The 121896-nt window shown below is 37.0% G+C and overlaps 14 protein-coding genes, 2 long non-coding RNA genes and 2 pseudogenes across 18 annotated transcripts; 1 reads left to right on the plus strand and 17 right to left on the minus strand.

Moving 5' to 3' along the window:
• Positions 1–879: 879 nt before the first annotated feature.
• LOC103339446 (cytochrome P450 93A3-like) lies at positions 880–3118 on the minus strand. Its single transcript, XM_008242746.3, has 2 exons — positions 2033–3118; positions 880–1668 (listed from the first exon to the last, which is right to left on the minus strand). The coding sequence occupies exons 1-2, from the start codon at positions 2936–2938 to the stop codon at positions 1027–1029; spliced, it is 1548 nt and encodes a 515-aa protein (XP_008240968.1). The 5' UTR covers positions 2939–3118; the 3' UTR covers positions 880–1026.
• Positions 3119–4314: 1196 nt separating this feature from the next.
• LOC148914744 (uncharacterized) lies at positions 4315–5640 on the minus strand. Its single transcript, XR_016122728.1, has 2 exons — positions 4947–5640; positions 4315–4667 (listed from the first exon to the last, which is right to left on the minus strand). It is a non-coding gene; the product is annotated as an uncharacterized LOC148914744 (long non-coding RNA).
• Positions 5641–5832: 192 nt separating this feature from the next.
• LOC148914745 (uncharacterized) lies at positions 5833–8329 on the plus strand. Its single transcript, XR_016122729.1, has 2 exons — positions 5833–6836; positions 7113–8329. It is a non-coding gene; the product is annotated as an uncharacterized LOC148914745 (long non-coding RNA).
• LOC103339522 (cytochrome P450 93A3-like) lies at positions 7414–9521 on the minus strand. The gene is made up of 2 exons (XM_008242816.2): positions 8535–9521; positions 7414–8049 (listed from the first exon to the last, which is right to left on the minus strand). The coding sequence occupies exons 1-2, from the start codon at positions 9444–9446 to the stop codon at positions 7414–7416; spliced, it is 1548 nt and encodes a 515-aa protein (XP_008241038.2). The 5' UTR covers positions 9447–9521.
• Positions 9522–27180: 17659 nt separating this feature from the next.
• On the minus strand, positions 27181–29287 carry LOC103339523 (cytochrome P450 93A3-like). The gene is made up of 2 exons (XM_008242818.2): positions 28358–29287; positions 27181–27867 (listed from the first exon to the last, which is right to left on the minus strand). Exons 1-2 carry the CDS (start codon positions 29264–29266, stop codon positions 27232–27234), a joined length of 1545 nt encoding a protein of 514 aa, XP_008241040.2. The 5' UTR covers positions 29267–29287; the 3' UTR covers positions 27181–27231.
• Positions 29288–32746: 3459 nt separating this feature from the next.
• LOC148914746 (uncharacterized protein At2g29880-like) lies at positions 32747–33924 on the minus strand. The gene is made up of 3 exons (XM_089043292.1): positions 33655–33924; positions 33214–33492; positions 32747–32854 (listed from the first exon to the last, which is right to left on the minus strand). The coding sequence occupies exons 1-3, from the start codon at positions 33922–33924 to the stop codon at positions 32747–32749; spliced, it is 657 nt and encodes a 218-aa protein (XP_088899418.1).
• A 20927-nt stretch (positions 33925–54851) lies between these two features.
• On the minus strand, positions 54852–55274 carry LOC148914747 (cytochrome P450 93A3 pseudogene; annotated as a pseudogene).
• A 4694-nt stretch (positions 55275–59968) lies between these two features.
• LOC103339322 (cytochrome P450 93A3-like) lies at positions 59969–62064 on the minus strand. Its single transcript, XM_008242591.2, has 2 exons — positions 61141–62064; positions 59969–60726 (listed from the first exon to the last, which is right to left on the minus strand). Exons 1-2 carry the CDS (start codon positions 62044–62046, stop codon positions 60094–60096), a joined length of 1539 nt encoding a protein of 512 aa, XP_008240813.2. The 5' UTR covers positions 62047–62064; the 3' UTR covers positions 59969–60093.
• Positions 62065–63927: 1863 nt separating this feature from the next.
• CYP712A1 (cytochrome P450, family 712, subfamily A, polypeptide 1) lies at positions 63928–65796 on the minus strand. Its single transcript, XM_008242592.2, has 2 exons — positions 64831–65796; positions 63928–64606 (listed from the first exon to the last, which is right to left on the minus strand). Exons 1-2 carry the CDS (start codon positions 65746–65748, stop codon positions 63977–63979), a joined length of 1548 nt encoding a protein of 515 aa, XP_008240814.2. The 5' UTR covers positions 65749–65796; the 3' UTR covers positions 63928–63976.
• A 5856-nt stretch (positions 65797–71652) lies between these two features.
• Positions 71653–74273, minus strand: UVI4 (uv-b-insensitive 4). The gene is made up of 3 exons (XM_008242593.2): positions 74113–74273; positions 73365–73779; positions 71653–72581 (listed from the first exon to the last, which is right to left on the minus strand). The coding sequence occupies exons 2-3, from the start codon at positions 73764–73766 to the stop codon at positions 72195–72197; spliced, it is 789 nt and encodes a 262-aa protein (XP_008240815.2). The 5' UTR covers positions 73767–73779; positions 74113–74273; the 3' UTR covers positions 71653–72194.
• Positions 74274–74777: 504 nt separating this feature from the next.
• Positions 74778–77240, minus strand: RABA4D (RAB GTPase homolog A4D). Its single transcript, XM_008242594.3, has 2 exons — positions 76725–77240; positions 74778–75384 (listed from the first exon to the last, which is right to left on the minus strand). Exons 1-2 carry the CDS (start codon positions 76949–76951, stop codon positions 74943–74945), a joined length of 669 nt encoding a protein of 222 aa, XP_008240816.1. The 5' UTR covers positions 76952–77240; the 3' UTR covers positions 74778–74942.
• A 2045-nt stretch (positions 77241–79285) lies between these two features.
• LOC103339327 (transcription factor bHLH130-like) lies at positions 79286–82225 on the minus strand. The gene is made up of 6 exons (XM_008242595.2): positions 81185–82225; positions 80447–80550; positions 80197–80364; positions 79924–79989; positions 79756–79824; positions 79286–79672 (listed from the first exon to the last, which is right to left on the minus strand). Exons 1-6 carry the CDS (start codon positions 81741–81743, stop codon positions 79598–79600), a joined length of 1041 nt encoding a protein of 346 aa, XP_008240817.2. The 5' UTR covers positions 81744–82225; the 3' UTR covers positions 79286–79597.
• Positions 82226–85880: 3655 nt separating this feature from the next.
• Positions 85881–86743, minus strand: LOC148914748 (defensin-like protein 2 pseudogene; annotated as a pseudogene). Its single transcript, XR_016122908.1, has 3 exons — positions 86732–86743; positions 86410–86581; positions 85881–86278 (listed from the first exon to the last, which is right to left on the minus strand). The product of XR_016122908.1 is annotated as a defensin-like protein 2 pseudogene (transcript).
• A 3853-nt stretch (positions 86744–90596) lies between these two features.
• Positions 90597–91310, minus strand: LOC103339328 (defensin Ec-AMP-D1-like). The gene is made up of 2 exons (XM_008242597.3): positions 91153–91310; positions 90597–91020 (listed from the first exon to the last, which is right to left on the minus strand). The coding sequence occupies exons 1-2, from the start codon at positions 91214–91216 to the stop codon at positions 90827–90829; spliced, it is 258 nt and encodes an 85-aa protein (XP_008240819.2). The 5' UTR covers positions 91217–91310; the 3' UTR covers positions 90597–90826.
• A 6444-nt stretch (positions 91311–97754) lies between these two features.
• Positions 97755–101359, minus strand: LOC103339330 (Leucine-rich repeat protein kinase family protein). The gene is given in 3 exon segments (XM_008242599.2): positions 97755–98605; positions 99903–100172; positions 100175–101359. Coding segments are annotated over 3 exon segments (1947 nt in total). The 5' UTR covers positions 101214–101359; the 3' UTR covers positions 97755–97967.
• A 2757-nt stretch (positions 101360–104116) lies between these two features.
• On the minus strand, positions 104117–108482 carry WDR55 (transducin family protein / WD-40 repeat family protein). Its single transcript, XM_089042947.1, has 15 exons — positions 108233–108482; positions 107580–107860; positions 107437–107501; positions 107265–107352; positions 107110–107182; positions 106919–107025; positions 106773–106815; positions 106610–106666; positions 106379–106455; positions 106154–106202; positions 106016–106062; positions 105850–105923; positions 105442–105497; positions 105087–105207; positions 104117–104407 (listed from the first exon to the last, which is right to left on the minus strand). The coding sequence occupies exons 2-15, from the start codon at positions 107705–107707 to the stop codon at positions 104325–104327; spliced, it is 1068 nt and encodes a 355-aa protein (XP_088899073.1). The 5' UTR covers positions 107708–107860; positions 108233–108482; the 3' UTR covers positions 104117–104324.
• Positions 108483–108915: 433 nt separating this feature from the next.
• Positions 108916–113827, minus strand: LOC103339332 (OVARIAN TUMOR DOMAIN-containing deubiquitinating enzyme 4). 2 transcript variants are annotated; one of them, XM_089042949.1, is made up of 9 exons: positions 113628–113827; positions 113491–113510; positions 112251–112302; positions 111292–111621; positions 111046–111156; positions 110793–110914; positions 110358–110398; positions 109460–109558; positions 108916–109280 (listed from the first exon to the last, which is right to left on the minus strand). In XM_089042949.1, the coding sequence occupies exons 3-9, from the start codon at positions 112273–112275 to the stop codon at positions 109109–109111; spliced, it is 900 nt and encodes a 299-aa protein (XP_088899075.1). In that variant the 5' UTR covers positions 112276–112302; positions 113491–113510; positions 113628–113827; the 3' UTR covers positions 108916–109108. The 2 variants fall into 2 exon arrangements, with proteins under 2 accessions (XP_088899075.1, XP_088899074.1); XM_089042948.1 differs by having other exon boundaries at positions 111046–111621.
• Positions 113828–114634: 807 nt separating this feature from the next.
• On the minus strand, positions 114635–121388 carry LOC103339333 (uncharacterized). The gene is made up of 13 exons (XM_008242603.3): positions 121117–121388; positions 120935–121039; positions 120673–120828; positions 120240–120356; positions 119647–119757; positions 119403–119465; positions 119183–119309; positions 117265–117347; positions 116938–117154; positions 116546–116673; positions 115728–115802; positions 115433–115553; positions 114635–115012 (listed from the first exon to the last, which is right to left on the minus strand). Exons 1-13 carry the CDS (start codon positions 121252–121254, stop codon positions 114909–114911), a joined length of 1545 nt encoding a protein of 514 aa, XP_008240825.2. The 5' UTR covers positions 121255–121388; the 3' UTR covers positions 114635–114908.
• Positions 121389–121896: the final 508 nt, after the last annotated feature.

Genomic DNA, 121896 nt, shown 5'->3' on the forward strand with positions numbered 1-121896 from the left:
GTTTCAAAAAATAAACTTTTGTGTTTCTTTTCTTATGCTTTGAATTTTTTTTTTAATCATAAATAAAATAATAATAAACTAACATAAGAAATTTTTAGTTTTAGCCCCTAGCTCCTAGCCCCTCACCACCACTAGAACCACAAAAAATTTGAGAGGCTAGATTTTGTGAATAGTACCATTTTGAGGGACTAAAACAACACCTAGTCCCTTACCCCTTGCCTTTGCATTAGACATGCTCTAACCTAATTCATTCATTATTCGTGTTAGTTGACTATGTCATATACATGTTGGATCTTTCAATTGGTTGGAGTTACTCATGTTTATCTGCAAGTCAATACCCTTATCTACTGAACTAGAACCCATTCACAAGTTTATGTTGGTATTAAATTGTGTTTGCAAAGTCTACACAACATGATGGCAAAACCCCATAAATTTGTTAATGAAAAAGATCCCTTGTTTCAACCAAAATAAAAGAAAGATCCCTTGTTGCAACTTGTCATCATGATATATATTTTTTTTGGTCTGATCATCATGATCAAGTATTCCATTTATTGTGAATTCCACTTTTGATTTTATAATCTTATCTTATTGTGTTGCCTTAAATTATGGTCTACCACTAGTTGTTTGGACTGAATGCAATATTCCAAATTTGCGTTATTGCCAAACTGCACGTTAGGTTGGTGGACCTGGCTGGAAGCCTGCAGTAGGAGAGAAAGGTATATGTATGAGGAAGCCCCAATTACTTAATAGATTAGATTCAATGTCAGATTAATCTCCCACCATTCATTCATGTGGTATTTCTTAACATCTAAGATCAATCATATCAGCTCAGACCAATAAAGGGGAAAGATCAAAACTCAAAAGGGTAAGAAAGGGACATAAAAGAAGAACCACAGTAATTTGATAAAGAGTGTATGAATTTTTCACCTCCCCTATTTAAAAGTGGCGGAATGCAGTAATGTCCCAAAATCTTCATTTGGTCAAGCTTGTGAAAATATTTTTGCCATAACATTAATTGACCTTCGATCAACAAGATAAAAAGGGATTGAGCCTAGCCACTGGAACACAAACTAAGGGATGAGCCCTTGGAAGTGTTAAGCCAGGTCCCTCTTCCATGTCAACAATACCACTACCATTTCCTCCATCAAGTTTCCATTCAAAGCACTGAATCATAGCTGCAAGTGTTGGCTGAACAACCGCAAGTGCAAGTGAGGTTCCAGGGCACCCTCTTCTTCCACTACCAAATGGCAACATATGAAAATGTTGTCCCCTCATATCTAACTGGCTTTTCAGACTTCCCTCTTCAGTCATAAACCTCTCCGGCTTGAACTCCAATGGCTTCTCCCAGTGGTTCGGGTCTCTGTTGATAGCCCACACATTCACATACAATCTGGTTTTCGCTGGAATCTCATAGCCAACAATGTTGCAGGCTTCAGTTGACTCTCTGGCAATTAATGGGCTTGTAGGGTGAAGCCGTAGGGTCTCTTTCATTATGGCTTGTAGGTAAGGAAGGTTGGAAATGTCTGATTCTTGTACTAGTCTGTTTTTGCCAACTATGGAGTCAATTTCTTGTCTTGCTTTCTTCATCACTTCTGGGTGGTTGATTAGCTCTGCTAGTGCCCATTCTGTCGTAATCGCGGATGTATCCGTCCCAGCAGCAAATATATTCTGTGAAAATTTACCCAATACTAATTAATAACCAAGAATTTCTTGATTTGCATATGCTCATCCTAGCACTTAGAAATAATCAAACTATTTCGATCAGTAAAAACAGTAATGCTTTGAGCATATACATTTTCAGGAGCAGAGAAGAAAAGGATTTCTTCAAGTACTATTTCATCTACAGATCTGGTGTTACATTAATTTGATAGTTTTGACAATGCCAATTATTAGGAGCTTAATGCAATGACCTCAGAGTTTTAGCATGACTGTTGTCCTTTAACAAATACTATATATTATGAATGAAAATGCTTCATCAGCAAGAAATGAATAACAGATAGTGAAGTTTTGTGTCAAGATCAGAGGTATGTACCATGATGAAGGCCTTTATGTTTATTCTACTCAATCTAAACTCTGAGGTCTCATCTTCGGATATGTCGAGTAAAATGTCAAGTAAATCCTTAACTCCATCACCACCTTCGCCAAGTTCCTTCCTTTTCTTCCTTGCCTCTTGGTGCTCCTCTATAACCCTCTCCATCATAGTATTGAACGTATCACGCAATTCCTTAACCCTTTTCCCAAATCCCTGCAAATCCAAGTTCTTACAAAACCAAATTAAATCCGACAAGTTAAGCCTCCCTTTAAGCTCAGCAGTAGCTTTCACCACCTTCCTGACCACATCAGCATCTCTTTCATTTTTAGACCAACTCTGCCCCATAGTCATTCTCGTTATGATATTATTCGTTATCGTCATAAGCGCTGCTCCAACATCAACAGCCTCAGCTGCCTTGGCCTTCTTTCGGATCAATTGTACAAAACTTGTCAACTCTTCACGCCGGACAGGAAGGAGCTGATCCAGTGTTCTTCCACCAAGAAGCTCAGAAACACATAGTTTCTTCATGAATCTCCAGTAAGGTCCATAAGGAGCAAATGCAAAATCAGACGATCCATATGCGAGGTAATCAACAACAGCCATAGAAGGTCTGCTGGAGAAGGAACCTTCATGAGTCTTGAGGAACTCTTTGGCCATGTCCGGTGAGGAAGCGACTAAACAAGGAACAGAACCAAGAAAGATGTGAATCAAAGAACCGTAGCGGCTAGACAGCTTGTGGAAAGCTTGGTGAGGAATTGGAGCAAGGAGGTGGAGGTGTCCAATGACTGGTAAGGCCATTGGGCTTGGTGGAAGCCGAGGTTTGTTCTGAATTTTGGTGAGTATGGTTCGAACCAGAACTACGGAGACAAGGAAAAGAATAATGTAGCCTTGGAAATCTGCTTCCATGGTTGATTGATCTTTGCTTCAATCTTGGAACAAAGATGATGATATGAGGGTTGCTCATATGAGAAGCTAAAACACTAATTCATTTGCAGTTAATTCCTGAGGAATTAGATTTCCCATATATTAATATTGAGACTTTGAGCCCTGTTATATATAGAATGAACTTTACTAAGTGAAAGGACCACTTTACTAAGTGGAATGGAGTGGGTAAGATAATATATGGATAAGAACGACTTGAGATTAAAACATAATCGAAGACCTCGTGTTTGGGAAAAAAAAAAAAAAAAAAAAAACAATAATTTTAGTAACATGTGCAAAACATGATGAATTTATAAATTACTCAACTTGCATATGACTGCCATAGGAGGCTTCAATAACATATTTAGACTCCTTTTTGGCTCTTTGTACTCTTTTAAGAAAGAGATATTGAGACTTGCAGACCAATAGTCTTAGGTTCGAACTTTCAAGGCACAGTGGTAGTGAGACCTAGGATTTGAAAATGGAGTGGGCTAAATTTACCTTAGGTACAAACCAACTAAGAAGATATGTGCGTGAAGGTGGGGGGTTGGGGGTTATGTGTGAAGAGGGTCTTAAATTAAATATCGATGGTTTCGGAAATATTGGTGGTCCAAAAACATGAAAATATTGACAAATTTGATAAAAACAACGGAAATTGTGAGACAAAATTGTTAATGAAACTTTAGAAAATGTTACATATTATTTTAACACAAAAGAATTGAAAGAAATCTATTGCATAGTGAGTAATGAGTGATTTAAGTGAGTATTGACGAAGATTGTAACTTATATGATTTTAATATATATTAATTAATGAAAGAGTATTAAAACAATATATAGAAGCAATAAAAATGGGAGTGTGTGAAAACTAAAGTAGTCAATTCGGTATATTTATGTGAATCCAATAATTATTATGCTTTGTTTTCAATTTGAATTATAGATATCCAGAAGATGTGAAATCCTTTCTTAACAACCTGAGAACTTTTTGAATTGGATATGACAACAGACAACATGCTAAGTCCTTTCAAGCAAGGAAGATGAGAATGCAAGCTTCCTCTTAACTTCGAACACTTGTTTAAACTCAGCTCCTTGAGATGAGGAAAGTCTGGACGCCGGGCTTCAGTTGAACTTGCTCTCATTCCTCCCACTCTGGCAAATGAACAAACCAGCATTCCAAATGGGAAGGAAGGATGAATGTCTTTTCCCCCCCCTTTTTTTTTTTGGGATAAGGGAGCATGGAGGTTACGTATAACACCAATGGATAAGAAAAATGAGGATGGCGGCAATACTTGTACTTAATAACAGCTCCTCTGAAGCCTTTGCATCGATTAAATTATCATGTAAAGGGACTATAGCCAGGAAAAAAAAAAAAACAGGAATAGTGAAATTAATTGTGTGACAAAGGTTCCCAATAAAATATGGTTCTTCTAAACAAACAACTAATTAATGAAGTGTGCAGCATTACAATCCTATTGTATGTGGAACAATTTTCCCGGAGGAGGACGTTTTCAAGTTATCAGTGAAAGGAATTTTATGATGAAAGAGTACCTAATCATGATTCAGATCCCTTCACCGCATTGTCCAAATGCTAGCTGGTCTCTGTTGCTAGAGCTCCACCAGTAAAGCATTTCCGTTTCTCCTCTTCGTCACAATGAGTTTGTAGACAAAAACTATAAACAATGGTAAACTCTCCTTTGGCCGTGAGTTGAAAAGAAACCTGCAAATGAAAAACTGTTTATGAGAAGGCATGTCATCCTGCAAAGTGACTAATATGTTGTTTCAACTTTGCCTATGCAAGCATACAGATGAAATAAAGACTATAAATTCAATGCGTCCAAGTATAACAATCTGGACATGTTCTTTGATAAATCCTCTATGTCTAGCAGTTCTTGTACGACAGAAAAAAACAAATACAAATTAGAGACGAGGGAACATAGGTGATGTTAGAGAGTGAAATGTCAAAAAGCAATAACTTCTTGTGATAGAGAGCTCATACATGATATAGATTTCACCATTTATCTTGATGCAAGAAATGTGAGATAAGTTGGGCCAATCTTTTTCCCGTCTTATTGTAATACCATTTCTGTCAAACAAAGTTGGTAAATATTTAATTATGCTCATATGTGCATATATATTTATTCTTCTCCAATATGGAGGTATTTATATAAGTATAAAGATGTGTGAACCTTAAATAAAATAGGAAATATATCTAAATTACAATGATAAATAAATCTCAATTAAAATAAGACTAAATAAACTGGTAAGTAACAAAAAATCTAACTAAGTAAGAAACCAAAATCTTAACTAAGGACTCGCCAACAATTTCTCCAAGGCACAACAATTGGAGATGCTCAGAAAAGAAAGAGATGGTGGCAAACCCTCTCCTGGCAGGAACTGGAGGTTGTCACACTTCTCAATTTTTAGTTGTTGAAGACAAGTGAGGTCTTGAAGTCCGTCTTCTGGCAGGAAATCAAGACTGTCACACCTCTCAATTTGTAGCATTTGAAGAGAAGTGAGGTGTCCTAGTCCCTTTCCGTCCAAAGATTTCAGAGTTGATAGAAAAGAGATCTTGAGAATGTGAAGAGTGGTAGCCTAGGGAGCAGCTGTTGATTGAGCAACGTCTCCAAGATATCGTCACTTCCCCTGGCACCAATTCTAAATTCTTCAAGGGAGCCAAGTCCTTGGAAATGTTAAGAATAATCTAGACTTCATTAATAGTTGACAGTTAGTAGTTGTTTGTTAAAATAATGGTGTGGTAGGAGTTAGTTGAATTAACTATGTTTGGTATTAGTTGTGTTTTTTTATGTGTTAGGTCGGTAGTGCTATTATATAAAGCCACCCTTTATCTTCATTTTGTATCAAATTAGGAACATCATCGTTATCTAAAATAGTGTTCCATTACCTTTTGTCTTTTGATCATCACTAGAGAACACTAGAGAACAAGTTTCTTCTCTTACCAATTATTACTCCCACGTAACCGTGTCCACCACCAAAAATATTAATACTGTACCCATCATAGTGGTATCAGAGCTGTTGTCTCAGATCCATATGACTTCAAACAGAAGAAAGTTGAGGTTCCACCCCAAAATCAATTGGCAATGAGGGGAGTAGCCCAACTCCTTATAAACTCAGGCTAGGTCCCTTAACATTTCAATGTGGGACAAACACTCTCAACACGCCCCCGCACGTGTGGCGAACTTTCAAGCCTAACACGTGGACAACACATATTGGGTGACGTGGGAGCACGTGTGAACCATTGGGCTCAACACGTGAAGTCTTGCTCTGATACCATGTAGAAAGTTGAGGTTTCCACCCCAAAACCAATTGGCAATGAGGGGAGTAGCCCAACTCCTTATAAACCCCGGCTAGGTCCCTTAACATTTCAATGTGGGACAAACACTCTCAACACAAACAACAACGTGTTGCAGCCCCATCTTCCAAAGTTTACAGGGAAGAATTATAGTCAATGAAGCATCGATCCAAATGAAGGTGCTGTATGATGCTCAAGATTTGTGGGAGTTGGTTGAAAATGGCTTTGTGGAGCTGAAGGAAATGATCAAGCAGACGTCACTCAACAACAACTCACAGAGCTGAAGGAAACTCGTAAGAAGGACAAGAAGGGTTTATTCTTTATCTTTCAAGCCGTGGACGAAGCTATTTTTGAAAGAATCTCATCATGCACTACATCAAACACAGGCGTGGGACACTCTCTTTGCATCATATAAAGGAGAAGAAAAAGTGAAGATGGCAAGACTAAAAACTCTAAGAATGAAGGAGTCAGAATCTGTTGAAGAATATTTCAATCGTGTCATTTCTTTATTCAACCAACTGAGAATTAATGGAGATAAAATTGAAGATCAGAGAGTTGCTGAAAAAATTCTTCGAAGTATGTCCACAAAGTTTGAATATATTGTGGTGGCAATTGAAGAATCCGAAGATCTGTCTACTTTGTCTCTTGACAGTTTAATGGGTTCTTGTTTTGTTCATTTTTATACATGATTTATTCTGTCATTCACCCAATATGTTTTGAGTTAGTTCTTGACAATTTATAGTTAATACTTCTTTTTTGTGTTTTTATAAGTTTTACTTTGGTTGGAAAGAAGAAATATGAGCTAAAAGTGCCTGATTGAATATAAAATCTGTTTTTTTCTCATTTTCTTAGGTCAAAATATCCTTCTTGAAAACATCCTTCTTGATGAGGCCCCAAGCTGGCTGGAAAATATCCTTCTTGATGATATCCTTGGGATCGCTACACCCTGCATGATACCTGCTGCTGCTTAGTTTGTTTTGTTTGGGGGTTTTTCCCATGTCATGCAAAAATAACTCATATAAAAAGAAAAGCTTTTACATACATGTCATACTGTAATTTTTCTGCTAAATGAAATAGTAGGTTACAAGTATTTTTCTTATATTAATATTCGAGTAGACATTAATCTGCTTTAAATTTGATTCTTAATGTCTGATCAAGAAGATGGGAAGGGATTGAGCCTAGCCACTGGAACACAAACCAAAGGATGAGCCCTTGGTAGTGTTAATCCAGCTGCCTCTTCCATGTTAACATTATTGCTCCCTCCTTCAACTTTCCACTCAAAGCACTGGATCATAGCTGCAAGTGTTGTCTGCACAACCTGCAATGCAAGTGAGGTTCCAGGGCACCCTCTTCTTCCACTACCAAATGGCAACAGATGAAAATGCTGCCCCCTCACATCCAACTGGCTCTTCCCACTTCCCTCTTCAGTCACAAACCTCTCCGGCTTGAACTCCAATGGCTTCTCCCAGTGGTTGGGGTCTCTGTTGATAGCCCACACATTGACAAACAATCTGGTTTTTGCTGGAATCTCATAGCCACCAATGCTGCAGGCTTCTGTTGACTCTCTTATAATTAATGGGCCTGTGGGGTGAAGCCTTAAGGTCTCTTTCACTATGGCTTGTAGGTAGCGAAGGTTGGCAATGTCTGATTCTTCTACCAGTCTGTTCTTTCCAACTATGGAGTCAATTTCTTGTCTTGCTTTCTTCATCACTTCTGGGTGGTTGATCAGCTCTGCTAGTGCCCATTCTGTTGTGATTGCGGATGTGTCGGTTCCAGCTGTAAATATATCCTGTGAACATGTATCCCCTAATTAATAATCAAGAAGTGCTTCATTTGCTTATGCTCATAGCATTTAGAAATTTATTGTGATTTTAAGTTTCCTAAGCAAGCTAATGTCCGGCCTTATGGAAAAGAATTTGTGTAGGCCGGTTATGCATGTAACCTTCTTCTTGCATCATGCATATTGTAGCAGAGAGCTTGTACAGAGGGAAGCAAACTACGCTCCAAGTCAATTTAACAACATATAATCAGTGATTATTTATGCTTTAATGAACTCAGAGTTTCTTGAACTTGAAGCAGTGTTTCATCTACAGATTTGGTGTTACATTAGTTCCATGGATCGAATATTTCTGTCAATCATTAGGATATTATTACATCACTTACCATTTAACTAATTAATAAATGAATGCTTCAATCTTAAATAGAGGCATTATCTATCAGGGAATGGGCAATATTACGCAGTGAAAGTTGTGTGCAAAGATCAGAGATATGTACCATGATGAAGGCCTTTATGTTTACCATACTCAACCTAAACTCTGAGGTCTCATCTTCTGATATGTCAAGTAAAATGTCAAGGAAACCCTTAACTGCCTCACCACCCTCACCAAGCTCCTTCTTCTTCCTTGCCTCTTGATGCTCCTTTATAATCCTCTCCATCATAGTATCAAACCTATCGCGCGCTTCCTTAAGTCTTTTACCAAATCCCTGCAAATCCAAATTCTTACAAAACCAAATAAAGTCTGACAGATTAAACTTCCCCGAAAGCTCAGCTGTAGCTTTCACCAGCTTCCTAATCTCATTAGCCTCTGCCTCATTTGCAGAGCAACTCTGCCCCATAGTCATTCTTGATATAACATTATTTGTTACCGTCATAAGCTCTGCTCCGACATCAACTGCCTCAGCTGCCTTGGCCTTCTTTAGAATCAACTGTATGAAACTTGTCAACTCTTCGCGCCTGACTGGAAGGAGTTGATCGAGTGTTCTTCCACCAAGAAGCTCAGACATGCAAAGTTTCTTCATGAATTTCCAGTAAGGTCCATAAGGAGCAAATGAAAAATCAGCTGATCCATATGTGAGATAATCAACAGCAGCAATATAAGGCCTGTTGGAAAAAGACCCTTCATGAGTCTTGAGGAACTCTTTCGCCATGTCGGGTGAGGAAGCGACTACACAAGGGACAGAACCAAGAAAGATGTGAATCAAAGATCCATAGCGGTTAGACAGCTTGTGAAGAGCTTGGTGAGGTATCGGAGCAAGGAGGTGGAGGTGTCCAATGATTGGTAAGGCCATCGGACTTGGTGGAAGGCGAGGCTTGGTTCGAATTTTGGTGAGTACGATTCGAACAAGAATTGTGGAGACTAGCCACACAAGGAAAAGTATGATATAGCCTTGGAGATCTACTTCCATGGTTGATTGATCTTTGTAATAATCTTGCAAAAAGGCGTTGATCTAAGGGGTTCTTATATAAGGAGATGAAGCACTGTTTTGTTCTCAGATGTTTTTAGTTCTTGAGGAATTGAATTTCCCATGATTTGAGAATCTGTTTATTCTTGTAAGACATGTTATAAAAATCATATCGCTATCGCTAAGGGGAAGATTGCCATTAGATTAAGACAAGTTTAATCTATTTGTTTATATTTTAAATTGTTTGTTTCTGGTTACATTTGAAAGCAACTAATCATTGGAAAGCTTGTGTAGTGTTCTAAGGGTGAGGAGCAGAGACTAGGTCAGCAGCCGTATTTGGTGCGAAATGGGAGTTTAAATAACAAGAAGTGTACATCTATGTATTAATTACAACGTTGTTCTTGTCATAACTTCTTTGTTTCAAATTTTCAATTGGTTTAGAGCCGGCTATTTCCAAGTTTTTATATGCAAGCATTTGGTCATTCTTGCCAGTTGCTATCTGCAGCTGATTGGGTCAAAGACAAGTTTTCTCCTTTTCTTTATTTTTCCTTTTGGTGGGGGGTTGCAGGATTTCAACCCACATTCAACTTTTGGGTTTATTCTGCTCAAAGTTTCTTCGAACTCTAATATGATTTGATAGCCTAAGGTTAAGTGGATCTGTATGTAAACACTAAAAGAATTCTAAATAGAATACTGTCTGGTCTTTCAAGGGGCTTGGTTATATAGAGCTAGTATGCCCGACCCTCTGTGGTTGATATTGCAATATTCAGCATCTTCTATATCTTGAGGATTTATATGAAACCTGTATTCTATTGCTTCTTTTGGGTTTAACTTGAGGTTGATAGTTTCTGACTTCTTGACACTGAAGAAATACTATCCCAACAGTTCCAAGCAATTTTACTTGATGCTGCTATTCTACTTTAATTTTCTTTTTTGGGCTCTAAGGAGGCATGAAGCCCAACAACTAGGAGACCCTGGGCCTCGAGACCCTGCAATATCGTGAAACAAAAACTTGCCTAAAATAATAGAGAGACTGTAGTGAGGGGTTTAAACAATGGTAAACTCTCCTTCGGCCGTGAGTTGAAAAGAAATCTGCAAATGAAAAACTGTTATGAGAAGGCATGTCATCCTGCAAAGTGACTAATAACTCAGCATCTGAGACTTAAGAAAGACATAAGTTGTGATCACCATGCTCTTGGATACCAATAAAAGACCAGGCCCAGTGAGAAACAAAGTGAACAAAATCAATATTATGTTGTTTCAACTTTGCCTACGCAAGCATACAGATGAAACAAAGACTATAAATTATGCGTGCAACTTGCAAGTATAACAATCTGGACATGTTCTCTCTGTGATAAATCCTTTATGTCTCGCAGTTCTTGTACGATATAAAAAACAAAAACAAATACAAATTAGAGACGAGGGAACATAGGTGATGTTAGGTACCTGACTTTGACTTGAGAATGATGTCAAAAGCAAAAACTTCTTGTGATAGAGAGCTCATATATATCATATGATGATTTCGCCATTTATCTTGATGCAAGGAATGTGAGATAACTTGGGCAAATCTTTTCCCATCTTATTCTGATACCATTTCTGTCAAATAAAGTAAGGCAATAAAATGCAATTATGCTCATATATGCTCATGTATATATTCTTCTCCTATATGATAGTATTTATATAAGTACAAAGATGTGTGAACTCTAAATAAAATATGAAATATATTTAAATTACAATGGTAAATAAATCTCAATTATAATAGGACTAAATATTCTGGTAAGTAACAAAAAACCTAACTAAGGAACCAAAATCCTAACTGAAAACTCGCCAACAATTTCTCCAAGGCAGAACAATTGGAGATACTCAGAAAAGAAAGAGATGGCAGCAAACCCTCTCCTTGCTGGAACTGCAAGTTGTCACACTTCTCAATTTTTAGCTATTGAAGAAAGGTGAGGTGTTGAAGTCTGTCTTCTCTTAGGAAATCGAGACTATCACACCTTTCAATTTGTAGCATTTGAAGAGAAGTGAGGTGTCCTCAGTGGCAGATCCAGAAATTTTCATTCCGGGGGTCAATGTGTAAAAGGTTAAAAAAATTTCTATGCAAAATAGACCCGTTGAAATGAAACGATAATACTCTAATTCATAGTTAATAGATAAAACCACACAAAATACTTATGTTCATTATCAAAAAGAACTGCATCAACTTCAAAAAATAGACACACATTGCAATACACCAAAAATATCTCTAAGAATGTGATAATAAACCAAAAAAATAGTGCAATCCTTATCGCCTCCCAAGGCATCTCGTCTTATTTGACATAAGAACTGGCATATCTTAGCGCAATCTTATTCATTTTAGGGCATTTATGACATTTTTTAGATCCGTCGTAGTTTTGAATTGGGCTTTATCTGCTTTTGGGAATTTTATCTGCATTTCTTTTGGGTTCTAGCTCTCAAACTTTGGACCCTTATAAGTACTGTCTTAGGAGGAGCTTATTCAAGCAAATATTTTTTCAATACGTAAGAGTTAGGTTATTCTCGTAAAAAAATTTGTAGATTGAATATCTAAGGCTTTTTACCTAGATTGATCTTAGGTTCCTTCATGCATTCATATCATACATGAAAAATTGTTTTAAGTAAAAATATTGGCTAAGTATGAAAAATGGTTTTTCAGAATAATCATTTTCTCAAGATAATTTTTGGCGGCTTTTATTCTTTACACATCAAATAAGAAAACTTAATTTTATGGGATTTTAGTATGAAGTATATATTGACTTAATGAGTCATCATTTTTAGCCAAAATCGTATTTTGCACTAAAACCGAATTTTCATATTTTGATTTCGTGGGAATTTGATTTAAGAAAGATATTGAGTCAATGGGGTCTAATCTAGTGAAAAAAGCACTAGACTTGCAGACCAATGGTTTTAGGTTCAAACATTCGAGGCACATTGGTAGTGTGTGTGTGTGTGTGTGTGTGTGTGTGTGAGAAACTCTCATCCCGGTAATGAGACTTGATCCTTAAGGGATTTTGTTTCATGTTTATTTGTATTTATTCCTAGATTTGTTGTATATATTCATTGACTCTCAATAACTTGATTCTTGCCTAGAATAGGAAATACTTTGTTTAGATACAGAACTCTATATATAATTATTATACTGTTGTTCAATGTAAAGCATCAAGAATATTCAAAACCTTTCATGGTATCAAGAGCCTAAGACTCACCTTCCTCAATCTTGAGTTTTCTTGTTCCTATTTTTTCAACACCCATGGCTTCTTTCTCCTCTATTGATTTACCTAGTATTCATCATATTATCTCCATTCGTCTGGAGCATGATAATTATCGGACGTGGCTTGCTCAAATTGTTCATGCCCTTCACAGTAGCCACTTGCTCGGCTTTGTTAACGGTACTTATCCGTGTCATCCTCCGATCATTCTCGATCCCAAGGCTGAGGCCGATGAGTCTACTTTTCCATTTCTCCTCCCCAACCCCAAGTATGATGACTTGGTCCATAAATATCAGCTTGTTATCTCTCTCTCTCATCAACGGTTCCTTTCACCATAAGGTTCTCACCACCGTAACTACCAAAACCACCACCCGTGACACTTAGGTGGCGCTTTGAAACTCATTTTGCTTATCCCAATCAGAATCACCTTCTTCAACTTTGTAGTGACTTGCTTTGCACAACCCGTGGTGACTCTTCCATCACTAATTTCCTTGATCGTATTAACTCGACTGCCGATAACTTGGCGTTGGCAAGTGCTCATGTAGCTGACTCTAATTTGCTTGTTGTGGTTACAAACAACGTTGGTCCTCTTTATGAAAATATTGTTGCCGCTGCTCAAGCTTGTGAGAAACCCATCAGTATGCTTGATCTTAAGGCTCTAATCTTGTCTACTAAACGTCCCTTGCTACCCTCTTCTTCTTTGGCTATCTCTTCTAGTGCGATGGCTATAGTGGCTTCCCATGGTGGTCGCTGTGGGTTTGTTGGTTGTGGTCATGATTGTCGCAACTCCCCTCCTTCATGACCTAGATTTTCTTCTGGCTGTGGTACCCCTAAGCGCTACTTACTGCATCTCTCATCCTCCCTCACATCAACATTGCTTTGGCAGCAATTTTAGGCCGAGTATTCTTGGGAGCCTTCTTCAGGCTCTACTGCTTCTTCTTTTGGGCCTCCTTCCCATTCAATGTTTCAATTATCATGGTTTTGGCCACATCGCTGTTGTCTGTCCCTCCAAGGTTTCTTCTGTGCCTCATTCTCTGTCTCGTCTTCAAGGCATGACTGCTCAACATCCTTTGCATGGTGGCCATCAACAATGGGTTGCTGATATCAGTGCTAACACTCATATTACCAACGATTACAACCACTTATCCCTTTTAGATAGTATCATGGTTTCGACAATGTTAGAGGTGTGCTTGGTGGAATAGGTTGGCCTATTATAAATACTGGTCACTCTCGTTTTTCTCACCTATTAAAAATATAGGTTTGCCTAAACCCATCTTAATGATGTTCTTCACTATCCCGATCCTACTCTTCCTTTTTTATTTGTTCATAAATTTGCTACTGACAACCATTATTTCTTCACTTTTTTTCCTTATCTTTTACATTGAATGAGCCTTTTTAAGTTTTTCCTGATTGTGTTGCTTTACTAGGTGTCCATGTTGACCTTTCCGTGTGGCACTATCGATTTGGTCCGCTTACTTTGCAATTTTTGTTATCTCATAATAAGCTTCCATCTTCTGACTATAGGTCTAGTTCTTTTTGTCAATCATGTATATGTACATGCCCACCTCCATATAGTATGAGGCATTTTGGGAGTTTATTGGCTTCGGAGTCACGAGAATTTTGAAGTTAAGTAAGTTTAGGCTAGAGCTACCCCAGGATAGGTGACCCACTGGGAAGTTGCTCATGAGTTCCCGAAACAAAACTGTGAGAACGGAGAGGAGGGCCCAAAGCGGACAATATCGTGCTATGGCGAAGCCGATCCGGGGTGTGACAATTTGGTATCAGAGCCACTCTACCGTGTGGTGTGAGTGTGCCGATGAGGATGTCAGGCCCTTAAGGGGGTGGATTGTAACATCCCATATCGACCAACAGAAAGAGGGTGATGTGTCTTATGTGTACATGCCCACCTCCATCTAGCATGAGGCCTTTTGGGAGTTCATTGGCTTTGGAGTCACGGTAATAACGAAGTTAAGTGAGTTTGGGCTAGAACAATCCTAGGATGGGTAACCCACTGGGAAGTTGCTCGTGAGTTCCTAGAAACAAAACCGTAAGGGCAAAGAGGGGGGCCCAAAGCGGACAATATCGTACTACGGCGGAGCCGATCGAGTATGACATCTTTAGTCCTTCTTTTTCCGTCTCTTATTCTCCGTTGGACTTTATCCATTCTGATGTGTGGAGTTCTTCAAATAAATATATTCTTAAGTTTAGTTATTATGTTTTTTTTTGTTAACGATTTTTCTCTTTATTCTTGGATTTTTCTGATGAAATTGAAATTGAAAGTTTTCTCTAACTTTGTTAAATTTAAAGCTTTGGTTGAAATCTTTTTTCTACTAAGATTCAGGCCTTCCAATCTCTTTTCTGCACTAGTCATCAATTTAAGGATTTTTATTTATAATTATTTATTTATTTATCTCATCATGGTATTCATCATCATCTTTCTTGTCCACATTATCCTATGCAAAATGGCTTAGCCGAATGTAAGCATCGTCACATTGTTGACACTTGGCTCACTCTTTGCCCATGCCTCTATGCCTCATTCATATTGGGCCGATGCCATGCACACTACTATTTATTTAATTAATTTTCTTCCTTCTAAGTTGCTTATCAAACAAAGAAAATATGTTTATTAAAAAATGAAAATCTGCTTTAGAGAGGGAAAAGTGAGATTTTGGGGTTTTAAACATAGGGTTTGAGCATACGATCAAGAGAGGGAAAGTGTTGTGAGTTGATTTTGAAATCTTGAAGGCAAAAAAGAAGCGACACAACTCGACGGTGATGACCCTTTGGAGAAAAACAGGAAAAATGCAACCTATGTACGGTAAGTTGTGCTTTTGAAAAAGAATCTTGACCTATTTTCTGAAAAAGAATCTTGTCATGTTATCTAAAAAGAAACTTGACCTTTTAGGCATATGCAGTGTGTAGAAATGGATAGTGTTTAAGCTGTTGTTGTGTTATATGCCCTTCGGGACACGTAAAAAAATTAAGTATACCTTTCCTTTTGGGAATGTGGTCCTTTTTTTGTTTTCTTATAGTTGTCTTTCAATACTTTAATCATACCGTTTGTTGTCCTGTAAAGTATATAAAGATGTTAGAGATGTAGGAGCAAGTGAAACTACTCGGCCACTTAGGGAAAGTATAACTTAAAGTAGTAAATGATGAGTTACCAGATGTAGACACAGATGCTCAGCTTTTAGGTTTGTGTGATAAGGTATCACTTTCTTATCAAAGAGTCGTACTAATTTATGTACAACACATTAAAGAGGAAGATGCGGATTTGAATGAGGATAGTGAAGAGGAAGTGTTGGCTTTGAATGAGGATAGTGAAGAAGAAGTTGTGGCATGGAATAAGGATAATGAGAAGAAGTTGTGGCTTTGAACGAGGATAATGAAGAGGAAGTTGGGCCTTTCACTAAGGACAATGAAGAGAAAGTTAGGGATTTCACTTAGGATAATTCAGCTTCATAACCATGAGCAAGATGGGCCTTTTACTGAGGATAACGGGCCACATAACAATGATCAAGATGGGCTGTTTACTAAGGGAAGTGGGCCATTGAACAACGATCAAGATGGACTTTTTATTGAGGATCATGGGCCTGCTTACACTGTTGAAGACTAGGATTCAAGTGATGATGATGGGCCCTTGAACAATGAGGATAATAGGGCTGATATAGGTGAGACTATTGTGGAAGACATAAATGAAGACACTGAAGAAGAAGATAAAGAAAGTGACCCTGATTTTGTTGACAGTGATTATAAGTAGAGTGAAAATGAAGGTGAGTTGTTGCAAAAGGATGATAAAGCATTTGAAAATTATGTAGACCACCATGATCTAGATGAAGACCCAAATGCCTTTATAGTTGAAGATGATGATTCAATTGATGTAGCTAAAAGTGATGTAGATGGCTTGGATAGTAGCTCAGATGATGGGGTTAAGAAAAGGAAGAGGAAATTGCCTAAATTTAAGATTTTAGGCCAGAAACACACATGGTCATCCCTGTCTTTAAGCTGAGTTTAATATTTGCAACCACTAACCTATTTAGGAAAGCAATTAGGAAATATTCAATTTTAAACATGAGGTTGATTAAATTCACATGCAATGATCGTGATAGGGTGAGTGACACATGAAACCTTGGTCAAGAGGGCAAAGTGGGTCACTTTAACTTTAAAAGGGTAAAGTGGGATTTGACCAATGTTTCAAGGTGCACCGTAGCACTTAAGCCTAATAATAAATTACAATTTCGGTCTTCAAAATGTATGTTTTTTGGCTATTCTTTCAACCATCAGGGTTACAGGTGCTTAGATTTGTTTCTAATCGTGTGTTTTTTTTTTATCGCGTCATGTGCTATTTGATGAATTTTCTTTTCCGTTTGACAAGGCCTAGGTTGCTCCTGCTTCTAACCATTCTCCGTCGTTGGACCCGCCTCTCATCCTCTTTGCCCCGAGTTTCTCTTCTTGCAGCCCATGCCTTCCAACATCGCAGGCTCGATTAGTCCCTCTTCTCCACCGACTCTCCTGCCTCCATAGTAACCCTGCCCTATCCATATTTGCCAACACCCATGCTATATATGCTCATGAGTCCAACTCCCTAGTTGTGTCGCCAATTGATCCCTCATGCCCTTCTCACCCACCGGTTAGTCCCCCTACGCCTTCAGACTTCCCGTTTCTCTCATACCTACATTAGGAACCCAAACCGCAAACTTTTCTTCTCGCCTCTAGCCCCTATTTCATCTGGTACATCTTCTCCTCATATTTTTGATACATCTCTGATAAGTGTCTCCTGTGCTCATTCGATGGTTACTTGTGCTAAAACCGATATCTGTAAACCCAATCCTAAATACGCTAATCATAAGTTTGTTTTATCTTCTACTGGTAGTACAGTTAAGCCTATATATTTTTCACAGGCTAATAAGCATAACGAATGGCTTCTTGCTATGATAGATGAGTTTAATGCTCTTATTTGTGCTAGGACTTAGAATTTGGTCTCTCGTACTCCACTATGAATATGTTGCTGAACAAGTGGGTTTTTTTTGTGTCAAGCATAATTATGATGGCTCTATTCAGCATTAAAAGGCTCGCTTAGTGACTAATGGTTTTCATTAACAGCCGGGCCTGGATATAGTGAAACCTTTAGTCCCGTTTCTAATCATTCTACTATTCATCTTATCTTGACTATCTCTGTGCAGTTTGGTTGGATCGTTCGTTAATTGGATGTTCAGAATACTTTTTTGCATGGTTATCTAGATGAGGAGGTTTATATGACAGCCCGTTGGCTTTGTGGATCCCGCATATCCTGATCATGTATGTTGTTTGTGTCGCTTTATTGATGATCTCAAGTAGGCTCCTCGTGCTTGGTTTCAGTGTCTCTCTTCTCATCTTCTTCAACTGGGGTTCATTGCCTCTAAGTCTGATCCTTCACTCTACATCTACATTCATGGTTCCTTTCGTATTTATTTGTTGATTTATGTTGATGATATCCTTGTCACTAGCTTTGATCCCTCTCGCATCACCACACTTATTTCTAAATTGGGTTGTCAATTTTCAATGAAGGATCTTGGGTTACTCTATTCACCAAGAACTCTTCATCTCCATGTCTATTCTGATGTTGATTATGCGGGGGATCCCAACGATCGTTGCTCCACTAGTTGCTGTTGAGCTTATTTGAGTACTAACTTAATTTCTTGGAGCTCTAAGAAGCAACGTGGTGTCTCCCGCTCCAGTACCGCCAACTTGCCTACACTGCTGCCACTCTATCTTGGCTATGGGCTTTGTTTCTTGATCTTCTCTTCCAGTTCCTTGTCCTAAGCTTTGGTGTGATAATATTAGTGCTCTCTCTCTTGCCTCTAATCTGGTGTTTCACTCTTGCACTCGCCATGTCGAGGTTGATTATCATTTTGTTCATGAAAAGGTGGTGCTCAATGACTTGCTTGTTGCTTATTGTTCTGCCGTTTATCATATATATCTTCACTAAGGGTATATCTCCTGCTCGGTTTTCCATACTTCAGTCCAAGTTGCATGTGCTCCCCCACTCTGTCAACTTGCTCGGGGTGCAATGAGACGTGATCCTTAAAGGATTTAGTTTCATGTTTATTTGTATTTATTTCCTAGATTTGTTGTACATATATTCCTTGTCTCTCAAGGATTTGATTCTTGCCTAGAATAGGAAATCCTTTGTGTAGACACCAAGCAAAACTTCGTATATAATTATCCTACTATTGTTCAATGAAAAGCATCGAGAATATTCAAAACCTTTCACCCTGCATAGTTTAGACTATCACTTGTATTATATATATATATATGAATTTTCAGACACCACATTTGATCAAACTAGCCTATTCTCTCACGCGGTATGAATTTTCAGACACTACATTTGATATCAAATTAACCTCACTCAATGAGCCCCGGCATGTGAGAGGAATTTATTTTTATGAAGCGTGATAGTTTTTTATTTCATTTATTACAATTTGTTGTGTTTTCCAATTGACATGTTTATCTTGCATGTGAAAACTGCTAAAATATGAAAATTATGAGAGAATATTTGTTTGTTGGAATTTTTTATATATTCTTCTCCTTGTAGGAGGTCATATTTATAATACAACAAAACCTAAATGAGCAAGTAAATAACAAATTCCTAAATCTATTTACAATAAGAAATCAAGAATTAAAGTAAATCAATTATAATTATAATAGGAATTCTTGGTGTGTAAGGAAAGTAAGTCAATATCCACAAGTCACGCCAACACTCCCCCTCACGTTGGTGCATAGATGTCGCCAATGTCCAACTGATCCAGTGAATTGTGGAATGCTTTACTGGAAATCGCTTTGTCAAAATATTCGCCAATTGATCCTCGGATTGTACAATAGGAAACTGAAACACTTTAGCCTCAAGCTTCTGTTTGATGAAGTGTAGATCCACCTTAACATGTTTAGTACGATTATGTTGAACCGGATTCTGTGCAATGGCTATAGCAGCCTTGTTGTCACAAAAGAGATTCATTGTAGATGTAGGTTTATACCCAAGTTCAGTAAGCAACCTTCTTAACCAAAGAAGTTCACAAATCCCTTTAGTCATGCCTCCGAACTCGGCTTCTGCACTAAAGCTACTACTACATTCTGTTTCTTGCTCCTCCATGTCACAAAATTACCTCCCACGAATGTGAAGTAACCCGATGTGGATTTTCTATCTGTTACATTATCTGCCCAATCTGCATCTGAATAACCATCAATATTTAGATGACCATCCTTTAAGAACATAAGTCCTTTTCCAGGTGCAGACTTCAAATATCTAAGTATCCGAAGAACTGCATTCATGTGGTCTTCACTTGGAGAGTGCATAAATTGTGACAACGCTCACTGCATAAGCAATGTCTGGTCGAGTATGTGACAAATAGATCAATCTTCCCACTAACCTTTGGTATCTTTCTTTGTTAGTTGGAACTTGATCCGGATATTCTCCAAGATGATGATTCTGAACAATAGGAGTGTCCGCAAGTTTGCAATCTAGCATTCCTGTGTCTGTCAACAAGTCCAAGACATATTTCCTTTGAGAGAGAAATATGCTTTGCTGCGATTGAGCCACCTCAATTCCCAAGAAATACTTGAGTCCACCTAGATCCTTCATCTCAAACTCTGTAGCAGATAGTCTTGTAGCTGTGATATTTCCTGTTTATCATTCCCAGTAATAATCATATCATCAACATAAATTATTAATGTTGTTACCTTCCCTTCTAATGTTTCAAGAACAGAATATGATATGAGTTGCACTGTTTGAAACCATTGTTCTTCTTTGCCATGGTGAACCGTCCAAACTATGCAAGTGGTGACTGTTTCAACCCATACAATGCTTTTCGTAACCTGCAAACTGTTCTAGTCTGAGTAGTATTATAACCAGGAGGAATGTCCATGTACACCTCCTCCTTGAGTTCGCCATGTAGAAAAGCATTCTTTACATCAAATTGGTGTAGTGGCCAATCCAAATTAGCTGCAAGGGACAATAACACTCTGATGATGTTTAACTTTGCAACTGGAGCAAAGGTTTCTTCATAGTCTATACCATAGGTCTGTGTGTACTCTTTTGCCACAAGTTTTGCCTTGTATCGCTCGATAGATCCATCTGCATTGTGTTTTATAGTAAACACATATCTACATCCAATAGTCTTTTTTCCTCATGGTATAATCTCCAATGTCCAAGTCTGATTTTTCAAAAGGTTTCATCTCCTCTTTTATAGCTTGGACCACTTAGGATCTTTCGATGCTTCAGAGACCTTGGTTGGAATATGGATAGCAGAACAACTAATGCACAAAAGCCTTGAGCGGTTCAGACAGCCTCAGTGGATACATGATTTGCAATTGGATACTTGGATGTCTTACCAATATCAGGTGAATAGCGGTTTGGTGGTTTCCCACAATTTTGCCTAAAAGGTAATTGATATCCAACAGTTTTATCCTCTAAATGCACAAGTCTAGTAGGAGTAGTTACCTCAAGGATATTCTCGGAGATTGGTCATGTTGGTACGTTGAGTTAGAGGGGGGTCTTCATCTTGTTGTTCTGTATTGTCGTAGGTGTGAGACTCGGATCAGAAATATCTTTGTATGGACTCAGGTGGGTCAGGTAATTGATCGCTATGAATGAGCGATTGGTCGCTTTTCGGCAGAGAGTAATCTTGTGCTCCAGACTCGATGATCAATCATTTCGCACATAGGAGAATTTCTTCGCTTTCCAAGTTGCTCCAATTCGCTCTTCACTTCGTATCTCCCCAACGGCGTAGAATTGGATGATGGGTCATGGAAGAACAGCTCAGATTCGAGAAAGGTCACATCCAAAGTGACAAAGGTACGTCGGGTAGGAGGGTGATAACAACGGTAGCCTTTCTGATGATGGCACAACCCACAAAAACACAACGAAGCGCACACAGGATCAAGTTTGCTACGTTGATTTTTGTGAGATGAACGAAAGCCACACATCCAAAGATTCGGGGTGTGAGTACCAAAACAAAGGGCAGAGGTCTGTGTTGCGCAAACACCTGTAAGGGAGTTTTAAAGGTCAATACACGAAGGCATGTGGTTGATTAGGTAAAGCAGTGACAATAGCATCATCCCAGTGATGGCGAGGAACATGGGCGCCAATCAGAAGTGCTCGGCGGTTTCAAGAAGATGTCGATTCTTTCGTTTAGCAACACCATTTTGTTGCGGTGTCTGAGGACAAGTCGTCTCATGGATAATTCCATGTTGTTGGAAGTAAGTCTGAAAGTCATGATTGACAAATTCTCCACCATTGTCGGAGCGAAGAATCTGGATTTGAGCATTAAACTGAGTTTTCATCTGTTTGTGGAAGGACTGAAACGGGAAAACACTTCGTTTTTATTCTTCAGCAAATAAAGCCATGTCATCCATGTACAATCATCTATGAATGTGACAAACCATCGAACACCAGAAGGAGCAGTGATAGGTGAAGGTCCCCAGACATCAGAGTGAATTAACGTAAATGGAGTAGTACACTTGTTCGTACTCAACGGGTAGGGCACACAATGACTCTTGACCAAAATACAAGTATCACATGTGAAGTCGGAGTCCTTGAAACCTGAGAATAAATCTGGTATAAGATGCTTCATATAACTCAAAGACGGATGTCCCAATTGACGGTGCCATAACCAGATTTGCTTTTGTTTGCTATCAAAGGGATGCATCACATTGTTAGCCACGCCAGGATTGAAGTCATCGACATAATATAGCCCCCCTTTCTTAGTACCACGACAAAGAATCTCCTTAGTATGAATATCCTGAAGCAAACAAAAACTCGGGTAAATAAGTACACAACAATTCAATTGTTCAGTAAGCTGACTAACGGACAACAATTTAGTGGATAAAGATGGAACAAGTAAAGTATTAGACAGTGTGAGAGAGGATGAGAGTGCAACATGCCAGCCCCTGTCACAGGATAAGTAACGCCATTGGCATTTGCAATACAGGTTCGTTGAGGTTGTGTAGTATTCAGAAAATCATCAGGATCAAACGTCATATGATCAATTGCACCGGAATCAATTATCCAACTCCTGAATTAATCTTATCATAAGTATGGAATTCATAACCAGTACCATTCTGGTCGTATTGCATTGTCCTCGATCTTTAAGAGTAGTCCACCAATTGGGGGTAGCCATGCAATTTAAAACAAGTCTCACGAGTGTGTCTCGGATCACCACAATATGCACAATCTAGTCCATGTGTCGGTGTCGTTAGTCGAGAAGTCATAATCTGTGCAGCGGAAGATGCATAGGATATAGGTTGAGTAGGAATTCGGATTGGGATCGAGCCAGTCGGGGCTGGAATTGAAGTCGAAATCGGGATCGAGGTCTAAATCATAGACAAATTCGGGTCCTGGTCATCATCGGAGTCAGTCAGGGTCGTCGCCGCCATCATAGTCGGGTCGGGTAGTCGTCAAAATAAGATCCTGATTCGGATTGGGTTTGGGGTCATCAAAATAGATCCTGATTCAGATCAAATTCGGGCCAAAGTCTGCATCTGTAGGAGCTGAGCCATTTGGGCACTCAACTTGGCTATAGTTGGTTGAGAAGGAGAGAAGGAGTCGGTGGTGCTACCTCCATGAGGGTTGAAAAATCATCAACCCCATAACGGCGCAGGGGTTTGAAACTAGAGTCAGCAATTCCAAGATCGTGCCGCTCTGATACCATGCTAAAATATGAAAACTATGAGAGAATATTTTTTTGTGTGGGAATTTTCTATGTATTCTTCTCGTTGGAGGTCATATTTATAATACAACGAAACCTGAATGGGCAAGTAAATAACAAATTTCTAAATCTATTTACAATAGGAAATCAAGAATTAAAGTAAATTAATTATAATTATAATAGGAATTCTTGGTGTGTAAGGAAAGTAAGTCAATATCCACAAGTCACGCCAACACATCATTACAATTGTGCGATATGCCTTTTTCGGGAGCGCAACATTTTTCACGAAAATTGAACTGAACCCACTGTGAAGTAGTAACCATACCGGACCAAAGCCCCACACCCCCCCACCCCTACTTGTGCTTAAGGTTTGTCTTGAACTTTTCTCTTTGTTGGACTTTTTATTTATTTTTGTTCTTGAGTGATTTGCAGATTGTGATTCGTGAGATTGGGTGGGGGTTTTTCAATGTGAGCCAAAATTACATAGAAAGTAGCACAATTTGATAGAGTAGATGATTTATATATGACATTGCTTGGCTCCCGGGGAGCCATTTCTCCTCACATATAAATTACAGTCTGACACGGCACGTATACAAAAATTCGAGTAGACATTAATCTGCTTTAAATTTGATTCTTAATGCCTGATCAAGAAGATGGGAAGGGATTGAGCCTAGCCACAAAGGATGAGCCCTTGGTAGTGTTAATCCAGCTGCCTCTTCCATGTCAACATTATTGCTCCCTCCTTCAACTTTCCACTCAAAGCACTGGACCATAGCTGCAAGTGTTGTCCGCACAACCTGCAATGCCAGTGAGGTTCCAGGGCACCCTCTTCTTCCACTACCAAATGGCAACAGATGAAAATGCTGCCCCCTCACATCCAACTGGCTCTTCCCACTTCCCTCTTCAGTCACAAACCTCTCAGGCTTGAACTCCAATGGCTTCTCCCAGTGGTTGGGGTCTCTGTTGATAGCCCACACATTGACAAACAATCTGGTTTGTGCTGGAATCTCATAGCCACCAATTGTGCGAGATGCCTCTTTCTAATCATAAACTCGGGAGCGCAACATTTTTATTAATTTTGTAACACAAAAATGTTACTCATTTTTATTAAAGCTATACTCGATTACAATCAACCTTTTCACAATGAAAATTAATACTTGGTCAATCTAAGTTCCAAGCAGGCTTTCTAGTGTGCTCCAAAAATATATAATTTAAAAAAAAACAAGAAAAAAATATATAAAAAAAGATAAATCATTAGCAATGGAAACAATTGCCAAAGAAAAGATTAAAGCAAAAGAAATTAACAGAGAAGGCACATGATGTCGTTCATCCGTAGAGCCTTGTGATTGAGCTTTGTCTTGAACTTTCTCTCTTTGTTGGACCTTTTTTTATTTTTGTTCTTCAGTGATTTGCAGATCGTGATTTGTGAGATTGGGCGGGGGATTTTTCAATTTGATAGAGTAGATTAATTATATACGACATTGCTCCTGGAGAGCCAACATATAAATTATAGTCTGATAGGTACACAAAAATAACTCTTATAATTATAAGGCTTAAGTGTTACAGCGCCCTATGAAACATTGATCAATTTCCAATTTCCACAGCACTTGCTCCTTAAAGTTAAAGTGACTCACTTTGCTTCCTTGGCTGATATTTTGTGTCTTACTTTGCCATTCACCTTCAAGTTTGTTAAAAATTCCGTTAAAAATACTGAAGTGGCACCAATAGGACCCGCTATTTTGCTAAACTAAGTGCCATGTGTGAAGAAAAAAAAAAACAATACAAAATGGAAAAATTAATAAATAAAAAATATATCTTCTTCTCCCCTCCCTAGAAGCCTTCGTCACTCTATGTTGTATATCTCCCTCTTCATTTCTCCAAAATCTGATAGCACCATATCCCCCGCCCCACCCCTACCCCTAGCCGTGACCCACCCCCAACCCCATCCCTACCGACAACCCAACACCAACGCACCGACCCCCTTCATCCCTCTCTCTCTCTCTCTCCGATTTGGCCCTCCACCTCACCCCACCACAGCAGCTAATCATCCCTCCACCACCACCATAACTGAAAACTAGATGTTCTCCAATATACAGCTTTGTTCATTAATCGATTTTTAGTTGCTTGGAGATAGCTATAGATTTTACCGTTCCCAACTTCAAGTTCTGTTTCTCGCAAATATCATCAAATAAGCCAAATAAGTGAGGTAATGTCATTTCAGCTCACCTTTTTAGTTATAAAAGAGTGTAAATGAAATAAATAGAGAGAAAAATAGTAGGAAATCACCACTCATAAGTGAAAATAAAATTGAAATAGGTCTTGGTTGGTGGGCTGGGTTGGAGCGATTTTTTATTTATTATTTTTTTGCAGATCTATTGGCCATATTATAATAAATTATGAGCAATGTGGTCTTTTGCTTGCACTGAATTTTGGGGGCTGGACTAGAGACAGAGAGAGACAGAGAGATAGGTGGGTTGTCTTGAGAAGTTTTGTGGTAGGAGGGTGGTAAGAGTTGGTTGCTGGGTGGGTGATATTGGGCAATGGCTTGTTAGATGGTGGTTATGGTGGAGAAATTATAGAATGATACGGTATCACCACATCAGATAGTGATACTTCCACTCCAAAACTGCCACTTGTCACTTTTTAAAGAAAACTACATTTTTTTATACAGCTGGGCTTTCACATCCAATTTTACCCTTTACAATAAAATTAATAAAAGAAAAACCACAAAGAAGAAAATTGCACCAGACTCCCACCCGACTGAAATTACCAGTTCCTGTTCGCCGCCTCCTCTCTCTGAGTTTCTAATCCTCCTTCCATCTCTCTCTACTGTACCAGCAACTACTTTATCTTACATTTGTTGTTTATTTCCGCATTGAAATTTTGCCTATTTATTCATCTCCCTCAAAATAAAAAGAATTAAAAATTGAAAAAACTAGAATATTGTACGCCAACCACTGCACTCAGCTTTGCCTCCCCTGGCGCCCCGGCTCTCTCATAAGAAGAATGAGATATGCATATTCCAATTGATCCCAAGTCAGCTTTTGGGCAAGTCATATTCAATTGAATGAGATCTGCATATTCAATTAAAAAGTCTCAAGTTTTCTCATATGTTATCGAGAGAGGAGAGAGAGATGTAGGGAAGAAGAGAGAGAGAGTGAAAGAGTAGGGTTCGGCGGCGGAGGGAGATAGTTTGGGTAACTTGTTCTCTCTCCTCTTTTTTTTTTCTTTTTACTTTTTGTAGATTTTATTTGAAAGGGTAAAAGTATAATTTCATGTCCAACTGTAATTAGTTTTAACTTTTAAAAATAAAAATAGACAAGTGTCGATTTTGAATGGGAGTATCACCAGCTGATGTGGTGATCCCGCACCATTCTATAATTTCTCGTTATGGTGGGAGGGGATGGCATGGGAGAGAGAGGGGGAGGGGACGAGAGTTAAAAAGGTATGAATTTTTGTTATTTATTATTAATGTTTTCATTTTGTATTTGTCATTTTAAACAGGAAAGAATTTTTTAATTTTTTAATTTTTTTTCTTCACACATAGCACTTAGTTTAGCAAAATATTGGGTCCCATTGGTCCATGTCAGCATTTTTAACCGAATTTTTAACAGAATTGACGGTGGGGGGATAAAGTGAAACACAAAACATCCGTAAATGGAGGCAAAGTGAGTCACTTTAACTTCAAGGGGAAGTACTGTGGAATTGACCAATGTTTCAGGGGCACTGTAGCAATTAAGCCTAATTATAAAGAGAAGCTTTTACATACATGTCATACTATAATTTTCCTGCAAAAAGAAATAATTGGTTACAAGCATTTTTCTTATATTAATATTCGAGTAGACATTAATCTGCTTAAATTTCATTCTTAATGCCTGATCAAGAAGATGGGAAGGGATTGAGCCTAGCCACTGGAACACAAACCAAAGGATGAGCCCTTGGTAATGTTAATGCAGCTGCCTCTTCCATGTCAACATTATTGCTCCCTCCTTCAACTTTCCACTCAAAGCACTGGATCATACCTGCAAGTGTTGTCTGCACAACCTGCAATGCAAGTGAGGTTCCAGGGCACCCTCTTCTTCCACTACCAAATGGCAACAGATGAAAATGCTGCCCCCTCACATCCAACTGGCTCTTCCCGCTTCCCTCTTCAATCACAAACCTCTCCGGCTTGAACTCCAATGGCTTCTCCCAGTGGTTGGGGTCTCTGTTGATAGCCCACACATTGACAAACAATCTGGTTTTTGCTGGAATCTCATAGCCACCAATGCTGCAGGCTTCTGTTGACTCTCTCATAATTAATGGGCCTGTGGGGTGAAGCCTTAAGGTCTCTTTCACTATGGCTTGTAGGTAGCGAAGGTTGGCAATGTCTGATTCTTCTACCAGTCTGTTCTTTCCAACTATGGAGTCAATTTCTTGTCTTGCTTTCTTCATCACTTCTGGGTGGTTGATCAGCTCTGCTAGTGCCCATTCTATCGTGGTTGCGGATGTGTCGGTTCCAGCTGTAAATATATCCTGTGAACATGTATCCAAGGCCTAATTAATAATCAAGAAGTGCTTCATTTGCTTATGCTCATAGCATTTAGAAATTTATTGTGATTTTAAGTTTTCCTAAGCAAGCTAACGTCCGGCCATAAGGAAAAGAATTTGTTTAGGCCCGTTATGCATGTAACCTTCTTCTTACATCGTCCATATTGTAACAGATAGCTTGTACAGAGGGAAGCAAACTACGCTCTAAGTCAATTTAACAACATATAATCAGTGATTATTTATGCTTTAAGGAACTCAGAGTTTCTTGAACTTGAAGCAGTGTTTCATCTACAGATTTGGTGTTACATTAGTTCCATGGATCGAATATTTCTGTCAATCATTAGGATATTATTACATCACTTACCATTTATCTAATTAATAAATGAATGCTTCAATCTTAAATAGAGGCATTAGCTATCAGGGAATGAGCAATATTACGCAGTGAAAGTTGTGTGCAAAGATCAGAGTTATGTACCATGATAAAGGCCTTTACGTTTACCATACTCAACCTAAACTCTGAGGTCTCATCTTCTGATATGTCAAGTAAAATGTCAAGGAAACCCTTAACTGCCTCACCACCCTCACCAAGCTCCTTCTTCCTTGCCTCTTGATGCTCCTTTATAATCCTCTCCATCATAGTATCAAACCTATCGCGCACTTCCTTAAGTCTTTTACCAAATCCCTGCAAATCCAAATTCTTACAAAACCAAATAAAGTCTGACAGATTAAACTTCCCCGAAAGCTCAGCTGTAGCTTTCACCAGCTTCCTAATCTCATTAGCCTTTGTCTCATTTGCAGAGCAACTCTGCCCCATAGTCATTCTTGATATAACATTATTTGTTACCGTCATAAGCTCTGCTCCAACATCAACTGCCTCAGCTGCCTTCGCCTTCTTTAGAATCAACTGTACAAAACTTGTCAACTCTACGCGCCTGACGGGAAGGAGTTGATCGAGTGTTCTTCCACCAAGAAGCTCAGACATGCAAAGTTTCTTCATGAATTTCCAGTAAGGTCCATAAGGAGCAAAGGCAAAATCAGCTGATCCGTATGTGAGATAATCAACAGCAGCAATATAAGGCCTGTTGGAAAAAGACCCTTCATGAGTCTTGAGGAACTCTTTTGCCATGTCAGGTGAGGAAGCGACTACACAAGGGACAGAACCAAGAAAGATGTGAATCAAAGATCCGTAGCGGTTAGACAGCTTGTGAAGAGCTTGGTGAGGTATCGGAGCAAGAAGGTGGAGGTGTCCAATAATTGGTAAGGCCATTGGACTTGGTGGAAGGCGAGGCTTGGTTCGAATTTTGTTGAGTACGATTTGAACAAGAATTGTGGAGACTAGCAACACAAGGAAAAGTATGATATAGCCTTGGAAATGTACTTCCATGGTTGATTGATCTTTGTAATAATCTTGCAAAAAGGCGTTGATCTAAGGGGTTCTTATATAAGGAGATGAAGCACTGTTTTGTTCTCAGAAGTTTTTAGTTCTTGAGGATCTGAGAATCTGCCCCTCAGAACTGAATTTCCCATGATTTGAGAATCTGTTTATATATTCTTGTAAGAGTACATGTTATAAAAATCATATCGCTATCGCTAAGGGGAAGATGGCCATTAGATTAAGACAAGTTTAATCTATTTGTTTACATTTTAAATTGTTTGTTTCCGGTTACATTTGAAAGCAACTAATCATTGGAAAGGCTGTTGTGTGCTGTTCTAAGGGTGAGGAGCAGAGACTGGTTCGGCAGCCGTATTTGGTGCGAAATGGGAGTTTAAATAACAACAAGTGTGCATCTATGTATTAATTACAACGTTGTTCTTGTCATAACTTCTTTGTTTCAAATTTTCAATTGGTTTAGAGCCGTCTATTTCCAAGTTCTTTATTTGTCCTTTTGGTGGGGTGTTGCAAGATTTCAACCCACATTCAACTTTTGGGTTTATTATGCTCGAATTTGCTTCGAACTCTAACATGATTTGATAGCCTAAGGTTAAGTGGATCTGTATGTAAACACTACAAGAATTCTAAATAGAATACTGTCTGGTCTTTCAAAAGGCTTGTTTATATAGAGCTAGTATGCCCTACACCCTATGTGGTTGATATTGCAATATTCAGCAACTTCTATGTCTTGAGGATTTATATGAAACCTGTATTCTATTGCTTCTTATGGGTTTAACTTGAGAGGTTGATAGTATCTGACTTCTTGACACTGAAGAAACACTATCCCAACAGTTCCAAGCAATTTTACTTTGATGCTTTGAGGAGGCACGAAGCCCAACAACTAGAAGACCCTGGGCCTCGAGACCCTGCAATATCTTGAAACAAAAACTTGCCGTAACTAATAGAGAGACTGTAGTGAGGGGTTTTAACGAGGGGCTATAAAATCCAAAATTTTCATACGGGATTATTGGGGATAAGTTCAGAATTAGCCTAAAAATCACGATACCACACTTGTGAATTCCAGAAGCTCATCGTTGTTCTCTATCTTTCACATCCTAAAATCTTTCTGTTTAATCCCTCTCTTTAGAATTCACGATCTAGCAGATCCAACAATAAAGTTGGACCAAAATGTAATTCGTGAGTAAGTTCAAGGAATATTGCTCCTAAAAAATTGACCAATCTTATGTTATTATATATATATTTTTTAAGGTTTAATATCACAAAATGTCCCTAAAGTTTACAAAACTATCAGATTGCATCCTTAATTTTTCTTTTGTCATTCGTGGTCCTCAAGATTAGTATGTATGATCACAAATGGTCTCTGCCGTTAGGTTCCCTCAAAACTCAAGTTAGTTTACTGACGTGACAAGGGGGGATTTGGTTTATGGGAAATGAGGCTTGGGAATTATGTGCCATGTTTGGTAAGTACAAGTGTGGAAATGGTTGCCTAGCATATGGGAAAATAGGAGGGAAAATATCCTTTTTCTCCTTGGGTTTCATTTTCCCTTCGAGTGCTGCTATTTCCACCCACCTGTCCAATTTTCCCACCCATTTTATCTTTAAAAATTTAAAGACAAATTTATCCATTTGTAAAATGACTTCTAAGGACTTAAAGAAAAAATCTCAACACACCTATAACCTCTGCTTCAACGTCTTATCAGCGTTCTCATGTGCTTTTGGGAAAAAATGTGTACTATCCAATATTCAAACAAACCCAATAAGAAAACATGAACAAATGCTTAAAATTGTGAAAGAAATTCAAAATCCCAACATTTCTTGAGAGATCCACTGTTTGGTCACTAAGAAATTAAAAGGAAAAAAATATCAAAAAGCTCTAAGACCCATATTTGGTTCTATTAAGAAAAGTAAAGGCCAAGTCAAACTCAAAGTGATCCAAAACCATTGGCTCCATATTCTTGTTGAATAAGATTTTATGGCGACCCAAAAAGCAAGTTAGGAGAAGACCCACAGGGGTAGGACGCATGGAGGTTTCAAGTGCGGAGAAGCAGTGGTCAAAGGAGCTGAGAATGAAGACGACGTTGTTAGAGATGGTTTGGCTCTTTCACAATGACTCAGCTCTTTCACAATGACTTGCTCATCATGGCTGCTAGAACGCTCAGTGAATCGCTGCCCATTGTTGTTGGCAAAACACCCATCTTCTTCCTCCTTCCCTCTTCTTCTGCATTGTTGTTTGAGAGTTGGAGAGAGAGGGATTGAATTTAATTGCATTATTAATTAATTAAATAGTATTTTATGAATAATGGTGGGTGGAATGATAAGATTATGTTTTTTCAAATTTACATGGTAGGTGTGAAGATAATTAAGGTGGGTGGGGAAATATGATAGGTGGGTGAAAATAGCAGCACTCTTTCCCTTCCCATGGAAAATGAAGGCCAGCACTAAATGCACATTTTTAATGATCATTTTGTCCTCTTAATAATTTAGAATTACAATATAGCATTAAATGTTTAAAAAAAATATAATATGGGTATATATAATTGAAAAATTAAACAAACTTTGTTTTACATTCCTACACAAACCAAACATGGGAAAATAAATAAAGTGGTATTTCCTGGTTACTTTCTTAACATTACTAAATTTGAGAAAAAGCATTGATAGACACAGGGCCTGAGAAACGTCTCTTATGAGCTACCGGAGTTTCAATATAAAGCCCATGCGTTAAGTCTTATATTGGATTTTGTGGATCTCATGACAATGTCAATTTTGATTATAGAGTAGTGATTCTTCTTCTAACAATCCTCTAATAGTCTCCATAACCGTAAGTGCATAAAACTTGTAAAAAATACTTTCTCTCTCCTTTTGATTTTTCCAAAATGTCCCTTTTTTTTAGTACATATGACATATAAATACAAGAGACTTCAAACTCACGATTGTAAGTTTAAATAGCTATAGATTTTGATTTAATAGACGGTCATTACTAGTCATTAGCCATAGTGATAGAGTGTTTCCAAATGCATATGGGAAAATTGGTGCTGTAGTAATAATACAACCAACTAACTAACCGTATTTTAAACAAACCACACGGAAGTGGTAATTTCACGTGTAATATGTTAAACATTTTTTACTTGTGAGAAAATCATTGTTATGGAAATAAGTTAATTATTTTTCTAAGTTTGAAAATTAAATTTTCATACATTGTATATTCACCGATTAGCATTTAGGGGGGTGTATTCAATTGAGATTTTAAAAGACTATTTATAGATAAATAAGTCCAGTGGATTTTAAAAGACTATTTAAGAATGTAATGACTTATAAGATTTTTTTAAAAGATTTTTTATACTCAGGATTTTTTATGTTTGGATTTTAAAGATTTATATCATAAGAATTTATAAGATTTGAAAGGACCACATGGATTTTTTATTTGTACGATGCTAACCAACCAACTTAGTTGGATGATGAGCAATGTCTAGTTCAATGGTGCACGAATTCTTCAGGAACAGCCTCTACAATCCAAGCTTTCCAAATGATGGTGGAATTTATCCTTCCCAAAGGTTTTATGATAGGTATAAGGTTACTAGGCTGCAGACACTTAGTTCAAACAATGGAATGGAGCCATAAATAAAAAGCCAATGAAAGTCAATTGCTTAAAGTTGTGGGCACTTGCATTAGCAATAACATAAACGGGATCAAATGGAATGGAACAATAAATAAAAGCAAACATTCAAAGTTACAAGAGTCAATGAAAAAGATAACAAAGAAACACAATTTGGTATCTCTTTTATAGCATCCCAAATATCCCTCTCTCTGTCTCTGTCTCTTTCTCTTTTCTCAATTAGGTTAGATATTTTAACAAAATTGGCAGAAATAGTCCCAATGCCAATAGAAAGATTTTTTAGAACTTTGGCTTGATTGTTGGTCCCAACTGAGCTAGAACTCACTTCATACTCGGATCTATTTCGCTTATTGCGGCTTGGTTTTTCAGTGGGAACCTCCGAACCTAAAGGGGAATGAGATGGTGGACTGCATTGGCGAGGTAATGGAGGCTGGTAGGATGGTTCATAGTGATTTGGTGCTATGAACGCATCATTGTTAGGATCATATGAAAAGTTTTCCATCCCAAAATCTCTATTTTCTTCCCCACAAGTTGGGGCATCAGTATCATCAGCGCCTAATGCAATGGAACCATTCCCAGTAGCAGTTCCACCCAAAACGACAATCTTCAAATCCTCATAATCAACTACACTTTTTCTCAAGTTTCACTCAGAACTTGGGTGGGACTAGCAAAGAACAAATTATTCATTGTTAATATATTGCAAATAACATAATGTACTAAACTAGTAAGCTATTAATATATTTAAAAGATTATGAACTAAACTCACCTTCAAGTAATCTTTCCATACTTCCTCACTAGCAGTGAACGTCTTTGCAATTGGGTCCCACCCAAAGCCAGAGTTGTTACGCATAAGCGTCGACATCTTGTTATATTGCTTCTTAAACCACTTCATTCGGCTCAAATAATGATTATAAGTTTTTGGGAACCTAATTTTCACATTAAGACGAGGAAGTATCATTCTTTCTATATTTTGCTTGCTAAGTGACCCATTAGCATCACGCAATCCACTATTGATCGTCCATGGTCCAAGATTCATAGTTCTCTTTCTCTTTGCCCTTTCCTTTGTTATTTCCTAATTGTGAATCCCCCATTTAAATTACTACTACAACATATATAAGAAATTTATTAGTTATTTTACAAGAATACATATCATACCAAACAAGAAAAGAAAAGAAAAGAATTTCACTCATGTCCCTATTTCCTATTTTCTTTCTAACTTCGGTAAATATTAATGGCAAGTCCCAAGTCTTTGGCATAGTTGCTAATAGTAGGAGAGGGATATGATGTGAAGGCTAGGATGATTGGAATTGTCTCTGCCAATTCTTGTTTATATGCACGTGACAATTAAACCCACAAAGCTATATACCAATTCTTGTTTATATGCACGTCACAATTAAACCTACAAAGCTATATATATATATATATATATATATATATATATAAGACGCAGATTGTAATCTCGCTAGGATGATTGTGAAGGCTAGGATGATTGTAATCTCGCTATTATTGTTGAAGCTTGTACAACTACAAATCATGAAAATAGTAATAGCTATATCCCGCTATTGTTGAACCTTGTACAACTTCAAATCACCAAGCCAATATGAGCAACAACAACTAACCCATCCAAACCATAAGACGCAGACCATAAACAACAATATTGTTTGATTCTCCCATACACCCCCGTATATAATACATGATAGCAACATGGCATATAGCAAATATACATACAATAAAAGCAAGAAGACACAACATGAGAAGGAAGTAATACCTTGTTCACGAAGAACTGTTCAACTTCACGAAGAGTTGTTCAACTTCTCTAGCAAAAAAAAAAATCTCACGTGAAAAGTCTGATGGGTTAGGGTGAGATTTTTTATAGGGTTTGATATTTATACCTCCCACTAAAAAGTCACACAAATTCCTAATTAAAAAAAAATCCGTCGAAATTAGCAAGTTTTTGAATACCAAAAGACTTTTTGTTACTTCTTTAAAGTCCTGATTGAATACCACTAGATTTGGACACCCTCTTTAAAATATCCTAATAGTCCTGATTGAATACCACAAGACTTATTTAGATTACTTAAAAGTCTTAATTGAATACCACAAGACTTATTTATCCCAAAATAGTCTTTTAAAAAACCCTTGAATACAACCCCCTTAATTTGTCAACCTTGATATAGAAACTATTTGGTAAAAATTTTGCTAGAAGGATATGGAGACAATGACAGTCAGTCAACCACTAGAATTTTCTTCTCAACGTTATAAACAAGGACTTGAGACTACACTCCCCATCCTCCATAGAAATATTGTAGGTCTTTTCTTGTGTATTCGCATTTCTTGTTTCTTCTATCTCGTGCTTCTCCTGGATTTCATGCTATAGGGGAATCAAAAGTGAGTTAGAAAGTAATGGAGGAAGATGTTTCCATCCTTAGGTTTTCAAATAAAAAAACAAACAAAAGATGACTTTGTATCTCGAAATCTGTTGAGAGCTTATCGAATTGTTGATTTACCATTTAAATTATTGTGTTCCCCCATAAGGTAATTAATTCCTTTTTTTCTACTCTCCTTTCCCTACTATTGAGTGTGCTTTCTAGTTTGGCAATATTTCTGTTTCACATGCTACGATTCCTTTGGTTGATTTAAAACTTGCTCAGAGATGATGAAGAAAAGAAACCCATAATTTTGATAAAATTATTTAACCCTTCTGTTTGGTGAGAAATAGAGGAAAAAAAATTCTGATAAACGAATCGAGAGATCTTTTTGCTATTTTCAAAGGTTTGAAATTTTTGTAGCTTTGGGTTCTCAGTGTTGATTCTCATTTTCTGATGTCATTTCTCTCTGGTTTTGTATGAGTCTCATGCATTAATTTAATCATATTTCACTTTTGGGTCCCTGGAAAATCAAGCAGACGCAGAAAAGAGATGTTGGACAGAACTCAATCGAGCAGGTTAGCAGGCTTTAAGGAACATGTTGAAGCCAAAAATGGGTATCAATTTAGATAAATGTGGAGTGGTGAATGATGTGTGAAGACGTGGGCCTTTAGCATGTGTATGTGCTTTCGGCAAGCAATTGCCTTCGGTAGTCAATGACATTCAGCGTAAGTAAAGTAAATAAGCGTGTAGAAGACAACGTATACGTGATTCACCCGAATGATGAGCTACGTCCACGGAGAAGGATGTTCTCATTATGATAATATTTGTTTACATTTGTACAAGGGGATTATACCCAAAGATAAAGGGAAGAAGGCCCGAGGCCTAAGGTACAAAGCCCAAGAATCCAAGAACCAAGACTCAAGACCCTTTTATAGGTGAGAGGGAGTCTTCACCTCTTGTAGTCTTCCAATGTGGGACTCTTGACATTACCCCTAGTTGTGACTTGTGGCAAGGCTTCTTTGGCTAAGGTGATGACCTCTCAAAGCATCGCATGTGGTTGATCTTTCTTATATAGTTGCTCTCGATTAGTCACGGTGTCAATAGTAGTCTCCCAAGTTCACGAGTAAGAAGATACTTCTTGCTTGGGGATTTGTAATTTTTAAGTGCACTAGCCGAGCAACACCGTAGTTCATCTTCCAAGGTGTATAGTGCACTACCCACCCCTAAGTCCCCAGATAAGAAGATCATTGGAGGGAGGGAACTTGCAACAAAAACCCAAGTGGTTTGCAAGTCCCCAATTTTTTATGCAAGGGTGCTGAAGGGCATCATAGTACATCGAAGGGCAGGGGATGTCGAAGGTACAAGACTTCCATGTCGCAAGAAAATGTGTTGAAAAGCACATAGGTGCCAAAAGCTAAAGGCTTGCATGTTGCAAGACAATGTGCATAGGTGCAAATGTGCTGAAGATGTAAAGCTTGCATGTCACAAGGCAATGTGTCGAAGGCCTAAAGCTTGCATGTTGCAAGGCATGTGCCTAGGCACTCGGGTGCCAAAGGCGCAAAGCTTACATGTTACAATATAAAATGCTGAAGGGCATGGGATGCTGAAGGCGCTTACATAAAACTTGTGTGTCTCAAAGAAAATTGCCAAAAGGCATCAAACTTGGCAAGGTGCCAAAGGCATTTGCATAAAACTTGCTTGTCGCAGGAAAAATTACCAAAGGACATGAAACTTGGCAAGGTACAGAAGGGCACGGGTTGCCGAAGGTATGTTGATATATATGCCAAAGGCCATATTGAGACTAATTGAAAGTCAAAGTCGATCATGCTGAAGGCATGTCGCATTCCTTGGTATGTGAGAGCAGGAACCCATCGGTTTGTCCCTATGCTCTTCCTTTTCTATCTTTATTTTTTTTTTTTTAATTCAGCAAATGCTCAGTCAATGGAGGCCCACAAGATAAGTGAGCATCAATTTATTTGGTTGAGTTCCAGAACCATTTGCAAATTCAAGTGGGCCCATAATTGCCTACTAGAAACTTGAGAGAAAACTTGGGTTGAAGAAGTCCTCCATGCTTTCTTTTTTAAAAATGCATCTTCTGAATTTTTAATTTTGGTAGACCCATGAATATTAGTTTATGGGTTTGAGAAGGTGGACATTTTTCTGAAGCCTATTGTCGTAGAGTGAATGTAGGAAGATTCGCACACCTTGTTTGGTATTCTACCTTAGAAATAAGTGGTGTGGATCTACACACGTGAAGTCCCCTGTTGGAAAATGCCTAGCCCATCGGTAGATGATTGGTGCATAATGACAAGGACGAAGAAATTGTCGTTCGTCACCGATCGCAGGAGGTTTTTTGGGTGCCCTACTTCACGATTTGTCATTGTCTTCCCGATCGGTATACTTGGTACAAAGCAACGAGGGTGCTGTGTTGCTGAGGGAGATAGCCGTTGTTTTAGTGATGTGGGGCTTCATATTATTTCAGCAATGAAGATGCCAATCGGTATGGCGGATTGCTGATCTATTAGGGCTTTGTTTGGGCCTGGTTGAAATTTGACCGGGTCAGCCCGAGATCTAACAATTAAACTAATAGTGAGCCCAAGCTATATTTCAGAGGGCCTAATCAATAAGGTCGGATAGAAGCCCAAAATCATAAATGTGGCAGAATATGTACATGTGGTGGAATACACCAATCTGGCTGAACACATCAATATGGTTGGGAGCATAAAAGTAGTTGAAAGACTATATGCGGCTGAAAGTATAGATACGGTCGAAAGACTAAAAGTGGCCGAAAGTAGATACGATCAAAAGACTAAAAGCAGCTGAAGACATAAAATTAGCCAATGCTTAAATAAGGAGAGAGATAATCCGTATGATGATTTTCTCATAGGTTACAATTCAAATATAGAAGGAATTATGCCAGCTTGATAGTCAACTGAAGTTATTGTGGGAGAGCTCAAGATGGAAGGAAAATCAAATGAAATATTATTATTCACATTAAATCATATGCATGAGACAAGGGATTGAAGATATTCTGGAGCAATTATGATTGATTTGAAGGCCAATTAACGACTGACCAAATTGAGACACACCGAAGCCCCTATAAATACCAAGCTTATGGAAGAGAGAAAGGAGCCTCGACACAACACACAACTTGTGATTTTACATTCTCTTCAATTTCTATCATAGGAGTAGGAGTAGCATAATGTAGCCATAGCCTAGTTCTTATTTTTTCCACTCCAGTTTCCATAGATTTCAATTATGCCTTTACATTCTTGTTCTTGTTTTTCAATTTTATTTTAACTGCAGTTCTTTCAATTCATGTCTTCGCTTAATCTTTAGTGTTCTTCGTAATCTAGTTTACTTTTTGCACTTACTTTTTGCACTTTACTTCAAGCACTCGAATTTCAATTATTTAATTTACACAATTTCCATTATGCACTCGTTTTTACATTCTTTATTTTACGCACTCATCTTTATGCTCTTTATTTTATGCACTTTACTTTATGCACTCGTCTTTAAATTATTTATCTTACACACTTTACTTTTTGCACTTGTCTTTCAATTATATTTAAATTCAAGCACCTTTACGCACGTGTTCTTCGTTTCATTACATTTCACTTTCAATCATTATCTCCACCCACTCCATATCATTTGGTCGCTCACATAAAGCCTTGACCCCAAGGTAGTGAAAGAACCTAGGCCGTGAGAAGGTTCCTTACTCGACCGAACAATCGTCTGATTAATGTCAAATCTCGAACGCAACATATCCATCTGCTCACATTCCATTCAAGCCAAAATTTGTGGCTTAGTGTGGCACGCCCCACACTCAATTAAAGAAGGACCAAAAACTCCTTCAATCGGCCTACCAAGCCGAAAAGAAATAGGATTGCTTGGGGGTTGTCCCATATCAGATGAAGAATAGATGGTTTGGGGTTCTCCTTCACGTTCCTTCATTGCCTTACCGATCTGTAAGGTCAATGGGTGCAAAGAACATAGCTATTTGTGGTTGTGGCATGACAGATTCGGAAAGAATGAGGCTTCTATAAGAGTGATGGCCGATGATTCCTTCAGTTGAGTTTGACAGAGTGAGAGCCTGAGAGCTGTTATGGACATGAAGTTTCATATGGTAGATAGCTTTGGAAGCAGTATGATTAAATCTCCACTTAGAATAGGTGCCGGTTGGGTCCTATGGGTGCTGTGATAAATTTTTTAGGTGTATGACAGATAGGTGGGTATGGTATTTTGCTTCAAATGTGAGATAATTCTTGAATTTGAGGCTTCCGAACAATTGGGTGCCGAGACGGAGGTAGTCCTTCATAGTGGCTTGACCAATCAGTGTCCCTATGCCATTTTGCTTTGGTGAAAAGCGGTGGTCTCACTTGGAGCCGTATGAGGTGCCGAACAATAACTGGGTTTGTTGATGATGAATCTATTCTGGACTTGGATCTCTAAGTGTCTTGAAGGAATTACTGACATGGGTGCCGATCAGTAATTGTCTTTGACATGTGCTTAGGTGCCGTTTGTTATACTCTGGATTAAAGACATGGTGCCTTGAATCAATTTGCATTTTTGGTGCTGTTGCAAATGTTCTGGAATTTGATGGAGTGTGATGCATGAGATTAAGGCAGAGGTGCCGATCTGTAATTTGGAGGCAAAATCTGACTAAGGATGGTCAAGGTAGTCACATAGCCGCTGCTCGTAATTTTAAGCTTTCAAGATCCTTGGGTGCCTTAAGTCCTCTGCTCGGTGACAAATAGAGATCCAGCTTGTTCAGTGCCTTCAGCAACATGGAGCTCATTTGTTGTAGACATGCATTCTCCAAAATGGTGAAAGGCATGTAAAAGACGAGGAAATATAATAATGGGGTGGTAGGATGCACTTGTTGTGAGTCAACACCTTCATAAATATAATAATGGTGCATGCATTATTTTAGTTGTTTTAGGTGATAATGGACAAAGATAAAAGGAAGTGTCTGCTCCTTTTGCCATGCCACGTGACAGCCACATTTGGGTTGAACGGTAGTTGCTCCATGCAAAGCGGGGTACCGAAGGCATCTCGCATACCGGTGTACCGAACGATGGGAGGATGCCAAGGTATCGCACCCATAAGAGAGGCAGGTGCCAAAGGCATTGCACCTGCACCGAAGGCATCGCACGCATCAAAGACTTTTATAGAAAAAGCTTGAGTCCCCACTTCTACTCTTCAAAGTGGGCTACTTTGACAAATATATATCTTCTATATTTGGTGTTAAGTGCAGGTAGATGGGTTTTGGCAGCAGCTCACTGAATCTCTTGCAGATGATGCGTGTGGCATCATTTTGGAGATGCTTCAGCCGAATGGTAAGAGGACAGTTGTGTTGTGTTGTTGCCCAATTGGATATTGGGTGGCTTGATAAAATTCTTGGCATAGGGTGCCGAATAATAGGCATGTACACAAACTTCTTCAGGCCTTGTGAAGCTTTTGTAGGAGGCAAGTTCCCTTGTAAGTTTGGTTAATAAGGGCTGATGTATGATACTAGGCAGAATTTTGGAGGTGGATATGACTTTTGAAAGCCATTGGCTGTAGCTAAATGATTAGAGATGAGCACTGGGTGCCGATTGATCCGTATTGCTTTTCTGGTTTTCTGATTCTGAAGCACATGGTTGTTGTTTGGCTTAGCCAATTGATTGGTTTGGATGTTGAAGTGTCGTATGGCGCTCGCATATTTTGGATTTGGATGGCTTGGTGGCCTCCTTAGCGTCCCTGTGTGCATCGGCATGCGGGCTCTAATTGGATCTTCTGCCCACATGCACATTAATTACCATATTGGCCCACCGATTGACCGTATGGATTCAGTTCTGAAGCATATCATAAGCTTCTATTATTAATATACATTAATATTCATATGGGATATTCATTGAAATGTCACATGAACTTATACCTTAATTTTAATTTGTCACCTGAAAAAAAAATTAAAGTGAATGTCACCTGAATTTTTCAAAATCCATGATTTGTCACCTCACTTTAACATCATCCAATTTTCCAACTATTTTCAAAGGTATTTTAGTCTTTTTATTTTCAAGAGTATTTTAAAAATGGAAAAATCAATATAAAAAAATTATGAAAAGACCCTTGAAAATTATAAAAATTATATATCTTTTCACATTTAATCCCCATCCATTTTTACATTTAAGCTTTATGTTTTTAATAATAATTTTTTCCATTTTTAAAATATCATTGAAAATGAAAAGACTAAAATACCCTTGAAAATAGATGGAAAATCAGTTGATGTTAAACTCAGGTGACGAATCATGGATTTTGAAAAATTCAGGTGACATTTCACTTAAATTATTTTTTCAGGTGACAAATTGAAACTAAGGTATAAGTTCAGGTGACATTTCAACAAATATCCCTATTCATATTGTTGAATAAGATTGTGCAATGAATTATTTATATGCTTGTATACAATATTCATATGTAATAGAAATCTTATCTTGTGGTGAGGATGCACGTGGGCATCCTTCATATTGGAGCAATTTTTTCCTTGGCCATGTGCAAGCCATGCATGGTGACATCATTGGCGCATTTGGAATATTTGGCCACCCACAAATTGAGACTCTTCAAAATGACTGAAGGGTGGGTTGCTTCAGCAAGTACGTATCTTGGGCATATTGGTGCCTTGAGACCCCATGGTGACTTCAGCACAGATGGTGCTAAACGGTAAGCTAAAAGGTGATGCCTGAAAGGGTGCCGAAGGGCATTGAAGGAAGGGAAGAACAATGGAAGCTTCTTGTGTCGACTTCCCACAGACGACACCAAACTATTGCCGCCAAAAATGGGTATCAACTTAGATAGATGTGGAGTGGGGGATGAAGACGTGGGCCTTCAGCATGTGTATGTGCCTTCGGCAAGTTATTGCCTTCGGTAGTCAGTGACATTCAGCGTAAGTAAAGTAAATAAGCATATAGAAGACAAGGTATACGCGGATTCACCCGAATGATGAACTACGCCCACGGAGAAGGAGATGTTCTCATTATGATAATATTTGTTTACATTTGTACAAGGGGATTAGACCCAAAGATAAAGGGAAGAAGGCCCGAGGCCTAAGGTACAAAGCCCAAGAATTCAATACCCAAGACTCAAGACCCTTTTATAGGTGAGGGGGAGTCTCCACCTCTTGTAGTCTTCCAATGTGGAACTCTTGACATTACCCCTAGTTGTGACTTGTGGCAAGACTTTTTTGGCTAAGGTGATGACCTCTCAAAGCATGGCACGTGGCTGATCTCTCTTAGCTAGTTGCTCAGTTAGTCACGGTGTCAACAGAACATCTCCTGCCATACTTGAGTTATGGATTTGCCAATGGGGTTGAAAGTCGAACGGGAGCTGAAGTTACAATCTATGATTGTAACACAAGCTCCCAGCATCAATTGACTTTCAAGCATTAAAGAGCTCCGGGACTTACTTATAAGGTGAATAATAAGATACATTCTCTTCAAATGATGACAATTGGCATAATGAAAATAATTAATAATGTACCTTATCAAAGGATGACATTTTATTTTGTTTTTAGACTGACATTTTCTCATCTAGATATACTTTCAGTTTATCTACTTAGTTTTCTTCTTTGTTGGTAATTATATCACTGTATTTCATGTGCAGGTAAAATATTGACGGCTTTTGCACCGACTTTTTACCCAATCAAGGTCGAAAGGAAGAAGCGGCAAAGAAAAGCATGCACATGTCTTTTTTTTTGTTTTTTTTGTTTTTATAATCCCATTTCAATACTGATGATCAAGTTCAAAGAGTATATAGAATGCCCATTGCAAATTGGTTTTGAAGTGGAACCTCAATTTTCTTCATGATATATCAAAGCAGGTTTTCTCACGTTGTGAAGTCCATGTCACAAATGCTCCATGTCATCCAATTAATTGTCCACAAGGATTGAAATATCGGCCGATACACCGATATATCTGCCGATATATCGGTATTTTCAACTATCGACACCGATACTGGGGGGTAAGGCCATATCTTCCCCTGTATCGACGATATATCCCCCGATAAGTGCGATATTTCCGATATTTTGCCAATATCCCCGATATTTCCCGATACCCATAACAGAACCCAAAAAAAATTCAGAAGTTTTGAAGGCAATTGAAGCAAATTGAAACCCAAAAATTGCTAATCCTTGCCCAGACCCTATAATTTATTAATATGAAGAATCTATGCACAGTCCACTGGCCACATATCTTCAATCCATCCTGAAGAGGACATGGGGAACAGTTTTGGATTTATGAGCATAGAAACTAGACCTAGTACTAACTCAAATGAATCTTATGATGGCTATGGTTATGTCATGTCTGATTATAGTGGAACTAGTTATGGAGCTCAAGATGATGAAACAGATTATGGACCTACTAGTTGTGTTAATCCTAACTATCCCATATATGGGAGGACAGTAGGGAGCTCGAGAGAGACTTATGTGCCCCATGTTCTAACATGGCTTACAAATTGCTCGGGTTACATGACTTGGTATGACTATTGTATGAATCTGGATGGTTGTTCCTCATTGTTTGAACCTCATAGGAGCTCTTCATTTATGTAGGTGGACACTTATCTAAATTGTAATCTAATGTTTAAACAAACTATGGATTTATGCATGGTTTATTCATTCTAATCAAAATTTTATTTTCAAATTTTTCATTAATTCGCATTACATACCACTTATATTTCATCAATGTATGTCTTATTATTAGTAAATTTTCAGTTTTATTTGTTCAATACCTTCATTGATAATGTATATAACATCTATGAAAGTTTTTCACCAAGATTATGTGTTTCAATGCCTATATCTGTCTTTTTTGTTGATTTTTTCCCGATACCTAAAACGATAACGATATATCCCCCGAAATATCTGTAAATTGGAGGCCCGATATTATCTGCACGGCCGATATTTTAATCCTTGATTGTCCACATGTTAGACTTTGAAATTTCACGATATATATTACTCACTGGAGATTGCTGATGATCGAATATCTACTTCCAATTTAGAGCCTTCCATGCAATGATTATTATATGGATTTCTTGGCTCTCTTGCCAATGCCTTTGTATATCTATCATGAGGATGTCAGGGTTTCTAGACCAACCTTCGAGAGCTCTCATTCACTTCGATTGCATCAGCAACATCTTTTGATTATCTTACATTAGCTGTGTATAATACTTAGAAACTAAATTTAGCAATTGCATGATTGAAAATATAGAGCTTGTTCATAATGGAAGATCAAATTTCTAATTAAAGATCATATATCCTAATCGTTAATGCTGGAAAATCACAGCCATTGGAAGGTCTACTTACAACTCAAGGACTTTCCCACTTAATATACTCAATTATGTACGTATAGCCACTTATCCACTGTGTGCCCAACTTGAACCAACTTTCCATCGTCTCTAAGAAATAATTGGCATTGCAACTCTCCAAACCCATATCAAGACTATTGCCAACCCATAGGCTCTGATACATCTTGTTAGGGTATCCATCCATCTTTTGGCATCTAGGTTGCACTAGGTTTTGGACATGCACTTATCCAAGTTAGGACAATTGTATTCGATCCATAGAGGAATAAATTTACTTGCAACCACCACGAACAGGGGTGGAGCTAGGTGCAAGCCTCAGGTTCCCATATACTCCTTATTATTTACCATCTAAATATATGTAGTAGTCCAAAAAAATTAGAAAAGTTATGCTTATTGCACTCTTCCCCCCCCACAAAATATGTTACAGTCTACCTCCGGCACTGATCACGAATGGTTTGCCCTTAAAACAGTACCAAAGTCAAGGATATAAATAACTATCTATAAGATAAAGGAAATACTTTGTACAAAATATTTGAACATTTTAAGTGCATGAAACCGCAATTTTGTTACATAATTGTATGACTATGATGAGATGAAGGTAGGTATGTATAATGTATGTATAATGTACTTGTTATCTATATATATGAAGCAAAAGGTAAAGATTGGTGAAACATTCAAAATACCAGAAAATGCCCTTGGTTCATTTTAAACATTAAGAATTAAAATTATTAATTAGATGAGGATAATATGGTAAATTCACATTTTTTCATATTAAAAAAAATTAAAATCAAATAATAGGTTCTACTTTTATGGAACATAACTACTCATACTATCTTTTCTTAATTCTAAAAATAAAATAAAAAGGAAAAAAGAAAACCAATTGGCACATGTGTGAGCATATGCCAAAGGGCTAGTATAATCAGAAAGCCAATTGGCAGACATGTAACCGGCATGCCAAGGTGCTTACAAAGGGGACGGCAGCAATTCCGTGCATGCAACTTACAAGCAAGCACATGAGATTTTCTCGTAGTTAGACAACTATAGAACCACTGGTCTTCGACATAAATTGTATGCATGTAGTGAAAATACTTAGTAATATATAATTTTCGAATGAACAAAGGTTTTGTAGTAAAAATACGTAACTTTCTATTAGGGTTCAATAAACCCTAAACCCTAACTTTCCATTAACGATAACAATCGTGTCAGTAACCTGTCATTTGTGTTAAAAAGAAAAACAACAGTTCACAATAGCTTGCAGCTGAGAGAGGAAGCAGCTAGGCAAGGGCCTTGAACCTCCTAAAGCTGCCCACACATTTGAGAAGAAATTAGCAGTGAAGGAGGACTCATCTAATCGGTTATAAATAGTTTGTGGTCAGAAAATAAACAATAGTAAACTTAATCTTGAACTGTTTTTAAAATTTCAGTGTTGTCATCATTCAATCCAAAAGAATTAGCTATTTAAGTTGATAAATTGGTCACAATAAATTGAAATAAAATAATAAACTTAAGTTAGTAACAAACCAATTCTAATGCACAAACTCATACAATAATATTAAGCATATACAATACACATCAAGGCACAAACTTACAACCACCTTTAAACTCTCGTTACTGTAGACTACAAACTTGCACTAAACTCAAAAAGAGTTGATACACACAAAAGGAAATACATAAGTTGCTCTCCCACCTTGTTCGTCACCAAGTAGAAAACAAAAGGCAGGAACTCCAAATCTGCAAAATGAAGACACGCATAGCAAACAAAAGCAACCACACAAATCCAGAAAAAACTACCAAGCAATACAAGCCATCCAAAAGCTAATAGAAGCCCAAGGGAAGGGAAAGGTAAGGAGAGGAGAAGAATGGACCAAGGTTGGAAGGGAAGGGAGGCCACCGACTAGTCCCAATCGATGTGACGTCTACTTTTTATCATCGTAAACAAGCGGGTAAGTTTATATAGGTTTATGGGAACAAAAGCAAATTGAACATAAACTAACAAAATGAACGCATAGGCGACAACAATTAAACCCGATTTGGCAAGTTCTGGAGAATCACCTAAGACTGCATAGGTGCCTGAAGTGAATGCAATCATCATTGCAACTACAGACATTATAGTGGTATATATATTAGAACGCCGAAACCTTTTGGACCTCCCTTTTCCCTCAGGGAGTGTCAATATGAAAAGGTGCATAAGGACAGAATACGTGGACAAACACAAGGCTAGCGTATTGAACAAATAAAAATATTTGAAAGCTGTATTTTTGTCGAACTGCATAACCGGAGTTGGTCCATTACTCGGGCCGTAACATATTCGATGCGCTACTCATGGCATTTCGATCCGATGCTTGGTAATAACCACCGTGCACGGTGACACCTGCTGCGAATGTAACAGTTGCTACGAGTGCAGCCACTAGCAGATGGGAAACTCATGCGATAATATCAAGCTTATACAGTACACATCAAGGTACAAACTTACAACCACCTTTAAACTCTCATAACTATAGACTACAAACTTGCACCCAACTCAAAAAGAGTTGATACATACAAAAGGAAATACATAAGTTTCTCGCCCACCTTGTCGTCACTAAGCATCTAAATCCTAAAACGATATTCGAAAAGCTTTCTTGGCTGGAACCATACAGACACATAGCATTACAAAAACGAAAAGGTGAATAACAAGGGAAGCAAGGCACACCAAAGCTAGCACATAATCAAAGCGAAAGTCGGACAGACGGTTAACTGAGAGAACCATTCAAATGCAGATAGCAAAATCTCAAGGCAACATATGATAAAAGAATCATCATTACGTACAGAACATAAGAAGGATCATTCAGTACATAACGATTTTGGAATCAGTCAGGAAGAAGAATCCTGAAACTTAATCCCTTTTAGGGTTTTGTTTTTGTCCTAATATAAATCCTAAAACAAGGTAGAGGGTTATTTGTTTTTGTCCCTTTTAGGGTTTTGATTTTTTCCTAATCTAAATCCTAAAACGATATTCGAAAAGCTTTCTTGGCTGGAACCATACAGACATATAGCATTACAAAAACGAAAAGGTGAATAATAAGGGAAGCAAGGCACACGAACGCTGGCACATTATCTAAACTGAAAGTTGGACAGAAGGTGTAACTGAGAGAACCATTCAAATGCAGATAGCAAAATCTCAATGAAAGACAACATATGATAAAAGAATCATCATTAAGTACAGAACATAAAAGGATCATTAAGTACAGAACGATATTGGAATCAGTCAGGTGGAAGAATCCTGAAACTTAATCCCTTTTAGGGTTTTGTTTTTGTCCTAATCTAAATCCTAAAACAAGGTAGAAGGCTATTTGTTTTTGTCCCTTTTAGGGTTTTGTTTTTTTCCTAATCTAAATCCTAAAACGATATTCGAAAAGCTTTCTTGGCTGGAACCATACAGACACATACCATTACAAAAATGAAAAGGTGAATAACAGGGGAATCAAGGCACACCAAAGCTAGCATAATCAAAACGAAAGTCAGACAGACGGTGTAACTGAGAGAACCATTCAAATGCAGATAGCAAAATCTCAATGAAAGGCAACATATGATAAAAGAATCATCATTAAGTACAGAACATAAGAAGCATCATTAAGTACAGAACGATATTGGAATCAGTCAGGTAGAAGAATCCTGAAACTTAATCCCTTTTAGGGTTTTGTTTTTGTCCCACTTTAAATCCTAAAACAAGGTAGAGAGTTATCAGTCCGGGAGAATCAAAAATCAATATCACACAGATGGCATCTTCTCCTGCAGGCTTCCTGTTACCCCTTCAATGTACTCATCATTATCTTCCTCATATAGCACAACAAAAGCATATAATTAACTCCCATAATAGAAACAAAGAATACTTAATTAATCAACAAAAAGCAGAAATAATAAAAATCTAAGTCAAAGAAACTAACCTCTCATCCAACTCTGACGGATTTTGCTAGAAAATCGGCGAGGGCTTTATCTGCAATCTTGTGACCTAATCCATGTAACAAATGAAAAAAACACCAATAACTCAAACAAAAATGTCTCATTCCCTATTAATTTAATGGGAGGAGATCTTGAGATTGAGGGGCCTAAACAATAAAGACTTACAATTACCCAAAAAAATTAGGCTAAAAACTTATCCAAGCTAGTTTCAGGTTCAGTAGAACCTATGCGCTTTGCCGCCAAGCGGTGGAGTCTGTATACACCTGGGATTTCTGCGGGAAGTCGCAGCAATGGACTTCCAAACGTCGGAGAGCTTTTTGGCAAGCCATGCCATCAGTAGAATATCACAAATCCCTGTAGCTAATTTGAGGGGGGTGTATTCAATTGAGATTTTAATAGATTGTAATTGCATGATTTTAATGTAATGGATGTCAGCCGGATTTGTAATTATATGATTTTACTCATGATTTTACTAGATTGCAATTACATGATTTTACTTATGATTTTAATTCACTTAGGATTTTACTTATGATTTTAATAGATTGCAATTACATGATTTTACTTATGATTTTAATAGATTGCAATTACATGATTTTACTTATATTTCTATACAAGCTTGAATTCTATCACCCATCATCATTCACCTAATACATAACCTGAAGGAATATACCCAATTTTTAGGATACAGATACCCAAATTTTAGGTTAATACAAAGATGGTGGCACAGTAACCATCAAAGGTTAGTCTAGGGGGAGTACACCGACATCAACAATGTAACTCCTAACGTAGCCACACATGGCTAGAATGAATACGTTGAAGATACTGAGAGCCTAGACATAACATGCAAGAACACCACTCATCACCTAAGCACTCAACTACAAATGCCAAACTACCATTAACTCTCACAAGCAAAATAATACAATAGAAAACTGCAACTACAATGAAAATCAAATCCACACAGCTAGCTTGTCGACTCCATGAACCATGAAAGTTCCAGCAAAACCACCCAAGTCGACCAAACCAATTGACTGTCCCTAAAAATGTATGGATCCAGGATAGATCTAAGGAACACCCAAATCTACAAAATAAAAGAAGAAGAAAAAAACAACGAAGTCCAAGCCAAAGTACCCACCACACAGCTTCAGCCACCACCTCAAATCAAACACTTGGGTGGGCATGATACCCCACTGTCTCAATACCCAAATCACCCTCTTCGTCTTCTTCCATAGAAGGTTCACTTTTTTCTCTATGCTCCACAAAGTAATTCAATAATTATTCTTATTTCTTATTGTTGTTTTCATTCAAGTAATAATCAAGGTTTTGACGGGGGTTTGGCAGTGGATTGCTTGGGGGGTGGCAGCCATGCAAAGGTTGCAAGGTCTCACAAAACAAAGTTGATCTTGTTATGCTACAATCGGGTTGCAATTACCTCCTGGGTTTCGATAGAATACCAAGGCCCGAGTTTATGATTTGCTAGAGAAACTATTTCTTGTGTATTTTTCTAGGAATTCATTTCAAGATAGATCGATGATTACTAGCATCATTCGGGTTTAGGGCTTTTCGATGGCTAAGGAGAACGAAGCGGCTTTGCAGGCCACTGTCAATGGAGACAATACACTCACGAGCTCTCCACCACGATGTCGTCCTTAGGGGTGAGCGCCGTTACTTTATCTTTTTGCTCGCACATTTTTCCTATATTAATTCTAGGGTTTAGTATTTAGATCGCAAGAGGATGTGTTTTTGCTTAGGGAAACGATGGTAATGGCAAGAATGTATGAGATCTCGATGTTGCCGTCCGAGGGTTCCTCATTAATAATAGACTTGTGTTAATAAGGGTGAGCATCTTTGCCCTATTCTTATGTTCACATCTTTTTTTTGTATTAATTCTAGGGTTCCTTTCCAAGATAGGAGAACGTTTAGGGTTTCACTACACATGGTGATACCTGATTGGCTTTAAATATAATAGTTGTAGAAATAATAGCGTTGAAACAATAAATGAAGTTTATGGAGTGGAGTCGAATTAGGGCTCTTCAATGTAGGGGTGTACAGATGCATTTTTTTAAATATTTGGTATCACAGAGAGCAGAGAGCGTTCTTCTGATCACCTAGAGTTTTTATCAAAACTAGCCAAAATTTTATTATATTTTCATAAATATTAGTTTTTATAAAAACTTTCAAAAATAACCAAAAACTCAATTAAATAAACTCAAATGCCCTCAAAATTAAAACCCACACATACACCTAAAAAGCAAAAAAGTGTTTAGGAGTGTTAATGTATGGTTTTTACTATTTTCTTTTGGCTTCCCTTGACAACTTTGTAATAGGATGTGTAATGTAATTTATCAAGCTCAAGTCTAGATTAGGGAAAACTTTTATTGGTGCTCTTCTCTAATCTCTGCTCTATGGTGGCTCAAGCAATTTGACAAAGGTATTGAGCATTGCATATCATTACATTAAACAGTCTTCATAAAATGATGACTAGTCATCCGTTTCTCAGATGACTAGTCATCCTTGCTTCCAGCTGGATAACAAACTGTTTTGTCCTTTTATTCTTTCTCTCTCTCAGCTGCCAAGTGGGTTGTCTGACCTAAGGAATTCGTTGGACATTAAAAGCCACGAGATTTCTCATTTGGCTGTTGTCTCTTTTGGGAGGAAGTTTTGGAAAGATTGGCTTGCGATCTTTCTCTTCTTCTTCCTCAAGAGAAAACCAAATATTTCATCTATGAGTTTTTCCAATTAATATCTTTTTGAAAAACTGCTTTTGAAACCCGAAATCTGCATCTAGCTACTTAAATCATCTTTCATTTATATCTAGGTCAGATTCAAGATTGATTTCTTCAAGAGTATAGTTTCTTGAAGAAATTGGTCTTTCTCCTTTGAATCCAAATTGGTTTCGGTTTGTGTTGGAGCTTGCAAGCTAGTGCCATGGGATGAACGAGCTGGAGAAGGAGCTGCCATTGCCATGAAGGACTGAGCTTCAAGCTTTGCTAAGTTGGAGAAGAAGATTGCACAAAGGAGGTATAGCTCATCTTCCTAAATAGACCTAGGAATTTCTTGAGCTTGCTAGTGTTCTTTGTAAGAATCTTTTTCTACTTAATGGATTGCCTGGTCGGTTGATGACCCCCAGTTTTTCCCAATGGTGGGTTTCTGGGTGAACAAATTCTGGTTTGCTTATCTGTAAATTTTCTGGGTTTGTGTTCTTGATAGTTGACTAGTCATCTGGGTTCTCGCGGTTGACTAGTCATCTTTATCTGCTGTTTGATGTTTACATGATAATGATGATTTCACACACTTTCACCATAGTTGTTGCTAGCACAGGGGATGCCTAGATTGACGGGTCCTTCTGAGTGCCTAGGTTGTCACTAGTAAACTTCTAGGGTTGCAGGTACATTGTGGCATGCTCTGTGTGTTCTCTTGATTGTGATTGTTCATGACTAGCAGTTGACTAGTCATATGTGTATTTGGTCAAGGTTTAAAGTGTGTGAAGATTGCTGTGTTGTTGTGTCTTGTTTGTGTGATTAAATTTACCCCTCGTCACCTAAGTACCATTTTCAAGGAGGTTAACTCAAAATTAGAGATGATACTCCAAAAAAATTTTCTTTTTTCGCCAAATAAAAAAGAGATATGATAATATCAAGTTTACATCGTGTGCGACAACCATGCTGGTCCAACATGATCTCAATTGCACTCCACCAACTCACCTAAGAAACAAACGCTGGCCCCAAATAAGCCAACTTTTTGTTTTGATCCTCAAACTTCAAAGATGCATATGGAAACATAGTCCAGGAGCCAAAACTATAACTTTATTATTGGCTTACCAAGAAGCAGAAGAAAAATTTCGGAGTACAACGTACAAAATGACAAGATCATGTTGTGGATTTGGTCCCGTTGAAAGACAAACAGGTTGTAAACTTTCAAAATCCTCAGATCATACACTGGTTCAAATTGCCCTGCGTCCCAAGAGCTAGGCTTCACTGCAAAAGTAATATTAAGGTCTTCTTGTTGGGTGTAGCTTTTTTTTTTTCTTACGTGATACCGGTGAAAGTATATCCACTAGCGATAGGATTGTCAATGCATATCACTACTCATAAATGACATCCCACATACATTTGTTTTAGAAAAGCAGTAAATCTAAATAGCTCAACCTCTCTGTCATAATCCTTAGAACTCTGGTGCTCGCCATGGCTGCAAAATTCAATGGTTTCGAGCTCAGTTTTTTTTTTTGTTGGGTGTAACTTTGCTTCTTAGGTTTTATGTGGGTTTTTAGTTTTGAGGGTATTTTAGTCTATTTAACTGAGTTTTCTGCTATTTTTGAAAGTTTTTATAAAAACTAACATTTATAAAAGTAGGGAATAAATTTTGGCTACTTTTGATAAAAACTCATGCATCCACTACACTGTGATTTTGGACTATCAAATGCGACAAGCACTTCGAACAGTGAATTGACCTTTGTTATCATAATTTAATATCAAAGGAATCTGGAGGTTTCCTGCAAAAGGTAAAAATCGAATTAAAATCCACTTCTTCAAGGAAGAAAATGGTTTGTAGCAAACGGACATTCCACTAGTTGGTATCACTAAGAAGGGTTGAGGGACCCAGTGATAATCTTCCTCGCTTCACATATGCTTTTTTTATTTTTATTTTGAGTACAAGCGATAATTTAAACTACAAAAAGAGGAGGGTTTTTCACCCACACACACAACTAAGATGTCATGGAGGTTCGAACCTGAGACCTCTAATCTGCAAGTCAATGCCCTTTTTCCACCAGGCTAGACCCCGTTGGCCATAGATGTTTTTTTAAACATAAGAATCATGGGACTTCGCATGAATTTCTAGGACGACGAATCAAGGTTCTGAATCAACCTTTATCCTTGCTTTGCCAAAAGAGTGATATCGAAAACATACATGAACTTGAAGCCTAATCCCCTGGTCCATTTTCTAAATCACAAGGATTTCATTTATAGTACACGTTGATTTTCTTCTTCAAGGAAAAAGCATTTTATAGAAAGCATTTTATAGCAATATCTTAAATATTTTGCTAAGTAAGTTAAAATTTTCATTTTTCAAGAATTTTGTATTCCTCATTTACCATTTAAATTCAGATTTGTATGGAAATTATTACCTAAATTTTTTTGGCACGTTTGGTATTTAGATGAAATGGAATACATCACCATGTTATAAATAAGGAGCAAAGTCCTTCTCATCCTTCATAGAAATCCTAGCTAAGTCCTATATATAGTAGGTCTTGTTTTCAAGGGTTTCATCATTTTCTCATTTCCTGCAAATCTGGTTTTTTGAATTCTAGGTTTCCTCAGAAAATAATGGAGGAAAACTCCTCCATTCTTAGGTTTTCAAACAGAAAGAGAGTCAAGGGACAATTGTTGGCTCAAAACCTGTCGAGATCTCAGATCTCATTGAATCAATGATTTACCAGAAGAAATGACTCCCAATTGAAAGTATATTCTCATTCCTCTGCTCTCTTTTTTTCCTACTGTTGTGTGCTTTGCATTTTAATTTTACTCAATGTTGATTTATTTTTCAAAAGTTATAAACTGTTCACTGGTGATGAAAATTTTCGGGTTTAGTCAGATTGCACGTTTTATCGATGTCACCAACTGAGGAAGCAGGATATCTTGAAGAACTTTATGTCTCAGCATCCAGAGTTATTCAACTTACTTATCACACAGCCAATACCCCGGGCACTATCAAGGATGAAGACATACATGCGTTAGGGACTACTCTTGGATGCCAAAAGCCAAGCTCTAATTATGCCAGTGTAGTTCCATCCACCAAGCATATAATCTAGTTTCTGACCAACTCTCATTCACTCACCGGTGACATCTGACGATTATCTTGCAGACATTGAATCTGTTCTTACAAACTAGTTTTGTCAACCATATGATGTTATAAAATATAGAGCTTATCAAAGGGAGAAGTCTTTTTTTTTTCTTTTTTGGTATACGTACTGTTATATCAAACTGAAAGTGTACGTGAAGTGAATTTTTATGTCTTGAGATGGCTTAGAAGTACTGATTGATTAATGAGAAAATTTGCCGCTCTAATTTCTTACTATAAATTTCTTTACTTTGTGCATTGACTCGTTCATCTTTGAAATTATCCAATATATATAGATGCGCAGCGAAGCTTCACTTTGCTTGGTAATTAGAAGACTCAAAATATAAAGAGGAACAGTTACATAAACTAAACATTTCTGCATAGATCCTTCTAATAACAATTAAAAAGGGTAAATAGAAAGCAATAGCTAGTTTTTTTGAAGGATATATCAAGCTTTTGGAATGCTTAATTTTGAAATTAATGTAAATCAGGTTGCTGGAAATGGGCTAAGCCTGGCCACAGGGACACAAACCAAGGGATGAGCTCTAGGAACCATGATCCCAGGCGTCTCTTCCATGTTCACAGAACCTCCACCCCTAACCTTCGAATCAAAGCATTGAATTATAGCAGCCACAGTTGCCTGCACAACCTGAAGAGATAAGGTAGTTCCAGGACAGATTCTTCTTCCACTCCCAAAAGGCAGAAAATGAAAATGCTGCCCCCTCACATCCAAAGGGCTCTTCTCACTGCCCTCCTCAGCAAGAAACCTCTCTGGCTGGAACTCATCAAGTGGGTTCTCCCAATGATTTGGGTCCCTATTGATAGCCCACACATTCACAAAGAGCCTGGTCTTTGCTGGAATAGTATATCCATTGACAGTACACTCTTCTGTGCTCTCCCTTACAACCATTGGGCCTGCTGGGTGAAGCCTCAGTGTTTCCTTTACTATTGCTTGGAGGTAGGGAAGGTTAGCAGTATCCGACTAGTTTTCTCCTTTTCTTTATTTTTCCTTTTGGTGGGGGGTTGCAGGATTTCAACCCACATTCAACTTTTGGGTTTATTATGCTCAATGTTGCTTCGAACTCTAACATGATTTGATAGCCTAAGGTTAAGTGGATCTGTATGTAAACACTAAAAGAATTCTAAATAGAATACTGTCTGGTCTTTCAAAAGGCTTGTTTATATTACACCCCCATATACTGTCTGGTCTAGTTTGGTAATATTTCTGTTTCACATGCTCTAATTCCTTTGGTTGATTTAAAACTTGCTCAGAGTTGATGAAGAAAAGAAACCCATAATTTTGATAAAAATTCTGATAAACGAATCGGAAGATCTTTTTGCTCTTTTCAGAGGTTTGAAATTTTTGTAGCGTTGGTTTCTCAGTGTTGATTCTCATTTTCTGGTGTCATTTTCTCTTTGGTTTTGTATGAGTCTCATGCATTAATTTAATCATATTTCACTTTTCGGCCCCTGGAAAATCAAGCAGACGCTGACAAGCGATGTTGGACAGAACTCCATCGAGCAGGTTAGCAGGCTGTTGCTGGGAGCATATTTGGTGAAGGAACATCTCTTGCCATACTTGAGTTATGGATTTGCCAATAGAGTTGAAAGTCGAGAGGGAGCTGAAGTTGCAATCTATGATTGTAATACAATCTCCCAGCATCAATTGACTTTCAGTTTATCTACTTAGTTTTCTTCTTTGTTGGCAATTGTATCACTGTATTTCATGTGCAGGTAAAAGATTGACGGCTTTTGCACCGACTTTTTTTCCCAATCAAGGTCGAAAGGAAGAAATGGCAAAGAAAAGCACGCACATGGCCTAATTTTTAATCTCGTATCAATACTGATTATCAAGTCCAAAAGAGCATATACAAAGCCCTTTGCCAATTGATTTTTAAGTGGAACCGCAATTTCTTTCATAATATCATAGCATATTTTTTCATATTGTGAAGTCTAAGTCACACGTGCTCCACTTCATCCAATTAATTGTCCGCACATTAGACTTTGAAATTTCATGATATATGTTACTCACTGGAGATTGCTGATGATGGAATATCTACTTCCAATTTAGAGCTTTCCATGCAATGATTATTATATGGATTTCTTGGCTCTCTTGCCAATGCCGTTGTATGTCTATCATGAGGATGTCAGGGGTTTCGAGACCATCTCTCTCATTCACTTCGATTGCATCAGCAACATCTTTTGATTATCTTACATTAGCTGTGTAATACTTAGAAACTAGTTTTAGCAATTGCATGATTGAAAATATAGAGCTTGTTCATAATGGAAAATCATATTCTAATTATATATCCTAATGGTTAATGCTGAAAATCACAGCCATTGGAAGGTCTACCTTCCAACTCAAGGACTTTCCCACTTAATATACTCAATTATGTCTGTGTGCCCAACTTTCCATCGTATCTTGTTAGGGTCTCCATCTTTCGGCCTCTTGGTTGCACTATGGTTTTCTGTTTTACCGCATGAAAGAACAACCTATCCTTAAAGGCTCCACTTATCCAAGTTGGGACAATTGTATTTGATCCATATATAGAGGAATAAATTTACTTGCAACCACCACGAACAGGGGAGGAGCTGGGTGCAGGCCTCAGGTTGTCATGACCCCCGACTCCCATATACTCCTTATTATTTACCATCTAATATATGTAGTAGCTCAAAAAAAATTAGAAAAATAAAGGAAATACTTTGTATAAAATATTTGAACATTTTAGGTGCATGAAACCTCGAGTTTGTACATAATTTGTATGACTATGATGATATGAATGTAGGTATGTATAATGTACTTGTTATATAATCAGAAAGCCAATTGGCAGACACCTAACCGGCGTGCCAAGGTGCTTACAAAGGGAACCGCAGCAATTCCGTGCATGCATACAAACTTACAAACACATGAGATTAGTTCTCGTAGTTAGACAACTATAGAACCACTACTGGTCTTCGAGATAACTTGTATGCATGTAGTGAAAGTGCTTACTAATATATAATTTTCGGAATGAACAAAGGTTTTTTGTAGTAAAAATATGATTAGTGTTCAATAAACACTAAACCCTAACTTTCCACGAACGATAACAATCGTGTGAGTAAACTTTTTTTTCCTTATGAATTTGAGTTTACACAATGATTTTTTACTAAGTTGGTTTGGAAATTCAATTTTTGTGAATTCTGTATTTATCACTTACCATTCAAATTCAGCTTTATATGGAAATGATTTCCTAAAATTTGTTGGCCAGTTTGGTAGAAACTACAGCACAATGTTACAAATAGGGACGCAAGACTGCAGTCCTTTGTCAACCTTCATAGATATGCTTACCAAGTCCAATATTTGGTCTTTTTAATTTTCAAGGGTTTTATATTTTTCCCTTTCTTTAGTCACAAGTAAGAGATCTTTCTGCCTATCAGATTCATTGAAATTTAGGTCATCTAGGTACATAATGGAGGAAAACACCTCCACTCTTACGTTCTCAAATAGAAAGGGAGTCAAACAACAATTGTTGGCTCGATACATATTGGGATCTCTTATCGGATCGATAATTTACTGAAAGTGTATGTGAAACTTTTTGTCTATAGATGCATGGTTGTAAATACTCATTATCTTTTTCAAAAGTTTTAGAGTGCTTTCATATTTCTGTGTTGGATTGTCAAAGTGATGTGTAGACCAAAAGTTTAAAAAACACATTGATTGATTTAAAGGTTTGAGAATTCAAACAAAGACTTTTGAAAAGTTCATATGGACCATTCGTGATAAAAACCCTAAGGAGAATATTGATGAATCTAGAGCTTATTTTCTTGAACGAGCTACGATATTCATAGATCTTAAATGTCTTTTCTTTTTCTTTTTTCAATTAAATAAAAGAATTTTATAGCAATATTTTGAATACTTTGCTAATTCTGAAAATTCAATTTTCATGAATTCTGTTTTTCTCAATTACCTTTTTGTACTCATCTTTCTATGGAAGTTATTACCTAAAATTGGTATCACTAAGAAGGGTTGAGGGACCCAGCGATAATCTTCCTCGATTCACATATGCTTTTTAATCTCTTTTTTAGTAGAAGCGATAGTCTAAACTACATGAAGATGGGGTTTTTTCACTCACACACACAACTAAGATGTCATGAAAGTTTGAACCCGAGGCCTCTAGTCTGCAAGTCAATGCCCTTTTTCCACCGGACTAGAGCCCGTTGGCCATATATGCTTTTTTAAACATAAGAATCACAGGCACATTAATTTCTAGGACAACGAATCAAGGTTCTGAATCAAACTTTATCCTTGCTTTGCCAAAAGAGCGATATCGAAAGCATACATGAACTTGAAGTCTAATCGCCTTGTTGATTTTATAATCAGAAGGATTTCATTTATAGTACATGTTGATTTTCTTCTTCAAGGAAAAAGCATTTTATAGAAATCATTTTATAGCAATAACTTAAATATTTTGCTAAGTAAGTTAAAATTTTCATTCTTCAAGAATTTTGTATTCCTCATTTACCATTTAAATTCAGCTTTGTATGGAAATTATTACCTAAATTTTTTTGGCACGTTTGGTTAGATAAAATGGAATACATCACCATGTTATAAATAAGGAGCAAAGTCCGTGTCATCCTTCATAGAAATCCTAGCTAAGTCCTATATATAGTAGGTCTTGTTTTCAAGGCTTTCATCATTTTCTCATTTCCTGCAAATCTGGTTTTTTGAATTCTAGGTTTCCTCAGAAAATAATGGAGGAAAACTCCTCCATTCTTAGGTTTTCAAACAGAAAGAGAGTCAAGGGACAATTGTTGGCTCAAAACCTATCGAGATCTCAGATCTCGTTGAATCAATGATTTACCAGAAGAAATGACTCCCAATTGAAAGTATATTCTCATTCCTCTGCTCTCTTTTTTTCCTGCTGTTGTGTGCTTGCATTTTAATTTTACTCAATGTTGATTTATTTTTCAAAAGTTATAAACTGTTCACTGGTGATGAAAATTTTCGGGTTTAGTCAGATTGCACGTTTTATCGATGTCACCAACTGAGGAAGCAGGATATCTTGAAGAACTTTATGTCTCAGCATCCAGAGTTATTCAACTTACTTATCACACAGCCAATACCCCGGGCACTATCAAGGATGAAGACATACATGCGTTAGGGACTACTCTTGGATGCCAAAAGCCAAGCTCTAATTATGCCAGTGTAGTTCCATCCACCATGCATATAATCTAGTTTCTGACCAACTCTCATTGACTCACCGGTGACATCTGACGATTATCTTGCAGACATTGAATCTGTTCTTACAAACTAGTTTTGTCAACCATATGATGTTGTAAAATATAGAGCTTATCAATGGGAGAAGTCTTTTTTTTTTTTTTTGGTATACGTACTATTATCAAACTGAAAGTGTACGAGAAGTGAATTTTTCTGTCTTGAGATGGCTTAGAAGTACTGATTGATTAATGAGAAAATTTTCCGCTCTAATTTCTTACTATAAATTTCTTTACTTTGTGCATTGACTCGTTTATCTTTGAAATTTATCCAATATATATTGGATGCACAGAGAAGCTTCACTTTGCTTGGTAATTAGAAGACTTAAAATATAAAGAGGAACAGTTGCATAAACTAAATATTTTTGCATAGATCCTTCTAATAACAATTAAAAAGGGTAACATAGAAAACAGTAGCTAGTTTTTTGAAGGATATATCAAGCTTTTGGAATGCTTAATTTTGAAATCAATGTAAATCAGGTTGCTGGAAATGGGCTAAGCCTGGCCACAGGGACACAAACCAAGGGATGAGCCCTAGGAACCGTGATCCCAGGCGCCTCTTCCATGTTCACAGAACCTCCACCCCTAACCTTCCAATCAAAGCATTGAATTATAGCAGCCACAGTTGCCTGCACAACCTGAAGAGATAAGGTTGTTCCAGGACAGATTCTTCTTCCACTCCCAAAAGGCAGAAAATGAAAATGCTGCCCTCTCACATCCAAAGGGCTCTTCCCACTGCCCTCCTCAGCAAGAAACCTCTCCGGCTGGAACTCAAGTGGGTTCTCCCAATGATTTGGGTCCCTATTGATAGCCCACACATTCACAAAGAGCCTGGTCTTTGCTGGAATAGTATATCCATTGACAGTACACTCTTCTGTGCTCTCCCTTACAACCATTGGGCCTGCTGGGTGAAGCCTCAGTGTTTCCTTCACTATTGCCTGGAGGTAGGGAAGGTTAGCAGTATCAGATTCTCCTACCAATCTACTTTTTCCCACTACAGAATCAATCTCTTCCCTTGCTTTTTCCACCACATTTGGGTGGTTAATTAGCTCTGCTATAGCCCATGACATTGTTGATGAAGATGTGTCAGTCCCAGCGCCAAACATGTTCTGTAAAAGTTCATATGTCAGATATGTCAGTTTCCTTATAGCCCCAAAGCCAAAAATAAATACCAACGTTTTTGAGCTACCATGGAATCATGTAGACGATAATGCCGAGACACAAAATTAAATACCAAAATTTTGGGACTTTAAATGATATACTGGGTGACGTGAGAGCACGTATGGCTGTTAGGCCCAATATGTTCTAGTACTATGAAGAAAGTTGAGGTTTCACCCCAAAATCAACTGTGAGTATGGGGCAGTGGCTAAACTCCTTATAAGTCCATCATAGGTCCCTTAACTTTCTAAGGCAGGACAAATACTTTCAACACAACTTTTTCATAATTGTTAATTAATTTGGAAAATAAAATTTTGACGACTCTAGTCTCTAGCTGATAAATGTGCACGTAAAAGACTATTTACCATGATAAAGCTTTTAATGTTTTCTCTTGACAATTTGATCTCTGAGCCTTGGTCTTCATATATATCAAGCAGAATATCAAGCAAATCCAATCCATCGTCACCCTCCCTTTCCTTAATCTTCTTCCTCCTTTCATCTTCATGCTCCTTTATAATCTTTTCCATCATATCATCGTACCTATCCCGGACCTCTTTAAGCCTTTTTCCATATCCTTGCAAGTCGAAATTCTTGCAGAACCAAAACATATCTGTAAAATTAAATTTCCCTGCAAGCTCATTCATCTTTCCCACCAACTCCCTCACCATGTGGGCTTCTTCGTCTTGTTCCGAACACCGTCGTTTTAGTGCCATCCTCGATATGATGTTGTTGCTTAGCCGCACAAGCTCTGACCCAACATCTAGTTCTTCACCTTTATCAGCTTTGCTTAGCACAACATGTAAAAATCGCTTGATCTCGTCATCCCGAATCGGCAGATTCTGCTCTAGGATTCTGCCTCCGAGGAGTTCAGTCATGCAAAGCTTCTTCATGAACTTCCAGTAAGGTCCATAGGGAGCCATGGCAAAGTCCGTTGAGCCATAAGTGAGGTAGTCTACATTCGCCATCTTGGGGCGGTTCAAGAAGGACGTTTCATTGGTTTTGAGGAATTCTTTGGCCATTTCTGGTGAGGAGGCAACGACACATGGTATGGAGCCAAGGAAGAGATGAATTAAAGGTCCATAGCGGTTCGAAAGCTTGTGCAGGCCTTGGTGAGGGATGCGGCCAAGGAGGTGGAGGTGGCCAATGATTGGTAGGGCTCGTGGACTTGGAGGGAGACTTCTAGGCTTGGTGAAGATGGTTCGGAACAAGATGAAAGAGACTAACCATACGAGGAAAAATACAAGGTATTCAAGGAAACTAGCCATAATCATTTGACTAGTGGACTATTAACAAAGAGTGCTAGAGGTGATTAATTCCATGAGAAACACTTATTGATAGCTCTTATATATAATCTTCTAAATTATGGAGGTGGAGAGCTAATCACATCAATGAGATGACGATCAATGTGCTAATTAACAATTAACGATAATAATTGAGGCACATATAAGCACCCATCAATTGCCTCACATAATCTAGTACGTAAGAAGTTGGTCCTTTAGCATTGTCCTAAAGGGTTAATCTTTTACAATTTATAATGGGTTATCTGCCTAAGTGGTTTCATCATGTCAATATATCAAGAATGTGCTTGAGAGTGTTTTTTGGTTAAAACACTTCAAATAATGGACATGAATGTAGCCTTTTTTATGTTATTCAACAAATGTCGCCATAAGATTTCATCTTAAAACTTCTTCAACAAAGTGGAGACTAAATGTCACAGACCAAATAATCATTGCGGACATCCCAAATTACAGTGTTGAAGTCAACCTTAACAAATAAATTGCAAGATCTGCTGCGACTAATCGTATACTGGTAAATCAAAAGATCAAAGCGGATGAGAAATTGTGAGATTCGCATCACATATATGCGAAAATACAAGTTATATGCAACAGAACTGTTTCTTATCTATATTTGGGGATCATTGTCTTCGCTGGTCATCATGTCCTTCCCTCCATTATTTTATAATGCGAAACAAAAATCCGTACGCCCATTAGCTGTTTGATGTCAGCCAAATTTTGTCAAAAAAACACAAAAGAAATAGGATTTTAGGACCACAAATAAAAATAGGGTGATTCTAATGTGGTCCTTAAATCATTAAACGTACTTTATAATAAAATTGTAATTAAAGTCACCCCAAAAGAATAAAACTTTAGATGTCTAATAGACATCTGACCTAACATCGTTTGTATTAGGAGGACTGTTTTTGGATAAAAGCTTTTGGACTTCCTTAATTTTCAATATGATGTAAGCCTAGGGACCAGATGACTAGGATGGGCAAAGATTAATTAAGAGAGATACATATCTTCATAACCTTCTGTCATTGATTGAAGGACTATTTGTATTTAATTGATGTATCTTCATAACCCTAAAAAGAGAGATTAATTCAGAGAGATACTTATCTTGTTGGTTGCTGAGTTTTGGATTCTGCTTTGTATTCTTTTTCTTTCCCCTATCTTGCTTAAATGGGCTTTTATCTTTAATAAATTTAGATTTAAAAATATTTCTTGTTTGCAATCAAAAACCACCTTCATGGAACAAAGAAGAGTGACTATAGTGGTCTGGATTAATTGCGGGTTGAACCCTGAAAAGAGGATTATTTGGATGGCTCTAAATCAAAATTAAATACATAAATTTTCAGCGATAATTTTCTTTACTCCATTAATTCAAGCACGTCAACTTTGGCCAATGGGGCTAGTTTAGTGGAAAAGGGCTCCCCTTTCCTAACTTTGGCAACAACAACAAAATGATGGCTTGTGTACCCGAAACATACAAAAATTACTCCAACAGATAATGAGCTATATCATTTATCTCCTACAACATAACCTCAAATTTTAAAACTCATCATTTGCTACGTTTTGAACATATTGGCCCTTGCCTTGTCCAGCTCAATGCTGTTGAATGACAAGTAATAATAGGTTCAATCAGTGAAGAGGCAATTGCTTCCACAAACTTCATTTTGCTTTAACAATCGGTAGGCAATTGTTTAATTATATAAGATTATGATGAATCGTGATACGGACATTATTAGATTGATATCTGTACTACTGAATAACAATTTCCTATTACTTCTTTGTATTTGATAAAATAAAACAATCTTTACAATAACCAAACTTAACCCCCACACACACACACATATATATATATATAAGTAGCCCTTCATACAAAACACCTTTTTTATTTTAAATATTCAACAATTACATATGCTTAATACGGATTGAGACGTGCTATAGGGTATAACACAAGTGATTTTGCCATTTCTGCTGCAAACCCTGACCCTAATTCCAAATCAATCTTCTCCCCATCCTTGACTTTCCAATCAAAGCACTGTACTAAGGCTGCAATCGTCGAGTGCATCACCAGCATAGCAAGAGATGCACCAGGGCAACCTCTCCGCCCACTTCCAAACGGGACGTATCGAAAATTCCAGCCCTTCAGCTCCATTTGATGCTCTCCAATTTTCTCCTCTGAGCTATCCAGAAACCTCTCTGGTATGAACTCATCTGGATCCGTCCACAAATCTGCGTCGCGCATGATTGCATAAGCATTGATTAGGATGCGTGCCTTTGCCTTAACAATTGAACCGTATACCTTGCAGTCCTCAATACATTCCCTAATGATGAAAGGTCCTGAAGGGTGAAGCCTTAGGATTTCCTTGATAACAGCTCGAAGATAAGGGAGATTTGGGATGTCTGATTCTCTGACCAACCTCTTAACCCCCACAACTATATCGATCTCCTCCCTGAGCTTCTTGTAAACTTGTGGATGACTGAGGAGCTCTCCCATGGCCCATTGCATGGCTGCTGATGACGTGTCAGTGCCGGCCATGAATATGTCCTAAATAAGCACATTCAAAATTATTAAACAATTGGGTCAGTAACAAAAAGTGTTTTCTTACTCGATATCTGATATGTTATGTTATCATACTGTAAATTTGGCACTACATTTTAAAATAACATTTCACCTAATTAACGGTCTAAATTAATTGTATGTCAATGAAAGGGAGACAGAGACAAAGAGAGAGAGATCAGTATAGCCTGCCAAAGAATTGAAGATCTTACAAGCAAGAAGGACTTAATGTCATTCCTTGATAACTTCACTTCAGAAGTAGGGTCTCTATATATCTCCAACAATATATCCATCAAATCTCTCCCTTGCTCTCCTACTTCAGACCTTCCTTCATGCTCTTTCATGATTCTCTCCACCAGCCCATCAAACCGTTGTAACACAGATCCAAGCTTCTTCGCAGTACCGGAGAAATCAAATATCTTGAGAGGCCCCAACACATCACCCACACTCAACTTGGCTCCAAGCTTCATGCACTCATCAATGAGCTTCTTAATCTCCTCGGCCTCATTGTCACTTCCCGAGCATCTCGTGCTCATCACCATCCTACATATTGTATTGTTCGTCAAGGTCGTTAGTTCACTGCTCAAATCGCAAGGTTGTCCCTCTCTTGCCCTCTTTGTTACCTTCTCCACAAGATTCGCCACCTCCTCCACTCGAATATCAACGGATAAATTGAGTTGTGGGGCAGCCAAAAGCTTATTCATGCAAAGCTTCTTCATAAACCGCCAGTACTCTCCGTAGGGGGCCAAGAGAAATCGAGAGCCTCTATAAATGAAGTGCTCGGAGGAACCAAATTCGGGCCTCGAAGAAAATATGATGTCATGATTCTTGAAGATTTCTCTGGCAACTTCAGCACTTGAAACCACAATGCATGTGGCAGCTCCGAGGCGTAGCTGCATGAGAGGGATGCCATAGCGGCGAGCTAGTGTTTGGAAGGACTTGGGGAGGACAGAGCCAATGAGGTGGAGGTGACCAATGATGGGTAGGGCTGGTGGACTAGGTGGGTCTTGACTTGAAGGCTTTGGTTTCATATAGCTTTTGATGAAGAAGTGGACAAGGAAGGCAAAGATAAAGCAAATGAAGAATGGCAAGTAGTAATAGGGCATGTCAATAGGAATATAAGTGGCCATATGGATTTGTGGTAGAGCAAATATTGTTCATATGTTAGGGTTGGGATTCACAATTAGCCTAAATATATAGTATATGCTTTCCCTTTTGTTTTATGAGTGGGGTATCAATGAGGGCAGGCTTTCAATATCAAGAATATATTTACACTTTAATATTTGTCCTGTGGACACAAAGAAAGTTGGTATGGTGATGGGGTTGCTGGAAACCCAATTAGAATCTTGTTCCCCAACTTTGCTTTATGGAAAAGACAAACAATAATAGAGTTCAAGAAGGTCCTTAAGTTCTCAAATTTTGAATTTTGGGGTTTTGATCAGAGGACTGACCGATTGCAAAACCTGAAAGTCTTGTGTTTGGTGCTTTGCTAGCTTAGATTTTTATTATCTTCATCATAATTGAGTGGTCCTCGTACGAATGGTTGTGGTCCTAGAACATTGTTTAATAAGATAAGAAGATTAGGGCACCATCATTATGTGTCATCTCATCCTTAATTAAATTCCATTCATGTAATATAAAAATAAAAGTACAAACTTGAACAGAATTAAACAACACCAAAAAAGAGGAGGAGGTTTTTTTTTTTTTTTTTTTTTTTTTTTGTTGTTGGTTGTCAAGCTTGAATTTCATTAGATAAATAAAACTCATGGTAGATAGCTTAATGAATTAGCTAGATAAATAAAACTCATGGAATATGTACTCTTCGACAAGGCCCAAAAGAGTACATAAGAGTACATAGCGCACTGTCAAAACAAACAAAGGCCCAACAACAAAAGAGGCGCAACAGAAAAGCAAGAAAACCTTAGTCACCATGAGTCATTTTATAGTGAAGGCCTTAACCGTTGAATCAAATTAACTAATTTGATCCAATAGTTAATTAATTTAATCTAACGATTAAGAAATAAAGTCTCATCCAAGGGCTTTAGATAAGACCATCTGTAAAATTCTTGTAGTCGGCATAAGCAAGGGGAAGCACCCAATTGCCCTTTGTTTTTTTATTTGGGCTTTGGTTTGAAGTCCTTGTCTTGGATTTGTCATTTTGTAAGATGAATAATTTCTTGTTTTTCTTATTGAAGAAATGATAATCAAGCTAAGGGCCCGTTTATTATTCTACTTAGATCCAATTTTATAAACTCAAAAACATATTCTCTCTCTCTCTCTCTCTCTCTCTCTCTCTCTCTCTCTCTCTCTCTCTCTCTCTCTCTCTCTCTCTCTCTCTCTCTCTCTCTCTGTTAGGTTATGTTTAGCTAAGGCTTTTTGCTTTCCTTGACAACTTTGTAATTGCACATGTAATACATCGCTCTAGGTTAATTAGACTAGGATAGTCTAATTTTAGATGATTACTATGGCTAAAATCAACAGTGGCACGATGCAATCAAGATCTTCAAAGATAAATCATGCATTGTATAAATATTAGATTATGTTTAGCTAAGGCTTTTTGCTTTCCTTGACAACTTTGTAATTGCACATGTAATACATCGCTCTAGGTTAATTAGACTAGGATAGTCTAATTTTAGATGATTACTATGGCTAAGATCAACAGTGGCACGATGCAATCAAGATCTTCAAAGGTAAATCATGCCTTGTATAAATATTAGGACATATCGAGTCAACGTGATGACTAGTCATCCATTACTGCCAGCTCATTCAATTTCTCACGTGTTACCAGCTATAGTTTTCTATCCTGATGACTTTTTTGTCTTATTATGAAGTCAATGAGTGGCTGCCAGTTGGGGGAATTTAGGGTAGATTTCTTTTTGGGTAAAAATGGAGGCTACAATACTGTAGCCATCACTTTGACAGAAATATAGAATTTTGAGAGCCTTTCTTCTCTGCTTTTCTTCCTTCTCTGTGAAGTTTGGGTTTTCATTATGAGATTTTGAAAAATGGTTTTTAAAATATGCTTTGATATTTGAAATCCTCTTCACATTCATTCTTCATTTTTGAGAGAGAGAAATAGAGTCATCTTATTTTTCTCCTCTGCAAATGGTGAGATGAGTGAGATATGAGGTTTCCAAAATGATATTTTCAAAAAAAATTTGAAATCTGCTTTGTTATTCAAAATCTGCATCTATGATAGTTAAACACATTCTCATTCATATCTAGATCAGATTCTTGGATTAATTTCTTCAAGAATGGTTTCTTGAAGAAATCGATCTTTTATTCATTGAATTTACATATTCATCGATCTGTCAATCCGGAGCTGAGTTGCGGTGCCATGGTGAAAGCGCTGATAGACTAGCTACCATTTCCATGAAGCACAAGCTACTTGCTCAACTAAGTTTGGAGAAGAAGGTTGCACGTGAAGGTAGTGCTCATTTCCTAAATAGACCTAGGATTGCTTGAATTTGTGATTACTTTTTCTATAAGAACCTTCTTAACTTAGTTGATTGCTTGGTCGGAGTGATGAACCCTAGTTTGCCTGGTCGGAGTGATGAACCATGGTGGGTTTTTGGGTAAACATTTCTGGTGTGATTCTCTGATTTATATGCCTAGTCATATTGTTTGTGTTATATCTGAAATGTTGATGAATGTTCACACATCTATCACTCTAGTTGTTGCTAGCACAGGGAATGCCTAGATTGACCGGTCCTTCTGAGTGTCTAGGTTGTCATGTAGTTATCTTGTAGGCTTGCAGGGATTTGAATATTTGATATGTTGTGCATTTGTGTTATGCTTATATGTTCATAGGTCTATGACTAGTTATTCACTAGTCATATTGTCTCCAAGTTTATTTGATCATTATTGTCATACATCTGTCCATTGGGGTTTTAATTTACCCCTTTCACTTAAGTACCAATTACACTCTCTCATGGCACCCGATTCGGTTTGTCTTCACGAACCAATAACCATCAAAACCATTCTATTTATTTTCCTTTTAAGTTATGAAAATTAATTTTCAAATGAACAGGGTATTAGCTGGTTTGGAGACTGAAGAGCTATGTTGGAAACCTTTCTATAGTTGAGCCTGTTACAGGACATGGGCACCATTTGAATGCAAGGGATGCACGCACGCAGCACTACTAAGTTTGCCTTTGCAGCCTCTTCCTATATTAAGAGCACTTCCACCAGTTAGCCCTTGTCATGGGCATGAGGAGCCCTAGGGCGATTACTATTCATGTGAATAGACGCCTAGCTCCCAAACAAATGTGTGTTTCAAAGTTAGCCCTTGCCATGGCAAATACTATTCATTTTTTGTTTTTTCACAACTTTGTTTATTTAAACAATTAATTTGAATAATATTTTCGGATAAGATTTTTGGGTTCCTACGTGTCAATACTATTCATATCGGATAAGATTTTCGGTTTCAAATTTCATATAAATTTCAAATTTCAGATACATTTCAAAATTCAAATTTGAGATAAATTCAAAATTTGAATTTAGATACATTTCAAATTCAAATTCAGATAAATTACCAATTCCAAATTTCATTTGAATTTCAAATTTCAGATAAGATTTTCATCCTAAAATTGCGCACACGTATTTGTTGGTATTTATAGAAAAAACATCAGTATTTTTTGGGTATTTTTCAAATTTTTCGATTTTTTCATTTTTTCATTATTTTTGGCGATTGAATTGTCGTTGGATTCTTGGAAGAACTTCATCAGTGCCCGAGCATCGCCACGTGGAAGAAGCGTTGTGCGACTTCGATTTTTTTTCATTTTTTATTCGCGAAAAATGAGAAGCGTTGGATTTGGAATAAAGTTGATCGATGACGGCACGTGGAATAGACTCAGTCCACGGTAATGGCGTCAATTTTTAAGTTAGCGCTTGCGCGCAACGCTAAAAATTTAAGCATACTTGACATTAGTCAAAACGAGTTTTGTTGCTCTGGACCTCCCAAGGGCTAGCCCAGCAAATTTTTTTTTGGGCACACACCTTGCCCTGACAGCTTTGTGTTGTTGGAAACACCATTTCCCCATCCCTCCCCAGCTTCTTGGAAATGCTCTAAAAGTCAAGTCCTTGCTCCATTCTTCTCCATTGTTCTTTTATCACAAGTCAAGTCTAGGCAGTCTGTGGAGGAGCAAAAACTTATATGTATGAGGATAGCCTTGTTTTGCTATTCTGAGCAAATAATACAATAACATGTAGAAAGTTATCATATGTGTCATTGCATTATTGGCCGAGGATAGTAAAAAGTGTTATCTCTGTTATATGAGAGTTTCTCTCATGGAGGAGGGGCTAAGAACAACAGTGGCCTGCACTAAAGGTAACTGCTTGCCATTTAGTCCACGAGCTTGCTATTTTGAGCCACACTCTTCTTTGTTTTGTATTAATATATAATTTATGCAAAGGCGGAACTAGAAATTTTTCAACAGTGGGCTAGCTTAAAATCTAGTGATCTTGTTAACTTACAATTTCTATATTGTTTTATAGAAATAAGAGAATACATTAAATTATATAAAGCACACTAGTTCATACTCTATGAACTAATTTCCAATAAGCTTTAATATAAAACATATACATATTAATGTGGCCAAAAACCACTAGATTCATGCCTAGTAAAACTAGAAGGAAATTTAATGATAAAGTGATCCAGTGCCATAGAGACAATCTTGCTCAAAAAATTTAGCTTGCTGCTATTTCCATCTCCATGTCCTGTTTCTCCACCCATCTTATCTTCAAATTTTAAAGACAAATTTACCTCTTTGTAAAATGGCTTTTAAGAACTTAGGACAAAACACCTCAACTCACATAATCCACCTACTCTACTCTCTTTGGTTTTTAATGTCTCCTAGAAATGCATAAATTAACCTCCACCATTCTGAGCAATCCCAGCTCATCCTTGAATAGTGATTCAAGAGAGCCACCAAGCGCATAGCAGAACATACATGCTATGCCATTACATCTTCATCCCAATAGTCAATCGTGGCAGTCACATTATTGCATCCAATCAGCCTTGACCATATCGTCGAAACTCGGCATCTCATGATATTTGAGATTTCAAATCTGATATATGAATCCAAACAAGGATAAGGTATATACGTCTTGAACTCACAGGACCAGTATTGAATTACTCCCCATTTACAAAATGCAGTGCATTTTAACAAAGTCTTGTAAGTTTTTTCACCCATCTTACTATTGCCTTTCGTGAAATCGATCCCCTAGTAGATCAAACGCCTCAGCACCCTTTGCATCCCGGCACAAATTTACCTCTTCATAACTCAACTACTAATGATTAGCAAAGAGAATTTACTTGAATTAATAATTAAATGGTATTTTATGAATAATGGTGGGTAGAAAGATAGGATTGTGTTTTTAAAAATTAACATGGTGGGTGGGAGGATAAGATGCGTAGAGAAATAAGACAAAGGTGGAAATAGCAGCACTCAATATTTATTATATAATGTACCACCATTGCAAACAGCCAATACTTGTTCTTCCTCTGGTTTGGTTCTTATCTTTTGCTCATGGTGAATATCCATACCACAATACATTACCCTACCGGCTTGCAGCTTGGTTTTTGCAATCACTTCAATTGGTAATGGCAAATTTAAACTCGTCCCACATAATTCCAATACTAATTCACTTTTTTGGATCAAACATTCCCACTTCCCCTGTTTCACTTCTTCCACTTGGCTATATAACTTACCAACTGTAAGAGTAAAAATGTGGAGGAGGCTTGACTTTGTATCGAGCCGAACTCGAGTAGCAGGTATGCAGTAATCTGAATCCAGACATGACATATCTCAGCCTGCTGCTAGATTTATTTCTTTTTTCTCTGTGATAGGCAAATATTTCCTTCTTTCTCATCAACTTGTTCATTTTTTTCTAATCCCATAGTATATACTCAAATCAGCAACCGAAGTTTCCATGATTTCCGAATTAGATATACAAATCTTAAAACCATAGTATACAATGACAGTCTCACATTTAACTGCTGCATCTATGAATGAACATAAAATTCCAGAACATTAGAGAATCAAACTGCATTTGATGAGAACAAATGCTTCACGTCATAAACGAAAAGTAATTGGCATCATTGTACATGAGAAATGATCTGAACAAATACAACAAAGATGGAGATGTGGCCCTATATATACACCATTTCAACCACTTATCTACTGCTAAGACCATCAAAGAATGATGGCAACTAGACACAAGAATATAGTAACCTCACACTGAGAACTTTAGCAGTGATAACTGCCCCTGTATACTAAGACCTAAAGCACATTAAGTTTCAAAACAAAAACAAAATCTGCCAAGTCAAAGTAAAGTTATCACCAGAAGATGATAAAAGTCATATGGTAGGCAATATCACCAGAAGATGATAAGAGTCATATGGTAGGCAATATCACCAGAGGATGATAACCGTCTAACTGAGTATCAAAACGGTATCACCAGAAGGTGATAAGTCTCACTGAGGGTCAGAAATGTATCACCAGAAGGTGATAAGCCTCAACTGCTCTAAACCTTGTCCAATCTCCTATGTTCCAATGCTAATGTTGCTGCTCCCTCATCGCATTGACATCAAAGTTCGAACTCTTTTCTCCCTCTCAGCCTTCTTAGCACTGGGGGTCCTCTTCAGCCTCTGAAGTTCTTCCATCACCACTTTCTCAACTGTGTCAATTGAGTTCAATAGTTTCTTCTGTGGTGTAAGAAATTCCCCTTCAGCAGTCTGAGTGTTAGTGGCCTCCCTTATAATTTTCTGCACTCTACCAACGGAAGGAGGTGGGCATTGCTTGGTTCGAACAGCTGAATATGGAGTAACAGGAACACCATGCTCAAATTGAGCACCTGGCACTAGCAGATATTGATCAAGTATATTCCGGCCCTGTGGAACTTGACCCTCAGTGTGTTGGCCATCGTTCTCAACCAAGCGTGCTCTTCTCCTTTCAATGGCCTGCTTAGAAGTATTAAATTGGGCAATTGAAGTATGGAAAGAGATATTCATATTGTATAACAAGTATGAGCTAATCAATGAACTAATCAATGCATTATACCACAACTAGTATACAAAGTACATACAATAGAATAAATGTGCATACTATTAAGGCCAAAAAAGCTGAACCAACACACAATTAACGCTAAACTACCTGTTTGCCAGGAGAACTGGGACCTCAGATTCCTCATAATAAAAATAAAAATAAAAAAACTACTCAACTAAATTTTTATACAACTTCTTACTATACACCAAACACATACACATGTGTTTTTCATCTTTATAAATTCTAAACCGCATGACAACAAGACATTAATGCAGTCCAAGAGAACACAACAAATCAAGATTTAGGGAGACATGCGCTCAACACATTAATTGCTACAGAATAAGAATCAATCAAACCCAGACCAAATTGCAATAAAATTAATACGTCAATTACTACAAACAAAGAAAAAGTGAAACCCATATGATATATCAATCAACCACGAAATGGGTTACTTCAAATTAATCAAACAGACATGAAATTAACTCAATTAAATTAAACCAAGTTAAACTAAGAGCCATTCAATAAACCAAGAAATGGGTCACTGCAAACTAATCAAACAGACATGAAATGAACTCAATCAAATCAAACCAATCAAACTAAGGCCATATACAACCGTCAGATTAACGCAATTAAATCCATCGCTCAATTAACTAAACAAGCAACACGGAAAGACAAAGGGTCAAGAAAGTGACTCTTACCCTCACAACAGCACTGATATCCTGGAGAGGGGTTCTTGGGTACCAAGAAGGTAACACGCTGTTACTGGATCTGCCCCTTCTCCGGCGAGAACTCCCGGCCGGCGGCGTGTTCTCTCTGGCCGGTGTCGTAAACCCAAATGGGATCCGACCACGCCCATTTCCGGTCCTCGGAGTCCTCAAACTGCTCCTCAGGAGCCCTCCACCACCAACAACTCCGGTGGCCCCAAACCCTAATGCTGTTGGGGCTCTCTGTCTCGCTGGCGTTCTCGACAAGTCTGGAACAACCTGAAGAACCTGCTCTGGCGGATCTATGTAAATACTGCGATTGCGCGATAGCCATTGAGCATAGGTGTCTGCGAGATCAACAGGCGGCCTTGAGAGTCTATCTCTTGCTTCAGCCATTTCACGACACAAACTGAAAAGGCAAAAGGAAATTTAGATCAAACAGAAAATCAAAGGGAACTGTCGCAAGAAAACGCGACGAGTTCCTGAATCAGATCTAAACAGTTTAAGAGATTTCACAACGGAAAAGAGAGCAGAGCTCTCAGTTCCCCAGAAAATGCAAAATTTTCGGAGGCAAACTACTATCAGAACTTCTACTATTAGGGGTAACCATATCAAGAAACCCCAAAATTTTACCGACCCAGATGACATTTCAATCGGAAATGATAATCTTAGGGGCGATCCAGATGCTTCATTTTAGCATACAAATCGACCTAGAGAGAAACCCCGATGGCCATTGATTTACCTGGAGGAGAATTAGGGTTTTGGAGCGTTTTCGTTTGACAGCGTAAAGTGGGGGGGTCTCTGAAAGTAGAAGAAGAGAAAGCTTGGATTTGTGAGAGAGCGAATGGGCAAATTTTCAAACTGGAAAAATGGGCGGTCTTGTAGACGCCCAAACCCCAACCCCAAAGTTTCGCACGTGTTGGGAAATTTCGCACGTGTTTGGCATTTTATCTTTTTCTTCTTCTTAGCGGGATCCAAATTTCGAATTGTCTTTGTCCATTAAATTTCAAATTTTCTTAATGAGCGGGATAAACAAGCCAAGTTTGTTTTTAGATTTTGGATCTCCAAGTTTTTTCTCATAACTAGATTTCAAAGTTTAAATAAATTGTTAGATTATGGAATAATTGATTTTCTCGACTATGATCAACGCTTCTTTTGAAAGCCATCAATTTTGAATTCGAGTAAACACAATTGTTTAGCTATACAGTCTAGGCTCTCTACCCTATTGTAAAAACCTACCGAGTTTTGGTTTCATATCTCACGAACGAGACTTTGTTGTATAGTTAATTAAATTAAAATAAGCATCATATTAATTTATGAAACAAAAAATTGCAAATTGTAATCATACCATGCCTTTCGAATGAGAACATAAATGAAACAAAACAAAAAACTCCTGAATGCTGCGCTTGAAGTGACCAAAATCCAAATCATACATCAATTCTGAGAAACTTTGTACAAAAGATTCTATATTCTAAAAAGTAGAACAAACAGCTTCCAATTCCATATACTAATATGGAGGCTGTTTTCTGGAAATTAAGCCTCAAAAAAATTGAAAGTAAAAGTTTGATAAAATTAGGAGGAAAAGCAGCAGCCCCCCTTCCTGGAGGCATCCGACTCTGGACTAGGAACGATAATCGCAGTTCCCTTTAGAAACCCTGAATCTCCACCATCTTGAGCATTGGAAGCAAGGGTCTTCTTGCTCATTATCCGGTATATCTCCATTAAAATCATCAAGAAGGCGGTTTCGACATTGGTGGCTTCAAGAGCAGATGTCTCCATAAAAAATAGGTTCTCTCTTTGAGCAAACTCCTGTGCATCTTCAGTTGGCACTGCTCGGAGACTTCCCAAGTCGCATTTGTTGCCGATGAGCATAATAACAATGTTCTTATCAGCATGGCCCCTTAATTCCTCCAACCACCTAGCCATGTGATCAAATGATTGGCGCTTTGTCATGTCATAAACCAGCATTGCTCCGACTGCGCCTCGGTAGTATGCACTCGTGACAGCTCTGTACCTGAAGAGATAATCAAGGGGATGAGTTCTAGAGGCCATAAATTATAATCAAAGACGGAAAGCTAACAGTTTGGAAGGGAAAAAAATAAAACCAAATTGCACTCTTTGTATTTTGGCAAACAACAAATGTTACAGAGATTTCTTGCAATTACTCGGTCCAAGCTGTCACTTGTTAGGACATTTTGAGGTTTCACAATTCTATGTTTCCGAAAATGAAGCCAAAAAGAGTCTAAAAGTTTGTTTCAAGCTCTTCTGCATTTCATATATAAGCAGCTTCATTCAATTATAATTTTCACAGAATCTAATATCCATTTGAAGCTCTCATGTAAAAGATTCTCCTTCAAAGACGATAAGCGCTTCCCATGTCCATATAGTACATCTACATTGGAAACCACTGAGACCAGATTGTAGCAAGAAATGGATCCTAAATAAGCAATCAGTGAGATGTAACCCGGTGAGATCTCATTCTGTCCACACAGAGTGCATTAGTAGAGTCCCTAACAAGTAACAACCTAGATCGAAATTAAGATTTGTTTTCGGGTGCAAGTTTCCAAAAAATCAGTCATTCATCTTTAATTAAGTCAGAAGGAAATGGATGCTAGGTGAAGGAGGTGATCAAGAATGATGATGCGTGGAGGAATCAACAGCGAAGAGATAATGAGGGGACAGAATTCAGATGTGTTTGGAGGGTTGTACATGAAGGTGAAGATGGAAGAGCAAATGCAGCTCCTGAGGTGGCAGACCTCTGTCTACACCACCATTTGTGAGCAGCTTGATGAGATGCATAAGACTAATAAAGAGGATCTTGCTGGCTGGAATGAGGTGGGGACGTTATATTGCAATCCGTCAATGGCATCTGGTGGCCACAAGATAAATTCAAGGTAGCACAGCAGAGAACCCCAACAACTGTGCAACTTCAAATCCTTAAAAACTGTATTTCATCTCAAATTTCTGAACTCACATATGATGCCTTCAAGTTAAACACCTGTTTTGTGTCTCTACATCATTGCTGTGTGCAACCTTAAATGCAGCACCATTCTATTTCATATGCTTTCGAAACCAGACATTAGATCCAATCCTTGAAATCTGCTCATCCTGCAGCACCTTCTGTTTTATTGATTGGTAAACATTTTTGTTTAAGAACAAATGGAACAGCAATTCCAAAACAAACACAAGTGGAGCCCTCCAACTAGAAATGCAGATCCTTTATTGTTACCATCCATTTAATGGGTATGCCTTGTGCAACAAGATATCCTAGATGATCTACAAATAATAATTAAGCAAAATTTTCATCATTTTCCAAAAATGAAACAAGAAAAGTTATTGGAGACAATGGTGCACCTTTCTTGGCCAGCAGTGTCCCAAATCTGAGCCTTCACCGTCTTGTGATCGAGAACAAGAGTTTTCGTCTGAAATTCGACCCCAATTGTGGCTTTCGAGTCCACACTGAATTCATTTCTAGCAAAGCGCGCGAGCAGCTGTGTTTTTCCAACTGCCGAGTCTCCAATTAACACCACTTTGAACACATAATCAATTTTCTGATTGTAATCTCCGTACAAATTCGACATCCTCACCGCGATCAAACCACACCAGATTGCTTCTCAAACCCACAATTTGGAACATAAAAAACAATATGAAACAATGCTGAGTTTTCAGATCAACCATGGGGTACATTTTGCTGAACATGAAAAGCTTGTGTTGCATCAGAGCAGGGATTGGGGTATGTTTGGAGAATTACCGAAACAGAGAGGGAGAGAATGGAAAATGTGGTAAAATTAGGGTTTGAAAGGAAGAGGAGAGTTTGTTAGGAGCTGGACATGGTGGTTTGGTCATTTGTGGAGAAGGGGAGGGAGAGAGGAGTTAGAGGCGGGGAAACCATCGGCTAGTACGGGTCCCATTAACGGTTTTTCAAGTTCACTGTGAGAGTAGTTTTGAGTGTACTTGCCGGTACAACAGTTTTGGTACAAGTGGTGAGATCTGGATCGTCTGTTTGATGGGTAGGGCCCGTAAAAATTCTCATTATTTTCTACATGACGACCACCAATAATAGTCACATTATTCTATTTTGAACTTGACTTTGTAACGCAGACGTCATGTCACATGCTACATAAATTGATATAGAAATTTATGTGATTAAGTTGATGTCCATAGTATTATTGAAAAAAAATGTTGGAAGTGATTGAGTATTTTATAGCTAATAGTTTGGGAAATAATAAAAGTCAATATCTTCCAACACAAACTACATTTCCTTTCACAGTGCTCACGAGCCTCCCTAGTATTCATGGTCCATGGTCTACGCATTGCAAGGCCTCCCACGTCCTCTTCAATCATAAAACCCCCAAAACACGAGAAAAATTTGGTTTTAACGGAAATAGTATTATTTTATTATTTTCGGTCAATAAAATTATGTCACGTGCAATGACGTAGCCAGTTAAGGCCCACAAGGGTCAGCTGACCCTCCTCCAAATTATGCAACAAATGCATTTGTTATGTGTTATATTTGATTTTCTTGGGTTTCTATTATAGATGACCCTTCTAACTTTCTAACTCTAGTTAATTGTTATTCCTTACTTATATATTTTTTCCTATATTTATCTTTACTCCCTTCCTTTTTAACTTCAATCTTTCTATTCTTTCATTTATTGAGTTCTCTTACAGTTTTTGTTATTGAATCGGCCATCAATCAAGTAAATCTCTCAATAGCTATTCAGTTCTCTTTTGAGCAATGTTTTATGATTTGATTCATGTCAAATTATTTCTTTGTAATTTATTGTGCGATGCGGGTTATGATTTTAAAAGATAACAATTAAAATATACAATAAAAAATATATTATGTTACTATTCACAATTTTTCCAGGCTAATAATGTTGACCCTCTTTGAGAGAATTCCTGGCACGCCACTGGTCACGTGGAAAAGTTATTATATGTAATATATCATTACTAGCTAGAGATAGTAAAACAATATTATTCTCATTTCATACAAGTGTTTCTTCCAAAACAACAGGTCCGCAGAGTCTGCCAGCTAAAGGCTTAGGCAGGACCTTTCTTTTTCTGAAGAAACCTAGCTACACAGAAATAAAACCATCCCTTTTTATCTTCCAAAAAAGGACAAACAAGATGGTGAGATCATCGGCTTTGATACTGCGATTTTGTTTTGCTGGCTGCTAAATATTTAGTGCTGAGTTTACCTTTTGAAAACAGGATAAGGTTCAGCAGCAAAAGCAAAAATAAATATCTGTGACCAAAAAAGGAAAAAACTACGAAAAAAAAAAAAAAAAGTCTTCAGATCATAAATATGTGGTTGGCATCAATAATTAAAGGTATCCACGATCATACAGGAAACCAAAGATCTTGTACAGGATCAATAATTAGATGCCTTGAGAATTCAAAGATCTTGTACAGGAAACCAATTTATTACCATAAACTAACTTTTCTTCGCCACATTGATTGTGCTAAACTTTGTTTTTTACTTTTGCCAGATGAGTTGGATAATCAATTCTTCGATATATTTCTTGTTGGAAGTATTAAAACAAGAAAAATGTTAGAGAGATCAACTTTAGATACCAACTTATGTATCATCTCTAATAGAGCGTGAAGCTCATTGTATTGGGAACTCCACCTTTATTAGAGATAGACACGGAATTGATATATAAAGTTGGTCTCCCTAACATAACCCTTAAAACAAAGCAAGCAACTAACGTTAACCTAAAATAGAAATGTCCACATTCTGTCTGTCTCACTAAAATAGAAAATGCCAACGGGATTTAGTCCAGTGGAAAAGAACTTGCAGTCTTGTGGTCTCAAGCTCAAATCCACATGGACTTTGGTAGTGAGTGTGTGAGAAAACCATTTCCCCCTTATAGTGTAAACTATCACTTGTATTCAAAATAAAAGACACTCAATAGAAAATGATAAATTTAAAGGACTGGATTATTAGAACATGTCCTGTACTTTCTTTTATGTTTATTTCATATACGGTGTAATTGGGAATCAAAAGCTTGCTAGCTTACAAGGCCTGGTCCCCTCTCCATGTTGTGGTGGAAAATCTACCAACCTTCTACATCAAACCCACTAAAAACTACAATACCTTGTAGCTTCCTTTCTATCTCTTTTTTACTTTCTACTTGATGATCACTGCTTAAAAAGAAAATATTATGTGGTTTCAATCCACTTCCCCCCCATCACTCTCCTGGTTTACTGTACAGAAAAGCACATCAAACAATCTGATTTGAAACCGGCTTCTTCTGCATGTTTAAACACCTGCAGTTCGCTCGAACGTCGCTAAGAGTCTGCAAAAGAATACACGTCGTTTGTGATTAAAAACTGATGCTTGTCCACGATGCAGACACTCTTAATTTAAGTTCTCTCATACCTTGAACTGCTTCTGAAGGTCTTTAATATACTCAACAGCCAAATCTAACATGTCTGCTGTGTTGGTTTGCTGCCAAGAAATTTATAAATAAAAAAAATGAAATGCCATGAGTTTCCAAGGATAAGTAGACAATAGATCTGAGGGTAAAATGCTTGTATCAAATTCTACCTTGTCCATGTTTGGGACAAGCTCTTGTAGTTTCCTCATTCGTTCACTGATCCGTGTTCTTCTAACCTGTAAATAAATTACCCCATAACTGTCATCTTTAAATTCATGGGTTCATTCAGTAAATAGAGAATGTTCTTTTTGGGAGCAAAGACCACGAAGAAAAATCAAAATTTTAAGTGATATGGTGAACATACCAAGTTACTATGTATGAAAAAAATATTTTTCTCACTAACAAAAGATTTTAACTGGCTATGGATATAGGAAAATATTTACTCTTTCTGCAATGCTTCGGGGATGAGTGGCACAACCTCGCTTTGCTCTAACTTTACAAGGCACAGAATCTTGGAGTTGCAAGAACTTTTCCATGGCAATTTCTGCTGAAGTTTTTGGTAAACTCAGGTGGTGGGATAGTAAATGAATCCGGTTTTCAAGCTCTCCATTCTAAGCATGAAAATTATTCAGAATGAGTTAAATATGCATTAAAAAAATTTGAGGAAATTCAACCACAAGCACAAATTAGTACCTGAGGAACAGAAAATAACTTCCCGTCATTATCTTGGTCTCTTCGCATGCCACCTAAATTTTCAGCAAAATTTGATGAATCATTCCAAGTTCCGAATTGAAATCCTGTACCATAAAATCGAGTATCAGCATTGCAACCTCCAAGCTGTCTGTGCATTGACTTAGTTCTCCATTACTACCATTCAGTCCATCGTTTCCTGTACCTTTAATGGTGGCATAGCCTGAACTTTTCTTTTAAGATATTCAATTATTTAATGAACCTAATTGTGATCTATCAGCTGTTAATTAGGACTAATTTTCCCAATACTATGAGTATCCTAGATAAGTGTTGTCCATAATAGTACATCTTCTGATTAAAGTCATTTCCTCAACTCCGTTAGCCCACTTCGAAGTTGAACTCACAACCGATTATTTCCCATAAGATTAACCACATGGATCCTAAATTTTCAGCACAAAAAATGTGTTAAAGAATGTAAAGTCCGCAGGTCCGTCTCTCTGAAATCTTAACAAGATGAGGCTAATGCACTCGGCCTAGTAGAGGTTATTATCACTCCTCCAAATTATATCCAATCTCTTATTCTTTTTGTTTCTCGTTTGTTAATATCTTCTCTCAACTCAACGTTCCCAAATCAAAGTTCATTACCTATAACCTAATACTAAAATGGAAATCTTTAAACAACTCAAATTACACAATGACATGGAATCATAAGCTAATGAGAGAGAGCATAAAAAAGATTACCATTTTGAACAGAGCTGTTGGAGAAAAGCCCAGCAGGGGAGCTACTTTGTCGAACGAGATTCGAGTGAACGGCCTTGGGTTGAGTGTGATGATTCATTGCAGCCGAACCCACCAACCCATACGAGCCATTGAACGAGCTCTGTCTCGGATAATGAGGAGGGAGCCCAGAATAGCCCTGCCGCTGTGAGCTCATACGGCTCTCCGTCGCCGTCACCGTAGACTTGTCGTCCAACTCTTGAAAACTCGACGGCCAAGAATCCGAGTCGTTGGTGTGGGTGTAATTCGCAAATCTAGAAAACAATCTCTCTGACTCAGAACCCTCAATTGGGTTTTTACCAATGAGACCCAAATCGCTGTTCTCGTTGAAATTTGCAAGCAGTGAGCTCGGAGCAGAGCGAAATCTCAGTAACCCAGAATTGGGTTGGTGAGTTTGGTGCTCTTGGGAGTGCAAGTTCTGATGGCTATTTGAATCCATGAATTGCGGTTGCTCTGTTTGCCACTGTGGGATTTGAATTAATGGGCTCGTGCCAGAATTTGATGCTGGAGGACCATTATACATACACTGCTCACGTAGCTTTTCCGAGAAAATTCTGGGAATTTTTTTTCTTCTTTTTTTGTTTCTTTCACTTTCTGGAGCAAAATTTCAGCTTAAATTTTAAGCAGAGTGGGATAAGATCTTGTAGAAGAAGCAACCGAATGGAAAAGCTAAGCTTGACCGAAGCGTAAGCCACTGAGAGACAGAAACCTTAGCTAGAAGATAAACAGGCCCGTAATTAAATGGAACCTTGAGGTCTGTGTTGTCTGTGGAAAACAGAGAGAGAAAGATGCAGAGGCTATTATGAAGCGAAGAGAGAGAGATTGACTGCAGCCTGAGATTAGCTTTTCATAGCACCGAAAGCTAGGAAGATCTTGAGCTGGAGAGAGAAGGAAAGGGAGAGAGAGAGAGAGAGAGAGAGCAGTGAATTTAACTTCTTCTTGCTTGTGATACGAGTTGGGATGCGGCCAATGGAAAAGTACAGAGAGCTATCGATCTCTCTAGTCGTAAGTCTCACTCTCACCACCTAAACGCCCCCTTTTTTGCTTCTTTTGCTAAATTGCCCTTTGCTACTTTTGTACATGGTACTTTCGGGTTTCCTCTTTTTGCTATTTATGTGATCATTATCCTTTATTTTACATACCTAGTGATTTTCAGTTTTAAATAACACACGCCAATAAAAGAAGCATTTGATTTAGAATATTGATTCCCAAAGTTAGGAAAACTAAAGTGCAACTGATATTGACTTCCACATTATAGGTCTAACCCAATGAAAAATAATATTGATTTGTAGATTAGAGATCTCATGTTCGAAGCTATATGGCATCTTGGTTTAGTGTGTGTGAAAAACACCCCTCCTGTGTAGTTTAGACTATCGCTCATTAAAATTAAAAAAAAAAAACTGCAAATGCTATTCGAATATTTATAATTTAGAATAACGATAAAATATGTCTTTTTCTCATAAATGTGTATATATTTTGAATAATTTCTTGTAACACATCATTTAATTTGTATTTTAACAACTTACGTGACATGTTGCTTACATATTTGCCTTATCGAAAAAGTTGGTCACTTCAAGTGACTTATTTCTTTTGGTTGAACAATGAATTTCATTCTAAAAACTCACCCCGAAAAAAGTTGGCATACAAATACAACAAAACAAAGCAACCCAGTAAGGAAGCTCAAAAGTACTCCACAATACCAGATAAATAGGGGCACCAAGACTATCCCAAATAATGATATCAACAAATCAACAAAATTTAAATTGACAAAAAATAATCGAATTGAAGACAACATAACAATACAGCAACAAAAACAGAAAAACATGAACACCACAAATCTGCCACCATAAACCAACAACTCTCAAAACAGCTCTAAGGCAAAACAAACATAACCATGAAACAAGAAGAAGGTGGTGCAAGCACTCAAGCCGTGATAGTGCCATAGCTCTACACATCTTCCAAGTTATATGCGAGAAATTGCTTTTCGGATTATCAACTATAACCAAAAGATGAAGCCAATTCGAGAGGAGAGAAGAGAGGGTAGTGATGGACGTCACCAAATTGAGAAGTCATAAATCCACCATATTCGAACTCATCGATGCATCTAGAGGAGAGCATGAACCAATTGGAGGACAACTAAGGGACAACATTGAGAGGATTGGAATGGTGAAGATTATGCGGCGCTGGATGTGGAGGTATCCATTTTTGCTAGGTTACGGGGGTGAAATACACGTTCTTTTGGTCACTTCAAGTGACTAGGCAATACAACAATGTATAGTTGTGTTGGTCCCAACAAAGATTAAATATCATATTTTATCACAAAAGTGGGTGGGCTCCAACATACCTATTTTTTTCAAGTAGACAACATTGCCTACTTGAAGGAAATAGGTCAATTTTACCTTCTCCCTTGAAAATGATAGTCACTTTAATAGTCATAATACGTCCGGTTAGCCAAAATAGCTTGAACTTAGATGGAACTCAAATGCACATTTTGAAAACTCCATTTCTACTTGTTATAATGCGAACACACACGCGCACAAAAGGACATTATAATGACATCATTAGTAATCATTGTATTTGTTATTTGCCTTCCAAATATATAAAAATAAGAACAAGAATCCTGCTAATAGTAACAATGATAATAATTGACCGTCCGTCGACATCATAAACAATCAAACAGATTTTTATATTTTCTTACATTATGTAAAAGGAGACTTCAAATTTCATACCCTAAATTGAACAATAATTGAGAAATTATTCCACTATGAAGAACTTTTGAGATAAATATGACGTCAATTTCGAATGTGTACGATTAGGGTTTGGTGTAAAATAGTTGACATCATGGAGAGAAATAAGAGAGAAATAATTATTTGGATTATATATATTATATATATATATATAATTTGCTAAATAGTGCATGAAGAATAGTGTCAAGTTGTGGTGAGAGCTATGGCACGAACGATGGCTGGTGGCGAGGATAAGAAGGGCATAACTTCTGGTACGCTGTGAAGTCATCCTTCGTCTCGTGAGAATCGATTCAGTGCATCCGATTCTTCCCGTCATTTTCTGGCTTTGGCTTTTGCCTCTAAAACCACAGACGCCGCCTTTCCAAAGAACCTCTCTTGTCTGTTAAATGCATCTTCTTTCTTTCTTCATTTGGTTTTGTCGTTGGCTTAAAAAATTATAGGTTTTTTTTGTAGTAATGGTCCCTGAACTATACCCGTAGTTACATTTTGATCATTCAACTCCAAAAATAGCTACAGAGGTCCCCCAATTATGTATGGTGTTGCATTATTAGTCCTTTTTGTCAAGTCTGTCTATTTTTCCTTTAAATCCATGGGTAAACTTGAAAATTCATTCCAAATATTTATAAAAACGAAATAATAAAAAATAAATAAATAAGGGTTATTTGTAACAATGATCCCTCAACTATACTCGGAGTGACCTATGTAATTATTTGTAGCATTAGTTCTACCATTAGGGACTAATCATGCAACATAACACCTAATTGAGTGATCTCTGTAATTATTTTTGGAATTGAGTGACAAAAATGTAACTCCGAGTATAGTTGAGGACCATTGCTACAAAAAAAAAATCCAAAATCCAAAATTATAATTATAATTAAATTATTTTTTTTTCTTGGGGTCGTAATTTTGGAATATTTTCTGCATTGTTGTCGACCAAAACCTACTACTATATAATTAGAGAAAGAGCATTACTAAAGAAAAAATCAAAGGAGAATTTATTCTTCTGTGTGTCTTATCTAATGACGACATGAGCATAAACCACTGAATATATATGAATTTTAGTTTTTTTTGTTGAAAAGGCCAAGATACTAGAAGATAGAGCATCTTAGTAAAATTTCAGACAAAAAAAGAATTTTTTATTTATTTATAATAATTTGGCTGTTCTTTTGTTTTCACGAATGATTTTTTGAAGGCACGTGAAAGTACATGATTTGGATTATAAAATCACTTTGTGACACGGAGAAGAACTTACATGTAACGGGAATGTCACTGTGGCGATATCCAAGTCTATCACACATTGTTAAAACACAAAGCAATGGGTGATTGGCTCGGGATAGCACCACCGTGATATCCTCAATATAGGTAAGTTTTTCTCTGTGACGTGGGTAAAAAAATGGGCTTTCCACAGCTGGACCTATTCTAACATGACATATTATATACGAGAAATTCCTTAGAGCTTATTTGGAAAGAAAAACCCAAAAATAGTCACTTGTCATTTTCTAAATGACTAATTGGTTCTCATAAAATTTTAACACACTAAGAACCATAAGAAAATGACAAGTGGCCAACTTTGGGGTTTTCTCTCCAAATCGACTCTATATGAGTTTTTGTATAATATGTCATGCTAAAATGAGCTTTTGAATAAATATCTACAAAAGAATAGTTTTTGTGCCATATTAAGTCACTTAGTGATGTGGATATGAAAGTTTCCATTGTTGTACATATAACTATTTTGGATCAACTACGTTTTGCATCTCTGTGGCTTCTAGGTGAGTGAGAGTTGTTTCATGGCCCCTAAAAACTAACAAAAGCAGCCCCTAAAGTTACAAATAGTATAATCAACATTACGCATTGATAAAAAGTTTAAAGTAATGCTAGAAAGATCATATTTGTACAGAGAAAAAAAAGTATCATTACATTAAGAAATGAACGATATTATTATTTTATTTTATTGATTACAAAATAACTCACGCACTATTAGCGCATAAGAACAAAAACAAGGACACAACCCCAAAATTTATATTAGGTTTAGTCATTTATTCTCTTTAACAAAACAAAAAAAAAGGGCAATAAATTTTCATTCATCTCAATCCCATGCACCAAAATAAGTTATATCACTAACATTTCTTAGTGCATGTACATCCCAGCCTGAAGCCAGGACATTTGCCTCCCATGAAGCCCTCTTTTTGGCAAGCATCTGCACAGCTGCTTGATCGGAAGCAAAATCCCTTGAACTTCGTGCTCAGAGACTCACAAGTCCTTGACGTCTCCTTTGTTGCGACCCTGCCCTCAGCAACCATTGGACCCGTCCCTGCCAAAGATTCATCGATAAAAATTAATGAGAGAAGATGGATTCAAATTGAAACGTCTTTCGGCATTGGAAAGAGATATATCACTAATCAAATATAAATATGAAATTAAAATGAGGAAATAGAGAGATACCAATAGCCACAAGGAGCAGGACGAGGATGAAGACAGTTGAAAACAACGTTTGGATCCCTCCATCTTGATTTTTGTGTATGCGTATATGCACGCGTGTGAAACAAAAAGACAGACAGAGGGATGTTGAATGTTGATTCAAGATGCCTTGATTCAAAGGTGAACGTCCTTCCGCCTTTTATATAGAGTTGTTATGAAGCAAATTAAGTGCATTTCCGTAAAGGGCGGTACACTCGTGAAAAATAGAGAGTGGATGAAAATTTAACATTTGTTATTTTTACCTAACACTTAATTAGCCCATTTTATGCGGACATGGATGATAAACCTGAATTAACATGTCATATGGACAACAAATAAGAACTTATAGAAAATCTTTAACCTTCTATTTAACCTTTTTTTTGTTGGACAGATTCTATTTAACCTTCTAGTATAGGTGATGTGTCAACTCTTCATTTTTTAGATGGATATGTCAACTCTTTAATCATTTGTAATTTGACGCACAAAAGGGCCAATAGTGTAATAATTTATAATTTTAAGGGTAATTTTCCTACTTTTTAAAATACTGAAACCAAACTGTTGTGTGCCTCAAATCACAATTAATTAATAATTATGGTTGATGAGAGTTTAGAATTGACCAGTGGCGAAGCCAGGATTTCATGTGTGTGGGGGCCTCTTACAAATTATAAAGAATAAAAAAAAATTTGAACTCACAATACATACGAAAAATAGTATATATATATATATGTCAAGAATAATATTGCTTATTGGTTGCAATCATAATTGTCCTCAACAAAGGAATAGACAAATACATTCTAAGCAAGATAAATTGCAAGGGATAGACAAAGAGTAGCGATTTAGCAAATATCTTTCAAGCTTTTTCCCCCATTAAAACCAATAGAAAGAAAAAATCAAAATTTCACAAACTAAAAAAAAACCTTAGGTCCCTTCATGCATTCATATCATACATGAAAAAATGTTTTCTGGAATAATCATTTTCTCAAGATAATTTTTTGTGGCTTTTATTCTTTACACATCAAATAAGAAAACTTGATTTTATAGGATTTTAGAAAATCGTATTTTGTACTAAAACCGATTTTTCATATTTTGATTTGGTGGGAATTTTATTTTTTAGTATTTTTATTTGAATCTAAATAGGGGGTATTTCCTTATTTACATTGTAAACTTAAATAAATGGAGTAAAATAAAAATAAATGAAAGTAAAAGGACAAAGACATTTACTTAAATGTTGAAAATGGAAATAAAGTAATCTGTACATTTGGAGTGCACAACAACCAGCTGAGCAATGGGCAATTTGAAGCACATCCTTATGCTTTAATAGGTCCATCACAACACATGTGGGTACATATCAAAACGTAAGTATTTGAAATAATATACATATAAAAATACATAACAATATATTACTTTTAAAATATAAAATAATTGAGTGGGGGCCCGGGACCACACTGGTCCCAGTGTGGCTCCGCCCCTGGAACTGACCGTACATGATTTCAACAACTCTTTGTGAGTTGGGTGTTGTGAAGATCCGTATTTAATATATATATATATTGAAGATTAAATAGTTTTCTATTTTATCATAGATACATACATATACATATATATATATATATATCTTTCTAGCTTATAATTATAATTATTTTAACTTGAAAACGTGGCATCAATCTTTATAATGAAATGGAAACATTCAACTACATGTGAAAATTAATATGAGTTGGAGTCAGTTGGATGAGGTCTTAGAATTATCCTTTAATTGGCAATAGGTGGCTTTAGATGTGAGTTGGTGTCAATTTCATGCCATTATTTACCTGAATTAACATGTCATATGGACAACAAATAAGAACTTATAGAAAATCTTTACCCTTCTATTTGAGCTTTTTTTTGTTGGATAGATTCAATTTAACATGTCATAGGTGATGTGTCAATTCTTCTTTTTTCAGATGGATGTGTCAACTTTTTAATCATTTGTAATTTGACACACAAAAGGGCCAATGGTGTAATAATTTATAATTTTAAGGGTAATTTTCCTACTTTTTAAAATACTGAAACAAACAACTCTTTGTGAGTTGGGTGTTTATTTGTGTTTTAGTCTCTACTTGTGAGAGTTAGTTGTCGTTGTATTTGTAATTTTGGGCGTTGTATTACATGTTTGATTTGCTCAGGCATGTGACTGTTACATTGAAATATATTTGGTCTTTTAGGGCTATTAGTGGACATATAAGTTGTGCGATGTCACCAGTGTATTCTCTTATATACGGATTAACCCTCTGCGGTTATTGTGCATACATCTTTATATTAACCCTTTATGAGTATTTGATCTTTGTGTCCAATTATTGAATACAATTATCACTAATTTTCAAAAAGAAAACTTAACAGTACATATTCAAGCATTATTTAAATGGACTTGCCCCTTGATTTTTTTTTTTAATTTAAAAATGTCCCACTATTTTGAAGTGCCTCCTTTAATTACTTTACCCCACCCTTTTCTGTATTTGTTGGTAACAAAAAGAAGTTGCTGAAATCATAGCCTCCAGCCTAAACTTTATGCCAAAACAATCATGTTCCTATATAAGATTTCCTTTTATTTCTTCAATTTCCTTTTGGTTTAAAAAGCTTCTGAATCTTTGTGAGTCGAGTCGAATACAAACATGAATGCAAACTATAAGTCGCCGGCAAGAATATATTATGTCATTTTATTCGGATATGGTAATTGATTAGCATGCAAGAATTATTGTAAAAATTAAATCATTTTCTATTGTCTTGACAAAAGACAATTACCAATCGATATGGATACTCAATGTGGAATCTAATCCACTAGGTGCAGTGACCACCTAACTAGAAATATCACATGCATAATCTTTATATATATTTTTCATAATTATTCTCTTGGCTTTTCATTTTGCTAGTAAAATTCAAGGGTTTTTTTTAACTACAATGATCCTTAAATTTATATCTAGTTTTATTTTGGTCCTTCAGATCTCGTATGTGTTCCAATTTAGTTATTTTTTCAAATTCGGTAAAACTGAGGAGTAAAACTAATAATTTGGATGCAATAATCTTCAAAAAAACAAACAATTTTTTTATTATTATACTGAATTAACTAAATTAGAACTCGTGCGAGAATTGATGGATCAAAATGAAACTCATATAAGTTCAAGGATCGTTGTAGTTAAATCCCAAAAAAAAAAGGGCTTTCCACAAGTAGACCCATTCTAACATGGATATACACGAAAATTCTTAGAGCCTATTTGGAGAGAAAAACCCAAAAATAGTCACTTATCATTTTCTAATGACTAATTGCTTCTTATAAAATTTTAACACACTAAGAACCAATAAGAAAATGACAAGTTCACTTTGATGGGGGAGGAAGCCACTATTCTTCCTCCTCTCTCCCATCTTCTCTTCCTCCCTCTCTTCTCTCCCCTCATTTTCAGAGACAAAAGGTTTTCCCTGTTTGTCTTCGTTTTGTTATGATTTTCCTCCAACCATCACAGGTGGCTACGTCTAGGCGTCGGATCTCCACATGCGCTTCGGAGTCGGATCTCCACCACCATCCTTTTTGCGGTTCCTTTATGTTCGGAATAAGTCACAGAGACTCTTTGGGTTGTCTGTGTAGTTTTCACCTCTTCTTTTGTGAGAGCTTTTCACCTCTCATTTGTGAGAGATTTTCATCTCTACTTTTTGTGAGAGCTTTTCATCTCTCCTTTGTGAGAGTTTTATTTCTATTGTTAAGGCTTGATTTTTTCAAGCTTTATCTCTGTTTGATTATTCTGAGTTTACAATCTTAGTTGGGATGCCTATCAGAGTTTTTTCGATCCTGAGTGATTGTTAGTGGAGACGCACCAGATTGTTTTAATTTTGAGGTTAGACTGCTCCATTATTATAATGTTCATTTATAGCTAGTGGCTTTTTTAGCTAAATTATAAATGCAATCCTAAAATTTCTCCCAAAAAAAAAAAACAGTTTTGTGCGCCATATTAAGTCACTTAGTGATGTGGATATGAAAGTTTCCTTTGTTTTACATATAACTAATTTGGATCAATTACGTTTTGCATCTCTGTGGCTTGAGGTGAGTGAGAGTTGGTTCATGGCCTCTAAAAACTAACAAAGCAACCCCTAATGTTACAAATAGTATAATCAACATTATACATTGGTAAAAATTTTAGAATAATGCTAAAAATATCACATTTGTATAGAGAGAAAAAAATATCATTACATTAAAAAAAGAATGATATTTTTGTTTTGTTTTATTGATTACAAAATAACATAAGAACAAAAACAAAGACACAACCCCAAAATTTATATTAGGGTTAGTGATTTATTCTTTTAAACAAAACAAAAAAAGAGCAATAAATTTTCAATCTTCTCAATCCCATGCACCAAAATAAGTTAGTGTGTTATATCACTAACATTTCTTAGTGCATGTACATCTCAGCCTGAAGCCAGGACATTTGCCTCCCATGAAGCCCTCTTTTTGGCAAGCATCTGCACAGCTGCTTGATCGGAAGCAAAATCCCTTGAATTTCGTGCTCAGAGACTCACAAGTCCCTGACTTCTCCTTTGTTGGGACCTTGCCCTCAGCAACCATTGGACCCGTCCCTGCCAAACATTCATCGATAAAAATTAACAAGAGAAGGTGGATTCAAACTTGAAACATCTTCCAGCATTGGAAAGAAATATGCCACTAATCAAATATAAAAATGAAATTAAAATGAGGAAAGAGAGAGATACCAATAGCCACAAGGAGCAAGACGAGGATGAAGACAGTTGAAAACACACGTCTAGATCCCTCCATCTTGAATTTTGTGTGTGTACGTGCGCGCGCGTGAAACAGAAAGATAGACAAAGGGATGTTGAATGTTGATTCAAGATGCCTTGATTCATAGGTGAACCTTCCAAGGCCTTTTATATAGAGTTGTTATGAAGCAAATTAACTACATTTCCGTAAAGGGCTGTACATCGCCAAAAATAGAGAGTGGATGGAAATTTAACCTTTGTTATTATCACCTAACACTAAATTAGCCCATTTTGTGCCTACATGGATGATAAACCTAAATTAACATATCATATTTTTTTTGGGTAACTAAACTAACATGTCATATGGACAATAAATAAGAATTTCTAGAAAATCTTTAACCTTCTATTTAACCTTTTTTTTGTTGGATAGATTCTATTTAACTTTCTAGTATAGGTGATGTGTCAACTCTTCTTTTTTTAGATGGATGTGTCAACTCTTTAATCATTTGTAATTTGACACACAAAAGCGCCAAAGAGAATGCTAGCAACCTTCTCTCTAACCTTCTCTTTTGGACCTTATCCATTCTTCTCATGATATGTGTCAATTTCATTACACTTAAAACAATGTCATTAATGCATCACACATACTACTTTTTGTTTTTCAAATTTACTTACCCTTATTAAATGTATTGGATTTTTCGTTTCCTTCATTTATTTATTTTATTTTTAAACTATTTTATAACCTTGCTAAAAAAATTAAATAAGAAAAAACGTCAGCTTTTAAAAATAAAAAAAAAACATATGTTTTTCTTTTCAAGAGAGAGCGTTTGTTTTATAAACACAAAAGAATTTAGACCACTATTGATTGATACTTAACCATGCTCGAAGGATGATTCTTTTGCCCTAAAACAGTCAAATTTGTCTAAGGCGGAAGCTGCACATGTGATGTTTACATAGCCATTGCAATGACCAATAGAAACAAAGAGAAAATAGGAGTTTCATTTCTCTAGAGAGAGAGAAAAAAAAAACAGACGCTTTTTTTAAAATAAAAAAAGTTGACGTTTTTTTATTTATTTAATTTTTTAACAAGGTTGTTGTAAATATATATATATAAAGACTAGCTTGTTGTAAATTAAAACAAAAAAATTAATAAATTTAATAAGGGTAAATTTGGAAAATAAAAATTATATTGTGTGATGCATTGATGACATTATTTTAAGTATAAGAAAAGTGACATATGTCATGAGAAAAAGGGAGAATGTCCAAATGAGAAGGTTAGAGAGAAGGTTGTTAGCATTCCCCAAGGGGCAATAGTGTAATAATTTATAATTTGAAGGGTCTTTTTCCTACTTTTTTAAAATACGGAAACCAAACTATTGCATGCCTCAAATCACAATTAATTAATAATTATGATCGATGAGAGTTTAGAACTAACTATGGATAATTCCATTAACTCTTTGTGAGTTGGGTGTTTATTTGTGTTTTAGTCTCTACTTGTGAGAGTTAGTTGTCGTTGTATTTGTAATTTTGAGCATTTTATTACATGTTTGATTTGCTCAGGCATGTGACTGTTATGTTGAAATGTATTGGTCTTTTAGGGTTACTAGTGGAGATACAAGTTGTGCGATGTTGCCGGTGTATTTTCTTATATATGAATTAATCCTTTGCGGTTATTTTGCATACATCTTTATATTAACCATTTATGAGTATTTGATCTTTGTATCTAATTATTGAATACAATTATCGCTAATTTTCCACACACACACACAAAGATTAAAAAAAATAACTGTACATATTCAAGCATTATTAAAATGGACTTGCCCTTTGATTAAAAAACAAACAAAAAGAGGCCCCTTTATTTTGAAGTGCCTCATTTAATTACTTTTCCCCACCCTTTTCTGCATTTGTTGGTAACAAAAGAAAGTTGCTGAAATCATAGCCTCCAACCTAAACTTTATGCCAAAACAATCATGTTTATATATAAGATTTCCATCTATTTCTTCAATTTCCTTTTGGTTTAAAAAGCTTCTGAAATCTTTGTGAGTCGAGTCCAATACAAACATGAATGCAAGCTATAAGTTGCCGGCAAGATATATTATGTCATTTTATTCGGATATGGTAATTGATTAGCATGCAAGAATTATTGTCAAAATGAATGAAATCATTTTCTTTTGTCTTGACAAAAGACAATTACCAATCGATATGGATACCCAATGTGGAGTCGAATCCACTAGGCGCAGTGACCACCTAACTAGAATTATCACATGCATAATCTTTATATATATATTTTTAAGAATTATTCTCTTGGCTTTTCATTTTGCTAGTAACGATCCTTAAATTTATACCTAGTTTTATTTTGGTCCTTTAGATCTCGCACGTGTTCTAATTTAGTTATTTCTTCACATTTGGTCAAATTAAGGGGTACAACTAATAATTTGGATACAACAATCACATAAAATAAAAAATAAATAAAAATCAACAATTTTTTATACTGAAATAACTAAATTAGAACACGTGCAGGAATTGAAGGACCTAAATGAAACTCGTATAAGTTCAAGGATCGCTGCGGTTAAATCCCAAAACTAAATATCAGAGAGTAATCTTTATATTTTTGTATAATATCAGATGAAGTTTAAATGAAAATAAATTAAAAATTGGGATAAGTAGAGCATCTAGATCCTACGATATGAAGGACCACAAATTCACGAAGTCCTTGTGGGATGAAATCAAAATCTTATTATTAGATTAGTAAACTTGGCTTAATAAAGTTGAATTAAGCCATCAACTTTTTGTGAGTTATTTGTGGTCCTTCTGCTTTGTCTCGTGGTACCTGTGATAAAAGAAGAAAGAAAGTAAACCAACCCAAATAAAAAACAAATAAAAAAAGTCAAATAAAAAATGACAATTGACAGTGAGAGAGTTACAAGACGATGCCTTGAGGCCCCTTCCCACATTGAAAGCTCTGATAATTTAAAAAGAATTTAATAAATAAATAAAAGCAAAGGCCATGGGGTTCATGTTTGTGTGGAGGGCAACAAAGCCACGTGAGATCGCATTTGCTTCAAGGAGTTTGCCCTTAATTTTTTTTTTTGTTGGGACAAAAGTCATTTTTCGTCCTGTAATTTGTCATCTTTACCATTTTAGTCCATTTCGTTTCAATTTGATTAATATTCCTGTAGTTTCAATTCCGAGCAATTTAAGGACAATCCCTACTCTTTTTTTTTGTCAAATTACTTTAATATAGAGGGACATTTTAGTCCAATCTTGTATCCCCTCCACAACTACTCCCTAGCCACCTAAGCAACCCTTAATGTTGCTTTTCTTATGCTTTCAAGTCTAAAGTCTCCACTTTATCTTGGGTTAATGATGAGAAGTTTTAGGCAATGCATGTAATTAGTTTTGGAGTTTGATGAGAGAAAGAGATAGTTAGGGGAAAAGGTGGTGGTGGAGGGAGGGGATAAGGTGATTGGGTCGTGGCTATAGGGTAAGGAGTGGGTTGAGTTAGGAGGAGGAGGAGGAGGAGGAGGAGGAGGAGGTTGGGTGGGGAGGGGGAGGAGGAATGAGAGAAGTTGGTTGGGTAGGGGGTGCTAGGTTTTTATGGGGTGGTTGTGGAGGGGCTGTAAATTGGATCGAAATGCCCCTCCATATTATAGTAATTTGACAAAAAATTAGGAATTGTCTTTGAATTGTTCAGAATTAAAACTATAAGGAAAAAATTTATCAAATTGAAACTATAAGGACCAAATTGATAAAAATAATAAACTATATGAACCAAAATGACCAAAACCTCTTTATTTTGTATTTTATAACTTTCAACACAAACACCCTCGCCCCACGAGAAAAAAGCCAATTTCTTAAAAAGGGCTTCTAATATAAGCAGATTTTGCGTAATGTATTGCTGGAAAATCACTTTTCTTTTTACTGCTTTTGGGAGTGAATGGTGGGACCCAAAAGAGGCACGAACGAAATATGGCAATTAAATCACTTAAAGTTAAAGCCCACTTTCATTTAATGATTCCCCTGTCTTGTAGAGGATATATAGAAAGCACTTTCTATTTAGGGAATCCATAAGATTTGGTGCTGCCTTTATTATAAAGATTCTTTGTTACCTCCACTTTTGGCCATGGGCGCCCGCAATCCAATTTGCTTTAATTGTCTTATATCCGAGAAAACAATAATAATCTACAATTCAAATATAAGTGTTCTATTCCTTTGACCCAAAAAAAAGTGTTCCATTCCACTCTTAATTGCATCGAATCAAGTTCAAATTCAACATCTACGAATTCATTGAGCCTAACTCAACTTAGTTATTGAACCTAGATGGTTAAAGTTGGAACAGTATTTGTACGTGGTTCGGATTGAGAAATGTCGAGAGTGAAGCCATCAAATTCGAATAATTTAGGGATTTTATTTTTCAGTATTAAATAGTTGATATCAATGTGTATGACATATATAGTTTAAGAGAAATGCTAGCAACCTTCTCTCTAACCTTCTCCTTTGGACCTTCTCTTCTTTGCTTAACATGTGTCATTCTTCTTACACTTAAAACAATGTCATTAATATATTATACAAGCTAACTTTTGCTTTCCAAGTTTACCCTTATTAAATGTATTCAATTTATCCAAAAACATTTCACAACTTTCTTACTATTTTATTAATTTTTTTCTAACGTCAATTATTTTTTGGGAGTTTCACTAAAACACCCAAAATGGAGGTTGAAATTATAAAAAAATCCAACACCCAAAACACTTTATAAATACACCCAAAACCCATCATTACACACACTCAAAACCCATTTATAAACACACCCAAAAAGTTGACTTTGGAGTTGATTTTGGGTGTGTTTCTATGTTTAAATAGTACTTGGATTTTTTTATAAATACATGTCTAAGATTGAGTTTATTTATAAATTTGTATTATTTTTTTTAAAGAACATATATGTTTTTTTTTCAAAAAATAGGAAATGTCCTTTTTTAAAACACAAAGGACTTTTTTTTCTATCTAAACCCTTTGTTTGTTTGTTTTTAATTTATTTTTTTTAAAAAGGGACATTTCCTCTTAAAAGCAAATATGTTCTTTAAAAAAAATTAATAAGATGGTAAGAAAGTTGTGAAATGTTTTTGGATAAATTGAATACATTTAATAAGGGTAAACTTGGAAAACAAAAGTTAACTTGAATAATATATTAATGACATTGTTTTAAGTGTAAGGAGAATGACATATGTCAAGCAAAGAAAGGAGAATGTCCAAAGAAGAATGTTAGAGAGAAGGTTGCTAACATTTTTCTTAAACTATATATGTCATACACATTGATATCAACTATTTAATACTAAAAAATAAAATCCCTAAATTATTCGAATTTGATGGCTTCACTCTCGACATTTCTCAATCCGAACCACGTACAAATACTGTTCCAACTTTAACCATCTAGGTTCAATAACTAGGTTGAGTTAGGCTCAATGAATTCGTTCTAAGATAACAGTTTTGTAGTGTAAAAATCGAATCAAATCGTATAGAATTGACTGGATTTGACCTGTTTGGATAAGTTTTTGTGCACCCCTATCTTTTGCTAAACTTTAGCCAGACACGTTATTTTTGCACAAACAGAAAATGTCACCACCAGACAAATTGTACACATGTTAAGCATATTAAACATGGGCTTTCATGACTGCATCAATACACTGATATTTACAGAGCTTTTGGGCCTCATCAGATGTAGCCTCTGAATTGCAGCTTGCAAGTTACAACAAACGAAGTATGGCAGTATGGCTGCATTGGGAGAAAGATTTCTATAAAATGGAAATAACACTATTTTGTTATCTTCGGCTAATAATGTTATAGCATACGTAATAATACTTTTACGTAACATAGCATTATTGGTCGGAAATGACAAAACAGTGTTATCCCCATTGCAACTAAATTTTTCTCCTACATTAGACAACTAGTTGGAAACAAGGCAGTTTAGGTTAATTCTGTCAGCTCCTGGGATCCAGCCCAACATTAGCAAACATTCTGAAAATGCAACCCCATCTGCTAATAGAATGACTGTCACATCAACCAGATTTTCCATTGTCCAGCTGAATATGGTTGAAGGCAACGGTCTCAACCAATTGAAACTGATTCTGCCACATGTAGCCTACTGTTTTCTAATAACTTATCTGAGCTATTGCATTGTAATAATCTCTTAGCCTCTAAAATTTGTAAATCTTGGTCTCGTTTGGTAGCTCGGTCTAGATTATACCTTTTCAATTAAATTGAACTAATATTCTGGTCGCTATTTAGTAAATTAAAATAAAAAAGACGATATTTATTAAATTGGACAATAATCCAACATATCATGCATTATAAGTTCACCCTAGAGAGATAGGACTTATAAGAGGTGGCTTGGACTCAATTCCAATCATAAATTCCAAGGCCAAAATAAGAACATTGACCACTTGGTTTGAGATACTATTCAACATTAGCCATTAGAAATTTCAACCACCAGAGCAAAAGGAGAATTGCGACAATATGGTGAGAATAGGGCAAGAACATGTCTTAAAGAAGAGAAAAAGAAAACAGCCGAAAATTCTCATCCTCCTAATCCCACCAGAATGTTGGCAACCTCGAATACATGCCTGTCTCTATTGAACTCATCTTCAAACATTAGCATAGCATTCAACTAGAGAACCCATATAATACATCTAACCCATCAAGCTAATGGATTTTCTAATAATCTAATCGACAAAAACCTATATTGAAACACCCATCCGAGACCATTGTCAGCACCAATACCAATTCCAGATGAGCAGTCAGCTAAGTTTCTGTTCTTAACATCGCAATTTAATGCGATCGAGACTCTCTGAAACAGTTTTCATCCTTGGACGCAGTTCAGGGTCGAGTTCAGTGCAATTAAGGGCAATGTGAAAGGCTTCAACAACTTGCTTCTTTGCATAAACCTCTTGCAGAAGTACAGGGTCTATAATCTCAGACAAGGGGCGCTCATCTCTGAACGTCTTCCTGACTAGACTCTCAAGTCCCTTACCACCATTTTCGAGCCCTTCGTCTGGCAATCTGCCAGTTAAGATCTCCAAGAGCACAACCCCAAAAGAGTACACGTCACATTTCTGAGTGAACTTGCTGCCAGAAATTCGAGCCTCGGGCGCCAAGTAAATGGTTGAGGAAGTTGAAACAGTCAAACCAGAGGCTCCAATGGATTGGCTTGAGTTGTGTTTTCTGGATGCTGAAGTGGTGAACTTTGAGGTCCCCAACATAAGGCGCGCCAATCCGAACCCTGATATGTAAGGTTGGAGATCATCATTGAGAAGGATTTTTGTTGATTTAATGTTTCCATGAACATACTTTCGAGGGCTGTGTTCATGTATGTACATCAATCCCCTCGCGGTCCCCTGAGCAATTTTTAACCTTGCTGTCCATGTTAATAGAGGCAAAGAAGTGGATGGTCCCCCTGCAATAAATTATATGACCACAAAAGTTTGAGACTATTGCCAACAAAAATGAGCATTTCCAAAACTTGGAGGTAAATCTTCATCAGTTAAATGGTGCATCTTTGCAATATACATCAAAGGACACAAAATGAGAACAGAATTTACAAATGAGAAAGAGATTTCTGGAAGAAAGGAGATATAATATAAAATTTCTTCTTTTATTTTAACTTGGCAACACAATTTAAAATGTGCATTTCTGAATCAGAATTAACATGCAGTAGATCTGTGCAGGCAGTTTTGAATTATAACAACATCAAAACTATTGCTCCAGGCTTTCAGTGGCCTCATTTAAGAGAAAGGCTTTCAGTGTCGTCGTGTTCTTAGACGGGACAGCAAAACAGTGCTACTCCCGTTATAAGTAAGTTTTTCTGCTAATTTGCTTGTGATTGCATAGAAAAACTCTGCAACTGTCAGTCATTATGATGAAGTCTTAAATAACTTTGAATTTAAGCAGACAGATTAGTAGGGGCCACAAGAGTAGCTCTGAAGAGTGAATAAATGTCTATGTAACATGCATTTCAGCGTACAAGCAGCACAAAGAGCCAACACATATTATAAAACCATACCTGTCTACCCAAGTGAATATAAAACCATGACCTCAAAACAACAGCAAAGAAACAAAATCAAAATTATAACGAGGTTACAAGTAAGATATAGGACCATGTATTCACCGTCGCTTTGGAAATATTAATTTGGGGTCTTCTGGGGCATCAAGTAATATGAGCAAAAAGAAATCATCGTTATGCATGCATGTGAAGATACAATGATTTCAAATCCAATGGAAAAGACAAAATAAAAAGTGAACTCAAATGCTGTGTAGCAAACATGAAATGATGAATTGCATGTGGCAGCCTAAAAGCATTTTGGGACCCATGATATCATTGTCTGAGTGTTTTATAAGGTAATGAAACCTAATTGATTTACCAATTTGTTGTTTTCTAAAGAACAGCACAAAGCATGGAACGAAATGAAAGATGAAAATAATAGTACAAAAATGTGACATATAAACATCATAAAACATGCTTTGACTTTGGTATATAACCAACATAAATCAATTTTTTTCTAACTTACGAAGAACGCGATTAACCAACTAGCATTTGATCTAGTGTACAATTTTTCCCAATATTTACAATATTAAAGTGTCTAAATTCGAATTCGCCTCTTTACGAACAAAATAAAAAATAAAAAGACTACCTAAACCAAAAATACGAAAAAATATTTGAAAAATAAAAAACCCAACACAGGAAGGAGAATTACCATGTAGTGCATTGTACAAGCTGCCATTGCGAATGAAATCAGTGACCAGAAGTTTCTCATCATTCGCATAATAGTATGCCCTCAAGCGCACGATGTTCGGGTGGACCACCTTCCCTATGGCCTCCACCTCAGCCTCAAACTCCTTGAACCGCCACGTGGCATCACCCTCGCTCAGCCTCCTCACGGCCACAACTGCCGGCGCCGCACCGTATCCCTTCCCAGCACTCCCGGCGACGACCCTGTACGTAATCCCACTCCTGCTCTTCCCACCACGTACGCCGATGCCCTCAACAAATCCTCTAATTCCAACCCAAACCCCTCATCCAGCACCACGAATTTACCATTTTGCCCCTCCCCCTCGTCCTCAACAACCACCACCGCCTTTTCTACTTTCTCTCTTACCGTTTTGCCCTCCTTGGCCCTCCTCCTTATCCGAAACAGCCACACCGAAACCGAGACGGCCCCGATCACCACTGAAAGCCCCGAAATGATCGGAACCGTCACAGACCCACCTCTCCGATTTCCTCTTTCCTCGACCCCATTCACCAAGCTCGGGTCGGTGTTGAGAGGCTTTTGAACGTCCTCGGCTCCGCTTTTGGAGGCGTTTGGGTTTTGAGCTTCCGGGCACGGAATCTCCAACGGAAACCCGCAGAGGCTAGGGTTGCCGGAGAACGCGGTGGGGCCTTGGTTCACAAGCGATCCCACCTGAGGCACTTTTCCGGTGAGATTGTTGTGCCGGAGGTCCAGGCTCACGAGCACCGGAAGCCGTCCGTATGACGCCGGAACCTCGCCGGAAAATTTGTTGTACGAGAGGTTAAGGGTTCCGGCGAGGGACGGGAGCTCGGCGAGAGACTCGGGGAGGGAGCCGTTGAGGAAATTAGAAGACAAATCGAGGTGCTTTAGGGCTTTGAGGGCTTCAATTTGGGGCGGAACTGGGCCGACGAAGGAGTTACGAGAGAGGTCCAGAGAAATGAGGTTGGTGGCGTTGAAGAGGTGGGCCGGGATGAGCTTGGAGAAGTTGTTTCTGGACAGACTGAGTCGCTTGAGCGAGTCGAGGTGGCCGAGTTCGGAGGGAATGTAGCCGGAGAAGCCTTTGTCGCTGAGTAAGAGGTCAGTGACTCGGTTGCGGGTGCAAACGACGCCGTGCCAGTGGCAGGGGGTCGGGTCGGAGTCGAACCAGGAGTCGAGGACGCTGGTGGGGTCGGTTTCGATTGCGGATTTGAGGGCGAGGAGGGAGAGACCATCTGGGTTGAGACAGAGCACAACTTCAGCAATGAGAAGAAGCAAAGCAATGTGTAGAAAAAGAAGCATCTTTATTTATGTAATTGTTGGGAAATTAAAAAATGCCAGTGTGTCTCTCTCTACTGGTTCATATGGTGCTCTGTTTTTACAGCAGAGGGGTTGATGAAGAAGCTGAGTGATTACAGAGAAGAAGGACGAAGAAGAAGAAGTGGGTGAGTTTGAATTGTGGAGAGTAGTTTGGTTTGGTGGGGGGGGAGAACTCGAGGAGGTTTGAATTTTGTCTGAGCAGTTAGGCTGTTTATGCACTGAGAGACTGAGCAAATCCCCGTAATCTTTAATCTAATTTGCTTATTTTTATACAATATTTAATTCAAAACAAAACAAGCACCAACCTGAATTTTAGATTGATTGCTTATTATAAACCAACCGAAATGGATAATTGAATCTGTTTTTCTTTCGTACTGTTCTTATTATTATGGCCTTTATTTTATTTTCAAAACCACATGATGGCATGGCACCCTCTTTGTCCATTTTCCTTGAATTCAAATTCATAGTCACAACACTAAAAAAAATATTGGAAAATAGTTTTGACTTGCAGTTCATGAGTTTTAGGTTCGAACTCTCATAGTATCTTGATAGTGTGTGAAAAACTCCTCCCGCCTAGTTTCGACTATTGTTTATATGACAAAAGAACGCAATAATTTATGTACACATAGTTTTCGATCCTCACACTCCAAAATGGAAAACATCCTGTGATATTAATTGTAAAAAGGGCATTTCAAATTGACCACAAATTTTCTTAGAGAGAAATTGATATACATAATTACGTTGAACAATTTTATGTTCACCTGGTATTTCTACCATGGGACTACTAGCCAACAAATTTCCCAAGTCTTTTTGTAAGGACTGGTTTGTAATTTAGTGAGGATGTCAGGAAATCATTTGACAAGGACACAATTTTACACATGCAGGTGCAAGCATGCTTGCTTGTGACTCGCTTTTCAGTGTCCACTAACCAAGGCTATTTATGTAAAGACTATCCGAAGTTTTGAGATTTAAATTGATAGTGGGATTTTGTAGCTTCCTTCCACACACTGTTTTTTATTTCACTTGTGTATCTGTCCCTTTGTTTTATACGACGAGACAAAAACACAAAGTCTCAAACAGTTTTCCTCTACCTACTAGATCTTAATTATTTTGTCCTTCAAACCCAAGTTCATTTATTATTTAACCCTTGTTTTAACCTCGATTTATTTTACCATTAATTTTCTCGAGTTATTTTTTTTATATGTTATCTTTTTATTTTTATGAACATTTTCACTTGAAAAAAGAAAATCAAATTCAGAAAACAAATTTATTTCATGAACATGGCATCAGTTGTGTGTTTGTGTCAGAAATCTCCTCCATGTAGTTTAGATTATCGCTTATTTTAAAAATTAAAAAAATTAAAAAGGTAGGAGAATGAAAAAAATTTGAATTACAAAGCATCTTCGATATATGAGCTTCTATAATGAGGGTTCAATCTGATCGTCTAATGATAGCTTCGCAATTGATCCGATAGCTATTAAGGACCTCGCATTATAACCACCCACTATAACCCATCATTACAGTATCTGCTTAGATACTCAGCACGAAGCCATTTCCACGTGGGTTGGGCTTCAAAATCCTTAGGCTCCGCCATTTATGATAGACCAAATCCACTCTAGGATTTGGACCAGGCCTGTAATATATCTCATAGTTTGGCCTCCTCCTATGCATGCATTGGGTTGTGTTGAGGCCTCGCCTCCCCGAAACAAGACCCATTTTTAACCCCAATTTTAATATGTTTTAATATATATATATATATATATATATATATAAAGCAGATAATTGTGAAACATTCAAAATACCTAGAAAATTTTCTTAGTTAATTCAAATATTAAGAATTGAAATTATTAATTAAATGAGGATAATATGGTAAATTCATTTTTTTCATATTAAAAAAATTAAAATTAAAAACAAAATCAGATAATAGGTCATACTTTTATGAAACATAACTACGTTATCTTTTCTTAATTCTAAAAATAAAATAAAAAAAAAAAAAAGAAACCAATTGGCACATGCTAAGTAAACATGTGCCAAGAGGCTAGTATATATAAAGCAAAAAAGCAAAATACAGAAAATGGTGAAACATTCAAAATATCAGAAAATGTTCTTGGTTAATGCAAACATTAAGAATTAAAATTATTAATTAAATAAGGATAGTATGGTAAATTCACACTTTTTCATATTAAAAAAATTATAAAAAGAAAAAGAAAAATAAGATAATAGATTTTATTTTTATGGAACACAATTACCCATTATCTTTTTTAATTTAAAAATAAATTTAATTTTTTTTTCAAAAATACCTCTCGCAAGAGCTGAAACGTGTCCGGAGAGGCTAATACAAAATATGCATACATTTTCGGATGATTAAGTAGTTACCCAGCATCCATTGTACATCCAGCGAAAACAATTACTCCTCATACCCTAGTCTAAACGTTTTGAACACCCCATCCTTTCTTTTGCATTATTTTTCTTAGTTGCAACTCTGCAGGGTAAGTAACTTGTTTAGTAATTTGCTTAGTTTTGGAATGAATCAACATATTGTCCTTATCGAATGAAAGTAATGTTAACATTGTAAAATAGGTGCCAGTGGAGTGTAGTGTAGCTCAATTAGTTAAGCTCTTTCACCTCCATCCATTTGGGCAGAGGTTCAAAAATCCTAAGCACCAATGAATATTTGTGTAAACCCTTCTCCCCCAATTGCTTGTGTTTGAAGAATAAAACATTGTAAAATAGGTTGGTGTTGGATCGAGCCCATGGGCTGAGTTTGCAAAATCGATAAAGCTGGGCAACCCAAGCCTAGCCCGAATTCGTCCCAGGTTGGGTTAATTTGTTTTGAAACCCGAACTTTCATTTGGAAAAGCAGAAAAACAATGCTACCAAGCTAATGGGTGAAATACCATAAATTACTTGTGGACGCTGCCAATCTGCAAGTGAAAAACATTTTTAGCAGCCCTACCTCATATCATAAAAGAAAACAAAAACCAAAACTCAAATTCTACAATCCCCTAAAGCATGAGAATGATGATTAACAGGTATAGCATTAGGCACTTGTTCGTCGACAAAAATGTTGTACCAAAGTTGAACACATTGCATTCAACCATCCATCTGTAAATCAGCAAAAAAATTGTTTGAACTGCTTGAAACGTGATCTTTGCTTGCATTTTTCCTCTTTGTCCCTGCAAAGATTGTAACATCAATTAATTACAACCCAGAAGAATGCTTTCAATAATATGATATTGTCACTGGTTTTGAGCCACAACATAATCAAATATTTGATCCATGCTTTATTCCTTTAGGCACTCAGCATGCAAAAGGCACAAGTTAGTAGGCTCTGACCGCTGTGGTTTAAACACAGCAGTTGGAAACACTCAGACTAAATTGCTTGCACTGGACTGAATTTGCTCTCTGAATAGAATGAGTACTTTGAATTTGCTTTTCTTGAGCTATAGAAGTAGTGGCCAACCTAACCGCCTGGACCAGTAGCCTGCAAAGAACCTCTTTTTTTTTTTTCTTTCCTCAAACCAATTAGAAAGAGGGGATAATTCTGATTTTAAAAAGGAGTCCAGGAAAATCTTATTTTATTAGATCCTTATGAAAGATTTAAAAACTGTTTACTTTGTTTAAAAAGATTCTGATCAATTTAGTTTTTCTAAGAAAGCAGCCACAAAGTGAGACCCAACATTATGCAAAAGAATCAATCATTTGCCAGTTATGTTAGCTTAAAAATCTCTAATTAATGTGATGGGCATAGATGAAAGCTTAAGGGTAGTTCTTCCTAAAACTCACGACTGTCCAGAGCAAGGGCACCCATGGAGGATGCAAGATAGTTTTTTATTATTAAATAAGAGTGAATACCTTTCTTAGACTTTGGAGGATTATTATCCATATCCATCTCATCACTATCACTGTCTTCCACAGCTGCTTGATGCTTTAAAGTCTTTGTAGAATCTTGCAATAAGTCATCCATATCCCATAGCTGCATGAAACAATTGTCAAGAGTGAAATCATAAAACCACTAAGAATACATATCACCAGAAAGTATGTTGAAAACTATTACACATATAGAGTTAAAAACTTTGTAAGCAAGAAGCCATAAAGGTGACTAAGAGATAAAAGGAATGTATTAAAGAAAGAAGGTTACTTCACAATTCTTCACTTCTCAGGCTACAGAATATAAGCAAAGTTGAGAGAGAGAGAGAGAGAGAGAGACCTTCAACATCTGATCATGTGCTATACTGCCCAGAAACTTTTTATCATGGGAAAAGGCTACAAAACCAAACAAGACAGCTTGTCAAAAACCACAGCCTAAGGAGATAAGTTGCAGATTCAAGGAAAGACCTACAAGGCTAGGGTATAAATTTAATAAATATATAAAACAGATAAGAAAATTTGATTTTTGGTTGATGTTAAAGATTCAACAATGAGGCCATAGTCAACTAAGATCATCAATAGACCATACATGTTAAAAAGCACTACTTGTATGGTCGTTATAAATGTGTCTATCACCATAATGGCTTTTCTGTGAATTATCTGTTAGAAAAACCTCAATCTTCCTCAAAACAACGAGAAAAATGGAATAAAGAAAATCAATCCTCTAGAAAAGAAAAGAATGCATTACCAAGACCCTCAACAGGATATTCTGAGTGCTCTGCAATTGGTTGGATGACTCTGTTGGGTAATATACCTACCAGGCTGAAAGAAATTTTTTGGAAATTAATCTTAATGCTAAAAAAGTTAATAAAAACAATGAAATTATAAATAATTGATTCTGCATGAAATTTCACCTGATAAGTCCAGTCTCAGATCCAGTGATCAACCTATCTTCATCAAGCTGACCCAAGAAATTTAAAAATGCTTCAACAAACAAACTCTTAGACGAATTAAATTCCAACAGAGGTAAAATAGATATATGACCTACTCACCTTCAGCAAAACATCAACAGAATTTGGAGAGAGATCAACAAACCGATCACTGGAATTCAAAGGGTCATTCATAAGGGAAAATCAGTGGTGGGAGGGGGGAAGAGAGGAGCTATATAATTGAAAGTCTTTCTATCATGATTAAAGACAAAATATCTAACAAACTTGGTTACCCATCAATTGCAATTTTCAGTTTTTCATACATGGTTAAAAATTATAATAATATACCTGCAATCATTGAAACAGCCCCATGAATACAATAATAGATTCCCAATGTGTGAGCTGCAAACAACTTTCCGACCATTCTGACCACATGAAAAAATGAAAAAGACGCTTGATTAAAAAAAAAAAATAAATAAATAAAAAGAGAGAAGAAAAGCAAGAGGGAAATTTATATGATTTTGATGAAACCATAAAATTACTAGAAGAGCTTAAAGAGAAAGGAGAAAGCAATGCAACCTTCATGATAACCACAGACAGTAGCTCCTCTTCTGAAAATTCAGATTGAGCTTGGACCTGTCATAACCGTAGAACCAACAAGTTAAATTAAAAATGTTTTAGGAATCTACTATGAGCGTTGAGCTTGTAACTTATGACAGTTTCAGAAAAGAAAAACCCTTACTTTATTTCTTCGAAGATTGCAAACAGAAAGAGTCCCATCTCCACTTAACAATGCAAAAGAATAAATATAAATAAACAACTTTTGATGGTATTGCATTTGCAGAGTAAAGGGAATACCAAAAAAATAAAAGGGCAAGTAGGGAATACCTAGTTCCCAGGAGTTTCATGGAATCGGCTGCAAAAGTCATATCAGAAATGTACTCTTCATGAACTTTGAAAGAATTGCAGCAAGATTGTTGCCTGGTATCCCACACCTGCACAATAAATAAAAACGTCAAACAAATGAAAAAAAAACAGTAAAAACGACAGAAAAGGAAGCACAAGTAACACAAAAAGACCTTAATACAGCCTTCATCATCTCCAGAGGCAACCGTGGACTCCGTCAAGTTGATAAGCTTATTGACTGCACACCTGCATCAGATTAAGGTAATGTTCAGATTATGACCAAAATGAGCATCCTTGAGAATTGACTGATAACAGAGCAGAGAGATACCCATGAGCATCTTCAAGGCGAGCAACAGCAGCACCAGTTTCCACATCAGTTGCAAGAATTGAGCAGTCGGGAGACCCCGTCAAAATGGCTAATATCATCCATCAGTAGCTTCTTATTAGCACAACTAGTTATGGTACAATAACAATATCAAATAACTAACACTTAAGAATACCATGGCCATTGTTGATGAACCGAGCAGCTCTGCAAGATTCACTGTGTGCTTGAACTTGCAACACCCTAATATCATCATCATCTTATATAAGAACTCAAACGAGTAATAGAGAGAAAAAAAAAAAAACTTCAGAAAATATTGACCTTTCAGGTACGGAATCAGATGTGTATCGGTACAAATGAAGTTCTCCGTTGATAAGACCTGTAGTCACCAACTGCTGTGATGGATGAAAATCAATGTCAAACGCCAATTGCCCCAAATTTATCTCCATTCCTTTCTCACTTCCCCCTTTCTTTCTCACTTTACGCAGCGAATAACTGGTGCCTACTTCATGCACGCACTTATTTCTCTAGGCTTGTACGACGGTTGGTAGGTTTTTCAACATAACCCAATCCGACCTTGGACTAGATGATTCGTTTTCTTGCTACAAAAAAACATATAAAAAGATTAAAAATTTCCATTCAAACCAATCCAGTTTTTCAGAGCAATATAAACATTAACCATTAAACTTACAGACGAAATCAAATAGAACATGTTTAAACTGAATCACGGCAAAAACAGAGAGCTTAGTGAAGCTGGAAATTTCCAAATTCAACATAAATAATCAAATAAAAAGCCAGGGCAGTCATTTCAAGCAGGCCAAATTTGAGACTCAACCCTCACACACATTATCTAGACAGCTCAAACATGAAAAAGTAAATAACGATATATCAAATTAATGCCAATCAACTACAGCCGATGCATTTCGTTTAATTTAATACTAAAAATCAAAGAAAAGTAATAAGAAAATAATTACCGAGCAAGATGATGACTGAGATAGAAGGAAGGGTGAGACTCAGAGATGGAGGGAAGACCACAAATTGAGCAGCGGCAGCAGAGAAAGAGGAAGAGGGGTTTTAGGGAGGTTAAGGCACAAGTTGAAATAAACTCGTTATATTTTGTACCCGGAAAAAAGACTCGTTATAATTCGGTTTGGGCTCTCTGTTTGGAGGCCCAGATTCCCAGAAAATTTGGAGTCGGAATTGGCCTTGTATAGGCGAGGCCGGGCGACCTAAACCTTATACCATAAACCTTAAATTCTAAACTCGAATATTTTAGAAAATAAAATAAAATAAATGGAAGATGCACCCTAAATCCTAAACCCGTATACCTTAAAAAAAAAAAAAAAAATGGAAAATACACAAGTAGTATTTCTCATACCAAGGTCTCAGTAGGAACTTTGCCAATCCCTAATTTGAAGTCCCAAATTCCCTTTTCTTTTCTTTTTTGTGTGTGGGAAAATTCTGTGCACACCCCTGAAATTATTTTTTATTATTTTTTATTTTTATCATATGTCTATTCAAATCTGCTTTATCTGGCATGGGTATGATGATGAAATCTATGAGATAGGCTCTTTTGTTGATGTGAAATTGTGGTGCAAAAGTCTAATGACAATGAGGAATGTAATTCACTACAGTGCAGTAATGTAGAAAAAAAAGGTGGAATATAAATCTAGTACAAAATTGTATTAACAATCATGAAAAGTACAGTTTCTCAAAGTCTCGTTTAAAACCAAGAAAAGAAGTCCTTGAGTACAACATAAGATACACATGAACATGGTGTTGAGTTGGATATTATTATTTCAAAGATTTTGTTCATCCTACTTTTTGTCAAATACATCATGCAGCATATGCTAAAGCCTAGATCTACCACCGTTCTTTCCGGGAATACGCAAGGCATCGTAATGGCCAAACCCATGGTAGAGAACTTTGATAGGATTTTCCTTGCCATATTCTTGTCCATACTCAGCAATGGTTATCAACCCACCAGCCTTTTCATCATACATGTACACTGTGATTGGCATCCTGCAGTGATCAAGGGTTACATCATTTCAATGCCCAACAATTAAAAAAAAAAATGTAATATAACAATAATTGTATAAAGGGTAAACTATGTTTTGTATGGTTATAGGGTTTTTACTATATCAACATTTCTATAATTACACTAGCACACACGCGCACACGCACATGAAGAGACGACTTACTTGAGAACATGTGAAGCCATGAACAATTCAGGCTCACCTCCCCATACATGTGGTCTTCTTATTTGGGAAACATATGTGTCAAAATCACCTTCAACAAACCTGTATAAAGACATCAAATCAAGTCCATCAACAAATTTTTTGAAAATGTCCTCATAAGATCACTGTCAATTGGGCAAGATGAATGTCACATGGTCTGGTCCTACAACTACAAGCTATCCGATTCTGAAGTAACTAAGTCACCCACCCATACATAGGCACAACTAACTTAAAAAAGTATGCAACTTAAGTTGTTGGCCAAGCACAAAACCACCATGAGGTCCATCCTGAAGGAAGTTGAGGTTCCACCCCAAAACCAATTGGCAATGGGGGGAGTAGCCCAACTCCATCTAAGACCTTGCTAGGTTTATCAACTTTCCAATGTTGGACTTTTTACCTTCACATTCTCATATATTAATTACCAATGGGAAAAATAGTAGAGGGGGAGAAAGAAAGGGAGGGAAAAAAAGAGAAGAAAAAGAGGGAGAGGGACAAAGAAGAACAAGACCCCCCCGCCGCGGAAGGGGGGCGTTGGGCAATCTAGGGTTTCAATATTTCTATGTCTAAAGGAGTTACATCTTAGCTCGGGAAGCATCTAGGGTTTCAATATTTCATTGTCTAAAGGCATTACATCTTAGCTCGTTTATATATGTCAATACAAGAATCAACTCAAACTAAGTCCCTAATCCCATCACTTTACCCAATCAAATCCATAAAATTGTGAGTTGCCCATCACATATAATCCTCCCTATATCCTTATTCAAGATTATGACACACAATTCTTTTAGTATAATATAAGAAAATGTGATTGAGCATACAAGGTTGTCAAAATGTTTATTGTTCTCACAATCAGAAAACTCACCATTCTGTCTCTTCCCTCCTTTTGATAAACTCATCTGCAACCTAAAAATTTGACAAGCCAACAAATCAGGGGCCTGTTAACACAAATTATTGCAAATAATGTGAACAACATTACATTTCCCTATACCCCATGTGTCTCCTTTGTGAAGACATGCACTAAATTAGACAATATATTATCAAGATTCTATAATTATTTTTTAGGCCTAGGCTTTGGCTTAGAAAGTGCATGGGCAGGCCCAGCAGGGTGGGTGGGAAGAGGTAAAAAGCTCGAATATTATGTATACAAGCGAGGTTTAGAGTAGGGAAACCAAAAATTAAAAGCAACTCTACCCAATGAATGGATTATAAAAACAATCACCATTTCTTTTTTTCTTTCTTTTAAAGAATGAAAGAAAATTTGAACTCACTACCATGATAATAGAAAACAAAGACATACCCGAGCTCTCAAGTCATCTGCTAATTCTCTCTGAAGGCTCTCTGCAGGAGCTGCTTTCCCAGCTCGTAAATAAGCCCCATGAGCAACAGAGCGGAATAAGCACCTCCCATCTCCAGGTATTCCTGTGAATGTGGAGAAGTTAAACTATGCACTAAGCAGTATCAAATATAGAAGCATTTAAACACCAGTTACAAATTACAGTTTTCATTATCAATAAAAGACATTACGAAAACTAGGAAGACCATGTGCTCACCAATAATAGAGTAGTCAGTGTAAACTTTTTTTCCACGTGAGAATTTCACATATGATAAATCATTGTCATCTTCCTCGTCCTCCCTGTAAGCTGCTTCAGCATGTGCTGGTCCTGAACAATTACAGACCAACAATCCAAATATTAAACCAGCAGAGGCACATCCCCATGGCCAAGATACTGGGCCTACATTACACTTGATTTTGGGAAGCATTCCTTGTCTTGGAACCAAAAGCCTGGTATTCATACCCCGACATGCCAATGATATTTCAAGACTTCCTTTATTAGGTCCTCCAGCATTAACTGTTAATGACCGTGAATCCTTGGAGAAGAAAAACCTGAAACAGTTTCCATGGGATGTTTGGCCAATATTGGTTGGACGATTCTTGGAGAGAGGCAAACTGAAAATTTTTGTCCCTGTTTTCCCTGTCTGCAGACCTTTACAACATGAACTGGATGCTCCTCGTGACACTACACTACAGATCTTACTCCCCATCTGTATTTGGGTACTGCCACTCAGGCAGACTACATTCTTTGGAGAATGGTTGATGGGAGGACAAACAATCGTGTCAACAAAACCTAAGGCACAAGAAGAATGCCATTTGCACATTAGCATCATTTCATAATTGAATGGAAAACTATCCATTTACAGAACTACAACTTTTACAATTTAAATCAATCTAGAAAGGCAGAGGAGAGTTAAATATCAGCAACATAAAAAACCCAACATCCAAAGGTTTTTTATTATTTAGGACTGCACACACTTCTTTTATTAAATGGGTAAAGGCTTACTCAGTCAAGCTTCTACAAGAATTTTATTGTTATTATTTTTAAACAAGAATCATGGAGACATTCGCCTATATGAGAATAGATTCTATGCAAATTGCAAGACACCTGGCTATTGTCAATTGACAGTTTCATCTCTGCATATTATCAATGTTTCTCTTAAGGCCAGAACTTTAGTATAAAAAAATCTCAGGTTGAATGAGAATAAGGATATTTAGCATTTGGTTCTTGTGAAAACCAGAAGACCAGCGAAATAATAAATTAAATTGCGGCTTTGTTGTCTCAATTATCAACCCAATGCTCTAAACTCTCAGTATAATTAGGTTTGTTAACCCCAACAACGGAAGCCAATGACAAATAAGAAGAAATAAATACATAAAAAGGAAGCAATGAAACCAAAGTTATGTAAAACATCAAATTACCTTGATAATCTAGATTTACCTTCATGCCATTTCACATCAACAGAGATCCTCCCTACCAGTTAAATATGTGTTATAGAAAGAAGAAAAAAAGGGTAAAGGATTTTCAAACATGAATTAAATATGAAATATAAGCTACTAAACAATCAGTGAACAATCAGTGAGACATCAGTCAAGAAACACACAAGGGATAAGTCATTATGCTTATGTACCAGCTTAACTTCTGAACTAACATTTCTCTTGTAAATCAATTCCTAACACTAAGTTAGAAACTCCTATTGACCCAATTTTTGAGCCTTTAGCAATGACAGTTTTCACACCAAAACAACAACCTGCTTGTAAAGAACCTGGAACAAGCATAACCCTATCTGTCCTGTATGCGTTGGCCTATTCCCACCACTAGAAAGCCTAACACATGGACTGGGAGGTTGCAATTGCAAGATTTGAACACCTGAACTCTGCTTCAGTTCCATGACAAAGTTTTTCGGTTCATAGCTGTTCCCAACAATTAAACTTCTAGGATGCACGCCAACTATTACTAATGTTTAGAAGCTATGCATAAATCTAAATGACAATATATGATAAGTCTCCAATCTACATATCTTCTTCTCCTCTCTTAAATACACTACTATGAGTCAGCAAATTCCAGTTTTTTTAGTGAAATCATAAACTACCCTCATTTCATCATACTAAACAAATAAATTTAAAGGCTAAAATATACGGGCATAACGTAAAATAAGAATTCAGTGCTCATAACAATATTCATACACACAATACAACAAACACAAGTGAAGGCACTTGAAACCCCCACCGCCCACATCTCATATCCTAATAAGAATAACCAAGAATACTCTGTTCCATAAAATAAAATAAAAAACTCTCAACTACGGAAATTAGAAATCACCAGGCAAAATCCTCTAAAATCTCACCAACCAATCCTACAAGCCAACATTATGCAAGTCTACATTTGCAATTAAGGCTGCCAACAAACACTTGTCCTCAGTCAATCACCATAGCCCGTAACCCAACATACAGACATTCATGAAAATCAAGATTTTTTTTTTTTAAAAAAAAAACCCAAATTTATATTGTCCATATAAGCTTCAAATTGCAATTAGCTGTGGAGGAACCTGAGGCTGAAGGCAAAAAATGCAAGATGGTAAACACACAACAAGAAGAAAACAAAATGCCTATATTGTGAAGAAGGATTTGAATAAATAAAATAAAAACTGGAAGGCAATACCTGTGGAAATTGGAACTCAACTGCATAAAGAAGAAAATTATTTTAGAGCAAAGCTTTACATATATATATATATAGAAGTATAATAAGTATATGAGAATTCTCTGGAAGAGGAAGGAAGGGTCTGAAGCAAAGAATACCTGCATCAAAATCACGTTTCAGTGCAGCAGAGCAATGAACCCCCCAAATCAAAGAAAAGACATTACGCAATGAAGAAGCAATGGATATATAGGTAAGAAATTGTTCCAAAAGGTTTTTGCTTCTTCTTTTGTGCTTATAATCCGCAAGCTTCTTCCACGCTTTGTGTCATTCAAGTTTGCTTAATCCTGTGCTACTTGTCACTTCTCATCTCAGTTGTGTTTCTCTTTAGAGATCCTAAACGGGTCGGATCTGACTTCTTGGGCTGATTGTCGAAAACTCATCTTCAAAGGACCCCAGAACCGAACATCGACTTTAATTCTACAAGCTACATTAAAGAGAAAATTAGTGAACCTGCGACTGATCATGATGTCCAATATTTGCCAAAGCATCTGCCATCTTTACTGCATATGATTACAACACCTCTTTATGTATTTACTTATCGTCTCTTTTGTCATTTGCTTAAGCCAAATGGGTATAGTCTTTTTGTGTGCATTTGATATTGTTGATGTTGGATTGGTTGGCTTTAGTTTAGAGACTACATATCATTTGCCTAATTTTCAAAGGGTTTGGAGATGTCGCGACCAGTCATGACCTTCCCATTCTTAACTTCCCGTGATCTAATTACGTCATTACATGTGTAATTTTGATCAAATTTACTGAACATGTAATCAAACAAGCATTCTCTTCTTACATTTAAAAACTCAACAATCCTTAAGTTTAGACTATCGCATATATAATATTGAAAATAATAACAAAACACAAAACAATAACATGCGTAACAATATTATTGACGTTAAGGATAAGAAGGTCAAGACTGAAACATTATTTTTTCGGAGTTTTTGCAAACATCATTAGGGGATGTTTCTGTCCAAACGCAAAGGTTGAACAGAAAACCTGTTAATTAATTTTGACCCAAAAAAAAAAACCTGTTAATTGAGGTTTAGAGTATGAAATGCATTTTGACAACCATGCATGTTTCATCACTATTATTTTAAGAGAACGCTGATTCTCAACAATAATTTCAAAATAAAATTCACTAACGTTTTTCTCCCACTTCTTCTCCCCCCCAAATTTTCTTTTAACCACAAGTGATAGTCTAAATTACTCTAAATTAAACTAATTTATAGGGAGGGATTCGAAACATTGGGTGCAAGGGGCAAGTTCACTGCCTAGGCCAACTTGCCTAACCCACGTTGATCCTTTTCGAAATCTACATTTTAATTTAAAAGAAGCTTCCTCTTCCACTTTTATGTGACTTGGATAAATAAGTGAATTAGAAGTTAACATGATGAGAAGGCCAGCTCCTGGAAAAACATTCCTCTATGCTCAAAATTTCTAAATTCATCAAAGCTTGCACAACCTGGACTTAGTACAATAGTGTCCCCTGCAATAATGAGAAAAGAAATTAAATAAGTTCCATATCTTTGTGTAGCCAAAATTATAATATGTAGAGAAAAACTTGAAGGGGAGTTTTCAACAATGGAGGTACATTTTGGGGATCAATAGAAATCCTTGATAATTTCCACACCATATATTGTTTCTTGTGGTTCATTTTGTAATTAAAAACAAAGGAGGAAACTCAGTTATATCCAAATATAATTTCCACACCATATACTGAAACAATTTCAAAATTGAAGCAACTCTTCAAACAATGCGCCAGCAAAGCAGTGACTTTAGAAATTTCATTGGGAACCTGCTAATACGCTATTACACAATATTAAAGTTACTAAAAGGCAGCGCGGATGTGCATATAAAAGACATGGAAACAGATTTTGTGGCAGTTTATAGCAATGATGGAACATACCATGTTCTGCCATCCTCCTAGCCCAGCTGACTGCGCCTTTCAGATTTACTGCTCTGATACAGGGAATGCTAAGACCATTTTCAGACAATGTCTTCTGAATCAGCGTTCCGGAAGATCCAAACTTAGAGACATTTATGAACAGATAGCATTAGTATGCCAAAAATTTGGAATTAGTTGGCAAGGAATAATTACAGATACAGGTAGACCGTAATCTGATATTGGAAAACTAATACAAAATATGAAGACATAAGCAGTGATATGTGTAAGTATAAATGAAGAGGAAAAGATGATATACAGTGATTACACATCTGTGGTACTTCAAAGGTTCTATCAATTGTTCAAAACCATTAGACTCTTGTCCATCTAACACCTGCAAAAACAAGAAAAACAATATCATGGTATGCATAAAATCATGGCCTTGGACACTTGCCATGTGATGGTCCCGGAGAGATGCACAAACTCTCAATTCAAAAATCTATAGCTTGAACCAGAAGAAAATTGTAATACATTGACATGTGTGTTTGAAATAAAATTGAAGGCCACATCCAAGAGAAAGGTACTTTGACTTCATAAAGAAAGCAGACTTACTCCATTCAAATTAATGAAATCTAATGTAATTCTTTCACTCATATATAAACCAAACCCATCACAGAATGAGAAGAGTAAAATGTTAGGAACAGGAGAAATTATTGTAAAATGCTGATGGTGCAGCACCAATAGCACACACTAACCATTTTGACGTATACAATGCTTTCTTAAATAAGAATTTGACAAGCACCACAAACAGGGATTTGTCACATGAATTTTAGATGAAACGTAACAGAATGTAAGTCAGATTCTGGATCTCAATGGAATTAAATGTACAAGTTGGATTAAACATCAACATGCACAATCATTAGCCAAATATATATATATATTTTTTTTGTTATTATAAAAGGTGTCTCAGTTCAGTCATTAATCTCATTCCAATCAGCTTTTCTATCTTTTCTTTCCACTTGACAATTGTGGGGAATGCAATAGCATTCTCTAAGCTTTCCATGTAAGTGAAAGAAACAAAGGCAACTGAGCAAATAAGGATTAAAGCAGCATTTACGACAAGCATTTAATTGTAACCTTTGCAAGGCCCCCGAGTAGAATCAGAGACTTTTGTCTCTTTAGACCCATTAGTCCTGCGTATGTTGCTTCAACATTTGTAGCCTTACTATCATCAACCCAAGTTACTCCATGGATATCCTTGCATACTGCATAACAAACAACACTGAGTGAACAAGGAATGCAAAACTCGGCTTGGATCAAGGATGGGCTATTGGTCACAAAAGGGAATCTACTTTTTTTTCTTCCAAATCTGATCCCCAGGCCCAAGAAAAAAAAAAAGTAGGCTCAAAATAATTGATTTTATAATTTCCAATCAAAAGAGAATGACAAAAGAACAAGGCACTAAGCTTAATATGCTTACAGAAAACAAATAGTTCACTACTTATAGAGATGCATCTGTTTCAGCTTACCAATTTGCATACGATGAGGTGGTGCCCTTAATTTTTCAATACTCGGACCAATGTCTTCAATATCAAGTCCAACATTCAGTCCAACAACAGACAGAGCAGCCACTGCAGCATTGTGATAGTTGTGTATCCCAATTGTGTTCATTGCACCCAATTGCAGTTGTGAATTGACTCCCAATGCAGGCACTTCAAAGCTTGCAATTTTTGCCTCCATATCAATCTTTCCATATATATTACCACAATTAATACCAGAGATGATACTAAATAGGCTTTTCCTAGAAAATTTCATAGTTTTTTATAAATAAAATGGCAATACTAAGTAATTCTTACTTTTACACCTGGAGTGGCTCCTATCCAAGCAAGATTAAGTTCATTCATGCTTTCCATAATTGCTTCATTCAAGTACTGGTTTCCTAAAATGGATTGCGAGAAAATCTGTTGAGACATACCGAATCTCATATAAGTAACTACATGAGTATCACCTAAATCACAGATTTATATACAGACAGCAGAGTGAATGAGGATAAGGTGAGACCAACTCAAAAGGCTCTCATCATCACATCTTTTTCATTTTAAACTTGGTTCTAAAAATCGTATGCAGTATTTGATAAGGTTCATGCTTCATTTTTTAAAAAGATGTTCGATAAACAGATAGAAACATATAAAATTTGACTCACAGGGATGTAAATAGTTCTTAAACCAACAAACTGTATGGAATTAAATAGCTCATTTTTGTTATTCATGGCACTTGAAGCACTTATGACTTTATCTTTGGATGTAAACATCAGCACATGACAATCTACCTGAAATGAACTTGATCTACCTTGCATTCCCAATCTCTGACATGAGGCCTGTTTATACCAAAATGAACAGCCAACATGCATGACATGTGGACCAGACTGGAGCTATGGTAGCTGTTGACGCAGAAAAATGGTTCGGCACTTTCCCGCGCAACTTAGTGATGTTGGACCTTCGGTATGCTCTGGGCCTCAGTAGGGCGTGCAATCTGCAAGATAGCAAACGCTTCAGTAAGACCTAGGGCACCGGTGTGGTACCGGCCGAAGGCTCTCGATGCTTAAGTAAAGTGATTTAGTAAGATTGAACTACAGATCAATAGGCAGTATGCCGTAAGTTCTGATTACCTCCAATTTGGGACAGTTGTCCTCTTTTATAGACATTGGGAGGTGTGCAAGTTGTTTAGAATTTTATGTGGGACTGTGGACTCCAATTGTGGGACTACCACGTGTCCCTAGGGAGAAGTTGCCCTAACCGTGCGATCGGTAGGAGGGGTACCGAAGCTTATTGCCGATGGCTACCATAGCTCCAGTCTAGTCCACGTGTCCGATGCATATTGGCTGTTCATTTTGGTATAAACCCTGGCGTATTGGCTCCGATGCTGGTCCACAGTCCCACATCGAAATTCTAAACAACTTGCACACCTCCCAAGGTCTATAAAAGAGGACAACTGTCCCAAATTGAGGTAATGTCGAACTTACGGCATCTGCCTGTTAATCTGTAGTTCAATCTTACTAAATCCGTGCTTACTTAAGCATCGGAGAGCCTTCGGCCGATGACACACCGGTGCCCTAGGTCTTACCGGCGTTTGCTATCTTGCAATTGCACGCCCTACGAGGCCCGAGCATACTAAAGGCCCAACATCACTAAGTTGCGCGGGAAAGTGCCGAACCATTTTTCTGCGTCAACAAGGCCCAATGGACTTGGGAGACCATCTTATGTATCACCAAGTCCACAGCTCATTGAATGAGAAGTCATCCCAATATCATTTTTAGTAGTAGCTTTCTCAAGAAAAAAAAAGTAGAATTGTCTTGATCAAGGTTCAATCTAGGTGTCAACATCCATATGTATCTTCCAGGTTGGGATAATTTTCTTCAGGAACCTAATAATTTCCCTTTTTCTAAAAGTTAGCTATAATAAATCTAAGAATTTGTTTCTCGTCAAAAAGAGAAAAATGTAAGCATTCAACCTCACACGTTGTTTCCATTCTTAAATTAATATTGCTATCAACAAAACAGGTTTAACCATTATGCCTTCGATGCAATGTCCAACCCAACCATACAAGCTCTCTTTTCTTGCATGCTGTCAACTTTTTCCTATATCTAAAAGGAAGTAAATCTTATTAAGAAAACTGGAATAGGGGAGGAAATACAAACAAGTGATGCCAGTTATAATTTCAGACAAATGCTTTAGACGCCAAGGTACATTTACCCAGAAAATGAAAAGTACATACCAAAACAAAGAAGCCCAAGCTTGGCATCAGTCATGTGAAGAAATAACCGGCATTTAGTCACTGCATAATCTCTCATTGTCCTGTGCCTTTCTAGATGATCAGGTGTAAGGTTCAACACCACAGCAACCTACAAAAAACCTATAGTATTGGAAGAGGAAACTATGAAACACTACTGAAGCTGACAGGGCCAAAACAAAGCGAACTTTCAAAGCCCACTTACAGAAGGGCAGAAACATTTGTTAGGAATCTCCATTTGATAACTGCTAACCTCCACAACTGCAACCTGGAAAAATGTAGCAACATCTTTATATGCCTATGACATGTCTCCTCTGGGCATCAAACACTTTCAAGTTGACCAAACAAATTCATAGTTGATCAATTATTTTCAACTATGCTATTGCAAAAGTCACTTTCATAAACAATATGGCACCGGAAGAGAATACAAACCAAACAATTGGACTTACCTTAAACTTGGGTTTTAAAGAATGTGGCTGTAAGCATTGAAAAGCAGCCTCTGAGAGTGGACTCCCAAGGTTACCCCCCACAAATGTCTCGATGCCAAAATGGCTAAGCATCTACCTTCAAATGAGTAAAAGAATATTAATTGATAGAATGTGGAACTCCATTTTACAACCGGATAAATTCATGATTTAAGAAAATAGATTTATCCTAGCAATTTCAAGATACTTTACATGGATACGCAGCTTCTATAGGCAACAGACAGGAAATTATGTCAATTGAAAGCAAAACAAGTTGGAAGCAATTCTAAAGACAGCTTTATCTTAAATTTTATAAATTATACATGCATTTTTTTCAGTTTTAATTATTCATCCATTTTTTGGAATTTGGGTATTGGGGGAACATATTTTGGTTGATAAGTAGTGAATTTCACAAAACGTCAGCACTTCATTTTTCTCATTGGTCATTTTTCATTTGGGCTTCTATTAAGGAATTCATTCGAACAGCAATTTGGTTCAGATTATGTTGCCATCAGCAACAATATGAGACATTTACTACTAAAATTACCATGAATAAGCGCTAAAAAAAGATGTGTAACCTGTCCAGCAAAAGTGACAACAGTTGATTTTCCATTAGTCCCTGTCACTGCTAAAATCTTGATACTTTTTGGGAGAATTTCAGCAGCAAAATCCAACTCAGACATCACCTGCTTTCCCTGCATTTTGACAGGAAAAAAAAACACCAAATGTTCACAAACACAAAAAAAAAAACATGGCAAAATCTCAAGAATAGTAGTTAGAAAAGAAGAATTGTCCACAAGGACCACAACTAAATGAGGCTGCTTATATCTCTAAGAATCATTTCCAACGCCTTTGCATTAATTCATGAAAATGGATTACAACACCAAAACACAACCAATACAAGTATGACAAAAGAAGGTTACGCCATATAAAGCAAATAAAATTTTTGTATTCTCAAAAGATTTAAATGCACTAACAATTAACATATAACTTATAAACACTACTACTCACCAACTGCAACAAAAAGGAAAGACCATAGTTTTGGAGGGGAACTCCAGGGGACACGACCACCCTGTCCGCATTATCAAGTAGCTCTCCATCAAATTGACCCAAAATTGTCCTCAATCCACCATTATCATTACCAAGCCTCTCAAAAATCGGATCTTGCTGCAAAAAAAAAAAAAAGCACTTTAACTACTAAAACTATGCATGCCTTTCCTTGTTAATGATGTAAACCCAGTTACAAATGGGACAAATGGGTTCATGGGAATACCTCTAAAAGACCAAAATTCGGATTCTGGTCAAAGGCTAAAACTGAAGCACCTCTGGCCAGAGCAAGCCTGGCCGCAGCTCTCCCAGATTTTCCCAAACCGATAATCTGCAAAAACCAACTTTGGTTGGCGTATGGAAGTGCAATAACTCAAAGCAATAAGAGAAGGAAATGAAATAGCTCACAGCGACGGATTGGCCTCGAAGGTCCTGTTTTGTAACGCATGATCGAATGGTTTTTGGGATTTTCAGCTTTGCGGAGCCATTGGGTTTGGGACTGAGAGTTCGGATTGCATATCCTTTGTTCAAAGATTGCAGCTTCATGGCGTTTGAGCGTTTACATTTGATTGTATCTCAGTTCTTAGAGCCGTTAGATGAACCGGAAAGAGGGTTTTGTGGAGGTTTTCGTTTCCTTCTTTTTTCCTTTTTCTTTTTTTTTTGTTGTACCTCCTTCTTCTTCTTCTTTTGGGAATTTTTCTTCTTTTTTTTTCACTTTTGGGATTTTGGGACATTTTCTTTTTTCTTCATAAAAATTTGGGACATTTTTCACTTTAGAGGTTTGCTAAAAATAAAAAAATAAATTTGGGAGCTGTTATTAATACAATTATCCACTCATTGTTTATTGTTTATTTTTATTTCACTAATGCAAATTTAAAATCTAGCTTCAATTATATTAGGATTTAAGAACTATTGAGAACCTTTTATCATTAGTAATGTGTAGATTTGAATATTTCACTATAAAATGAGACTAAGAAGAAAATATAAAAGGACTATAAAATACTTTTTGAAAGTGCCAACAACACCTTTTAAAAAAAATAAGTAAATAAATATAAGGGGTTTGTAGCTCAAATTAGCCTCGTTAATGGTACAGGCCGTCTTAAATTTAATGAGGCTTTTTGGGCCTGGTCAGCTTTAAAGATGAGAGAAAAATAACAAGCCGGGTTTTTTGAAAATTCAAAGCCCAAG

The sequence above is a fragment of the Prunus mume genome, linkage group LG8 (assembly GCF_029339155.1).
Source record: "Prunus mume cultivar Tortuosa linkage group LG8, ASM2933915v1, whole genome shotgun sequence".
Taxonomy (NCBI): Eukaryota; Viridiplantae; Streptophyta; class Magnoliopsida; order Rosales; family Rosaceae; genus Prunus; species Prunus mume.

Excerpts from the sequence above, each read along its gene's own strand:
- RABA4D (XM_008242594.3), bottom strand. The coding sequence starts at position 76,951 with ATGTCGAATTTGTACGGAGATTACAATCAGAAAATTGATTATGTGTTC. Across the intron at positions 75,385-76,724 it reads GACACTGCTGGCCAAGAAAG|GTACAGAGCTGTCACGAGTG; the intron begins GTGCACCATTGT and ends TTATCTCTTCAG.
- LOC103339327 (XM_008242595.2), bottom strand. The coding sequence starts at position 81,743 with ATGTATAATGGTCCTCCAGCATCAAATTCTGGCACGAGCCCATTAATT. Across the intron at positions 80,365-80,446 it reads AGTTATTTTCTGTTCCTCAG|AATGGAGAGCTTGAAAACCG; the intron begins GTACTAATTTGT and ends TTTCATGCTTAG. Across the intron at positions 79,825-79,923 it reads TTGTCCCAAACATGGACAAG|CAAACCAACACAGCAGACAT; the intron begins GTAGAATTTGAT and ends ATTTCTTGGCAG.
- WDR55 (XM_089042947.1), bottom strand. The coding sequence starts at position 107,707 with ATGGAGATAAATTTGGGGCAATTGGCGTTTGACATTGATTTTCATCCA. Across the intron at positions 106,667-106,772 it reads GCAATCTTCGAAGAAATAAA|GTCCAAGCTCAATCTGAATT; the intron begins GTAAGGGTTTTT and ends CGGTTATGACAG. Across the intron at positions 106,203-106,378 it reads GGCTGTTTCAATGATTGCAG|TGATCGGTTTGTTGATCTCT; the intron begins GTATATTATTAT and ends TTTGAATTCCAG.
- LOC103339332 (XM_089042948.1), bottom strand. The coding sequence starts at position 112,275 with ATGAAGGTAAATCTAGATTATCAAG. Across the intron at positions 110,915-111,045 it reads CACTGACTACTCTATTATTG|GAATACCTGGAGATGGGAGG; the intron begins GTGAGCACATGG and ends CCACATTCACAG. Across the intron at positions 109,559-110,357 it reads AGGAGGGAAGAGACAGAATG|GTTTGTTGAAGGTGATTTTG; the intron begins GTGAGTTTTCTG and ends GTCTTTATACAG.
- LOC103339522 (XM_008242816.2), bottom strand. The coding sequence starts at position 9,446 with ATGGAAGTAGATCTCCAAGGCTATATCATACTTTTCCTTGTGTGGCTA. Across the intron at positions 8,050-8,534 it reads ACATAAAGGCCTTCATCATG|GATATATTTACAGCTGGAAC; the intron begins GTACATATCTCT and ends ACATGTTCACAG.
- LOC103339328 (XM_008242597.3), bottom strand. The coding sequence starts at position 91,216 with ATGGAGGGATCTAGACGTGTGTTTTCAACTGTCTTCATCCTCGTCTTG. Across the intron at positions 91,021-91,152 it reads CTTGCTCCTTGTGGCTATTG|GGACGGGTCCAATGGTTGCT; the intron begins GTATCTCTCTCT and ends AATGTTTGGCAG.
- CYP712A1 (XM_008242592.2), bottom strand. The coding sequence starts at position 65,748 with ATGGCCACTTATATTCCTATTGACATGCCCTATTACTACTTGCCATTC. Across the intron at positions 64,607-64,830 it reads ACATTAAGTCCTTCTTGCTT|GACATATTCATGGCCGGCAC; the intron begins GTAAGATCTTCA and ends GTGCTTATTTAG.
- LOC148914746 (XM_089043292.1), bottom strand. The coding sequence starts at position 33,924 with ATGAATCTTGGACCATGGACGATCAATAGTGGATTGCGTGATGCTAAT. Across the intron at positions 33,493-33,654 it reads TATGGAAAGATTACTTGAAG|ATTGTCGTTTTGGGTGGAAC; the intron begins GTGAGTTTAGTT and ends GAGGATTTGAAG. Across the intron at positions 32,855-33,213 it reads GAAATAGATCCGAGTATGAA|CCTAGTAACCTTATACCTAT; the intron begins GTGAGTTCTAGC and ends AAGTGTCTGCAG.
- LOC103339322 (XM_008242591.2), bottom strand. The coding sequence starts at position 62,046 with ATGATTATGGCTAGTTTCCTTGAATACCTTGTATTTTTCCTCGTATGG. Across the intron at positions 60,727-61,140 it reads ACATTAAAAGCTTTATCATG|AACATGTTTGGCGCTGGGAC; the intron begins GTAAATAGTCTT and ends GAACTTTTACAG.
- LOC103339446 (XM_008242746.3), bottom strand. The coding sequence starts at position 2,938 with ATGGAAGCAGATTTCCAAGGCTACATTATTCTTTTCCTTGTCTCCGTA. Across the intron at positions 1,669-2,032 it reads ACATAAAGGCCTTCATCATG|AATATATTTGCTGCTGGGAC; the intron begins GTACATACCTCT and ends AAATTTTCACAG.
- LOC103339523 (XM_008242818.2), bottom strand. The coding sequence starts at position 29,266 with ATGGAAGTACATTTCCAAGGCTATATCATACTTTTCCTTGTGTTGCTA. Across the intron at positions 27,868-28,357 it reads ACGTAAAGGCCTTTATCATG|GATATATTTACAGCTGGAAC; the intron begins GTACATAACTCT and ends ACATGTTCACAG.
- UVI4 (XM_008242593.2), bottom strand. The coding sequence starts at position 73,766 with ATGGCTGAAGCAAGAGATAGACTCTCAAGGCCGCCTGTTGATCTCGCA. Across the intron at positions 72,582-73,364 it reads ATATCAGTGCTGTTGTGAGG|GCCATTGAAAGGAGAAGAGC; the intron begins GTAAGAGTCACT and ends ACTTCTAAGCAG.
- LOC103339333 (XM_008242603.3), bottom strand. The coding sequence starts at position 121,254 with ATGAAGCTGCAATCTTTGAACAAAGGATATGCAATCCGAACTCTCAGT. Across the intron at positions 116,674-116,937 it reads ACCTCATCGTATGCAAATTG|TATGCAAGGATATCCATGGA; the intron begins GTAAGCTGAAAC and ends TTTGTTATGCAG. Across the intron at positions 115,013-115,432 it reads TAGGAGGATGGCAGAACATG|GGGACACTATTGTACTAAGT; the intron begins GTATGTTCCATC and ends TCATTATTGCAG.